Below are 114,595 nucleotides of genomic sequence, written 5' to 3'. Positions count from 1 at the left end.
ATAGAGATATATACCTGACATGACATGTTTGAGGACTATAGGAGGGGAGCAAGTTATTCAGATTCAGCATCAGCGAGGATGCTAGACACCAGGAGATAGGCCGAGATGATCCTCAATCCTCAAGTCTATTGGCAGATTAACAAACTGAATCTGGATGTGATGATGTTGGTTGGGAAGAGCACCAAGATAAACAGGGTTTGGCTCGATGAGGCTGGTTTTGGTGCGTTGGCCGCCCACGTGCACGTCCCTATGAGCTGAGTGACAGAGATGTTCCCACAGATCTCCACTGACTGGTCGTCCAGTGGACTGAGAACTGAGCGGCGAGCATTTCCTCTGTCATCACTGCATTGTGTTCAAAGTGAGTCTTGTAACTGAATGTGTGTTTGTATTTCACATTATCTGTAATGGAAGAATACAGAATGTCTCCATCATTTTTACTATAGTATTAATTCAAATACCTCAGATGAAAGTGCTTTTCCTATTTATACAGTAACACAACAAACTCATGCACACACACACACATACACCCCCACACACTGACACACGCACGTGTATACATCGAGGGTCATATATGTATATATGTATGTGTGTGTGTGAGTGTTTGTATATATATATATAATAAACTATAATGTTGTTGACTACATATCATAGATTTCTGTTTGTATAGATCAGTGTGCATGACGTCATGTTACAGTGTCATGTGTGTTTATCAATGTTCCAATAATAATTATTATGACCATCACTATCATCGCCTTATAAGAATTATAATAAAATGTATAATAATAATAATAACAATGATAATAGGGCCATTAACAGTTTGTGTCCGTTTTTTGTCTTATTTAAAACGCTTTACGGATCTTAACTGATGAAAAATCTACAGCACAGTATTTCCACATGTGTATAGCGCCATCTGCTGGTTCAGCACAGCCAATTCAACCCATCCATTCATGATAAAAGAGATTATATCTAAATGTGAGACATTAAGAGTGATGATGTCACCTTAACAATTACACAACGTGACTCTCACATTAAGAGAGTCCTTCCAGCCGGTGTTGATGACCCTCGATCTAATCATTTAAATACTGGTGTAACAAATTCTTCCTCATTCTTTCATCACCTTCACCAAGGAAGGTATGTTTGTTTGTTTATTTCTTTGTTAGCCGGACTATGCAATAAACTACTGGACACATTTCCACGAACCCTATTAGTGAATGTTGATGTGGATCGGGATCACAGGGTTGATCCAGAATGTAAGATATAATTGCACTGTTTTTTCAACATTTTCATTGATTTCTCAAAGAATAATTCATGGGTCTTGATGAAATCACGTCAAATCAGTGTGTGCATTTGAGTGTGTTTAACAAGTGTGTGCACATGCTAGAGAATCTCAATAAAATCAGGATCTGGTGGATTTAAAGAAACCTGTAGCTGCTACTAATGTGTAGCTGAGAAATATAGTGTGGCCTGAACTATAAAGCTAGTTTTAATTTATGGAGACTGTTGATGGTGTTATGCACTCAACTGAATAGAGTTATAGTTGCTGTGTAAAAACTGATACCGAGCACTTTGAATAGAAACTGTCCCTTGGACAAAAGTTACAGTCGCCATCGAGGATCTCAATTTGGGAATCAGTGAAATGATGGAACCACATCTTTATTAACTTTTTATCTGTACAGAAAAAAAAAAACATTATTAGTCACCAGATCATGCAAAGCAATATTGCATTACAAATAAAATCACAATACAAAACAAAGAATATACTATACCATCAATATGGGACTTCAAAAAAATAAATCCGTTAATATATTACAAAAAATAAACTCCTGAGATGACACGTTCATAAATACAAATACAATATGTTTACTTGCAACAAAGTACTAATGATGGAGAAGCAGAGAGGTTGATATGCAGTTGTAACGTGTTGAGATTGATATATTTTTTGAATAGTTTCTACACACATGGACTTGAAATGCAGGAACGCAACTGAAAAAGACCAGTCAAGTTTCGGGCGGGTTTATTCCAGGTTGCCTTAAAGTCAGTCCTGAAAATCCAACACTGTATTATGGCATATTAATCTAAACCCTGGCATCCAACGGCAGTAATAAGCAACCTGGAGTGTCGCCACTGAAAGGAATCTTAAAGGGCAATGTAAGAAGAAGGTTTTTAACAGATACACAGGTCCTGTATGTACGGATGGTCATATCTATATTTATAACAGGTTGACAGTGCTCAACAGTCATGTCGAGGTGTTATTGCACTACTGTCTCAATGTCTTTTTATGAGAATAATCAACAAAGTACAATACCGTTGATAGATCTACACAGAGGTGAAACAAGAAATCACCAGTCACAGCAACAGACACGAGTGACTGTTTGAAAATGCATTCATTTACCTTGGAGGATTGAGTTCCTCACTGGCCCATTTGGAACGAACCCACTAGCAAGGCAGCGATCGATCGCGCCTTCGGTCGTTTTCTAAGTCAGGTAAATGAATGGATTTGCAAGCCGTCGTTGACTCAGATCTGCACAACTAACAAACGCAGCTGTGAGTTGTTCACAATAAGGCTACAACATCTAGAGAGAGAGAGAGAGCGAGAGAGAGCGAGAGGCAACAGAGGGCAAAAACTCAACACTGATGGAGCTCCCATCTGCTCCAAAGTCACACCCAACCACTCGGAGGAGCCATGCATAACAACTGAACACAGATGAACACACACACACACACACGGATCTTCAGCTCCCTCAGACGACAACAAACTTCAGAGACAAATAAAGGGGGTGGGGTGGGGTGGGGGGGCAGCGATGACGAGTCCAAGGACCAGAGAGACGGGCTGGATTAACACGATCAATGTCACCTACTGACGCAACTCAATTCACTGTCTGTGTGTGTGTGTGTGTGTGTGTGTGTGTGTGTGTGTGTGTGTGTGTGTGTGTGTGTGTGTGTGTGTGTGTGTGTGTGTGTGTGAAGGGGAAACAATCAAATATCTGTTTTGTTTTTTTAAATGTGTATAAATCCAGCCAATGAGGGAAAGAGTTATGCCACTGACGAAAGCTAACTGAAAAGTGTCACTGGATTTATGGGTCTTTTCTTATTAATAAATATTGGCTTATCTCCATTTATAGTTATACATGTTTATATTTATTTACTGTATATTTACTGTATGTACATCCCATCTGTAGTAGAGAATAATATACCTTATTTATATATATTTCTGAAAGTATTCTTTGGGTGTGCTCCGGGAAAAATAAACATTTTCTCGTTCCAGTCAACCTAATCTATTCAATGACGTAACTCCTTCAGTCCGATGACTCTGGCACAGTCATCATTTCACTGAACATCCTACCCAGCAGGCCTCACTGTTACTCACACAGAGAAAAGTGGAGGAGGAGAGGAGGGACCGGGGGGGCGGAGGGAATACAGAACAGTTAACACACAGATTTTAATCTCAGACTGGTTCACATTTACTGTCAATCGAGTCATGGCTGGCCAAAGGTAAGAGAGGGGGCCAGACGCAGCGAAGGGCCGACTATGCTTTTTGTTGTTGTTGTTGTTGGCCGTGTCTAGTCAGAGAAAAGGCTGACGAAGGACTTTCGGAGGTTGCGTATGGTCTCCGCCTTTGCCTCCTCCTGGCCGTCACCTCCGGAGCTCGAGCCCCCACGGAAGAAAGAGGAGTCGCTGAAAGCGTTGAAGGCATTGGTCAGGGACTGTGACTTACTGGGGAGAGGGAGGATGGGAAAGAGAGGGAGGAGGGGAGGAAATGATTAGAGAAATAAGGTGTAAAGGAAGGGAGAGAGGGGTGTGTGAGTATTAATCGTTACTGAGGGACCTACTGAGGAGCAAAGACACACAAGGAAATGTGTATGAGGTCTTGAGAAACATTACAATTATTTTCAGATAGTTACCAACTTGACTGTTACATTTTAAGACACTTAAAAGACATTAGTGACAATTTAGGTGTGGTGAGTAGTTGTGTTATGTCATCAAAATCAAATGATCTTTCTCTTTTTGTGTCAAAACCACAAAACAGGGCCCGCATGTCTTTGCATTATCACTGGTGCCTTGATAATGTGGCTCTTACTTCAGCAGAGGATGGGTCTTCTGCTGGGAAGCTGGCTGCTCATCCACAGGGGCCTCTGACTCATCAGGGGCCGCAGCTGCCTCGAATGGGTCAAACTCGGCGTCTGCAGAAGGAGAGGCCAGCTTGGCCTGGGGCTGAGCCTTATCTGGAGACTGCGCATTAGGCGGGGACTGAGCCAGGGAAGGAGCTGAGGCCTGGGCAGCATCCCAGGCCAGAGTGGGTTCCGGGGCCGGTGCAGCGGGCTGGAGTTTGGGAGGAAGTGGGGTTTGTGGCTTTGGCTGGAGCTGAGGCCTTGAATTCCTGCGTACAGGTGGGATGGGCTTTGCAGGTGGTGTGGGTTTGGGCGGCAGCTCTTTTGGTTTGCCGGGAGCTGGGGACGGGGAGCCCTGAGACTGGGGCTTTGGCTGCTCTGTTGTCGGAGCTGAGGCTGAGGGAGAGGCTGGGGCTGGAACTGAGGCTGACTGTGAGTGTGAGGGAGAGGCTAGTGCTGGGGCTAGAGCTGGAACTAGAGCTGGGGCTGGAGCTGGAGCTGGGGCTGGGGCTGGTGCTTGGACTGGAACTAGAGCTGGAGCTAGAGCTGGGGCTGGAGCTGGAGCTGGGGCTGGAACTAGAGCTGGAGCCAGAGCAGGAGATTTGGCAGCTGCGACGGCCGCTGCTTTGGTTGGGGGAGAGCCTGGAGCTGGGGCTGGCCTTGTGACAGACGGGGCTCTTGTCATCGGCGGTGGCCTCTGCACTGGAGGTCTTGTGACTGAGGCGGCCTTTTGGATCGGGCCTGGCTTCTGAGCCTGAGCTGGTCTCTGAGCGGGACCAGGTTTCTGGGCCTGCTCAGGCGCTGGTTCAGATGCTCTCTTCACTGACTCTGATGATGGGTCCACACTCATTGATTTCATTGGTGCACCTAGACGATGGAGATATGACACTTATGTTAGATTTTCGTCCCTAACCATATGTAACACACAGAGGCAAGGAAAGCAAACAAATGCAAAAGATAAAGAAAAATGTAGTGTTATTTTTAAATGTAGCACCTGTTAGAAAACCAAGCGTCTGTGACACTCACCAGAGACCAAAGCAGAACACGATACAGATACTGAGCTTGAGTCTAAACATGCCCATTCACATAAAGACCCGTCACATTCATAAAAAACCCAACTCATCTGTCAAGAACAGACTGAAGCAAAGCAGCCTCTGAATGTTTGTGCTGCAGACACCAGCAGGGGGCAGCAGATCAACAGTTAGGCGGCATGGCAGCTGGCCCGACATGCAAAGTGTTAGTGGAGCACGTTAGGCACCGAGAGGGAGGAGGAGGGAAACAGAAAACAACAAAGGGAGATAATTGGAGTAAACAAGTTAAAAAACACAGGCAGCACAGCAACTCGCCATGAGGCACAAAGGAAACAAGGGATTATACATGCTACATGAGCAATGACGACGCAGGGATGAGTTTTCAATGGCTGATCATTTACTTTCCTGGATGCAGGACTATGATCAGTTTTCTTAATCACATGTTAAAGTATATTTTTAAAAGGCTATAATTTAGATGCGTTATTACCACAAGGACTTTCACGAAAATTCATCCCAGACATTCTTACAGAGTCATTACTGTCAGGCAGCTAAATGGCCATGAGTCTTACGTTTGATCAGTTTGTCATTAAAGCGTCCCAATAGTTGCTTGGGACTCACGACGCATAAAAATCAAAGAAAATAGCATTTGTACAAACATAATTTTGAAAGGGTGACACAGTAAAAACATTTGCTTGGATGCAAACACTGAATTTTATGTTATTTTAGTTTGGTTCATAACATGTGTTGGCCGATATTGCAAAAGATTTGCAACTGTTTTATCTGAGGACACAGTTCTAAACAACTACTCTTTACATGAAACAGGGAATATTGAAATGGCAAGAGAATCATACAGAATTGAAATGAAGATCAAATGTTAACTCAATGGTTTGGATCCAAGCAAATAAGGAGTGATCGTGCAGAGAAAGAACAAGATGCTTCTTTTCTTGTACAGCAATATATGTTTTGTGAACCACATAAAGCCCCTTTGCTTTGTCTCAGGAAATATAACAGAGAACTACAAGTTTAATATAAAACCAAAGAGGACACCAAGCAGGTACTCACAAAACATTCAGATTCTGCAAAGGAGGCTTTGTTTCTTGACAGAGGGAAGGATTTTTTTTAAGGGATTTAAAAAGGATTCAAAAGCCAAGCGTCAACCACAGAAAACTGCAAACTGAGCTGACCAAACCTTTACACACTAACCACTAGGAAAACATTAAATAATCTACATTTCTATGCAGAAAAATAACATCCATCTATAAATAAACACATGTCTGCCACTGATGTGAATTTTTAAATGTTTCAAATCTGCTGCAGTTTATTTTAGATTCAAATATATGAACCTGCGATCATGGTTGTCTCTAACAATTCCTGTCAAACGTAAAATCCTGGCATATCTAGAGCGACCAGCAGAAACATCACATGGTGTACAGGCAAATGTGCAAACACACACTCACTGGCGAACAGTGCAACTCCAGTAATAATGGCTTTGTAAATTTAGCATAGTCGGATTCAACACATCGGCCATGAGCACAAGCGTCAGCACACTAACACAGAAGCTGTGGCTGCAGCTAAGTGCACTGTACTGTATATTCAAATGTTATTAATCCAAGTGCAGGTCACAAGTTGAAGAGAGACAAGGCCACATGATAGCAGCGCATTAGTTAGAGGTAATGATAATGGATATTCGTTATCAGAGGAGGTGATAAGGATGCAGAGGAAATACAAACTGCTCTTATTCCTAGAGGAATGCACTTATTAATGTTCCTGCTCAGAGTTCAATGAGAGGATCGAAAGCTCGCTCGTGTCTGTACGGTGAAGCTGCAGTTAGTAGCTGTTAAGGTTGAGTTCCCGAGAAGAACAAACATGATTTTCATTATACTTGTGATGGCAATCTGGGATACGAGGTCTCTCTATATTAAGAAAATGTATCATCAGCATGTCAAAGCCACATTTTGCTCCACTAATGGCAGTACTTAGTTTGACACAGAATACTTTTTACGTTTTTCAAATACTCGATATTTCCTTTCAGTAAGATTTCCCAAGTTGTTCTTAGACATGCTTTGGCACCACAGTGGCAGAACTCGTGTTACGATGAACACCAGTGTTCAGACAACCTTGAGGTTGAGGGCGCGGGCCTGAGGTCCTGTTCGGATCTGCTTCCTTCAGGGCGGCAGTCTGAGAGAGAGTGAGGGGGCGGAGGAAACGCAGAGAAAGAAAAACAAAGAAAGAGAGAGAGAGAGAGTGGGATAGAAAATAAATCATGAGTCTCAGGGTTTGTGTAAAGAATCAGCAGTGAGCCACAACCAATGATTTTCTCTTAGTAATTAAAGTCTTAACGTTCGTGTGTTGTATAACATTTTGCGGCAGCTTCTACCTGCTGGGGCTGCACGGTGGTCGGCTTCATGCCCTGAGGGGAGCGGGCGGGTGAACGGGAGGCGGAGGACGACCTGGCAGCCAGAACCTGGTTCATCTTTGTGACCACCACCTCTGAGATGAGCTGGCGGTCCTCTGCCTGGTGGTCCCCGATTAACTGCATAGATGAACCCACAACCTGCACAAACAGGGCACAGAAATATTGATATGGTATTTGAGTGAGATGTTGAGACGAATGAAATATTATTGAACAGAAAGTAAATGAAAACAAGTAAAATGGTAAATGTTGTAATAGTCCCTATAACCAATGTGATAATGGCTAATGGCTGTGCTTACAGGACTGTTACCTTTTCCCATATAGAAAAGATATTGAGAATTAGTTTGGATTTAATTGAACAGATTATAGTTGATATATTTATGCTCCTACTTTTTAATGTTTATTGATGCTGTTATAAAACCACATATTGTTAATATAATTTCTGATGTCATCTACTATTTTTATAACATTTTTGATGTTGCTTTGTTATTTAATCCCACCTCAAAGAAGTAATCTTATACATTTACAATCTAATATGGGATTAAGTAGAGCACATACCTACACTAAGGCTCAAATATACATTGAATTCAATCAAGACACACCAAATTGCATACACCATCAAGATCCATAAATGAATCCCTGGAAAATTTGTGAAAATCTGAAAAAATTGTCAATGTTAAGAAAATGGAAAAGAATTAATCTGGATCCACATCAAAATATAATTTATAAGATTCTGTCTTGACCCATGTTGCATCCTTCTAGTTTTGTGTAAATCTGTTCAGTATTTTTTGTGTTATCTTGCTTAAACACAAACGACAAGAGTGGAAATATAACCTCCTTGACTGAGGTAACAATAAATGAATCACTGGAAAATTGGATTCTTGTTTTTCTGGGTTTGTACCCTCATGGATGATGCACCTATTGTAAGTCGCTTTGGATGAAAGCGTCAGCTGAATGAAATGTATTGTAACAAATGTGTTTGTACCCTTCAACATACACTGGCAGCCTGTTTCTGCACAAAACATAGGAATCAATATAACAACTAGGCGGCTGCTGCTGAACAACACCAGAGCTTTTCTGTATTTAAAGGAGCAATCAACAGCCTTTAAACACACACACACCCACTTTAACTGCACCCTTGTAAAAAAAAAAAAAGGACAACACTTCTCAGTGACGGTGACTCATGGGAATGAATGTTTTTCACATCTATCCCACTTTAGTTTCTACTCTACCTTCCATGACATTTCTAAATTGTTCCTCCTGACAGTCAGGCTTCGTCAAAGTTTGTGTGGGATGTTTAGAAAAGTGGATATTGTGTGAAAGTGTTTGTGTCAGTGTGGCTTTGTATCTCCTCCTCCTCCTCCTCCTCCTCCTCCTCCTCTTCCTCCTCCTCCTCCTCCTCTTCCTCCTCTTCCCACTCACCGGGGTTTGTAATTATGATGCAATTTTCCAAACTTAGTCAAGCCTCACTTTTTACCTTGTTTTTCTACTTCAGTTTCTGCTCCTGCCAGTCACATGCTCTCCTCAGCTCCCTGTTCACTCTACACAGGAAACCACACTTCACTTCTCTTTACTGCCAGTTACATGAAGGAAGCCTTGAAAAATCACATGAACCTAAATCTCTCAAACTGTCTCACCAAACCTTGTTTTGTTTTCTCGCCCTGTGGCTCTAAGAGTTTTTTCCATTTTACATCCCGCGCCTGTTTCATTCCATTAGCCTGAGCCTCCACAGCCCTGCTCATCTGAAGCGGCCTCTCCACTGTCCAGGAACTCCTCCTGGCTACTGTCACCGCAACCGAGCTCTATGTTACAACCTCCAGCAATTAGACTTCCTGTTCATTCATGAGCTACCTCTTCAGATTCAATTCTGCAGCTGTGTCATGGTGTGTGGCCTCCGATCCGGCTTCCTGCTGCCTACAGCTACAACTGAGATCGCTGTAGGGAATCTCTGTGTATCTCACCCACTGCACAGCGACATTTAGCTCTGCACTGGTAATTCACTCTGGTGTAATTTCATATAAACTGTCAGGAGTTCATTTGTCTGTGCAATCTCAAAATCTTTCTAAGTGTAACCTTGTCTATGTGTTTTCATTTCACATTGTATATACACTTGTATTATTGCTAATTTTATACTTTTGTTATGTTTCTTTTTGTCATATTTTTCGTCTTTTTAATGTTCATGGTGCATGTGTAGTTGGTCATTTGTATTCATCCACGCCGGAGACAGCCAGTGGTCTGAAGCATTATGTGTCCGGGTTGTCTGTCCGTCCCAATCCCCTGAACACGATATCTCAAGAATGCCTCGAGGGAATTTCCTCAACTTTGGTACAAATATTAACTCGGACTCAAAGATGATCTGATCACATTTTGTTGGTCAAAGTTCAAAGGACATAGTGACTTAATTTGAATCTTGGGGGAAAAGTATGTAGAAATATGTACATGGAAACTGCACTGGTAGGCAGAGGCATACAACTGACTTGCGGTAATTCAAGTTTTACTGATGCTTCTTATTTTCAGAATCCCCTTCGATGCTGTAACACAACAAAATTTCCCATTGGGGGACTAAGAAAGGATTATTGTATTTTATTGTATCCTGCTTTTCAGCGGTATACTTTCATATGCTGTGTCACTGTTATGTTGATACACTTCTACTTGCCTGCTTGCCTCGTCTACTACATGTGTGACTGATACTAAATGTTAATGTTTGATTTTTTAGGAAATTAATTATTACACAAAAGCACTGCCATTAATGAGAAATTTACAAACATTGTGATCATGACTTCAAGGTTAAAGACTATGACACATGAAACCAATATGTAAAGAAAAGAAAGGAGGACAGAGACATGAAGGCTGAAATGGACCCAGACAGAGCACTTAGTTGAGAGAGAAACATAAACGAACAAATAGAGAGAGAATATTATTGAGATAATCGATAATCAGAGCAATAGAGAATATTCATACTCATCATGTGTATTCAGGTTTTATTCAATTGGTTTATTCCCAGCTACATAATCTAATGCCCCAGCCTGGCAAATTAGGCCAGACAAGCTAAATTTAAGACTCAGAGACCTTATTAGGGCTCTTATGAAATACAACTCCCACAGGCCAGTGTCAGAGAGTTCAAACAAAATGCAGGAAAATAACAGTATGGTACCTGCACACTGGCTGGTCAATGCTTTTTTTGAGTTTCTTACTGTCCCTCTCTCCCTCCAATCCTCACCTCAGTAATGTAGTCATTACCATCCTTCCCACAGATGGCTTTGATGGCACAGATATCCAGTCCTGCAAAGATCTCTGAACAGGTATCAACCCACAGCTTATACCTGTCCCAAAGAGAAGAGCACATGTTTACTGGATTAGAACTTTCAAACGTATAATCTGTTCACAGAAAATACAATGTTAAATACTGGGCTACCACATTCAGTTGCAGATCAGATAAGGTTGGATCAATATTGACCTAAAGCATATCGTGACTGTACAAGAGCAGTGTCAGATTCAAAGTGTCTGTAGTGTACTCTGTAAGTATCTGTCACAGATTCAGGGACCTTTGCTAATTTTAATGGTTTTTGATTTAGTTTTCACAAAAAGGTGATTTATGATTGAGAACCCTGACTTTGAGAAACAATGGCTGATATTTCCTGATTCTGTGAGAGCGGAAAGTTGTTTGTTCAGACACTGGATGTAAAAGGAAAATAACAGCTTTGCTGCTGTTGAGCCATCTAGCTGAATGCACTCTTATTATCAATAATTACGCACGCTTAGAGAAAATAGTAATAATCCAGATTTTAGCCACAAACCAGCCGCAACTAATTGTGTCAAATATACCCATTAGAAAATGGATTCACAATTATCAGCGGATTTCCAAACGTGTTTACTCATGTGAACTGCTTTCGTCTGAATAGATCTGTGACTGTGACATAACAAAATGAGAACGTGGGTGACACCAGGGCCGCCTGAGCTTCACTGATGTGGAAGCGTTGCTCACTTGTCAGTCATGGCTACTTGTTCCAACATGGCAGATCCGGTGTTGCTCTTCCAATTACCAGAGATGGATGTTCGCCTGGAAAAGGAGAGGAAATTGGGCATTAAATTATTACAGACCTTCATCACTTTGTAGGAATTATTACTACAGGAAAATGAACTCAGACAGATCTTGACACCCTTGTAGCAGCAGGGTTACGGTTCTAGCGTTTATTTTGTGTCAAATGCCTGTGTGGTCTGGAAACAAGCACAGGCTGAGTAGCATTCTGGAAAATAGGCCAGTTACCACATGGTCTCTGTTTTACAGTGAGTGCACACAACAAACAACAAATACAGGGTGACACACAACAAAAATCATGACAAGAAAAAGAACAGACATATTAAACAGCAAACGTTTCACTTCAGGTTGTTATAGGTTCATGCTCTGTTAAAGAGGTGTCTTCTCTGTTACCCAATAAATTAAACCCAATGTTTTTCCCTGAACGCAGCTAACAAATTAAGAGTAACACACTTACATGTATGCTTTGTAGTCAGTGCCGATTTTCTGGACCCTGATGTCGTACTTGGCGTCTATGAATGGCTCAGTGGTGCAGTAGGTCTGAGTGATGGCCACCACACTCGCAATGTCCTGGAAATCACTCACATTGTCCACTTTGACCTGTAGAGGAAAAATACAAGTGGAAACTTTGTTTATTCAAAGTCGAGGTCGGTATACTGGTAATTAAATCCTGTAAAAGGTTTGTCTTCTGATGTTGCCCAGTAAAACCAGAGGTATAAAAAGAAGTTTCATGATAAACTTAAAACATTTTCCGGGATCATTATTTAGTATTTGTATTTTTTTGGCGGTGCAGTGGCACTGTTGCCTAACAGGAAGGATATTCAAGGAAGTTCTAGATCCGATGAACCCAACCTCTCAATAACGTTAGCTGAGATTTACTGAAGCTATAACTACAGAGTGGATGGAAGGATGTTTTTCTTCTTATAAAACTAGAGGCTTTGTGTTTCGCTGAGAGACGGATGAGATGTTTCACACTACTCTTGTCTCAGTGAGAATCGTTCAGAGCTAGAGCCAGAAGACATTTAGTTTAATAGTTTCAAAGGTAAAGGAACTTTTACCAGCAGATCTAAAGCTAAATAGAAAACACTTTCAATCCAATTGGTTTGATATATAGAAAAAAAATCTAACATTTCCAGCTAAATCTGAGGGGTTGTGGGTTGATAAATCAGACTGGAAAGAAAAAATAAACAAAGTTCTGATAGAAATGTGTTCTCAAATTTGAACAATAATTTGACACAAACCCTGTTAGAAGTTAACCGAAATAAAATGAGTAGAGGCTGGAGGGTTTTAACAACTCAAGTGAAATGTAAAAGAGGATAAACACATCACACTCATTTCAAACGGAAAAAATATGAACACAGTTCCCAGTCGATAACAGCAGAAAGAGAGGAGAAAAAGTGTACTGAGAGGGAATATAAGGAAGATGTGCTGCACCCATAAAAGGGAAAAAACAAAGACATAAAGTAGAATTAGAGTAAGTGGTGTTGTATGTGAGAGGGAGAATTACACAGTGCAATCAACGTTGGCCCAGATGTGCTGGGGCTCATTCAACTACCTCTGGGCACACAGAGAGATTTTAAACCACTTTCAAACGTTAATATGTCAAATGATGCAACGGTCTAATGGGTCCGCTCCCCTCCACCATGTGGCTACTTTCTCCTAATTTCAAGTCAAACTTTTCATGTGCTTTTACATTCCAACAGCTTGGCATTATAAGCTAGTAAAATAACTGTTCTTCCCCTTTGTACATCACAGCCAGAACCACGATGAACATTGATGGAGGATTGTTTGGAAAGGAATCAACGTTACCTTTCCCATTCCAGAGTGGGCGTGTCCGATCTTCACCACCACTGGGAAGCTTGGTGTTGAAATCTGAAACGAAACGGGATAAATGATGATAAATGAAGATGAAGGATACTGAAAGACAACAGATGTTACCCATTAAACTACAGCGGCCCTTTCAGTGAACGACTCCATCTCCACTGTTCACAGATGTATGGAGATAATGACGCCTTAATGCCCTGGAGCTCTAACACTGCCATATATAATTATTTGAGAAGAAAGCCATTTTATGCAGAGAGCATATTAACACAGAAAAAGTTAATTTGAACAAACAACCGATTCAAGGAAACTGATATAGACACATAAGATAAACCTGTTGAAGTAATATAGCTGAATACAGCTTGATCAATTATGACGTTCATATCACTATTTGATAGATAAAAAAACTCAGTTTTAAAACAGATGGAGGGATCCTGGAAATTAGGTCTTTGTTTTCCACAATCATCCTCTGGGAACCACGAATGTCTGTCTAAATGTTGATCCGATACCCTGCTTAGATAAATTTACAGGATGTGACCTGCTGGTGGCACTAAAGGGAAAGTCAGTTACTAGGATTCATCCTCTAAGTATGTGTGTGTTAATATCCTGGATTTAAACAAATATCTCAACAAAAGTTATTGATAAATGTCAGTGAGGCATGCTACCTAATGAAAAGGGATCCGCAACTACCTAAAACATCTAAACATTACGTGACTCTTTGCCTCCGAACAACAACAAACTATCTGCATATTATCTCTGGACAAAACACATTTGATTATAGTGTAGAGTCATTTAGGTAAGATTGGAAATGTGGTTTCTCACCAACACAGAAAATTCTTGTCCTCAACTGTAACTTTTATACCCATTCGCATCAACTTGGATTTTGTCGTTTACAAATCCAGTAAAACTAGTTATTGCATTTTCAAAACATCCATGAGTGAGTCTGACAACCTCTGGGAGGAGAGGGAGGACATCAAAAGACGGAAAAGAAGAAGAGGCAAAGGATGGTAGTTTGCTTTTCTGTGTTTGAGGAGGCTGTCCCTAAAGTGTGCATAAGAGGCTCCCTGTGTGCGACCCTCTCAGCATTCAGGACCAGAGTGTGAGGGGATCCGACTATTGTAAGTTTCTCTGTGTGTTGTCTGCAGCGAGAGAGAGAGAGAGAGAGAGAGAGAGAGAGAGAGAGAGAGAGAGAGAGAAAGAGAGAGAGAGAGAGAGAGAAAGAGAGAGCGGCAGCAACCTTCCCTTCAAGTTACTTGCTAGAGCAGCTCTAATTCAGAGGTGTACTTTGAACTTATGAAAACATTTCTATCCACAGCGGCACTTTAGCTCATCTGAAGTTTTCTTCCTGCTTGAACTTTACAGTCTCATCTGCACCCCCCCCTCCCTCCTGCCTTTGCTGACTGCTTGCTGATTTGCTTCCCCGAGGGAACTTGACGGGATCAGAAGAGGCTGCCGAGCGTCCATCGACTTGTGGAGCGGACACAGGTTTGCCAGAGTCGTCATGGCTGTGTCCCAAGAGCGGATTGTGAGTCTGGGGCTCTGGGTGCTTCTTTTGCTCGGTGCAGGCGTGGAGGTAGCAGTGGAGGGATGTAGCTGCCACCCAGCACACCCACAGCAGCTATTCTGCAGCGCTGAGATCGGTAAGTTATTGACTGGAGATCAGTGCAGTTGGTTTAAAATCTAAAAGCTGCTGCCTTCAATAAAACTAGGAAAGTGATTTTAAGTTCCTCAGACTGTAAATTCCCTCACCAAATAGGGAGGAGCTGGCCTCCCTCTCAACTAACTGATTGCTCAATTGGCTTATTGATCAACTTAATGAGAATACATTCCATTCTAAAGAGTAAATCTGCTGTTACAGAGCTAATCGATAGAGCTCCAAGGCGAAGCTTCTCACAGCAGTTGATTTATTGTTGTGGCTTTTTCCAGCTTTATCACACAGAAAGATTCCAGAGTCAATGTTATTAAAGCAATATATAGGATGATTGTATAGTGAGTAGTGTGGCTCATGGGCAATTAGTGGAATTATTATTGATTAATATTAGTTATAACAAGTATTTTTTTTCCATTGAGTCAAAAGAAGAAAACAGATGCACCCTTGTTTCTTTTTATCTTTTATTCATCACTCTATGTGAAAACAGGGCAGCCCCACTATCTGTTTTTTTTTTGTGGTTATGTATTTCAGTCGTCTTGCTCTCAATCACATAAAAACAAACCATAGAAACCAGACAGCCCTGTGTGGGCCCGGTCTACTTTCTATCTGTCTGTGTGTCGAGCTGTCTGCCTGTCTCTCTGTCTGACACCCCCCGTCATCCTCTTCTGTCTTGTCTCAGCAGAGGCCAAAACCAACACTCTGCTCTGACTTTGAGTACTTGGCTCCAGACTGTGGAAAGCTGGAGTATGTGCTTCTGTCAAAGGTTAAACTCCAGCAGAGGAGAGCGAGGGAGAGAAAGTAGAGGAAGAATAGTCTTGTTTTCTAATTGCTCTGAATGTGAATCCAGGTTTAGAGAAGGGTCAGCTGCTTCAAAGTGCTTTGAAAACATGTGCCTGAAAAATTGTCAGTATGAAATGGAGGCTGAGGCCTGTTTTCAAAACCCCCATAACGCCAATTAGATCTGGGTTATGGGAACACAATGGGAGCTGGGCTATTTGGGGCAATATTTTTAGGACAGAGTTGCATATGAACTGTGTCATCCATGAGTGAGATATAAGAGTGATTATTCTGTTTTGTTAGTAACTTTTGGTTTCATGTTGCAGTCTAGGGAGCAATCTCAAGAATGTGTCCTATGGTTATCACCTTTGTGGGCTTCTTGACATTGATTGGTTCGTAGATGGCTTGCTTTTGTCCGTTTGTATGAAGAAAATTAATGATCCGGTTACTTTTATTAATCACATTGCCACTGTAACATCATTATGGTACTTGACACCAGTTTAAATGAGCCGAATGAACATTCTCATCGTCCAAACATTACATTGTTTGAGGCGAAGACTGAAAGCAAACCTGTGAGCCAGTGCAACACAGTTTATAGAGACCAGTAAAGCCTGTGCTTTTTTTAATTACCTCTAGAGTCCCAAACCCTGTTTTCACTCAACAAACAAACTGAAGCATGATTCAGTTTAATACGGACCAAGACCTCCTATTTTGGCCGTATACAATTTGGGTAGTTGGTCTTGCCTTTGGTACAAAGTACATTTCACATCGTTTGCTTTGGTTCAGCCTGAACTGAAAAGTCTGAAAATCCTAACCATACAAGGTCAGTGTTTATGACCATAATTGTTTTGGTCTGAAGGCATAAAAGAGTCACACATTATTCTCCATCATGAAGCCAACATTCAAAATTATGCATGTTACATGGGGAGCCATATTTTTTTCTCTTTGAAGCACTAGACCAAAACAAAATTGGTTCTAATTGCTATCCAATCATAGCAGTGCAAACAGGCTGGTAAAGTGGTCTGTATTTCTATGGCATGCGGAATTGGGAATTCTGGGATCGAACCGTTGACCTTCTGGTTAGAGGACGACTGCTCATCACCTGAGCCACAGCTCAAAAGTTGGAGATTTCTCCATGTGTTGAGGCAGTGACAATGAGGCTGTAGTAGGACCAATACTTGGTAATCTAAGAGTTAATCCTTTCCCAAACCAGAAATATGGATGCAGGAAGAATCGTCTGTGTAAGCCTGCAAATTAGAGCACATCTAACTAATGAGCGAACTATCTACAGTAATAACGCTAACATACTTCCAAGGCCATGCATCAAAGAATGTACAAGGTCACTATTATTGTTTGGTAATAGGTATAGATGTTCCAGTTCCATTTTCTCTTTCCTGATACCAATTCCAATACCTGGACTTTGAGTGTTGGAACTAGCAACATAAGTTAACATCTCGAAACTGAAGTCTTGCATAGGCCACACACGTTGCCGCTCTACTTGTGGGACTTTCCAGCGTGAAATAGTTTGAACGGCCTCTAGCTCTGGCTAAAGCTACACAACTGAAATCAATTAGTCTTGGTGAATATGAAATGCAACCCACCAGGTTTATATTTAACATCTATTGATTGTTTTTTAAAATGAGTCAAAAAGGCAAAGAGTTTTAAACCTTTTCTCTCATTAGGAGGTAAAATAACATATGCTAACAGCAGGTGACAAAATCACTGGATCTTAGCTGCCTCTGTTTACCTCTGTGGGAAATCAATAACTCATTTTTTCAAAGGCTACAAACGTTTTCATATAGCAAATCGCAAATATACATGTACTGTAAATGGCATGTGTCCTGTGCAAGGACAGAAAGCATGATAGGTGTAGCAAGAGTAACTCAGTAGGAGCAGGGTTTGGCACAAGGTCAATCGACCACATGTTCTTTTGTAATCAGGTCCCATTTCCTCTGGTCTGTTTGGGGCCTTGTCCCCGTTTTTAGATTTATATGTTCGAGTGCTGTTTTCGACACAAACCTCAGGGATCCCCTTTTATGTAGGATGCAATTTCCTGAACCCATAAGTAACAAAAAGGGAAAATGCCTCATTTATAATAAGTGTTAATAGTTAAACTGTCCTGGCTGTGTTATAAGGACAGACTGGTGGTGGCCTTTAGTTGACCTGACAGTGTTGTTGACAGAGTTGCTGAACCCTTTGAATAAAGCTGTACATCTGACTAATATCCCATCTGGAGAAACCTTGGCTGAATCCCTCTCCATGTTCGTGTATTTTAGATTGTGTGTGTAGGTGTGTGTGTGTGTGTGTGTGTGTGTATGTGTGTGTGTGTGTGTGTGTTGGACAGAGGCCAAGCCATGCCAACACAGCCTAATCCATCTCTCTCTCTTTCTTTCCCTCGTTCTCCCTACTTCATTTCCATGTCTATAGGCTTGGTCTAATGGGCTGCATACTAACAATATCAGAGTGAAAGCCCACTGACAGTCCAGCTTTGTGAGCATGACAAGGGTGCCGATTCATGTGGGAGGGGGGAAGTTACTTACTACATCAGTTCTCATGGTACAAGTTTGCAATATTTCCTGGGTTATGTGGCCGTGAGACGGATGCAGGGACACTTTCCCTCTGCAGCCTGTCCTGATTCCTGCTTGATACACAGCTGCAGCAGTTGAATCGAGAGGGTAAACTAGCCTGTCCGGTTCAGAGGATGTCGAGGTGGGGGGTACATATTTCAGAGAATCTGGGCCAAAAGAATCAATCATCAGGTTGGAAAAATCAAAAAAGTTCTACAGTTATATTGTTGCATTACAACTCATCGATAAGTGATTCTGTGCTGAACATGACCCAACCCAGAGTTGTTTTATTCTCATCTGGCAAGAGCAGATATTGTATAGATAAATGATTAAAAGCACTGAGCTGCTTTAATAAAGAATGACTGTACTTTTCTTGGCTGATTGGCTACAGCAACTTCTTTCCTCCTACAAGTTGCACTGATGTATAGCCAATGCCCAGACTGCCCACGATTTGATCCTTTCAAAGCGCAATGCTGCGGCTTTGGGTATTACTCGTCATTAATAGGCCACATAAACCCATTATTCAGACTTAAGTGGGGCAGCTAATTTAACTTAATCTACTTCCAAATGCTTCTCCTTGAAGATCTGAACAAACAGGGCAAAGATGGTACTATAATCATTGGTACAGTGTAGTATTCCTGTATATTTAACATTATAGTCTTATTGAGTGATATAAAAGCTGATGCGGTGGGTGTACTTATGTAAACGTACTGTCTGGCAGTTACCCTATGAAAACACTTTCAACCAGCAGCGGAAGAAGTAATGAGATATTTAAAAAATACTGCGATTGACATAAATAAAAAAAACCATCAATATGGCTTAGACATATCATTTGACAATGTGGGAAATTTAAAAAATACACTATTTCGTATTTGATGAGAAGCTACAGCCACTATCTACTACACAACTGGTAATAATGACCTCACCAGCACCTGTAGCTCACAAAAGACTCTGCTAAGCTAACAGTCTTCTGGCTTTAGTGTGTTCACTAGACAGCTATCAATTCTCTTTAAAAAAAAATCCCACCTATTAGCAGAACAAGTACATGGAATATGGAAACATGGGCTGGAAAGAAGCATGTATGTATTTCAAGGTTGTAATTAGGCGGCCTATTACACTAGAGAAATGTTTGGCATGTAACCATGCATTTGTTTGTTGGTTGGTTTGTTTGTGATCAAGATTACACAAAATCAACTGAACAGTCTTGCACAAACCGGATGCGGTATGGGTCGGGGAGGAACCTTTTCAATTTGGGTAATGAAAATGAATTTCAAACTTTCTTTAACATTGAAGATAGAGTGTTTTTCAACATTTTTTTACAATTTTCAAAAGAATAATTCATTGATCTTGATATTTTTTTAAAGGCACATTTAGGCAACTGATATCTATGATTTTGTGAAATATGATGCAATTTGATTGAATTTAAAGTAAGACTGTTGGGCCTTAGTGGAAGTAAATGCTCTACTGAGTGCTATTGGAGCTCTTTGCATGGATTTGCAAAGTGTGTGTGTGGGTGAGTATAAATGTAAATGTTCCCTTACAAGGTCAGACCATCTAAAATCCAATACAAGGTATTATAGACCATCTATGGGCTAATTACACTTTAAATGCACTTTTTATAAGCTCCCATTTTAAGAAGTCTGGCCTTTGTATTGTCTGTGTTTTGCCTCCAATTGATTTTTTAAAGATTCAGGATGTTTTCTACTTCACCTCATATGAACTACACGAATTCAAACAAGTTCACATTCACTTTCTGTCTGTGCGTTTGTGTGGAGTCCTGCCTTTCCGTCTTGCTGCATGTACAACAAACAAAAGAGGTATTTTTTTCTCCTGAAACCGATTTCACAGAACAAGCCGAGCTCCTCCTCCTCCTCTGACCAGCAGACAAAACTGCCATGTAGTTATGTGATGAGCGAGGAGCAAAAACAAGGGGGTGGTTTTCTTAGCTGTATGAGAGAGCGAGCGGGTTAGGAGGGGTGCTGGGTCACACTTTCTCTCCCTCTCGTTAATCCTGTAGCTTTTCCCTCTCGTTCGAGATTTGAACAAGGTCACTGGCAGAATGTTTGCCTCTCTGCTCCTCTAATCTCTCCGTCTTTCTGCATCTCACTCTGGTGACTCAACAGGCGACTGTTTTCTCCCTTCCAGAGATATGTGGAAGGAAAGAAATGGCAAACATATACCAGTGTTAAGCGATAAGAATTATTCTTTACATCCAGTTTACTGGAAAAGACAAATTGAATGGCTCTCCAGGTCAAATACTAATCAACACATTTGAGCATACTCAATTTAACCCTGTATGATCTAAAAACTTGAATTAGAAATCTCTTCAGTGAAAAGCCCATAAATATTGTACATTCATATTCTGCCATTGTGCCGCGGCTCGTCAGAGTATCACATGCAGCTCTGGCTGTGATCTTGATTATGTTTGAGTTATTGAGCTGCAACAGTGTTATTAGTTTAAAGGAAATGTTTTACTGTGGAATTTCTTTGTCAGTTGACAGAAAAAGTAATGCAGATGTCCAGCTGTGCAAATTTTATTGGTTCGTGGGAAGGAAAAAATTTGATTTCTAGCAGTGAAGTCTATAATAATGAATTTGATTTGGCCATTGTGCACTGCTGCATGTTAAGTGTTTGGATGAGTACAACCTGTGATGTTCATAATATTATGATTATTATGAATATTTTCTCTCTAAATGAGATGGTGTTACTTTCCTGTCGAGAACCGCAAACCAATAATCCTGCTGCTTTACTCGTTTATTTGATTTACAGCACGGGATAAAATAATGTGCAGTCACCTCTGTGCCAGATATGGTTTGGCATCAGCGAGCATATCGTGTGAGTGGTGTGTGAGATATACTGTATAAATACATGTGTGTGTGGAGTCAGTGAACGGGAGTGTGCAAGCAGAGGGCTACTTGTTATTCTATGTGGGTTTTGATTTTGCTAAGAGGAGAGGGGGGGGGAAACATCCTGTATCACTACTGAGAGCGACTGGGACCATCCATCCATCCATCAACCCTCTAATAAAAACTGTAGAGAAGAAAAAACTGTCAATAAATAAACATGATTCAGATTGTTTTTATTTTCATTGTCTCTTTGTATGTAAATCCCCTTCTTGTCTTCTCTCTTGTTTGTATTGGACATTAATCCCCGGTTCCTTTTCCCGTTGGCAGTGATAAGGGCAAAGATCTCCGGAGAGAAGATAGTGTCGCCTAGCAACAGCTCCTCACCTTACATGAAGATGATCCAATATGAAATCAAAATGATCAAGGTGAGACCTCTGGGCAGCAGGAAAAGCGGCAGCTGGTGCAGATGTTCATCATTTTTACTGTCTGTGCTGCTGCGTATACGTGTGTGTGGTTAATGTCTTCATTACATTTGTCAGGAGGAGAAGTAGTAAATAAACTCTAACAGATCTTAACTCCTAAAATCTCTGAAATATGTGTGTGGATGGCAGCGATCAAAAACTAAAAAAGTCTAGTTCAGTTGCTCCACATGTGCATGTGACCACCATTTTACCTAATGCTGTAGAAGTTAAGACGAATACAGAATGATTATCCATTTACAAACGCATAAATCTCTTTGTTTTGGAGTTTATGTCATACAGTATCTGTTTGACGACTGAGGCCTTATGGATCAGTATATTTTGGGGACATTTTTAGTTTTTGACATATTAAGCTGTTGTTGCTCTGTCATTATCAATGCTAGCATTGCTACCACATCTTTACTCCATTAGCTTTTTATCAGGATAGGATTGTACATCCCCTTTTTCATTTCACTCTCTTGTCTCTGGGTGTCTTTGATTTCAGATGTTCAAAGGTTTCGATAAGGCCAAGGACATCCAGTACGTGTACACTCCAGTCTTCTCCTCACTGTGTGGAGTCAAACTGGACTACAACAATAAAGCAGGGTACCTTCTCTCAGGTATAGTTATGAACGTCAACACAGACTGCATATAGAGATGTCATACTAATACATTAGTGTTGTTTTCAGTAAGAATACAGAGCGGCAATGACAGGAAAACCTTGTCCCATATAATTATTTTAAAGCAATGGTTGAAAATGTAAGGACAATTACTTATTAGCTTTCTTGCTTAGAGTTAGATGTTTACACTCACATCTCTATAGAGTAACTACAGCTATCAGCCGGTTTGCATAAGGCAAACAGCTGTTCTAGCTAACAAAAAGATGGACTAAGTATCTCATGTGATCATGTTGTGATGTCACCAATCAGGGAGCATGTGGATCGATGGGAGGATTTCTATTGGCCAATGCGACATGGTTGAGTCGTGGGACAACTTATCACTGTCACAGAAGAAGAATCTCAACTACAGATACCAGATGGGCTGTGAATGCAGAGTGAGTAAGGACTGTTCCCTCATTCTTCTGACGTAACTTCATCCATATTTATCTTTGTCCCTTTCGTCTGTCTCAGAGAAGACAAAGCACAGCAGCGGAGTTCTTGAAGCACCGAGGTCTTCTCGTCTCTTAAACTTTCTTTTCCATTTTTGCACATAAAAAGGGTTTCATGTGTCTTGTCATCATTTTTTCCCATGGAAATACAAATCTCATTGTATAAAATGTCCTCAGAGACAAGAAGATCAAGTCCCCTAACTCCCCCCCCCCAACCATTTTGCGAACATATAATGAGATGAGAGGGGAATAAATCAAATACTCTTCTCCCCTCAGATCAACACTTGTTATACGGTGCCGTGTGCGTCTACAGGGGAAAACGAGTGCTTGTGGACTGACTGGTTGCTGGATAACAGCCTTAACGGGGAGCAGGCCCGGCAGTACGCCTGCATCCGCCGCTCCGACACGACCTGCAGCTGGTACCGGGGTGGACCCCCGCCTGAGAAAGACTTCTTGGAGATGAGTGACCCCTGACTTGTCATTTCCCTCCCGTAACGCCTTTCCTGCTTCGTGCTTATGTGGCTAAAATTTGGCGATTTCACTGAATAAAAAAAATTGGCAGATTTTTATGTTCGAGGGAGTTTAACTCACTGCCGAGCTTCTGTTAGCCGAGATCAGGTGGTTTCTACAGCAGTGCTAGCAAACGTTTTATTATCTGAGGGGCTTTCAGCAGACCTCTGACTCATTTTCATGCTCTCACACATTCCACTTCACTTGCTGTTTTCCACAGAATAAGAATATGTGAAGACCTTTCACTGCACATCATTCAACCCAGTGATTCTGCTCTCTAACATCTCTGTGGAGAGAAAATAAATAACCTCTGCAAAAGAAAAAAATCAAGGACCTCATATTTTTGCATGCATAACTTAGACAGAGTTACATAGTAATCTGAGCTATATTTTCTTAAAGAGTTATAGGGAAGTTGGACAATTACAGTAAAATAATGGGGGAAGTAGAGGAAAAAAAAGATGTAAACTTCTGCTACAACCCTGAATAGCAAAGGTTAATTTACGCCCTGTCCTCAGAACGTCTGTGCACACATTTCTGCAGGTAGAGCACTGCCACCTTTTCTGGTGTGGAATGTTTACCTTTATATCGAAATAACTGTCCCATGCATATGAAAATGAACTGTATTTACAACAAGGCAACAACTGACGTCCAGAAATATATATTATATATGACCATCAACATCATCCATCGCAATCACAACGGTTTGATCTCTCAAATTTCTGAGACTGTAAATATCGTATTTCAGTGAAAATTAACGTTTTAAAGGCTAACCGGATCTTGTCCTATAGCGTGTAGAGGTTTTTATCTTGTGTGTGTGTGTGTTTAGTTTCCTTGGTTAAACTCCATTACTATTTCCTGTGCCAAAAAAATCTAATCCAGCGCCTTAACAACAGCACTGCCCCCTGTAGAAGCCACACCCCGTCTCCTTAAAGGAAGTGATGTAACAGGACAGGGTTCAATTCATGATTTTAATTCATGATTCCTGGAAGTGGGTTCTCCTCAAGCTTCAAGTTCAAGAACAGATTGTAAAAAACTTTGGCGTAAGATATGAAACAACTAGAGGACAAATAACTCCTCGTAAATGAGTTATTAACAGGGATGCAAACAACTCAGGGGTAGACGGTTCGCAAAACCTATTTAATGAGGAAACTGCATTGATCAAAAAATTCTACTCAGCTGTCAGGACCTCACATCCCACTGTTGTTTATTCTCGTCTTGCTGGACACACACTCGCTCTCTCCCTGCTCTGTCTTTACGAAACTATTTGTTGTTATTATCGTTTCAATTCGATCACAACATAAGCTGAGCTCCTTCCAATTAGCCCCTGATCATTCTATATTTCTGTGTATGCTCAAACAATATAAGCACGGCTGATAGTTAACTGAACAATTTGCTTCAGGATTTTGTTTTGGAATACGAGACAAATTCATGATACAACAGAGTAGACATTTATCTAAAATGGACCAAAGTTATAGTCATGTAGTTTAACTGAATTCTTGTTACAGTAGCCTAATCATGTCTCTTTAGAAGCGGGCAAATGTCAAGCTGACTGAGAAGGACACGAGCTGACCTGGAAATACCTTGTGACAGTTTCTGTTTAATAGATGTGGTTAAATGTCATATCTAAGTCCTGTCCTAATTGGTCCAACAGGAGTTGCAACAGCGGTAAAGAGCAAGAACATTCATTCATTTTTTATTCACTCCCCTCGTCTCCCTCGTCTCCCACCTGTCTCCCTTTCTTCCCCTGATGAGTTTGCATCCATTGACTTAAGACATTATTTAATATAAAGACTCAATGTCCCAAATCTGAATTGACCCCTGTCTTGTTACTGGATTACTTTGCTGAAGTCATACAGATTAAAACACTTGCATTAGCAGGGGAAATTACAAAGATCCTACTGGGGTCATTTTGAACAATAAAATAGTTTCATTCCAACCGCACGATGCAGTAATTTGTTTTATTGGGAAATGTGTTAATTAAATACAGATAATGAATTATAATTGTATGGCTTTAGCAAAGAGCTTTCAAACTATTTCATGTTTGTTTTATAATGAACAAATTGTTTTGGTTTGTATTTATGTGTCTGTTTCTGTCTAAATAGAGTTTTTTTTTTATTTCCATGTACCAAAAAAGATTGTATATAAAATGTTTCAATGGATGAAAATGTCACCGACTCTTTATTTATTTCCTTCATTTACCAAAATGTTAGAAAATAAGACTCGACATAACTGAGAAGTAGTCTCTGCAGCAGCCTTTATGCATATATGTATATAGATGTAGTATGAAATAGTAGGTTCTATTTATACTTCTTTAACAAACACACCTCATAAATGTTTGAGAAAAGATATTCTTACCATGTCTTTGTAGTTGGGGTAGAAGGTCTGATCAATGAGAGGAAACTTATCCGAACCCAACCTCTTCTGATTATTGATCAGGTGAGAAAACTGGAGGAAACCAGAACCAAGACAGAGAAGCAGAAGGGAATCATAAGGACACAATGGTTAATATATAGAGCTTTACTAGTCTTAATGATCACTCATAGCGTTTTACAATACAGTTTAGCCATTTACCCATTTACACACACGTTCAAATTGTGCATCTATGGGCAACACTTGTTCTATGAGGGGCAATTCGTGGTTCAGCATCTTGCCCAAGGACACTTGGGCAAGATGGGGAAGACTGGGATCGAACCGCCGATCGAGATCGAGGTTCGAGGACGACCAATCTAACCCTCAGCCACAACAGCATATTACACATTATGTAGTTATATAATATAGTAACAACAGGATAATTTCCATTCAGTAAAAATCACTGCCAATCTGTTGTTATTGTGCAATGGTCCATATGAAAGTGACATCATATTTTGGACATCATCATGTTCCAAATTATCTTGATTAGAACTGAAAGAAGCTGCCACCTCCATTAAAAGCATCTTCCCACATCTCCTCAGGCCACAGTCATTAAAGCAGTGTGTGGGTTGGGTCGGTTGTTAATGAGTTTTGCTGGAAATGCTTACGGCCCAGGGCTTGTCACAGAGATTGTAGATGGAGTCCAGAGAGTTGACCGAGGGGACGCCCGCATACTGCAGGCCGATGATCAAGTTCCTGAAGTCCTCGTTCTGCGCCATGCTGAAGGCGTGTTGACGCACCAAGACAAAGTCGGGCCTGAACGACCTGGATATGAGAGATTAAATGAGGCTGAAATAATAAGAAAATCCTATTTTCTAGATTGTTTTGTTGAGCATTTCTTTTCACAGCATGACTGTCTATCATTTTTATGATGAATACAGATCTGCATTTTTGTGCAGATGAAAGTGAAGGGATGACATTAAACACAGGTCATGATACAGATTAAAAACCCAGCTAACCCACCCAAGTGAAAGGTGAAAGAAAAACCTTTTCCTCTTCGGATGCTGCAGCAGTGAGAGAATAGTCAGATAAGTCTACCTGGCCGCATTAAATTACTTAAATTGGAGAATGTCATAAAGACAAAGTAGTGGTCATGTCTCCCTTTTTAGCGTAGATTATCATCTGTGAAGGAGTCTTAATAAGATTTCTGTTTTAGTTTGTGAATCCACATGAGAGAGAAAACATTTTCTCTATGATGCTAGACGCTTGAATTTGATGTTAAATGAAGCCTGAAGTTGGTAACTAATGTTTGATATGTTTTCTTATTATGTGTAATTAAAATGACACAACAATCTACATGATAGGACTTTGTAATGGATCAATATGCCAGCATCACTGAGTCAGAGGCAAATCTATGAGATATAAAGTACCGTTAGTGGAGGAAATTTAATTTAAACACATGCAACCTCCATGCACTTGTTGGTCTGACCTGGACCTCTGCAAGAGCGTAACTCTTTCACTTTATCATTTCACATAATGTTTTCCCATGAAATATCTGAAACATAGAATAAACACTCATCACAGGTGAAAACTTGTTTCAGCTGTCAAATAAAAACTGGTCATGTTTCCTCTCCTCGGACTATCTTGGACGGTGAATTTCACCTTGTGCTTTTTAAATTGAAAACAATTGTAAACTGAGATCTTGAATAAAATTGAGCAGTGGGTCTTAGGCAAATGATTGAAGAGTCTTCATGTTTTAATGCATCACTAAGTAAGACAATGAGCTGATAAATGGTGGGAGACTGATGTGGTGATAACTCACTCAGCACAAAATCTTTGGTAAACAAACAAATTAGAGTCTCTAAGGAGGGATACTGGTAAAAGTCCTGGTTTCCAAAGTCCTTCAAAAGTTTAGAAGAATGGTTTTAATGCATTTGAGGGGATTTAGTCATAACGTTTATTTTGCATCGTGATGCGCTGCCTTCCCAATATCGAGAGAGGGTTTAACTTAAATGAGGGAGACTCGACTCTAGAGAAGAGCCACGGCACATATGTCCACGACAAGGAGTAACAATATGGAAGAAAGTGAAGAATATCGATAATGTTGGGTACAATTTAGAGCCTGTACTTTTATACTTTAACTTGAGAAAAGAGGTGGAATCAAAACATTTACTTTGACTTCAGTCATTTTTGACACAAGTATCTGTACTTCTGTAAATGATGTGACAACTTTTGTGTCCTAAAATGACATATTTGTATGTAGGAAGACACATGGGTCAACAAACAGCGTTATGGCTGTTTATTTCCCATTTCCTACCAACAGTGTTTCTTAAAGCATGGCCGCAGACAATCTATAACCTTAACTATGTGGTTATTGTCACTGTAATCACCTGTAACCTTCGAAAAGTAGTCAGCAGTAGTTGTTGCCAGTGGTGTTCCAACCCGAACCACAAAGTTTTCTCATCTTTAACAAATAACGATTCTTAATCCATAACTTTAAGATAGTCCTAGGGCCATTTGTGTTGTCTGTTGTGCCAGTCAACAACTAGTTGTACATTTTGCCACTTTTAATAATAATAATGATAATAATAACAAGGTTCTTAATCTGTGCTGATGCGATTGGAGATTGATTTCCCACTCTTAGTAGGAGCGAGGGAGGGACTGGGTGGGGACTGGGTGGGGGACTGGGTGAGGGACTGGGTGAGGGACTGGGTGAGGACTGGAAGGCGGCTGGATGGGGACTGAAATCAGACATTCTTCAACGGAGAGAAAATATGGCATGAATATGCCTAAGTAAAAAGATAACTCCATTGACACATGTAATAACCAGTTTATAGATTGATGGTTTTTCATAATCTGTCACAATTTTATAAGGTTTCATGACTTTTTAATGCTTTACTGAGAGTAAAACACACCAAAAAACCTTGAGCTCAATGAAAGGTTGATGGTGATGGGACATAACACCTGTTACTTGCTCTGAATATGTGAGAGCGAGGAGATGTGAAGAAAGACAAGGGGGTGGACGTAGAGAGTGAGAAAAACAGAGTAAAAGAGATGTGGAGATCAGTGAGAGAAAACTCTGGCACAGTGTGACCACCACCGGCTGTTTATGCTCTGAGAATACTAATCAGAGTCTCGGAGAAGCTAAAAAAGACTCTGGTGGGGAGGACACAGCAATTAATGTGACAATAATCTCTTCATCATTGACAGTAAATTGTAAACATCAGCAGGGTCTTGACTCTTCTCTCAACTGGATACCAAAACCAGTGTTGCCAGCAATTCATCCTAACTGGTTTTCACTTTGCCCTGCGTCAAAGACTAAACATTTGAGGGAGGAAAAAAGTTAAAATGAGACGACTCATGAAGAGACACAAAGTTAGATAACAGAGCTTAACTTTCTGAAATCTCTTTTATTTATTCTTTTTTTTTATAGTTTCGCTGCTGTATTAAGATTTAAGAACAAAGCAAGAAAGAGAGAAAGCTCTGTGATCTTTATTACTTTTCGTTTAATAGATTTCTGCTGCTAAAATCCACCAAGACTTTGATGATCCATGAAAGATTCATCTTAAAATGTGAATAATTACAGAATAAGCCCAGTTATTTAATGCACGTTTTCTTTTCTCCAACAAATGTCACGAAAAGATGGAAACCAACTATGGTTGTTGATCGTTTGACTGATCCTGATCTTTTTATTCCTGTTTTCCAGAGATCTTCTTTTTGTTCACTTGATATGAAAAAGACATGAATTACAAAGTCCTAATGTAATAGATCAAGTTAATACTCAGTAGCTAATAAAAGTTACTTATATTTATTTGCTATTTTTTAGTAAACAATCAGTATTTAAAGATTTGCATTAATGAGTAAAAATAAATTGATTTGGGGAAAACAGACACAAATTATGAAAATTACTGAGACAGACACTTTGTTGGTTTAGGTCTTTACACACAATTAGCTGACACTAAAGAAGATAGATAATAATGCTGCACTTATCCTTTAACAAAACAACCATGCTGCATCCTGGACCTGCTGTTTGCTCATGTTAAAGAGACCTAACACACACAGGACTTTTTGCACATTTCCACATTTTTCCATTTACTTAATGTGTGTTTATATTGATAATTTCAGATTTAATTATTAATGCATGCCTCAATGAGATATGCAAATGTTGAATACGCAGAAATTCAACTCAAAATGTTATGCACAAAAGCGACTGTGTCCCTGTTATGTGCTGATTCCGCCATTTCCACAGAGTATTACAGATGAAATATAAGAATTTTAATGGTTTCCAGCCTCTTCCTCGCCTTTAACACCAAAACCTCTGATTCATCAGGCTCTCACTGCAATGTTTAGTCAGGGACTAAAAATCATGAATTTCCACATATTCTGCACTGTAAATATTTCCCACAGTTCATATACAAATATAATTATATAATTCATATAAGAGGAGCTGCAGAGACATTGGAAAAACATGACGTCCTCTTTGGGGTTGAGGTTAACTCAGCAATACACAGACTGCAAAATCACTGCTCTGACGTGAATATTTCTGTCAGCTCCGGTGAGTCAAGGTTTCCCTGACCTCACATTAAGTCAGTGGACAGTGTTGAGTGCCTGTTTGTGTTTGTGAGCATGTGTGGACCGGGCCCTCATAAAGCATAATTACAGGCAGAAGATGCTGATACTCAGACTGACGCTGCTGTCCTCATTTCCTATTGGTTTTGTTTCCTGGTGACAGTAACTGTCTCGCATAATTCAGTCTTTTTCTGGGACACTGGTGCCTGTGTGGTTTTGAAGTGTGTCTGCACGATTGTCTGCTTTATTGTAGTCACATGTGTGTACGCAAAACTACTGTGCCAGTCTGCGGGTAATGGTTGTGACCACATGTCTCCAGCTCTTTTTCCACCAATCAGAGGTTTTAGTAAACAAGTGTTATTTGTCATTTTCGAGATTATTGTTGGGATTTTCCCGGTGATCTCATGGAAAAGTCTTTGGATCATCATTCGCTGGTGCAAAAACATGGGAGTAAGACTGTAACACTGCACTGGGGTTTGAAGGGCGATGGAAAAAACATTTGACACATGATTGTAAAGAAAGAAAAAGGTTGAAATACTTCAAATACAAAATGAGGATCAAATATCCGTGCAAATTAGTGAAATCAATCCTCAAAGCAGGGACACCATTAAATGTGGGGTTTGTTTAGTGTCAGGAGATGAGGTCCGACTAATGATGGTGAGGTTAGGTTGTGATTTTTTAGTTGTATTTAGGGATTTATCTCATGACCTACGTCAGGATGTAGGGTTTAAGAAACGCCTAAAATTGGGATTCAAAGTATGAGCTTAAACCATAAATCAAAAGAGTTTCTCAATAACACTCTTTGCATGTACATGTGTGTGCCATGCATGTGTGGTGCTGACCTGACAACTTTGGTACCGCTCCTGACGACCTGCATGTCCACGTTACAGGTTCCATTTGAGTGTGAGATGAGGTTGACCTCAGAGAACTCGGCCTATGAGGATGGAAAAAGGATGGAGGACAGTTTTATTAGTTACAAACATTAAGTCTTGACATATACACTGATTAAATACTCGGAAATCCCATTAAGCAGCAAATGGCCCCAAGTGCTTTTAATAAATGACTACTAACAACTCATATACAAGAGGAAAACCAGATGCTTATATTGTTAGTGCCTCTTGGTTATTGTGCAAACAAGAGATTTGTAATATGTCAACTCTAATCTATTGTTGCAGACACATCATTTTTTCATTTGAGTCACTTGCACTGGGAGCAAAACAACTAAATAAAATACTGAAAAACTTGTCCAACAAATCCCTTCTACAGAGGCAACAGAAGGAAATGAAGGAAAGATTTTGGTACTGGATACAGATAGAATCATTCTTTATTGTATTAACTGGGATAAAAACAAATTATTATCATTGTATAGAAATACCCTATAGTTATTCAGTTACAAAACCATATTGGTCTTTGGTGTGGTTGCAGACTACAGTGAGGATTTCTCTGTGACTCATAGCTGCCGACTCCTGTCTCCACCAGTGACTATTTTTGTTCCTGTGGTGTCTTGTGGTTGTAATTTAACTGTCAACATCTATTAGGTGTGAAACCGTTTGGTGTGAAATCCCAGAGACTTGTCATTTCAAATGCAGTAACTAAAGCTTGATTCATGCTTCTGTGTCGAAGCCATGCCGTGGGTGTGCATGTAGCCAACGCACGGGGCCCAGCAGTCAAAGTTGTGCGTGGGTGTCAGTGAGTCGCGCTGAAACGCTAGAGGTGGTAGAGGTCCTATGCTGGCGCTGAGTGCCTTCCGGTTTCTGGTCCGCTTATTTACAGATTCTCTGGCGTACGTCTCTGATGACTTCAGACCACTGTTCATTGTTACTGAGCGGATCGTGTTGGATTTGGAGCTGATTGATGTTGAAGAGAAATTACTTTTAATTAAAGAACTGCAATGAAGAAAAGAAAGAAGTCGTCTGTGTTCGTTCCTCAACTCAATTCGAAACTGGCACTGAGACAGACAGATATATGATGCTACCCTGGGACTAACCCTGCTCTTGAGGTCTGTATCGCCTCAACGCATAGTTACATTTTTGGGGAGGTGCACATCAGGGTACAATATACGGCTCTGTGTAGGGTACACATCTACATGCAGGCTATAGCTTAGCTTCGCAACATAAATTGGGCTAAAGTGTTGAGTGTTCACCCTGCATGCAACCTAACAATCACATGCTAACACCTCTCAGCTGCTTTCAAACATGTATCTGGTGATGATACTAGAGGAGCAGCATTTAGGGCATCATTAAAGTGATCAAGTAGATCGTCAAGTTTCCACTGATGATGAGTAAATGTCGACCTCATGATACTGAGGGGAAGGAAGAGGATCGTCTAAGGTGTTGGAAATTCAACCTCTGGGAACCATGAACATGTGTCCAAAAACAGTCATAATGAAAGTGTTGGACTAACCAACTAACTTATTGATACACGTTGACCAATATCGCCATCCCCAGAGTCCTGTTTCATCTCTGTCTTGATCCCTCTCACCCTTTAATAAATGAAATCAGAATCAAAGGTCTATAAAATACCTGCTCCACTCTGACGTCGTAGTCTCCAAGGATCTTCTTTCCCCGAAACACTTTGGCCCTGGGAAAAAAGAGAGAGAGAGAGATGAGATTGAGGCTGACATTTGTGCAGCTGTCTGTGCTGCCCTCTACTGGACACATCGCACTCCCTGAGGAACAAATGATGGAGAGAAAATGGATGCCTGCTCGTGCGCTGTGAACGGTCAAACTTTCTCTGTTGCAGGAGACTGTATTTTCTAATGAGATTTTTGATTAGCTTAAAAAAGATTCAGCAAATCAGCGTTGCCGAACCAAAACTGCAATTAGTGTCCGTCAATGGGCTGTAACATCAAAATCTGATTAAACCTGCAATTCTGCTTGCAAATAATAAAGCGTCATCTTGTAGCTTGAATGATGAATGTTCCCAATAACAATCTGAATTGATGTTGACTTCTTAATATCTTGGCTGCTACTAGAGTGATGTAGAAATAGATTGCAAGTAAACACACACACACACACACACACACACACACAAACACACACACACACAGGCAGGCAGACGGAGGGCAGGCAGACAAAAACAGACTGACTGAGAGAAGGAGACGAGCAGAGGAACCCAGACCGCCAGACAAAACACAAACAGACAAAACGCTCGGTAAGTTTCATTTTACAAAGATGGTTTACACGGCCTCCATCATCAGCCCATACATTACAGTTGAATACAGCCATAACCATGAGCCTGATAATATGACTAACAATAAAAACTATGGATAACTCCACAACATATTTATCATTAGAGGGCTTGTCTTTTAAATCAATGCGTTTGTTAAAGCACCATCAGTTTATGGAATGAGCTTATCCTAAAAAGAATTGATTTCTCAAAGTATCAGCAGGATCTTAAATTCTCTAAACAGTATCACTGCTTATATGCACCATGATCTGCCATTAAATTAAATGTGTGTGTTTGTGTGTGTGTGTGTGTGAATGTGTGCTCATGGTCCCTCTGTACACCTCAAACTAAAATGTATGCAAGATTCGTTCCCTATAACCTCATAGGACCCTGTGTAGTGCAGCACAGAAGCATCTGGCTTGTTAATTTGGTTCATTAGGATCAGACCATCTGTGAGAGTGACACTCTGAGGGCACGATGCAGGAACTTGAAACTATCAGTGACCACACAAGCCAAATTGGTGACCTCAGCATTACAGTGGTAAATCTTTCTCAGTCCCCCCACGAGGTGCATTTTGATTGGTGTTTGTTTTTAGGGAGAATGGGCAGCTGCATGAACACACTACGATGCTGTTGTGATGATGATGACACACTAACCTCCACCGCTGAAAGCTCTTACATAAAGAAACAAACACACAACAGGCTTCATCGCTCAGACTGAAACTTGTCAAGTCAAATTTTCAGTTTCTCAGAAGAATTCAATGCAGAATCAAGCATCTATGGAGCGAATGAGGCTCCACATTCAGCGTCTGCCGTGCACAATGCTAAACAATACACAGAGCCATGGGACGCCAGGCCAACGCAGTAATCGACAATTACAGGCTAGTGTTCTACTGAAAGGCCGCTGATGTAGCTCCCTCATTAAAGTCCATTAAAAAAAGCATAATGTAGCTGCCACATAGCACAACACACCATCTGCGAGTATGAATCCTAACAGAGCTGTTAGCTAAATCCCAACGGAGGACTTTCACAGGACACTTTCGAACCACAAATAAAAAAGTGATCCAGTCCTGCTTCCTATAGAACCATGAAAGTACAAACTGTACTTTGGTATAAACTTTTTTTTCAAATACCAAATTGTCCATGAACTTTGACCAAGTAGAACCTACCTACGTTTCTATAGTAACTGCAGAGAATTTGTTTGCTCAGGCAATGTGTGGGTGACATTAAGATCTTCAGCCGTTCTCAGTATTGCTAATATCCAAATAATGCAGAGTGGAAAACTGAGACAGAAATAAAGGTGAATTTACATAAGTACATGCTCTTTAATTCATGAGGTTCACAGCTCAAGCAGGGCACATCTGGCGTGAACATCTGAAGACTGGAGCTGCTCAGAGGGTTTTTTGAGGATAAACATACCCAAATATATAATTCTGGAGAAACTGGGAATCTCAGGACGTAAGCAAAAGGGATATTGATGGTATAATAAGTATCAACAGTTTTATTGGAAAGTCATGTTGAACTAATATGTTTTTGAAGCTTTATCTTTAAAATGTATGGACTATGCCACTTTGTAAACCTTAGAAGGTTTTCCCACCAAGATACATGGATGAATTAGATGCACAGGAAGCATCACGACCAAACTGTGTCTGTACACTGAGCGACGTTCAACAGCTGAGCATGAGATTCCATTTTGAAAAATGATCTGTGGATGAACCCTTTCAGATCAATGCATGGTAATGACAGAGGGAGACAGAGAAAGATGAGTGGAATTAGTGTCTTAAATGATGGACCTTCAAAATGCAATGAGTCCTCACAAACCCAAACACATCAATATTATCATATTATTATTTACCCAAATTTGGTTGCACAGCCTACTCTGTTTCCTTGAAAAACAATATGATCTAAACTGCAAGCCACAATTGCTCACATAATTGAATTAAAATCAGAATTAGCACAAGAGCAAAAAGAAATATCCTCTTCAAGCTTTGTTTTACATAGATTATAGTCTTGTATAATAGAATGAGTTACTGTTGGCAAGAATAACCACATTAATGAGGGTGTAATGACTGTGTCTGCTTCTAGTTACAGTATGATACATATCACCTCATGACAGGTGATGTTCTTTCTCACACGCTCCCACACTTTCTCGCTATTTCTCTCCCTTTCTCCTTGCATTGCTATATTTCTCCCACTTTACCTTTAAATTCATAATTTTCTCCACCCCCCATCTGTTGTTTTCTCCCCTCTCTGGTGATCATGATCGATTCAATGCATACACACATTAAAAGGAATGCATGCATACAAATGAGCCATGCATGTCAAGTGACTGCTTTTTAATGGGTTCAGTCAACAAGAATGATTGCGCAGGGGCGTCTGTGTTGCTAAGCTGTTTTCAAATTTAGAAATCACAAGTCAAGATGAAGGAATCAGGAATAAACTAACTATCTGTGACTTTGACTGGTTAACATTCTTTTTTCAATGAGCTGCACAAAAACTTCCATCCCCCTATTCTGGCACTCGCATTGTCACTCTAGCAATGCAAGACTTAACAAGCCCTGGCCTTCTCCATCCCTTGGTCCATGAATGGAGTGGAGAGTGTTAAACAAGAATCTCATAGTCGGGGTAAAAGGGCACAAAAGGTGTAACAACAGTCCTGTCAGCTAGAGCGTGGTTGGGAGACAGTGTAATTATTTGGCCAGCTGGCAAGCTGTTACTGTGGGTATAGAGATGAGAACACTGTGGAAGGAATAGCACCAGGGTTGGTGAACTGCGCCGGCTGCAGAATAATAATTTATTTCTAGTTTCTATTTAAACTTTCTGACTGCAGGCCACCTGTTTCTATCAGTTTTTCCAGGCGTTCATGGTGCCGATGTCAAAGCGGGTTTATGTATACACTGCAGTCTGTGGACCGACTCTTTGACCCATGGTGCACTTCAGACCACGGCCCGAACCGGGAAACTAGTGTTTTAATATTGATGACATATGGGAAAAATGCACCGTAGGACTTTTTTGCCAAATGCTACTTAATGATAAATCTATTTGATAAGATCCACTAAAGAGAAAGGATGGGATGATGCATGTAACAGCAAGAAGGCTGGTTTATTTATATCCAGCAAAACTAATAATGTGCATGGGAGGAAACAACTTATTCAACAGGACATCACAGGCGGAAAATGTGATAAACACAAGCAATTCTGCAGGAAATAAAGAAGGTAATGTTGTACGGAGTGGATGCATAAAGTCATGTAAAATCTAACACAAACATTTGCATGAAAAATTGTGTTTGTCTTCTACATGTCATGCTACCATTCTTTATTTCTGAATGATAAATGGTCTGTTTTGTGCCTTTTTTCCTCTTGATAACCACTCAAAGCACTTTACAGTAAAGTTTAATGCCATTCACCAATTCACACACACGTTCATACAGGACATGTATAGGCAGCACTTATTCTATGAGGGGCAATTAAGGAGTCAGTATCTTGCCCAAGGACACTTCGACATGCAGATGGGGAAGACTGGGATCAAACCAATGATCTTCTGGTTCAAGGAAGACTGCTCTCTCTATAAACACATTATAACAGATCTCTATAAACAGATTCTGAATGTGAATATAAACAGGAGAAGATTTTGGAGCTAGACGCCTTCTGATATTGCTGGTCACTCCTGAAGGCTAATTCATCTTCAGAAGATAGCCTATTAGCTCCAAGACTGAATTGTTACCAACTTTCTTTTAATAGGGTTGTCGTAACAAACTGTCCAAGTTGATTTTTGTCCTCATCTCATTTAGCATTTTCCAGCTTCTTCTGACACTGTGACACAGTAGTTTAGACGACTGCAGTGAATCAAACAGAGACTCTCAGAGACAGGCAATTACATATCTTCTCTAAAGAAGAGGTTAAGACTTGAGTCATCTACCGTTTGACAACTGAGTGTTTGATTTTCACTCTGTGTACATAATGGGCGCAAGATGAAAAAGAAAATGGCCAGAAGCACCAGAGTTCTGATTGGCTGCACCGACTGAACATGCTCAGCATACAAAGCTTTACATCGGTATTGAATTGGCTCATGTGTCCTTGCATGAGATGAATATACCGCTTGAATTATTCAGCTGCAGCACATGAAGCTGTGACGCCTCCTCCTGCCATCATCCACTGTAGGGAGATCAGGTAGAATAAAGACTGACATTTTTAAGGCTACAGTGACTGAAAAAAGATATTCATGTAGTCTAATTAAAATGTATTGTCGTGTCATTGGTCATTTGTAATGTATGTAAGCAGCTTCTGCAATGCAACAGACTTTGTCTTCGGTCAATAAATCTTGTCACATGACGGATAGGGACACAGGGTATCTCTTACGATGCATAATTATTGTGATGGATGTGATGTCAGATCTGTGATTCATGAATTAAATAGAGAGGTTGTGGGTGTTGAGGCTTAAACAAACCTTTGACAGAGCTGGACTGAGTATGAGACATAATGCATTGTGCAATCTACCTGTTATTTTCGCTGAGTAATTCACACTTCTATATTTAATAGATCATTTCTAATTGACCTGCCTATTACTGGTGATTAAGAATGTTTTTTACATAATCCATAAAGGCTGCTCTTGTAAATATGAATATGTTGTTTAATAATAGATTTTTATTCAGAGGCACAGCAGCTCTTATCCAGGGAGGAACTGGTGAACTGTTCTATTGGAGGCATCTGATTAATTAAAGATCTGTCTAAAAAGGTCATGTAGCGTTAGTCAAACTGATTTATCGACCACTCAGATAAACAACTGGTTTTATTTGAAGCTAGTACTCGAAATGTAGCAGGGGGAAATAAACTTAAGTAGATATATGATCAATATAATATATCATTATAATACTTCGCTTTTGAAGTCATGCATTACCCTTCAAAAATCTTAGTGTCATCATCCTCTAAATGTTAATATTATAAGACAGAAATACATGAGATATTTATTTTCCATTTGTTCAGTAAGTTTGAAAAATAATGCTCAGAGATAGAAGTGTGTGCGTTTGTGTTGGCAGAGGGTTAGACGTGTGTCGTTGTGTTAGGGAGAGGTGTGTTTGTGTTGGTGAGAGGTAAGTGTGAGTTTGTGCTGGTAGAGAGGTACATGTGTGTGTGTGTGTGTGTGTGTGTGTGTGTGTGTGTGTGTGTGTGTGTGTGTTTGTGCGTGTGTGTGTGTTTGTGTTTGGGTTAGTGAGATGTAACTGGGTGTTTGTGAGAGGTATGTCTGAGTTTGTGGTGGCAGAGCAGTAGAACTGTGTGTTTGTGGTGGTAGAGAGGTAGTAGTGTGTGTGTGTGTGTGTGTGTGTTTGTGTATTGGTGAGAGGTCAGTGTGTGTGTGCGTTTATTACATTACTGTGATGAATGATGACCTGGCGGGCAGGATATTTTCTCATGTTGACACAAACGCACACTAAGGAGTGTGTACATGTTTGTGGACGCCGGTTTGTGTGTGTGCGTGTGTGTGTGTGTGTGTGTTCTACAGTATCCACTAATGGCACATCTGCTTTACTGAAAAAGGCTCATCTAGGGAACAAGCTGGAACAAACTGCAATGTTGATTGCTTTCTTAAGGTTTCACTGAGACTAGCCTGCAGATACTGAGAGTTACTGAAGTGTGTTTGTGTGTGTGTGTGTGTGTTTGTGTGTGTGACTGTGTATGAGAGTGTTGTTATTGTTCTTCTTGTCGTTGGAAAGCACACAGGTGTGACATTAATCTTATTTTGTTCTAACTCAGCTTTAACTCAACTATTGTAGCCGTGATTTTCTCTTGTTCATCAGCCGGGGGGGCCCTCACAGTTTGCCTCTCATTGCCTCCTGAAGGTTCCCTGACATTAACCTTCTCATCCTTTAATATATTTTTCAGAGCAGAAGGACATTTTCATTTGATTAAAAAGTGATTTACTAGATTTTGCAATTACGTCGAGAATGGCTCAGTAGAGCGGATACCTCTGTCAAAGCTAAACAATGTGTATCAGGCTATCAAAGCAAAATAAATGACAAAAAAATAAAGTATTACAATATCCTACATCAACAGGTCAAACTAGCCGATTGCAAATATAAGGTCCTGAGAAATTGATGAAAATACCCCATCCGGCAATGTAAAGGAAAATGATTATGGAGAATGGATTCTTCCCTGAAACATGTCCCGTTCCTCCACAAAGTTAAATGCAAATCGGCTCAGTAGTTTTTGCATTATGGAGTCAAAAAACACATGTAAGCAAACAAACCAAAAATCAAACATTTACTTCATACATTCAATACATTTAGTTTACTGTTACTTACTTTACATAAAATCCTGAATGTAGGTTTTTTTTATACATTTACTAAAATAAAAAACCTCAATGCTTTATCCACCGACTCCTTGACAACAACTTGCTTTACACCCCCTCAACTTTGGAATATCAGCTGACAGCTGCCATAAGATTTAAATCAGACTGTGGTTTTAAAACTGGCAGAACATGACAGTTTGGGAAAAATACAATCTATCATTTCCCCACCACTAAAGACTGGTTCTCAAACATTTCAGGCCTTTTTTTTTATTTTATTAGAAAAGGTGCATTCAAAGTTTGTCCCCTTGATTTGAGAGGGAGTCCTGGAGGAGGCATTATGAGAATGATCAGCACCGTCAGTCTTGGCTTTCAGTCATCAATATTCAAATCAATATTTGTGAATAAAACATGATAATTATAAACTTAGTACTCCACACAGAATAGGAATGGCAATTAGGAAGTACACTGATGAACAAATCTTTGCTTATTAAACCCCAAATAATTCTTGGAAATTCGTTTAAGATGATTGACTGGGTAATGAAAATCTATCAACATGGCTGTTAACAACATAATAAACCTTTTTAATGCATTTAACCGGTTTACTCTGCGCTAGCTTTGGTGCCATGGTATAATGATTCTGCCGTCTTCGCTCCTGTTAAAGTAACTGTAGCCTGGAATCGTTTTCATCCAGGCTGAAGGAATGACTGTGCCAAAACGGTATGATTAGGAATTTAGTATTCGTGTTTTAAAAATGAAATTGCCAAAGAAAATGGACCTGTAATTGTGTTGAATTAATTGACAATTTATATCAATTAAACTGAAAAGAAAAACTATCTTTAACATGTTCATTGTAAATTTCCAAAATCTAAACAAGACCTTTATCACCATAAATAAACGCTAGTGGTTCTGAGGCTGAAGAGCAGTGCGGGATCAAAATTTGCAAATGGAAATTACTGATGTTATTAAAACCTTATGAAAAATACATGTAATCCAGGGTTGATATTTCACAGTTTAACTACTTAATTCTATACTCTATTTAAAAAAACTAGTAATAAAAATAAAAACAACCAGATATATACGATACACATCTTTTTTTGTATTTTTTATTCCAAAACATTGAGATAGCGATAAGTCAAATTTTTATCGCTCAACCGATAAATACTTCAGGCTCTACGTTGGTGATGTAGAGACTCTATGATGTAAGTGCTATTCATTGTCTTTATTATGACATTTTCATGCCTTGTAGTGAGGCTTTGGTCGCAATTTTGCCTGGACATGACATAACTTGAGAGAGAATAAGCTGAGCCCGACCCCAGCCAGAAAGGTATTCAGTTTTTTGTATTCGGGCCCAACCCATGCCTGATTTTTTTTTTTTACTAAGCATGTGCAACGTCGATCACACAGTCTAGCACACATGAATTCTCACATTCATGTATATCCGAACATGCTGCTCAGGGGAATACTTGCAAAAAACAGCTGTTTAGAATTTCATTGGCTGAACTTAAATTCAACTTGGTGTCTAGCTCTCATCTGCTTGCCTCTTGAAGTGAGATGCATGTATCACTGTGGGCCTTTAAGATTAAGGGTTTTGTTCTCGGATGAATGCAGAGTCAAAGGGACCGGGTTTTAAACTCAAGATTTCTCCATAACACAATTGTGATGTAAAAGCCTGGGCCGAATGCTAATCAGATCTAGCAGAGCAAAAGGCCCTTGAAAAATCAAATTTTACCCAGAACCTCGGATGTACCTTATATCTCTTTGAAATGTGCACTGGTTGGGCAACTTGATTTAAGAGTCAAGGCCACAAGATTTTTCAAGTACAAAATTGTTGCCTGTCGTCTTTGCACCAAGATGAGCAGTGATATAATGACAGCTACGCTGTGATACATCTCCTAGCAAGATCAAACTAAGGTGAGCACTGTTCCTGGTTTCATGGTGGGTTGAGACAGAGTGTCTGTCTGCAGCAAGACGGAGGGACGATTCATCACTGCAGACAAGCCTGCTGTGACTTTGCACAAATGAGACTTTATGACTTCTTTATCCAGATGCTCATCTCGCTACTGTCTCTATTTATGTGTCCTGCTGTCTGTCTGGACACACAAGAGAGCACACACTTACAGTACATACTTAAAATGCACACACACCTGCAAGTATGGAGACAAATATAGACAAAAACATTGTCTAGTCAGTGAAACAGTCGAGTATTATTTCAAGGTTGAGCAAACACTAGTGTTTGATAGTGGAGGGGGAACACTGGGAAATGTCACACGACTTAAGATATTTTATTTAAACAACCCGTTTATTGACATAGTTTATCACAGCATTTAGTTATTCAGTTTATTAACATAATGCAATGACCCTTTGACCGTTGACTAATTTATGAGTTTAAATGCTTGCTGGAAAATTAAAGATTTTGTGGACATAACATAAACCTATATTCAGTTTCCTTGTACTGATTAAAAAGAGGATGGGGTGGAATAGGTTAAAGCCAGTGGGAGTGAGAGACAGTGAATACATGCTAACAGATTGTGCTAATTTGAAGACAGACAGACAGTAAGACAGTGAGAGAAGACTGAACAGCTGATCAACCTATTGCCTTTTACTTTGCCTATTATGAGCCAAAAGAAAATGTTCCCGGGTACCACGGGCAGATGGTCGATAGACGTTAAGGGGTTTCCTCTGCCAAACAACAAAACAAACAAACCCAACAAACAGCATGATATGCAGAATCCTTTTTCTTTTCTCTACAAATCAGAGTGCCCTGTGGCTATATAGGAATCTATTGGTCTTTATTTGTTGAAATGAGGCAGGGAAAAAACTTCTGGATACATGTGGCACAAACACACATGTAACCAGATAAAATGTTGCTGATTATGGGAAAGAGCATTCATATAGCACGGTGCAATCTGAGGGAGGGGCTGGAGTGAGATGAATGCTTGTTACAGGCATCAACAATGCCTGATGACATCAGCTCCATCTTTAGAAGCAGCCGTCTGTCTCCTAATGGGCCGGGTGGGGAGTTTGTTTGGCTTTGACGCAGAGAAAATCGTTTTCATTCTAGGAGGTGCAGAGTCCCAGAGCAGGAACACACAGCACTCTGACTCAGCTATGAATCTACGGACAGAGGCTGTTTCCTCTTTAAGGTAGATGTTTGTTTCAGGTGATACTGAAACCTCTGTTGATACATTTACTTTAAAAGACAGTCTAAGATACAAGCCAAGCTGGTGACTATACCACAATCATCCAAATAACAAATTATAATGTGTTTTTATAACCTAGGACTTTTGCATAGTTTACTAAATTCTAAAGCCTGACCAAAACATGGGTCGAGTGTGAGAGTTTCAATGATTTATCGCAGTAATTTGCCAATATGCACAGATATGAAGACATTTATGGCATCATGCGTGTCACATGCAGTCTAGGCATTCTGTCTTGTTTTATTATTCTATTATTCGATATTTGTCTTCTGTTTTATCTTGTATCACAGTCTCAGTCTCGTTTCAGATCCTCACTTCCTGCTCTCCCCATATTTGATTACCTGCTTCGCCCTCGTATGTTTCACCGATGTCTCATTATCCGCCCGCCGCTTAGAGTATTTTATCTCGGTGTTTCTTTTGTCTGTTCCCTAGTGACCTGAAGCATCCCAACCCTTGTGAGAGTAATTGTGTATGACCTTATTGTTCAAGTTTTCTGGACCCATGTTTGCCTTATCGTCTTGGATACCTCTGATTTCAAGACCGTCTTGCTGTGCACCGACCCTTTGACTAATCTGGCTTTTGAGCTTTTCCCTGCATCTCAAGTTGTGCATTCGAGTCCGTTGTCTGCGTTTTGCTAACGATGTGAAAGATGGATAAACACAATCTTGTTTCGTATCAGAATGGGAACCAAAACTGCACTGCACCATCTGATCTACATAATAATATGTTACACCTGACTAGGCACAGGCGAGCTCATTTGGAGCTACATTAGAAAGTAAACAGAGCAGACAAAATTAGCTAAATAAACAGTCCCGGTGCTTGTTCACTTGCATTACAAGCTTTGCACCTGCAGCGAAATGGAGCCCACTGCGCCCTTGATGTTGAAATACCCACCTATTGACTGTTCTTTTCCCTTTTTTACCCTCACTCCCTATCATACAGTCTCTTTAACGCTAAAACAAGCCAAGACACTTCATCCCATTCACTTTTCATCAGTATAATGTACATTGAAATATATTGATATACTCCAGAGCAGCTTCTACCTCATACTAAAATAAGATTGACAATGGAGGCCACTGCAATTTACTGCCCCATCGCACAGAACTCGATTAATGTTGTCCCCAGAGAATTGGCAGTAAAGGAGACCTTTATGTAGCCCGTCGATTCCTCAATAGATGTTTTTCCTGGAGTAGCAGTGACGCCTGCTAAAATCTGTGACCTCTGAGTTAAGAATTTTAATATGGATGTCATGTAAGGAATCTTTCAAAACAGGCAATATGTTTGCACAAGATATGACGTTATGTTAGGTCTTAGTTTAATTCAAGTACTGTTAGTGGTATTAAAGCATTTTACTTGAATCAGCTGCAGGAAAATTTCTGTATGTAACTTTTTTTTGTCAGTGAGTCCGTCAATTTTATGAAATGTACAGAGTGTGCAGGAAAAACAATACCAATATGAATCTTAAAGCATGTTTATTATGTAGTTTGATATTACCAACTATTTTAATCATTGCATAATGTTTTATTTTGTTTATATACTTCTCCCCTGTGTAATATTTGTATTCTTATATTTGTGGCGTTAGGTTTTCTGCTGATGTGTGATCTTGCCTCTTTATTTATTTATTGTGTGTGTAAGTGAGAGCATTGCAGGTCATCTTTTTCACATCAGCAGCTGGTAATACATTTTGAGATGCAGGGAATTTGCAGCTACACGCTCTATCTAGTATTGGATCTTTGTCTATCCGTGTCTTAGCTTTCGTAGCTAATTAAGTAACATAACAGATGATGCGGTTCTGCTTCACTGAGGCGTTTGATCTCTCGAACAGAGATGATAAGCAAAGAGAGGGCGTGTCAAAGAGCTACATAGAAATAAAAACATGAAAGAGCTGTTGAACAGTTTCCAAGAGTAGTTAATGAATCGATTAATTAGCCTATTGAAACAGTGAGAGATGGAAGTATCTTGCATTGGGCTGAGCAAACGTCAACCTGAACTGCAAGTTACCTCTTATCTGTTACTTTTTACCATAATCCTAAAAGTAAAGACAAATCATATAAAGATTAAGCCCAAACCGAAATCAAAACTTCTGTTATTAAAGCTAAAACATGTACACACCCATAAACACAGGTTTGATTGTAGAAACCCTAAAAAGCTCATGTGCATCAGCGGTGGAGGATGTTTTCAGTCATCATTAATGTACCGGTTTGAGTGTTTACAATATTCTGCACCCCACACGGTGACGAGCAATCAATGAGCAAGTTTCCGCTCGAAGAAATCCAACTGCAGGGAGATAACTCCTGCTTGTTGTCTATTCAGACTGACGGTAAACTATGAAACTTTCATGTGTAAATCTTCAGTGGATTGTGACGACGACTGTTTAAAGTTCACCCGCTGAGAAGAATTTTATACAAACTGTCTTCTCTAATAAATTAAGAATCAAGGTAGTGCTAGGGAAGTGTGGATCAGAACATTTGAGGTATGACATTATTGACTTTAACAACCAAAACTTCAAACTCCCTTAATCCATGCATAAGTTAACACAGGTTTGTTTTAACATAATAAACTTGACTTAACTTGAGATTAATCTAAGATGAGAAAAGGCATCTTGTCAACATCCAACCAGCAAACTCAAGTAAGTCAAACCAGGCCTATAGGAAAATTACACATCATTTAAAGTGCAGTGTCTTGTGTTTATAGTCCATCTCTGTACGGATCAAACAAATGAGATAGAACTTGATAATGTGCATGTCGGCAGATTTTGTTACTGGATGGATCCAGTTTGGCTGTTTCCCTCCTTTTCAACTCTTTGTGCTAAACAAAGCTTAACAATTGGCTCCAGCTTCATATTCCCTATACAGACATGAGAGTGTTATCTAATCTAACTCTGCAAGGAAGCCAATCAGACTATTTCACAAGATGTCACTTGGAAAAAGACGCTTTGTCACAAAAATAGGTAAATGAAGGTGTCTTACTTCACAGATCCTCTTACCATATAGAAACATCAGACACAATCCACGTTGTCCTGATCGTATTGTACAGGGACAAGGTGGAATCAGTACAATGAGCAGAAATAGACGACTAACAGACAACAGCCTGTTTCGTGTCATCATTTGAGCCAAGATCCCAAAGCTAAACACCCACTGAAGCTGCTCAGCTCTGCACAGCACATGCGCACAGACACACAAGCCTTTAATGTGGAATCTCTCTTTCATTGTTCACCAGTGGTTTTTCACATAGTGTCAATACCAAGGACCTCTGCTTCTGTTTGCTTCAGTGCAACTCATTAATTGCATCTTGTTAGGCACCCTGCAATGAGGTTGGGGTGGATTTGAGTGTGTGTGTGTGTGTCAGATGCAAAGAGAAAGAGTTTAAAAAGAGACAGATGTCAAACTTAACAGACAGAATGTCAATGAGATGTTGTTTGTGTTCCTCACTACAACCTCTGAAAATGTGCCTATATAATTAACCACACAAGGGGCTTTCGCATTTTCAATTCAGGGCTTGTATTGTGTACAATTAAGGAGAGTTTAGGGAATTGGGATTGACACATGGGATCATGTAGACTGCACATATATTAAGATGTGCAGCATGTTTGGGCATAGAGGAGGTCAAACAACAGGATGATAGAGAGAGAGAGGGTAACGACAGACAGAGGACCTCCAGTCCCACTGGTTTAATGAAATGTTTCTTCCTCAGGTCAATAGTTCAAAACCAAAGCAAAAACAACAGTTCAAAGTGTTAAAATGGCATCTTAACTTCTAAAGCTATCATTCGTTCATTCTTTCATTATCTTGCTTAATGTAATTCTTATGTACACATTCAAAATAAAGAATAGAACAGTTCATATTTCGACTCCTAGTTATTATATCATAAATGGGTCAGAGTACTTTTCCACTGGGCCGTTCTGTTGAAACAGTTTTTAAGGTGGGATTTAAAAGCTGAGATAGTACCAGCTCACTTGCTTTGTTCTCTGCTCTTATTTAAAATTCTAATTGTCAGACCTAGTGACTTTTAGACGTGTCTGAGGACAATACGAAATCAGAAGATCATGTGTCTAGAATGCAATTACTTGTACTCTAAAATGACAAAAACAACAGGAAGGGCTTTTAAACCAAAATCAGGATGATGAAAAAACATGATGAAAAACATAACTCATCAGATACATGAGGATTGACTTGTTAATAACTTGTTGTACAGTGACAACCTGATAACATTTCGTTAAAAGTGGCTCTTATTACACAGATTTTTATTTTGTTCAATTGTTAATTTCCCAGTAAGTGGTTTTAAGTAGTTATTTGAAGCTATAAAACAGGGTTAAACATTCTGATTGACAACTGAAATTGGCTCGTGTTTTGGTCGAGCATGTGTTTCGGTGGAAACTCGATAACACAGCACCATCCCTTGATCGCTACTGCTCTTTTCTGTCAAGGGGCAAGAATTGGAAACAGGTCGTCCATCTTTACATACAATCTAATCTAATATCCTCTAAAGCCCGGTGCTCCACTTCAGACTGTGATGTTTGCAATCAGGGAACAAAAGGCTTTCGACACAGAGGGGATAATAAAAGTTGAGCCTTTGTAGCCCAAAAGGCCACAGGCAGCAGCAGCAGTAACACTGAGAGACTGTAGCCTCCCTGTAGCCTCGCATTAGAGAACTGCTGTATTCTCATGGCTCCGAAAACACTCTGCAGTCACATGGTCTTAAATGTATTTTGAGCTTTGCTTTATCAGGATATTCAGCCTCATCTGTGCAAGATATACAAATTAGTCAGGGTAATGGTGTAACACTGAGCTGAAGCATTCGGTCCAAACATGTGCAGCACAGAGGCAATATTTTCCTCTCTGGTTTTCCAGCCTCATTTCTACATCGCTGGCTTGACATTCTCACTAACACTCGCTGCCCCCCCCCATGCAAAATCTTACTCCTTCACTTGACATCTCTCCGCACCTCAATCTCCATCCATTTCCTCTGTCCTATAACCTCTCACTCTCTGCCCCTCTCTCTCTTCACCCACTCATTCACCCTCTCATCCTCGTGTGGGTCTCATACTGTGTGTGTGTGTGGGTGTGTGTGTGTGTGTGTTTGTGTGTGCGTGTGTGTGTGTGTCTAAAAGTGTGCTGTTGAGCAATGACACGGCTGAGTGCAGCGGCCCTGGGGCAGTCATGCGCCGTGCTGCTCAGGCGGGCGATGGAGACACGTGTCGCAGATCTTTCCGGTGACCATCCAGCTCAGACCCGTCTCTCTCTTCAACCCTCTGTTCACACACACACACTGTCGCATCTACTATCGCCATCATTTTTCAAAGATCCTCTACCCCAATCTGAAACATTCTAAGAGCATGTCCTTGCAGGTGTTTTGTCCTTTATTCACTTTCAATCATCGTCCACTCCCTCTCTGTTACTAACACACATAGTTGTATCACTAACAGGAGGTGAAGATCCATCACACCCTTCTTTCTCCATGTGTTTACTCTCTGTCTCGAATCCTAGGCCTCTGCACACTGTAATCATCTCCTATCCTCATTTTTCTTTCACTCTCTCTATCTCTATATAATGTTAATTGTCCACAAGACCTCAAAATAGTGATGAATATTCTGTTCACGTGCTGGTACTTCAATCACACGGAGTCACTTCCCATGACAAACCAGCTTAGTTAGACCAAGTCACATACAGCTGTAGTTACGTGAAGCACTGGCAACGGACAAACTGTTGAGGACGATTTTGCAACGGCTAAATTGACATAACTGTCAAAATGCTGTCTTCTTTCCCATCTGCACCAGCTCATTCTCTCTTTTCCTCCAATCACAACTCCACATGCTCTTCTTGAGCCAGTCACCTGCTGTCAAAGGTTGAAAATCTCCCTCTCCTCGTCCACCTCTGCACAAACTCTGGTTCCCAGGTCTTCTCCCTTCAAACATCCAATCAGACCCCCTTCATGCTCCATTTTCATCACCACCACCAGTGTCTAAATTGTAGGACTGCTTCATGGTGTTCTACTTCCTGCACCAAAGTCTACTCCTCTTGTTCAGAATAAATTAAGTTTTATTCAAATTTATTCATTCTCATTTGTCTCGTTGTAAGTTTTTCCTGATTCATCGGGCCAAATTCCAGTGGGACCGGTGGGATGGTGGGATTTTGTGGCTGGTTTTGCTGGTCACTGTTTTTGTAGTGAAATAATATGAATACGTCTGTATGTGAAAATGATAAATTCCAAAGTTACTACAACTCAGTCAGTCAGTCAGTATGTTAATTTTGGCCTTTTGAGGGGTAATAGCTAATACAGTACTTATGTTGAAGAGGAGCTTCCATTAGCCTGAGCTAATTTAACACTAACACACACAAAATCATGGAAACTGTCCCAGAGGATCAAACAATCAATTTTCCCTGACCTCTGTCATCTGTGCCATGTTTAGCTCTATTTGTCTTGTTAATCTCCAATGATTTGAGTCTGATATCCAGAGGTCGGTTTTACAAATTCGGATGTTAAATGAGAAAGAGGTGTTTCATGTTTTATTTTGTTGTGAATAATTCAATTATATACTCAGTGTAAACTCATGAGTGTGTTTTTATGATGAGGCTGAGTGTAGATGCCAAAATACACCTTGACTTCAAGGTCTATCCTTCAAAGCCAGAGGATGGACACAGCAAAGTCATTGTTAATAGAAACGTGAGATAATCCTCCAGACAAACAACACAAGATGTTGCATGAATGTGATTTTAAATGAAGGAGAACATTATTTAGATCAAGCTGTACAGATTGAAACTGTAAAATGAAATTCAGTGTATGGATGAAATTACGCCATGTGCCAGTGAGTTTGATAATATCCAAAATCAAGTGGCAACAGGCTATTTGATGAATCTTTTTCCATCCTGAAACTGAAAAAAGGAATACCATCCTCAAGGTATCTGAGCAGGGTTGAAGATGCTTTTTTTTCTCTCTCTGAACTGCATCTTGCATCTTTAATTTTTTATTATAGCTCTTTGTTACAGGGAAATGCATATCAATGTGTGACACTTTATAGCCACTGGGCTGAGAGGGATAAGGTTGAGTTTGATTATAAAAAGGAAATAAGCAGAGAGGGTAAAGAAGCAAACAAGAATAGAAACTCATACCTCCTCCAAAGCCCCAACAGTCTCCTTAAATTCAATCACGCAGCCCCAAATTAGACACACACACATAGATATTACTTCCCTTAATATGCCCATCAAGATGCATAAATTATTGCCTGAAAAGAAAACTACCCCAATTTCTGGATCTGCCCCTCTGTCCAGCCAAATCTGTGCCTATACATTTTCAGGGTTTGTTCTTGGCCTATGTCCAAGAACAAAGTTTCGTGGAAATCCGTTAAGTAGTTTTTGCGTTATGCTAGAAACAAACCATCCAACTAATGGACAGGGGGGAAATCATTACCTCCTTGGCTGATTTAGAAAGAGAGATAGACTGACTATGAGGTCTTTGATGAAGTGATATGTGGATGTTTAAACAGGCTGGACTTTAGTATGGCCCACACTTCACACACCAGCCCGTGAGGGAGAGGCTGCTGGCAGATGATGAGGCCAATCAAGCCTCAATAAGACTTTGGCATCTCCCAGTTGGAGGTTGATGTTAAAGATTGCTGTGGTGTTGGAAGGAGAGTTCCCCATCAGAGCGTCTTCTCTGCTCTTCAGCCCTGTCACATTTTACACCCAAAGGCGTGCGAGTACGTGCACGGCACAGTATTTACTGCAGCTCCCTGTCAGTGGCAGCAAACCTGCACAGTGGGTGTTTGAGACAAGCTCAGGATGGAGGGTTTTTCCTGGTCACGACTCAAAGGCAGCAAACTCTGCACATGCAAATGCACACACACAGGAGCACATGTTGAAGTGTTGACGTATTCCTGCCATATTTCTTTCAGCCATTTTAGAAAAGTGCTGGCTTGGATGTGTCGTGTGATTTTTGTTCCCCCCTGAGGTGTGTGAAATGCGTGGATGTGATTGGTGGATAAATATGATGGAGGCAGCCTTCAGCACAACAGCACACGCAGACAGAAACTGCAAAAACACCTACACAAGCCCACACTTACAGCCTACACACCAACACACACTTGCACACGCACACACACTTATCTACTGAGAAATAGAGAGAGAGAGAGAGAGAGAGAGAGAGAGCCCCCCATTCAATTAGTTTTCGGTTCAGAAAAAGCATCTTTGTCCCTTCACTTCCCTCCTAATCTCCTCAGTGTAGCAGTAATTATTCCTTTAGAGCAGGGGTGTCCAAACTACGGCCCGCGGGCCATCTGCGGCCCGCCATCCATTTAAAATTGGCCCGCCTCAAAAAAAAATTATAAAAAAAAAAAAAATATATATATATATGATTTTTTTTTAAACTATCAATTTAGAAGCACTTAAATGGCATTTAATTACAACACTTTGTAGTTTTGAAATTGTACTTAAATTTACTTGTTGTAAGTCGCTTTGGATAAAAGCGACAGCTAAATGAAATGTAATGTGATGGACTATATGGCCCACTGTATTGCAGCTGTCCCTCAGAAAGTTCAATCCCCACTCTTCCCCATCTGCATGCCGAAGTGTCCTTGGCAAGATACTGAGCCCCTAAAATAAAAAAAAAATGAAAAAAATAAAAAAAAGGGCCCCTCATAGGTGTTGAATGTACTCATTGTAAGTCGTCGCTTTGGATAAAAGCGTCTGCCACATGACATGTAATGTAATTAATAGAAATCCTAAAAACACAAGAATGGAGTGATTCTGATTCCTGGTTCAACATGCATCATGTGTAATTACATAATATGCATGTAGAATATTGTAAGTGCGTGCACGTGTGTGAGTGTGTGCATTGTTTGTTTTTACGAAGTGGAGAGGAAGTGGTTCTCCCACTTGGCCTTTGCAGTTTGCGGTGTCTCCATATTGACAGTTTGACACTTACACCTACTACAGAGTTGCCCGTCATGGGTGGGCTATGCACCATGTGTGGTGTGTGTGTGTTGTGTGATAGAGAGGCAAAGGGAGAGAAACAGGCTGTATGCATAAGGTTGGATTATGTGTGTCAGTGTGTGTGTGTGTGTGTGTGTGTGTGTGTGTGTGTGTGTGTGTGTGTGTGTGAGAGAGAGAGAGAGAAGCTGAAGCCCAGTTTGCAGTTAAGATCTAAAGAGTCAGGAAATTTTCAAAGGGGTTGTTTGGGATTGAACACAGTGGCCATGGGCAATCAGTAGAAGAGTTGGTTACTATACTGCATGGTGCTTTCATGAAGAGTTGGATATATAAGCATCGTGTAACAGAGCTTGCTGTGAGGAGTCGTGTAGTTGTTTGTTGTTGTGTTCGTCTCTCCTCCTCCCCTTCTGTTTCCCTGCACAGGCAGTGTGAGCTTTAGGGGGCGTGGCTGGTTCCTAGCTGCAGCAGACAAGGCGCACCTGCACTCAATCCTCATCATCCCCTCTATAAAGATCTGGTCCACCCAACACTCTGGCGCCAGATAATACGTCTATGATGGTAGTAGTTTCGCTATAGCTCTCGACCTTCGCGTCTTTGGCTATTTTTGACTAATGCCTGCATTTTTCATCATTCCACGCAGAACCTCTGTGTGCCTGTCCGCTCGGCTTCCCATCCTCGCCTCTTCCAGGATCTCTCAGCCAGCCCGCACTCTGCCGCTCCAGCCTGCACCTGCCTACCCAGTCAATAAACTACGTTACCTGTTCACAACCAACTCTTTCGTGTCTGCTTTGGGGTCCGAACATTATCACTAACCTTAACACTTGCAGCAGCACATACAAGGACACACCAATTAATTTAAATGTGTCTCTTTCTGGTGCCATTAGGGTTTAATACTTGGAGTTTGGACTCCAGGCTCCTTCAGGGGTCTGAGGGCGCTGTCTGCAACGATTTATGTTTACATACTTGCAGTGAACTCGCTCATAGAGGCACATTGAAGGAGAATAAAACAGGAAAAGCTGAACACGACAGTTCTTTGTTAAAAGCTTTTATATCTTATGCGTGTTGGCGTATGTGGCTGTGTGTCAGTTCGACTTGAATTTAGGTTCTGGCCTTTATTTATATGTTTGTTATATTATTTTGTTGATAGTAAAGGGGCAGAAAAGGAAGTGAGTGATCCCTAAGCAAATAATTGACAAGGAGCCGCGTGCAGTTTAACTGATATGGATACATGCAGTTTCTTGGCAGATCTGTGAAGGCACATACCGACCAACATCTTTTTCTCTACTCGACAAATACACTATCTTTTTAAAATTTCAGGTTTAAATAAAAGAAGCCTCCGTATGCAGGTCCCCCTACCATATTAGTATGACAATATTATATTTCCTCCTTAAGTGACTTTAGTTTAGTTTTGTACACTGTAGTGGATTCATGTCAAAGTGTCCCCAAGTGAAGAAGACACTCAAAATTGTTCCAGATGGTCAGGGCAGAATCTTGTATGGTAGCTTGCTGCCATTACAATTGTGTTTAAATGTGTGTGTGTGTGTGTGTGTGTGTGTGTGTGTGTGTGTGTCTCCTTTATTTCCTGCCAAAATGCACCATTGCACCTACCACCATATGGTCAACTGAGCCGTTTAAAACCTCAGAGAATTATGTCTATTTCTACGCTACAGCTGGCAAAACCCCTAAAAGCCTGTTTAGCAAATCAGGCCTCAGTGACTTAAAAGACACAGCTGGATGCAGCTGGTTCCAAAATCTGCTTCTGTACTATCGAGCAATTTCTATACAAATCATATTTTTGAGAGGGACAGTCTGATTTTAACTTGAACAGCTTTCTTACAATGAAGCTTTTCCTTGTGGCAACAAATCAGAGGTTGAGGAGGAGAGAAGAGGAGGTACTGACACTGCAGAACTGATGGTGAATGGGAGATGCAGGGAGGGAGACAGCTTCTTTATTGTACAGTAAATGTATGAGGGACTGCAGTTTCCCTGATGCCGTGTGGTCCTCTCTGTTCCCAGCATGTAGCCTGCTGCTGCTAACGATGATAAGCACGCAGCAGAACCAAGGTCAGAGCTTTGTCACAATCTGAACCACCTCATCTCTCACAAAACACTTTAAATGATTAATACGGCAGTGCAGCCGCAGCCCTGCTGGAGCCTCAACATTCACACTGTTCAAGTGTCACTAATGTCTGTGAGGTCTGAAAGACGTGCACTATACAGTACGGACCTAGAGAGGATGGATTGACATTTAAGTTAATATATTAAGATACTCTTGAGACTATTCCCACTTTCTTAAAATAAATTGATCTCCAAGAAAATTCCCTACATCACAATATAAAATTGAATATGAGGAAGAAGAGTTTATTAGCTGTAGCATCCACCCTTCATTTCATGTAGCCACTGTATGTAAGCACTATATGTGAATCAACAGGGAAAGAAATGTGCAAACATATATTAAATCACATTTTAAGGTTCTTATTTGTTGCTTAATGCATTAATTGATGTTGTAAAGCTGTCACTACCATGAATGCTCCCCTTCTACTATGCTAGAGTGTTTTGATCGCCCCCTGGTGGCTGGCTGTAGTTATAGGTCATAAACCCAGCCTCCTCCAGGTTACTTTCATTTTTTCTAAATTATGTCTTTCTTTAAATATAGTTCTTATCACACTGGGGTTCGTGTTTTGAATAAGTTATTTGATTAAATGAAAAGTCAGGTTTGACAGCTGAAACTGGCTCGTGATTGGCTGGTGGCATGCAGCTGTGATGATGAGACTGACTTTTTCTGGCCTTGGGATAATTTATGAGCTCAACCTCATTTGGAACTGCTGCCTTTCACCAAATTCTGCGTGTAAAAGACATATTTTTATCAACAGACTCCATTATTTGGTGGCGAACGTATAGGAACACCGGGAGACTGTAGAGAGACAAGCAGCTCAGTCTGGCTTTAGACCTTCCTGAGCCATCGATGTGTCGGCCCCTCTCATTATACGGACTCAACTGAAACAGTGAGAGAAAGCTACATACAATGATGTAGAAAGACCTGGAGGCCTCTTTGATACAGCTTATTGTTATACACCATGAATAGCTTCCACAGTGATTGACAGTCTGTCCTTCTGCCGAGCTTATTTCCCCTCCATCTCCTCTCCTCACGTCATCTGTCCCATTCTACTCTCACCGACTTTCTGTGCCATTACCTCTGTTTTTCTGTCTTATTTTTCCCTTTTCTCTCTTTTTATCCACATTTACTCCTCACTTCCTCAGACAGATTCCCCACCGACTCCAAAACTAACAGAGCTGCACATCCCTTGCTTAATGGAGGACAGACAATGGCAGGCTGAGGCGGCTCTTCCTCACAGCTCACCGACAAAATGGATAAACCGAGCACACGTCACGCCATCTGAATTCTGCCAGAGGGAATACACAGAATTAATGTGTGAAGCCCTCGTTCCAATGTTTAATAAAACAGGTGCCTTTTCTACCATTCGGAAGGAAGCTGCTTCTTTCCAAAGGTCTGTACAGTGCCCAGGAAGACTCAAGGGACAAGCCCTGTAGCTCACTCAGCTTATTGCACCACTCTGCTACTGAGCTGATCAAATTACGTTTACTTTCAGAGCAATTACAGAATAACTTCATGACATTAGCTGCAAGGATACAAGGAACATTGAGGCACAGCCATTCTATGGACAGAGCTGTTTTAAGAGGCATAAATGATTTAGGGCATTTGGTGGTATTCACCCAATTTCTCAAACTTAGTATTCTTCTAATTTCTTGTTAGATATTAATGGAATTCACATGATAACCTGGAATCTTAATGCATCAATCTGCATTAATTTAGTTTAAATAGGATTTACGTTAATTATACCAAATGGAAAATTAGTATGCTGCTCAACATAATTGTTTGGCAATTTAAGGAAAACAGTTAATTTTTGGTTTGATTTACTGTGGAACACGATACTGGTTTGATTCGATTGATTAATGATTTATGACAGGTTTGTTCAGTTCAGATAGTTTGGTGAATCTGACTTGGAACAATGTGAGTCGTCTTGCAGAAGAACACAAGAGAGGTTTAGGACAGGAATACAAAACCCCCATTGAGTCTAATGTGATGAGAATGTGCATCCATCCGTCCATCCATCCATCCAATCCAAGGAGAGCTTAACACATCATTTGCAGTCCTCATAATAAGAAATGCAAAACACGTGCATGAAAAATGTGGCTTGGAGTTTATAGTACAATAAATGGTCAGGTATAATATTCACCATGTCATTGAAATGGCTTCATGTGATTCTGTGCTAATCCTCTGAGTCCAGCACTGTCTTCTGTGACGCTCATAGACAATTAATTGTAGACTGTTCTAGGCTCCATAGCTACACTAGTGACCACATCAATACTGGGGACTTTGTACGTCAGCCTCTGAAATGCAAAATGTTCCAATTAGTGTGTTTCCATGGCAACTAGGATGGCAGTGGATGGCATGTGTCGCTTTTATATCTGAGATAAACAGGATTTTGAAGACGGGAAGAAGTCAGAAAAATAAAGCGACGGCCGTCAAGTCAAATGTTATTTTTATTTTTGTTTAAATAGGTGTCAATAATAATAGAAATCGAGAAATAATAGCAATGGTTAGCTGATGCAGCTAACTGATCATATTAGCAAGACAAAAGAGTATGTCAACTGTCTGTGCACTCCCTGGCACCACACATGTCCAGATACTTTTGTATTTGTTTAACAGATTTGTGTTAACATGGAGAGTAATAACTTCCAAACTTGCCTTTGACATCAGTAATGCCTCCCCTTGCCCTGAGTAAGAAATGTGTGATTAATCAGACAGTGCAGCCATGCCTCGGGGCAGTTGTACAGGAGCCCGTATAAATCCAATTAAGTAGAAATAAGTAATTACAGCATGTGAATATTGCAAGAGTGCAGTGTTACATTGTGTGGATGCGTATGAGCCAGTTTGTTTATGGAAAAAGTTATTAATCACGTACACTTGTCACCTTCAGTTTAACGTGTCCATAGAGCTTCAGTTCCTTTACACAGAACTCCTTATCAGATATACTGTATTAGACTTTCAGTTGGACTTTCATTTGGCCTTAAAGCTTCATATTACTGGCACAAACCATTTCTTAATGAGGTAATAAGATGGTGTTGTTCACTTCATTTAAGTGATGAGCTCGTGATTGAGTTACAAGGTCCATTAGGTGCTTTCATAACAAAGACAAAACCTGTAGGCGTAACTTGTAAAAATAACTTTTTAACTCTATTACACAGTCTTCATGAGCTCCCTCCACATCCTTCATACAACAGAAGTGGTCGATGCTGCATGCAACAGTTTCTATGTCTTTCCAAAACTAACAAGCCGACTTTGCCACCCTCTTCACACAGTGGTTGTACCGGCTGGTGAAGGTGACAAAGTTGGATAGTGTTAGAAATCCCATTGAGTCCTTTCCTCCCTCCTCTTCTTGCAAGAGAGACTGTCTGTACACCAGTATTCTCATATTATCATATTCTTCATTCTTCATCATTATTATGGCAGGTTTGTCACCCCAGCTTCAGGGCAGAATGAAAATGTCCCCCCTCCGACACAGGTGGGCAGTATCTCATAAGAACTACATCTAATATTGTTCAAACTTCTTTTTGTTGAACTTTGAATTTCATGTTCATAAAACAAGCTACAAAACCTGAGGGGAAAAGAGGATACACAGACACACAGCGAGTAACAGGGAGAGACGTAAGGTGAGACGTGATATGACCATACATCCTATATGACCATACATCCTCAAGATTATTGAAGGAGATTACCTGTTACCATGGCAACAGTGGACCATTTCACCAAAGGTTGTGTTGGCTGATTCTTCTCATTTAAGACCCTCTTAGGTATCCTCATGCCTCATGCATAGTAACAGGTTTATCTCTGAAATACCGCAGAGGAGCACAACACAAATACACACAGAAACACCCATAGACGAGGGCTGGAATGGTCTGTTTCTAGAAAATGCAAATGCTTCAATCAGAGTAAGGTCAAAATGGGCAAAGATTAAATATAAATCAGCCTGAAATCTGACATGTCTGACGACTCATTGATTTTTCACCTGGGGCCCTTTTCCTGGGATATAAATTGATTTGCACATTATCATTGATGTGCACAAAAGAGATTCTGAATCGCAGCAAATAATACATTTCTCCCTATAAGGGTAGTATGTTATATCAAACAAATGGTTAACTAAAATGCCTTAATTATATCTTTAAGTGTTTAAATGTACAGTTTATTACAGACACATTTTCAACTATAATAAGCAGGTCATTCATAATAATGACTCCCTATGAAGAAAATAATGCACATAAAAAACATAATTATGAATATTATAGTCAACATAAAATATTCAAATCTTGCCAATAGATCATACCCACTGGTCCTTTAAATTTATTATAGCCCATAACATATAAAATAGGATTATGTGAATGTTAAGACACCTTATGCCAAATTCCCAACAAATCTCAGTTATGTATGACGATAACTAGGGTGTTTTTCATTGGACAAAAATACTAGCTGAGTTTGCTAACCTATTCGCTAGCTTAATGCATCTGCCTTTCTCCAGTGACAATTTTTTAAGGTTTCTATAGTGTCTTTGATGTTTTTCAATAAATACTAGTAGTGATGTGAGAAAGAACTGTTTGTCTCGGACACAAGCTATACAGCTTACATGTTAGCTAACATGACTAACTAAAAGAGGGCAAGGCTGTATCAGTCAGAACCTTGGTGTATACTAACTAAATAAAACAAGACTTTTTTTAAATTGCAATATATTATTAAATTTTTACTAATGAGGCCAAATCAAATGAAATCCTTCAAAAGAAGGTCGAAGCTTTCTTGTCCTTGTTTTTTGATAAAAGATCAGTTTTGTTTAGGCATTAGAAACTTAATCAATCAGGCTGTGGCTTCTCAGATAAATTAAATTATCTTACTCATGAAAAACTAAAAGATACTTACTGTACATACATACACATCAATACTCATTCAAATGAGCTAAAATGCTATTTTGAGGTTGATCTTTAGTCTTAATAGGCTTTAGGGATACAAGCTGGTTATTAGTCAGTCGGTAATGGCATAGTCAGAACAACAAATCGGCATTCAATTCCCATGGTCCCTTGGGAGCACGCACAAGCCTACTGTTTAGTTAGGAATTGGGTTGTTGAAGCAACAGCTGGGGGCACTGCTTTTCTGAGCAGTTGCCAAAAACAATATACGTAGCAGAAGAAGAGGAACAAGATGACGGAATTAAAAGAGTGCCAGTCAAACCAAACAGGCAACATGGATATATGGCAATTCCCATTTGTTTTGAGTATCAATTTTAGAAAGGTTTCAGTTTGTCCTTCATGCAATGAAGATTTGATGAATAAAACTGGCACCCTCCATTTTTGTATCTCATCAGTGGGTCAGAAGTTTCAGTGGGTACTGAATTTACCGACCTCATGTGCTTATTATGATATTTGCTAAATCTGCCAGTTACACTTTACGTACAGTGAAATATTTACATGGCCACCATACATTTTCTACTTTTGCACTCATGTCATCATGTACATTTGGAGAGAAAACCACAGGGTTCCCACTTCCGCTAACACATTACAGACAGAGACTATTGAAGACTTTTTCTTTTGCACAAAATATCTAAATTCAACCACTTTCAATGATGCGTGTCTATTTTCTAATTCCTTTCAGGGCTTTATCTTTTTTTATCAAAGTACCAAACTGCTAAGATTTGAGGGACAGTTTGTAATTTAAATCCAAATACAAGTTTAATCACATTAAACTTGGAATTTGGACTATTTTAGAAATTACAAGGTTAGACATTGCTCCTTGGAGCTTTATTCTTCCTTGGGCTCAAAATGCAACCAGTCTAGTATGACAACAACTGAGAGCTAAAAGACATTAGAAGGTCAAGACCAAGAGAACATTACAAAGTGAACATGACATTGCTGCCGGCTAAGGGTCGGCTCTCAGCCCGTGTGTTTGGAAATACAACCTGTATTCGCAAAGCCTCACAATTCCTTATGACTATGCGAATCAAAACTACATTCAGCAGAAGTCAAAATTACCTTTGAAAATGATCTGACCTGTTTTGTAGTATATGTACTGCACATAGATGTGTTGTGTTAACCTTTAACAATAAATTACATTATTTACAAGCCACTGATCCACAGTAAACAAACAAAGAATGGTGAATTTATGAAAATGCAGTATGAGGTTTTTTTTAGCGTGCAGAGAATAGAAACAGAATGCAGATGTTTATAGATGTGTGAGCACTGTGTGTGTGTGTGTGTGTGTGTCAGAACTGTTGAGTGAAATACACAAGGCTCCACCTCACCACCTGGTCGCACTTTGTACTCCTGTCTCCACCGGTAATGGAGACAATTAGAACAACTTTTTTGAATTGCATGGGTCAGTGCAAGCTCACACACACACAGAGAGAGAGAGAGAGAGAGAGAGAGAGAGACAGACAGACAGACAGACAGACAGACAGACAGACAGACAGACAGACAGACAGACACACACTATCCAAACTTGTTTGTAACGCGTTCAGGTCTGTTACTGAGTCAAAACGGTGCATCTCTAACTGTTTAACCACAGGGGACCAAATAACCCCAGCCAGAATGTGGGGCAGTTTTTATCAAAGTTAACAGCATGGCTATAAGTATGTCATCATCGTTCAGTTGGTCAGTCAGTTTGTGCACAGCTTTTCGTCCAGACTGAAATGCTGTGAAACAGACATTCATGGCTCCAAGAAAACGTACTGTCTATACATAAATATTAATGTTTATTCTTTAGGCAGGAGATGCTTGCAGTCAGAGCGCCCCTTTAAGAATCATGGGCCAGAGAGGCATTTTGCTAAATGTTATTGATTTTCCACTCATATAACAGAAATATGTTCACCGTTTTTACACAGAAATTGTTGAACTCTATTCAGGGTCTGCCTCATTCGAAATATGCGGCCAATGAAGGAGGTGGCCTTCATGGGCTGTGTAGACCACGAAGGCTGAGCTGATATCACACGGTCGGGTCCACAGACCAACTTGTACTGCTGTTGCCAAGAAACGGAGCTTCTGTTGGACTCAAGTATAACGTTTTTAATGCCCCTTGGGTTTTTAACATGTGCACTGTTCACTGTTTGCTTGAGTTGAAGTCCCGGTATTTGCCGACGGTATAAATTCTTTGAAAAACCTTTTGCCACAGTAGCACAATGAACTCTTTGATGGGTTTGCTTGAAAATAATCCACCTGTTGGAGCCTCATTTGTTCGGATGGACGCATTTTGAGGGACATTTCAAATGGGACCGCCACGTTGTGCCACTGTGTCCAATCGGTCTTCAAATGCTGTCTACAAGGGCGTCATGAATTGAGACCAAGCTATTATACCTGCTTAGCATCAGCACAGTCAAGATAAAAGCACATGTATCCTACCAAGCAGGTGTTAGTCACTGTGCTGCTAGCATGGCTGCAGAATCTTAAATTCGTTTATAACTTCAGGTCAGCTTGTGGAAAATTGCTGAATTTTTGCCATCACTGACGCACAAAGTACAATGGATTGAAAGAATGTTTATACCGCCATCACTTCTGTGAAGCAATTTCAAATGGTGGTTCTCATTGGAGAAGCTGAACAAGTTTAAATACCAACCAGTTAAAAGCTCAATAGCCGCAGGGCAACAAGCTGACATTCACATCAAGCCCTCCTCATCACAGAGCTGTGCGTCCACCTGCAGTCAAACCAATGAGACCCTCCCCTATGACTCATACTGAAAAGTCAACAGAACTACGATGAAATAATCTTTGACAGGCTATATAGGTGGTAAATACACATCCTGGGGCTGAATGGATAAAGAAAAGGAGGACAAAACAGGGAGAGAGATGCAGACAGATATAGAGTGCAAGGGAAAGAGAGCAGATGTGGCCTTTGGGCTGAAACTGCTGAATCACCATGTCTCCTCTCATTACTTCATAGCATCATCAACCCAGAGCAGTTTTCCCTGGAGCCAGAGAGCGACTGTCGTGATAAACAAAGGCACATATAGAGGGAGGGACGGAGAAGAGGTGAGACGAACAGGAAAGAGCATCAGACCAACATCAACAGGAAGTAATAAAAAGTAGATTCCCAGATGCTCCCACTCTCCTCTCCCTCTTAGCCTCTCCTCACCTTGAAAGGCCCCCGGAGGACAATGTCTCTTCCCTCACCCGTCTCAACGGGCTGGGCTCTGTTACATAAGGACTACACGAGGCTACGCAGACACTCTGTATTGCCTCAAAATACATTCACTCTTTCATCTTGGCTTTATTGCTGGACTCCCATTGTGGTCTCTCTTTGTGGCACAGCCAGAGTAAGCCATCATGGAAGCGCAGTGGATATTTGAGAGCTTAGAGAGTGCAGCCGTCAGATGGAGAGAGACTCATGATACCTGCAGTCGCTTATGCAACTGCCAGCCAGCACTGAAAAGGAGAAATGCCAACGTTATTCAGAGCTATGGCCCATTTCTATCAGCAGTCCCTTCAATTTGCTCTTTATGCCAAATGCTTCTTTTATGCTAATTTAATCTATTTCAAGATACAAAGTTAAGATTATTAGAAGGGAATATTTAAATAAGGAGAATAGAGGACGTTTTAATTACAGGAAAAGTCAAATGAAGGTGAACAAAAGAACACAGACGGAGAAAGAGAAAGTCAAAGTGTTATTGATTGTCATTACTATCATCTACTCTGGAAATCTCAACAAAAAACCCTGTGACAAATATTTGTATTCTTTATCTCAATTAATTGTAATTGACAGGTGGACATGGCCGACACTAATGGGATGCCTTTCCCTTTTAGTCCTGCAATCAATCTGTTCATCCTAATTCACTGATCTGGGCGTAAAAATTGGCTTTCTTTGTGATTTCGTCCTGTTTTTATAATACCAAATTGATAAATAAAAACCAAACTTACTGGAAGAATTAACAATAGAACATACATCAGTGTGATAATAACTACCAAAAATAAAAATAAAACATCTTTTGCAAACATTTGATGTGTATTTAGATTTTTCAGTTTGATCTATGTTCCATCAGCTATCATGAAGGAGGAAGAATTTATGACCTATACTTCAGTCAACCAACAGGTGGCGATCGAGGCGCTTTGGCTTCACTTTTGGGGAGTAGTCATGTCATCCGTCTTTATAAACAATCGTTGGTACCCGTCTGTGGGTCTTGTTAGAATCCAATTAAGTCAGCCAACTCATCTACAGACCTGAGCCATCTGAACGACTCCACGACCCATCTCATTATAAAAGGACTTGTTCACATCGTCTCACACCCACAGTGGTAGAATCTGTTTAACCAACTTCTGAGTGTTTTGCACTTCAAAGCTCTGTTACCTTTGCTGTTCCACCAAAACAATCTGTTTTACCTGTGCCTAAAGGATGATACCTGCTGCACTCAGCCAGCTCTGCTTGTTAGATTCAAATGTTTGGACGCCTGGCTGGCTCCACTGCCTCAGACCTGAACAAAATTGCACTGGTTGGAGAGTCACCTGACTTGAACCCTGGAATCATTTATCATATAATTCATTCATTTATTCTGTCTATTCACAAATTCCTTTTGGTATTAGTCTTTAAATTAAGGTTAGTCTGTGACACCAGACATCTTCTGAAAATCTAACATATATTAATAAATCACTCTGTCCCTAAAGGCTTGTCTCTGTCTTGACCCAACAGAATGGGATTTCCAGATAGAATTGATTTTAAATTGCATTATTCTTTAGCATGACTTTTGCTGACCCCACAATATATATAGATCTATATAATTATAATTTTGTACTGTTCCCAGGTCAATGTATGTGACTGGAGAGGATTAATCCAATCTCTGGAATGCACTTCCTATAGACTATAAGATTATTATCAAAATCTGTGCCAATTTTAAAACTTTTAAAACTGTATCGGATGTATCCTCTGTGTATCACACAGGAATTTCCTGAGTGAATTTCTGTTTTCTGAGTTATATGAGTGAAAATCAATAACATTTAGCAGAATGCCTTTCTGGCCCATGATGCTTAAAGGGGCGCTCTGTCTGCAAGCATCTTCTGCCTAAAGAATAAACATTAATATTTATGTTTATGTAATATATATGAGTTCTCTGGATTAATAATTGTTGACATCTGAAAATACTGTACAAATTCATTGCATTGCATTTCTTAAATATTCAATTATATTGAAACATGAACAAAAGACATATACTGTAAGCTGCCCTTGTCCTGCAACTAGGTTGCATTTGTACTACAGAATTTTTTTTCTGCAGGATGTGGCATGTAAAATATATTAGAAGTTATTGCAAACTCACTCAGTATCAGTTGGAATGCATGACTCACAAATGTAGTGTAATCATATCCCCTTCTTGGGAAACCACAGTTTCATCATGTTGTTTGTGTTTGTTACAGATGTCTGAGGTGAGGCAGCAACAAAAAGCAACAGTGATTTTAAAAGCGACCTTATGTTCCCGAAAGGCATCTGTGATGTGTTTTTACTGGTTATGTCGCTGATGTGTTCACGCAGGGGAAAAGCAGTAAAAACAAGCCTCTCTCAGTCCATTTCCATTCGTACTTGGCAGTTAACAATTCAAACGATCAGCCTGTTAAAGCACATTCTAGCCACATACATTCAGTTCTGTATGGTAATTGCTACGATAATTTAAGTGTTGCATTCAATTGCCTCTTACTGAACGCAGCCTGCAGTAGCTCCCATTTAGACAACACCACATCATGGGCGGCAGCCATCCAATCATAAGCCACAACATACTTTCAGCAGGATTACCATAACTGCAGTCACATTCAGTCAATACATTGTATCCCACAGAGCCTCGACTCAGTGAGATAATCCTGTGCTGATTACGCCGAAAATAAAATCCACTGCACTAGACAGTTGAAGCCATTACGTCCATTTTTAAAACACTAACTCAGACAATCAGGGTACATGGCACCAGTTTATTTCACAACAGATGCCAGTACTACAGCTATAGATTGTATTATGGCACCTCCTGTATTTTTTGAACTAAAGGGACACTTCTGCAGTATAGGTTTTACATTATCCTGTTAAATGGCTGACAAACAGCAAGGTAACTCTAACAAGACACAGGAAGTCAACTGTACTTGTTTGTTTGTCCTGGAGCTTTTGACCATATTGCATGGACGTCATCTACAAATCAAGTGTATCCAGGTGTCATTGAACTGTAGATTCTTAGTCCCCTCCACCTTTAGGACTTCATGTCATTTCATTCCCAACCCCACAAACAGCAACAATGCAATATCAAGGTCTCTGTAGTCACTTGTTGTGCTTTGTTCTTTTAACCCTACCACATTTTTTTTTGAACTGTAACAACACTCAGTTATGTGGGATTCTAAACGACAATTGCCATATGACAACACTCCATAACGTCATTTAATCGATAAGGTCAAATTTGTCTTGTGCGGCCGTCACTTTATCACTCGGGGCACCAACACAAGGCTGACAAGATAAAACTACAACTAGATAATGGCAGCAATGAGGGGCTGTAAAATCCATCATCAGCCACACATCAGCGTCCAGACGGAGAACCTTTACAGCCGGAAAATGTGATTTGCAGGGGGCAGAAAGCAGCGAGTGGAATAGCAACATCATTTAAGTGCCAGGGGCTCACGTTTCATGTGTGGAGAGGGATGTTTTATTCAGAGCTACATGCAGTTGTACGAACCGGGATGATGTACGAGGTGATAGCAAAGGGATAATATCCTGCTCACCAACTTGTGCTGTCAAGGGATGACAACACTTATTCATTGCTTACATTTACATAAACACACTCAAACACACACATGATATCCTAAAGCCTCTAATAAACACACAAAAATAGAGACAGGTGAGAGAGCTGGGTGGTGGGATGTGTGAAACCAAAACCCCAGAGATATGATATCCTGTCTGTTCAGATTAACGGAGCAATGCTATTTTGGGAGCAGATTCAGTGAGAGGAAAGAATATATATATATATAAATATAAAGACATAAAGCACAAATAAAAACAGACTGAGATATAAAGATGGAAAATATTAATTTTCCGATTCACGCAAGGTAAAAATCCAATACGTTCAATGGCTACTGTTTTTGAACAGGATAGTCTCATAAAGGACTGCAGAAAAAATTCTTATTTTAAATTAGTTTCAGTCGGAATAGCTGTTTGACATGATAATATTTTTACAGCCGAAATTTTTTTAAAGAGTGCGCCCATTTCACTTAATATTGAAATCCACTTCGGCGACAACGCTCAGCACATGCTACAATTCCCATCAACCACCTATAATTCAATTGGACAACCCTCAACCAATCATCAAAGCTGCTAGTATCTTACCACTCATGCTGAGGCTCGTCAATGACCAACAGGATCTTGAACTTCTTGGAGAGGGAGGGAGAAGGCGCCGACTGCTCCACGAACCCGGCGGCGGTTGCAGCCGTCTGTTTGACCGCGTTGGTGATGGAGCTGAAGGAGCTGAAGAAGCCAGAGGAACCACTGGAGGAGGAGGACTGGGCCTGTGGAGACGGCTGAGCCACCTGGGATAGACGCCGCTCCTGAGCTGCAGGGGAGCTGGCCGGCGCCTGGGACGGTGCTGGAGCTTTGGTCGGGGACAGGGCAGGGACCGCCGCTGGGGCAGGTCCTGGGTCCAGCTGGTCAGTACAGGAGGTGGTTGGGGGAGGAGGAGCAGCTGGGTCAGGCCTCTGGAGGTCTGTCATGTAGCCGTTGGGCAGGTTGGACAAGAAGGTGCTGTCAGAGAGCCGGCGACGGAGGAAGTTCATGATTGCGGTTGGAAGGTTGGTCCTTCAGTCGGTCGGTTAGTTGCTCTCTTAGTGGGTCTCTGGATTTCTTGGCTGAATGGAGGAGAGCAGAGATAAGCAGAGAACCCCACTGATCCGAGGTTGGGTGGATGACAGAGAGCAAATCAGTCCAGATGGTTGAGGGTCAGGTGACGGAGAGCTGCTTCTGTGTTGCAGGGATGTGAAGCCAGGAAGGAGAAGATGGATGAAGCGATGGATACAGCTCTGGTCCAGTCTTCTAGAGACAGCTCTCCAGAGCTAAAGCAGAAGAACAGCGTGTGCTGTGGTGTTCCTCCTCCTGAGCCGTACGCCTCCTCACAAATGAGTGTGTGCCGTGATAGAGAGTGTGTGTGAGTCTGAGGGAGAGAGAGAGGTGTGGTGTCGTCCCCTCAAATGAGATACTGGTGCTCTTCCCCCTCTACTCTGCTCGCCTGCCTCTCGAACTGCTGCAAGCTGAATGCGCTCAGGAGATGCAGCTCTCTCTGCTTATCTCACTCTTTCACTCGCTCACGCTCACTATGCCCTTCTCTCCTCACTCTCTCGTTCGGCACGCTCACTGGCTGTCTCCCCCATCCCCTCCCCCTCGCCTCCTCCTCCTCCTCCTCTCTCCTGTCATCATCCTCCTACATCATAGGCTGTGCGTGTGCGTGTCGTGCTGCAGCCTTGTAGCGTTGAGTGCCGTGTGCAACCAGTGGAAGGGGGTTTCCTGAGATCGTGCCGTAGGTGGAATTCACAGATGGAAACGCCATCCCTCCTGTGCTGCAAGCTCCACCTCCATACTATGTCTTCCATCCATCCATTCCTTTAAACCCCACTTCTCAACCCAATATTTCCTTGATCTCTTTTTACCTCCTCAAATGAAAAAAAAAAAGCCCTGTGAGAATAGACTTGTGCCAGTATTTTGCTAATAAAAGCACTTGGCGTGACGGGGGGGCAGGGAGGAAAACAGAAACAGAAGGACATCGACACATCCATCCCTCAAGGTTCTAACCGACTCCCTACAGTGAAACGTGTTATCCTTAAATAATGGGTCCTGTTTTCTGCCTATTTTATTTGGCTTAATCTAATGGTGGTGCTGCCCAGAGGGAAACCAAGCTTGAGGAGACACAGTCGTGACAAGTGTGACATTGGTTGCATCATTTTATAATCTATGTAATAGGATCTGATGATGATTATTTGTTGTCGGTAGCATTCATATTGGAAGTAGCTAGGATTAAAGGGTAGCAGAGATTTCTTCTATTATAGGTACATCGTCAGCAAATCTACACCAATCACAAAACCGCATGATAAAATAAATCTATATTGAGTCAAACAATAGATGCTGCTTGTTTGCTTCTTTATTTTCTGTGTCTTTCCCTTCTAATTCCTAAACAATCTTCTCCCCCCCATGCCATTTCTCCATTATATATCTCAGTATTTCAGGGGATGTGATGAACGCGATTCCTAAATGCCGTCAGCGGCAGCAGGCAGCGTCTGCTCTGTTTGCTGCTCTAAGCTTCACTTCAAAAAAGAAAGAAAAAAAAAACAGCCAGAAGATGACAGGACAAGGAGAGAGAAGGAAGATTACTCAAGCGGGAAGAAAATTCCACACACGTCTGTGCCGCACTAAAGGGAACAGCTTGGCATTAGAAGACTGCAGCAGAAGAAGACCTACACTAGAGTCTACGTCTCCATTGTCTTCAATGGGTTATTCCTGAAAGGATGTTAAGCTGTTATTTCGAGATATTCACCGGCAACACCACTTATTGGATTTACGCTTTCATTTTGATTTGGTTGGCACTGATCTACAATCTCAATTAATGGAAATACATTCCTTGACCCGTACACATTCGAAAGGTTGCTTTCCAAACTACTCGTGTCCTCACATCTCTTTTGAATCTCAGCTTCTTTAGTGTGACTCATAATTTGAGTTTTTTCACATGAGACATCGGAAATGATTACTGCACATCACTAAACCACAGCCGCCGGCATTAGCCTTTTATTCACCCCTTATTTTTGCTTCTTTAACATAAAGCTGTTACAGAACTGTGCACTGTGCTTGTAAAGACTAATGCCTCTGACGTGCACCTAAATATATATAATACGTAGCGTGAGAAAATGTGCCGATGCCAGAATAAGATGAGTCAACAATCCACTCTTCTTGTCATAAAGAAAACTGGACCTGTCCAATGATCTATTGCATGTCCGTGCTCGTAAACAGGTCTCAGGACTCAATGACGGGCATAAATTGTGTTGTAAAATAATTCATAAACGTCACCGTTCTCAGTCCTCAAAAGAGGTTTTTACTTTCCTTGCATAACTTGATGCAGGAGGCATATTTGTAGCCAGTCACGATGAGTCAAGCCCAGGGAGGAAGAGGGGCTGTGTTAAGTCAACCAGAAGAGAACCAGAGTGAGTCACACACAGAGCTGCAGTGTGAACTGTAGCGACATCCTAAGCTCATCCTGGCCTACATGTTTCATGACACAGATACACAACACACAACACATAAAACAGTCGTTATATAACAGTATGTGTATGCATGAAATTATGCAGGGGACAGAGTTGGAGAAACACACTTTGTCTGGGTTAAGATGAGACAGAGACGCTCAGGTGTATATTTGTTAACCTTCATTTGCATACCCTCTACTGCTGGTTTGTGGAAACACAGTATAAGAACATCCATGTTGCCAGGAACATCACTCATCCGTCAACACATGCATTCACAATACGCATTTGCTAATGAATCCTTACATATGCTGACACTGCTGAAATACAAACACATCTAACCCTCTGTCTTGATTGGCATTACTATTAAAAGCCAGTATACACACATACGCACGCACGCGCACACACGCACGCACACGCACACGCACACGCACACAGACAATATTTCTCAAATGAAAGAAAGTATGGGGTAATTTATCATACATGTTTGCAACAACGAATGATTTTTTCCTGCAGATACTTCAGATGTGTGTTATCTTCTGTGTCCTGTGGTTTCATTGATTTGAAAACTGAGAATCTTTAAACAACGGAAATATTTTGACTTTGTGAAGTATCTAGTATACTGATCGATAATTTGTGCTCATGAGATGGTAAAATCTGGGGTACATCCTCAGCAAGGCGTGCATATAAAAGCAAATTCACACATTTTAATGAATTATTCAAATTATCCAAATGAATTTAGCTAAATAAAGTTTTATCAGATTGATAAATGCACTTTTTTAATGACTGGCTGATAAAAACATGATAATAGTGTAGACTCTGCATAGCGATTATAAATGATAGCTCTCTGAATTAATTTAAACAATGCTGTGTGGATGGATGGAGCCAATACATGAAAACACCCACACAACCCAGATATGTGCTGCTAATCCCCCTAAAACACCATTTAACCAGGCTTCTGAACACCACCCCTATACACACGCACACAAAACTTAACCTGTAGAGTGTTGCAGTGCTGCTGAAACTGATGCTCATATTTATGATGGTTATTATTAGTTTATTTTAGGCACAAGATGAAATTCAACATTCAAAACTACCATGGCAACAAGTAGAACAGAAGGTGACCTACCAAGCACAACAATAGAACACCACAAAGCAGCCAAATCTCTGCTGCTACTGCAGGTTGTAGTGATCACATGGGTGTCTCGTTTGGCCCATCCCAAGCTGGCAGTGCTAAGCTAGTCAAGACTCAGTTTGATGATGAGTGAAGTTATTGCAAAGTTGAGCATAAGACAAACATATAACTTTTTTTACACACAAATTAGCTGGTATAAGCAGGTTTTTTAAACGCAGGGGATCCTGGCATGTCACAATATGTGTAGCAGAAACTACAACACATGGAGACATTGCAAACTATGCAGGATGCTATTTGAAGCATATGCAACATTAACATGGCATTTTAAAGCCCAAATTCAGATAATAGATGTAAGACTCTTTTATTTTTTTTACTTTCTAAGACAATGAGGAAACCCTGATTAAGATAATCTGATTTAGACAATTTAAACAATCAACCTTAACTGAGTAGAGCTGATACATTATGTCTAGAGTAAATATCACATCTAAACACAAGTTGATCACAATTGCAAATTCCTCACCTGGACTCGAAATATGATTAAAAGCCTGAATAAAGATGTACTGTTGTTGTGTTGTGTTGTACTTTTATCAAAAATTCATGTACAGCTTCATTTACATAGCTGTTAATATGATACATGGATTCTATGTATTTTGTATAGACTGAGGAAAAGGCGTTGTTACATGAGCCAACCAACACTTGCTAGCTGAAAGAGGCGGAAACTTCATTGACCACTGGGTCTGATTAAAGTGTGTGTGTGTGTGTGTGTGTGTGTGTATGTGTGTGTGCATGTGCGTGTGTGTAAGAAACCCATGTAGGTGGAACAAGCAGCATCATGTATTGATTTAATGGCAATTTCTATTAAGAGCCCTCAAGTGATGTTTACATTAACACACAGGCCACTGCTGTTATAGAATATATGGAGGATAGTAGCACTGCACTCAAACTCTCCAGTTACCTCAACTGTGCAGTTCAGTTTGGCTTTCACTTGCTCCTCACTCTCTTCTTACGAATAGTATTGACTTGCTCCCTGCTCCGTGACACTGCAACCGTTTTCTGTGGAGTAACATGAAAGTAGCAGCCTCGGTTCCTCTCCTCCTGTGGGGCTCTGCAGCAGTGCACTTAATGGTGCATTTTCAATTGATGGTTCCTCACTAGGCAGGGGCAGCAATGGAAATCACCATGGCAACAGCCGTGCAAAAGCTGAAGCCATTCCTCACGGTTATTGTGTGTGTGTTTATCAGTGTTTGCACTTCAGGATTTGCACCACTCAGTGTGATCTGTAGGCTATTTCCTCCTCGCGCAGTGCACCCCTCTGAAATTGAACTAGGGTCTGTGAGATGTTTAGGTTTTAATTGCAACTGATCAACTGCACTACAATTATTTTCTAAATTGAACCAATTAAAAAGGTCCTGACATCTAAATGCATAGTTTCTGAGGCAGCCACTAATACTCCAGGAGAGGCACTGTGAGTTTAAAAATCATGTAGCGCTTTCTGACTAAAGCACAAGATAGAAACATCGCACAAATCACGTGAAATTAGAAAATCTATATCCAATCAACACATACGATGATTCCGTTTAGTTAGTTCTTCTTGTTCTTGTTCCAAACTAAAAGTTACAAAGGCAGCCTTTGCTTTCACTCCAATCACTGCAGCCGTTTTCACACAGGCCCACACAAACACTATGAGGAAAGATGGAGGTGTGAGGGAGACACTGATTTCTCACTGTGGTTAGCAAAATAATTGAACAAATTTCTTTCTTCCTGTCTCCCCCCCCCCCGTGCCCAATGGGTTTACAGCTAACATAAGCAACAGTCTGCATAAAAGGCGCCTGTTTCAGTCCTTAATTTCACATCTTCACATACGGTTTAGTATACTCTGTTGTCTCCTTAATGCAGCTATAAAGATATTTTTATTATAACAATGGAACAAGGGACCCATACCTACAGAATATTATGTCTCAGCTCTACGGAACTTTATAGCAACTTTCATCTCGCTGCTTTACTCTCAACCAACTTTTCTCAGGAGTTGAAAGAAGAAAAAAACTGAGTTAAAGCAAGGGAATCATGGGCTGACATCTATTGGATACAATGATTGGCCCTATCAGGTAAAAAATCAAGTCATTCACGAGATGCCAAGAATCAGTTATTGTAGGTTTAAATGCTGAAGTTGCTATAATGTCTTCATTCACAATGGAAGACAATGTATCATGTGAAATGTGTATCTCAAAGAAATGGCAGCTGACTCTCAGGTCCTTTAGTGGGCTTATGATCCACTGTTTTAGTTAATTTACCTTGCTTTCACTTGATTAAGCCACTATATGTTACCTACCCAGTACAGGACAGCTGACAGACAGCTGGTTAACATAGACACCAGGGGCGTTGTTAGGCCTGTTTTAGGGGGGCTGAAGCCCCCCTAAAATGTGCTTCAGCCCCCCAAAATAATTATTGTGATTTTTTTTTTTTTTAATTAAACTATTGTTTTACACATGGACAAGTTATTTATAACTCTAACATGCTACATGTCATTTTAAATTGACTTCAGGGCCATGAACATGTCTTCTGATCTGATATTGACCTCAACCATGAATAAATTGAAATAAAAGTGTATATATACAGTAAATATATAAATGATAATGACTTGTGTGTGTGTGTGTGCGTGCGTGTGTGTGTATGCGTGTGTGTGTACGTGTATGTGTGTGTGTGTGTGTGTGTGTGTGTGTGCATGTGTGTGTGTGCGTGAGTGTGTGTGCGTGTCAGATGGGCGTGGTCAGTGTGATGGGTGGGCCCTCAGATGAGATGATAGTATTATTATTGTATTGTTGTCATAATTAATATATAGATTTGACCAAATGTAAAAAAGTTAAGAAACATTGTTTGTCTATGCTCTGCTGTGTTCATATGAATAGTAGCAAACTAAATGAATCACACTGATTTGTTTCACTCCAACACTGTGTTAATTGATCAATGAATCCTGTGTGTATATTCAGAAAGACAGAGGTAGATGTTACTATACTAGTTGTTTTTATTCAAAAAGTTTAACATATTTACAACACATCATTAGATCATTTCAAATATGTACAAAGGGGGACAGGGGAGGGGTTTGTTTTGAGGAGTAGAAAAAGGGTGAGGGCGGGGGCTTCTCCACCTCTTCTCTCTCCTCCAGCTCATCTCGGCCTCCTCCTTTCTGTAGCTCAGTCCCATAGTTGGAGTTTTCTCCTGCTGCAGTTTCGTCTCCTTTCGGCCCTGAAGCAAGCACCTTCTCGTTCTCCTTCTCCATGTTGACCTCCACCTCACTGCTCACTTGTGCAGACTTGCTTCCAGAATTTTAGCCTTGGCCTGACAGTCAGTGAGCTCTGCCAAGCAGTCAACATAGGCCCTGAGGCGAGCATGCCCTTTCTCTACCTCCTTCGTTATGACAACATCTTTGTCTTTCAGCTGGTTTTCCAGCTGCTCCACCTTCTCCGTCAGGGCCTGGATCTCATTCTCCTTCTCCGTCTCCATCTCCCTCTTGGTCTCAGTCTCAATCTTAATCTCCTTCTCCTTCTCCTTCTCCTTCTCCGTCTCCTTCTCCTCCTCCTTCTCCTTCTCCACCGCCATCTTTATGATATCATCTCTGTCTTTAAGATGGTTTTCCAGCCGCCACACCTCCTCCTTAAGAATCAAAATGTTGCTGTTGGCTTGGAGGATTTCGACATTGTAGATCGTCACAAGTTTCTCCTTCTCCTTGTCCTTCTCCTTGTCCTTGTACTTCTCCTTCTCTTTCTCCTTCTCCTTCTCTTTCTCTTTCTCCTTCTCCTTCTCCTTCTCTTTCTCCTTCTCCTTCTCCTTCTCCTTCTCCTTCTCTTTCTCCTTCTCTTTCTCCTTCTCCTTCTCCTTCTCCTTCTCCTTCTCCACCTCCACCTCACTGCTACATCCTGTATCAGGCTGGGGTGGCTCCTGGTGCAGCCTTGCTTCCATCAGCTTAACCTTGGCCTGACAGTCAGTTAGCTCAGCAAGGCAGTCGAGATAGGCCCTGAGGCGAGCGCGCCGTTTCTTCACCTCCTTCGCTATGACAACATCTTTCTCTTTCAGCTGGTTTTCCAGCTGCTCCACCTTCTCCGTCAGGGCCTGGATCTCATTCTCCTTCTCGGTCTTGGTCTCAATCTCCTTCCTCTTCTCCTTCTCCTTCTCTTTCTCCTTCTCCTTCTCCTTCTCCTTCTCCACCGCCATCTTTATTAACTCATCTCTGTCTTGAAGCTGGTCTTGCAGCTGCCACACCTCATCCTTAAGAGCATTGATCTTCCTGTAGGCTGTGAGGAGTTCGTCATTGAGGATCTTCAGAATATCTGGTTTCTCCATGGTTCACCACAGAGAGTAGATCTATCTTTTGAAGAAGCTGTTGGATGAGTTGATGCACTATTTTCCGAAGACGTTTCTGCTCTTGTCTGGAACTTGAAGTCAAAAGGCTTTATGTCTGCAGGTGACAGGATGAAATAGTGTGTAAGATTTAGGTGAATTTGATCAATCAAACATTCAATATAAAACAATTGACACAGATAGAGAGACACACGCAGAGAGAATGAGAGAGAGAGAGAGAGACAGACTGGCTGGTTTAAGCGAGAGATTGAGAGAGAGAGAGCGAGAGAGATTGAGAGAGAGAGAGAGAGAGAGAGAGAGATTGAGATTGAGATTGAGAGAGAGAGAGAGAGAGAGATTGAGAGAGAGATTGAGAGAGAGAGAGATTGAGAGATTGAGAGAGAGAGAGAGAGAGAGAGAGAGAGAGAGAGAGAGAGAGAGACTCCCCTCCTGCTACGTGTGTATCTGGTTGCCATGGAAACTCAACTGAATGCAACTGCTCTCTCCTCACTGGGAAGAGAGAAATCTAAACTCTGAGTGCACCACTCAAACAACTATAATTCAGAAACTATAAGTCCTATCTGTGAAATAAAGACATCGTGAGAATTCCAAGACTTTGCCGGACACACAGATAAATTTGAAATTTGTGAGAGTAAAAAAATGGGGCCGTGTGAGCAAGTTATGCAAGTTGATGCTCCTTCCAGAAAAGTTTTCTCTGAAATAACATTAGACCCAATAGAGAGGGATTGTTTTTTTCCTTAAAGGAGCTACACACCTCATGTAATGTGCTCCTAGCATTAACTTAAGCTTCCGTCAACTTGTCCTTCAACACATTCAAACTACACATTAACCAAAAAATCACCAGTAAATGTTTTTTTGAAATAAAACTTCCCTCATCAATGACCATGGCACCAAGCCCCTTCGATTTGAATTTGAATCTGAATTGGATTGGCGTTGATGGAAACTGTTGTTTTTTTACCTTGTCTTAAATACTAAAGTTAAACACCAAGGTTAATCTTCCCAATGTTACAAAACACATCGTTTGGTAGAATAAGCTGTGAAATGGGAACATTTCCTGCTGCTACAGGTGTTTTGTCCACAATGCCTCGCTCTGCCTGGCCTCGGCGACTTAAAGCTACTTAGCATCACGTTAACACATATCACTCATTAAGATAAGCAGCAGAAAACACAAAAGAAGCCAGCAACAATATTTTCACATTTGTCATAAAAGCAACAGAAAACAGCACATTATCAACATGTAACCGCAGAAGCTTCATATTATACAGTGGTTTAATTTCAAACTTGAATAATGAGCCTGAATTGTATTGGTTAGCATGCTGGGTAAATACAGAGAGAGAGAGTGAGACATGACTTACCTCAGTCAAGGTCAGAGTGCAATAGCAGCTGTCTTAAAATTTAACAGTATTTAAAGCAATCAACAGCCAATCAGAGGTCTCCTATCAAAATACCAACTTTGATGCTGTTCATCAAAGCATCAAAGGAGGTATTGAGAGAGTGTCCCTGTCAATCAAAATAATCTTCTATTTCAAATCTTAGCATCTGGTTGCTATGGTGATATAACCACCTACTGCTGAGGAAGTTTTGCGATCATTTATTTCTGTAAATAAAAACAGGACGTTTCATTTTGGTGGACTTTTAATTGCGTCATTCTTGCAGCATCTGATCTTTAATTTTTTTAATGGCTCCTGTCTTATCACCTTCTTGTCTTAGTATTTATATATATATATATACATATTATATATATTATATATATATATATATATATACAATATATATTTACATATATGTTTATATACATATACATATGCATGTATACATAAATGAAACAAAATACATTGTTCATTTCGTCGTGTAACTCTTAGCCGCAGTATTTCATCACAAACGAACATGTGAACATTATACAACCCAGGATATTTCCAAACAAAATTCAGACTTAAATAGTTTAAATTTATTTTACCAAGAGGTTCATATCACACTGTATGGAGAACATTTAAGAAAAGACGATTTTCTACAAGTGTTTTGCAGCAGAAAATACCTTCATAGGTGTCTATGGATGAGAGTAATACAACTCAGAGCTCAAACAAAACCTAAAGAATCACGGAGACGGATGACCAATTACAATACATATGATTAACTGGATATGAAATGACTTCTACAAGAGGATATGACATTTTGATCATTTTGCGCAGCCCTAGTTTTCATTGAAATGCTTGTTCTCTCACATGAAAATACTTTGTTCTTTAAAATGCACAACAATGTTTGTCAGTAGGACTTCCTGATATCTTCCTCAACGATGAATGGACACACATTCTGTTCATCCACCTACTGCCCTACCTTACACATGGCATGAGAGTATGATTTTGAAGGTCGGATTTCAAAAACATCTCAGAGTTAATTTTTACTGTTTTAGATTCTTAGTACTGGAGATCCTTAACATCTTTCTGTCTAAAGTCGATTTTAGGTCTATTTAAGAAGACGTGTACTGTTTGTAGTGATCTATTAATGCAAAATGCAACAAATTGGCAGCTAACATGGTCTATCAATGAGGCCTAACTGGTTTGACCGCTATAGAGGCTGTTGGAATATATGAACTTCATATGAACGGCATATCAACGACAATAAAGAACCAATGTCTGCTGCAGATGTTCTTTAGAAATGTGTATTATTGTACAAAGATAACAAGAACTGTAGGAGTAACCTTTTGTACTTCATTTCTTTGTCAACATAACACACCATTCATTATGTAAGAGAAGTTTTTTATGAGATCAGATTCTGACCTGATGTTTTGACAGATTCTTCTTCAGCGTGTCTTACAGTGCAGGGCTGTAATATTAATGTTGCTCTCTGTCCTGCACCTCACGTCACCTCTCTGTTCCTCTGGTAACTCAGACCAAATGCTTTCCTGAAAATCCATGTCATATTTATACTGTATTTTGGCAAACTGTGTGCACACAGCAGCACTGGATGATCTTGAGTCTTTACTTTGTTGCTCATACTGTGAGTTATATCAGTCATTATAAGAGTGAAGTCCTCGCAAAGAGATGTAATCCCTGACACAGACAATATTTTCAATATTATTAGAAATAGCTCCGTTTGTTTAAACCCCTGCTTATCAAACAAAGTGGAAAAAACTATTCTTCTCAGGTTCCTTTTCATCCTCTAATGCAATAAAGAGAAGAACTGAAAATAAAATCGACTGCATTAAATTACTACCAAAGATGCCGGCTTCTAAAGGCATGCACATGTATTTATTTTACAGTCATGTGCTTCTTTTAAATGATAAGCAGTGTAGTATATGAGGAATAATGCAGTGTGGCATGCATCTTAATTATCTTGACAGACACATAATGGTTTCGGGTCTTTCTAAAAAAAATGTAGCATTTAAATCCAGAGCCTAAATTAGCGAATTAAATTTTGAAATTTAAAAAATCTATTTGACTCAATCAGCTGAATGGAAATATATTATCAGGTGCATGTAGAATATATATGTAGAGTATTTCTTTCTTTCTCTCTCTTTCTACATTTCTTGTCTGTTTGTAGTACTTTTGTGTGTTTCTCTGTAGCCATTTTGTGCCACTTCAGACTTGTGTTGTGTCTCTTAGTCTTTTTTTTGTCTGTTTGAAGTGGATTTGTGTCAAATTGTATTTGTTTGGTTAATCTTTATAGTTATTTCTAGTTTCTTGGTAGTTGTTTGTTCTGCCTTAAAAGATATAAAACAAGCACGATGATCTCCATGACTTTTATAACTTCAGACGACAAGAAATAGCAAATAACGATTCAAAGGGAGCAAACAACATGGAACCTCGAACAAACACAGGAGAAATGATACATGTAAAATGATTTAGACCAGTCAATTATATTAATGATAAGATAATAAGATATAACAAATACGATTCTTAGTTTCAATATGTACTCAAAGGAGAGACGTTTAAATGTGCAAGAGTATTGACATTGACAAATGTGACAACTGAAACAATAACATTTGTATTGGAAGCTATCAAATCTGCACCATCAGCAAATGTAGTCATCCTTATAAATCCTAAACATCTCATTTAATTCAATTAAAAAATATATCAGGCAGCACTATTTTGACATGTGACCATCAAAGCACATTGCAGCACTGACTGAGCTTTCTCATAGGTTTGACCAAATAGTTAATACTTTCTCTGGGCTTCAGAAGAGAGTTTCCCTTTAAGTGCCACAATAAGAATCCTTTTCCAACAGGTTGGACATCTCCATCCAGGACAGGTCCCACTGCACCTCCGTCACATCCAATTTGGTGGCAGGAAGCACCCCTGCTGGAACTTCCTGTTTGGAAACAGGCCAGCAGCTCCAAGTGCAGAACTTCTGGTACCTTCAGGAAAATACAACGGGCAGTGAATCATTTACTTCACCACCTGTTGGGCTTGTTGTTCATGCAGTAGAAAGTAGGAAGTCAAGAGGGATGAAGATTTTATAAATACTAACCTGTAGTGACAAACGAGCCAAACAGTCAAAGGAATGACGATCAGAAGTAGAACCCCACATGAAGCAATGATCCATTTCCAGGAACCTGATCAAGACGACATAATACTTGTTTAAATAAATAAAACTGTAATAATAACAACAACAATTGGATTTCCAATCATCTTGGCGGACACATGTAGTAAGTGTCAGGAAAGGGCCCAATGTATTTTGGTATTAAGCTGATCCAGTCATTTTTTAACTCTTTCTTTATCATTGTGCTTTTAAAACGTTTTCCCAGGGAATAATTCTTGGACCTTAATGAAAAAAATCTGCCGTATGTAGAGGACTGATATCTATGAGTGTGTGAAATTTGGTGCAGCTTGATTGTATTTAAGGGGACTGCTGGGCCTTGGTGAATATGCGCTCTACTGAGTCCAATTCTAGTTTCTTTCATCTCATTAGATCCTGAGGGATCTTCCTGATGAAATTAGACCTTGATGAAAAGAGGAGAACCAGACAACCAAAAGGCTTCACTCAATAATGGAAAATGTGTTGATTAATATTGAGTATTTCCTCCAAAACAAGTAGATGTATATGAATAAGAAAAATACCAGTGGAGGCTGGAGTCTCCTCTGATGTGGAGTTTCCTTAAAGAAACAACAGTTGATATGTGACACTGATCCACTTCTATAGAACACACAGCAGAGTGATGATGTTCAGCTGACCTCTGTCCGGTCTCACTGATAACCAGCTCTCTGGACTCTGCAGCTGTCTGTCGTGGGACGCACACCTGTAGAAGCCTTCATCTTCCCGTGTCACATTCTTAAGAGTCCTCTTTACGACTCGGTCTGAACCGGACGAACTGTTAGTCAATCAATGCTCCGTTTTTAAAGAAGCTGGTTTGTTTGTGTTTGCCGCTCTGATGCTGACAACACAAGGTGACATCGTCATCCGTAAACACAGGGGAGGCTTGGGTCTTCAGAATTATGTCGCCATCTGTGGAAGAAAAATAGAAGGCAAGATTGAACTCCTACTTCTTTTAGCCCCTAAGGATGCTGAATTTTTGCGGGCGCAAACATTCAGCATCCTTAGGGGCTAAGCCCCCCCTTTCTTTCAACCCTAGAAACGCCCCTGATAGACACTATGAAGAAATAGTTGGGATCTGGTGGAAACTAATCCAAAGCAGAAATTAGGTTTTGGGATTCGGTGTAACGAGAAACATGACTCTACATAAATGCTAATATGGTTCATTTGTCTGCTACGTTGTTAATGTTTGTTAATATGTAAGAACATTTATTTCATCGTTTCAATTTTTTTTATTTAAGGCCTTTATTGATTAAAAATGCTCAAACCATTAATATATGCACCTGCTCCTTTATTGTAATTAACTCAGGATTATTTGATCATAAAAATACAAATCTGAATGAATCCCATGAGGATGATATTATTCATAAGGAAAAGCAGTCAGTGAAATAACAAGCTATATGGAGGGAGAAAAGGCCAGAGGCCATTAGAATAACATATAACATAAGGAATCATTTATGCCTCTAGACCCTGATCACATGTATGAATATAAGATTTACCATATGTGCTATAGGATGAATAAATACCTGTCTACTGGTGCTTCTCTGTCTCTGAATTAATAAGGCCCTTTAACACAGTGCGTGAGCCTGTTAGTCAAGATTCAGGGACCTCATCAATATTCATATGGCTGAAGAGACAAGTTACAGCAATTACTAAGAAGATAATATTTGTCCCACTCCTGACAATCTCATAATGAGCTTCAGGCTTATTGCTACCAGTCAAGAATCTGCATTCAATACTCATTCGTTTAAATAGATGTGAGCATCACCGGGCTTATAAGACTCCTGACTAATGCTACGCTGAAGACAGATGATGGCCTCACAAGCTTTTTGGGCTTTTACTGCTGCGGAAGAATTTGGCACAAATCTCCCACCTAACTTTACTTTCATGGTAATGCTTGGTGTCTTTTGTTTAAATCATTGGGAACTTCTTAACAGCCAAACAGCGATAAAGTTACTTTCAGTGGTTTTATTTAATACCTGAGGTAGCTCAAGTCTAAATACTAAAGTGTGGTACCTGACATTTTAGATCATCCTCTCAGCTTTACAAGTTTTTTTTTTGCGAAATGTGAAATAAAACATTTAAACATGAGAGAAAATGAAACTTTAGAAGGGGCAAATCCAAATAACTGATTAGTCCTGATTGTTATTGAGTCAGGTTTGCACTTCACATGCAGCCAGTGTTACACGATATGAAAAAGAAGGCAACAGACACTAAATGCAGGCTAAACATATCAGTGTATATTGAACACTCATGATTAACATTGAAGTGTAACTTCACCTCCAGCTCTGATCTCAAATTCACAGACTGATCAAATGCGGGCGAGGGATGCGGTGCCGGATGTTTCAAGCCATAAAAGATGGAGATCGCTGGGTGCTGCTGAGGTATTTGTTAAAATAAATTTAGCAAATAATGTGATAGGAAAATCACAGTCATATTATTTATTCCACAGCTCAATACAGATTTAAGTGTAACCTCTGAAAAACTGGAAATATAACACAACACAAGAGCACCACATCTTCCAAAGAGATACACATTCAACATCTCTTCAGAACACTGGATATTGTGACACAGGAATGAGGATTTTCCTTGTACAGTATCCGACTGCATTATGCTTTGTATTAGCTTTAAAGGACTGTGGGTCATCCCTTGACTGATCATCACACTTTGAGCCGCACCGACACAGATATCAATGAAATTGGGCAAATGCTGATTTGGTCATGTGAGAAACTCATGAAATTTAACTTGTATGTGTCTCCTAATTAATTCATTAAGATCCTAAAGGTGATATAAGCTCTAACAGTTATGTGAAGGAGTTGTTAACTATTAAATTCAATATTTAAATAATAATAATAATAAATATATTAATAATATTGTATTTTTTCAGTGCAGCCCAGATGTGTGATATCAGTAGCAGCTACATTAGCATGTAGCCCTGTCACCTGCTTGCACACAGCTGTCCTCGGGAATTAGCATGTTTAGCTTAACTTGGTGAAGAACCGCCCTCTGCTGGCAACATTCAGACCTGATATAAGTGTAAAAACAATATAAAACACAGCCACGTTCGGCCCAGTTAATAGTTCAAGACTAAATTAAATCACAAAGGGACCAAACGTGCAGAATGAAACGCGTGAAAGTGATTATTAAAGCTGTTTAGCGACTGAAGACATACCTGTCAACTCTGCCTCCATTTCCCATGAGCCTCCAGCGCGCGGCGCGAATCTGTGACGCACATTTCAGTCGACTGTCAAAGGCTCACAGCTGACTCCAAACAACATGCTCGTAGTTTAACGATCAAACCGACGTATTTATTGTTTTTAGAGGTGTTTGTCGTGTTCGCCCACATCGAGCTCCTCCGTCTAAAATGCTCATGTTACCTCATACTTCAGAATTTCCGTTAAACGGGTGATTTCCTCGCTGAACCCGGCCGGTGTTGTGCTGATTTAAAAAAGAGTCCAGCTCGTTGAAAATGTCTCTAACAGCTCTGCACAGCACCGCAGTGATCTACAGGAGGATCCTGTCCCAGTTCCCCCAGGACATCAGCCTAGCTTTCGCTTATGGATCTGGTGTTTTCAAACAGCAAGGGACCAGCCAAGGTCAAATGGAGGTAAGAGACACACGTCCTGCCTCTAACTAAACTTCGGCTCCCTGATAAGTGTACAGAGGTTGTTTTTTTTATAAACTGTGGTTAATAACATTGAATAATGGCTCATGATGCGTTCACTGGTTGATTGCAAATATATTAAAGTTCATTGATAACAACTTTGTGGATGCCAGGTAGTGGGAAACCCTCCTTTAGCACAAACACATGGTGCAGTAACTTTATGCACATGTGCTATAAACTATTCACACACACTACATGCAGTTTAAGTTGTTTGGTCACAATGCACCTTTGAATATATGTATCGTTATCGTATAAGTTATTTCTACCTATCTAAGTGATCAAACAATGAATTTCTAATGAAGATAAAAAGATAATAAATGTGCCACCCAGTTGGGACTTTAGTGAGACCTTTCTACATTGAACATGCTTGAATATATAGTCAGACTTAAAGGTCCAGTTTGCAAAAATAGAGCCACACATCATGCTGTATTTCCTGTCTTCAGTCTTGCAGTATCAAATGATACTAACTGTGAGAATTGCACACCTTCATACATGAAGGGATTTCAAATCAATCCACTATGTTATTATGGATATTGGAATCAATATCACTACGTCAATGTGAATGTTTGAAATCAACAACACAAACAACACAATATTGATATTAAGTATTTTCCATTTTAATGTGTACAGAAAAACATGCTGGACTTTGTGTTGACGGTGGACGACCCAGTGACGTGGCACACCATGAATCTGCTGCAGAACCGCAAACACTACTCCATCCTCAAGCTATTGGGGCCCAGGATGATCAGCTCGATACAAAATGAACATGGGGCGGCAGTATACTACAACACACTGGTGCCTGTGGATGGGAGGGTAAATTCCATGTCATAGTATCTTTATTCCTTTCTTCTCAGGGATGATGTAGCTTAGCCTATCAGGCACATATAGACTACTACTCTGTTTTGATTGCATATGACTTTAATGTTTTTAGAGCAAAAAACAGTTTTTTTAATCATATTTTGTTGAACTGATGGAACTAGAGATCAGTCCAGCCTTGTCTTAAAATTAAAAATCGAATACAGATCAAATTAGACACAGATTTTGTGTTTCCTGGTGTAAACACAGATTGCATCCTCCAAAAACTCAATATCTGTATCTTATCATATCTCATTTAATTTTTTTTGTCTGGACTTAACTGTACATGAATGAACTACATACATCTGTGACCTCTTCTTTTCAGATTATCAAATATGGTGTGATTAGTACCGAGTCTCTGATAGATGACCTGATGCACTGGAAGACCCTGTACGTTGCTGGACGCCTTCACAAACCAGTCAGTACCATGATTATTAAAATGTGACTGAATCATGACAAACCAAGCTGTCTGGAGCTGCTAATTTTATTGTGCAGTTATTTTTTGGGGGTCAGTCCATTTAGAATCATTTTAGACTAATGTATTCACAGCTTTTGCCAAAAAAGTATTTTAGAAATGTAGAAGAAGTGTAATGTGTTTGAGTTTACAAAAATAACTACATACAGGATTGAATTAACTCCTGTCAGACTTTGATTAAATGCATGCGTACAAATTAGCATTGTGCATCCATACTTATACACATGTGCATTTGTGTTTCATTGCAGGTGAAAATGTTGGTGCAGAGTGAGAATGGAAAGCTCCGCGCTGCTTTAGTATCCAACCTGAAGAGCGCTGTGATGGCCTCGTTCCTCATGTTGCCAGAGAGCTTCACGGAAGAGGACCTTTTCTTGCAGATAGCTGGCCTATCTTATGCCGGTAACTAACCCATAAAACATGAATGGAAAGAAAGTGAAAGACGTACACATTCATCACACGTGCACTTCTTACCATTGTAATTCAGATACAGAGCATGTGGTTTGCTTTTCTAACTCTCCATCTCTCAGCATGGTTCTGAGTTGGTTGGAGGGCAAATTAAATTCTTTAAGTTATTAGGCCGATAGTTCTAATGCCCCAAGACACAAAACAAACCTGTTTAATTTGTTCAGGTTCAACAAAGTGAAATAGAAGCAGGTTCTTCATGTCTTGTGTTCTTCATGTCCTAAGTTAACTTTGGGAGTAGCTATCCCACAAAACGGAAGTTAGCTAGTTTAGGAGTTAACTGTCTCACAGACTGGATGAAAAGTTGTAAACCAAAAATCGAATATTCTCACCTGAGTCAAAGCATCTCGTGTTTTCCTCTGAAGGGGATTTCAGGATGGTGATTGGAGAGGACAAGTCCAAGGTGGCCAATATTGTCAAAGACAACATCCAGCACTTCAGGATTCTATACAGCAACATCCTGCGGGACTGTCCTCAGGTGGTCTACAAATCACAGCAAGGACAGCTTGAGGTAAGGAATGGTAAAAAACACAGACAATATAAAAAATGAAAAATTTCTATTAATTTCATTCATCTTGCTTTTCAAAACAGGAACACCATAGATCAAATGGTTGTAGAATTATTTTCACTGATAAAGACAAACAAAACAGTGCCAAACCTAAAAAAAACTGTTTGTCTATGGGTCAAAGACTCCTCCCTTCAATAGCATTAATTGCAAGCATTTTACTGAAAAAAATTAAATAAAATGCTTAAAGATGCTCCCATCAAATCTGTTTGAATGAATACCAGTATTTGTTATCGTAAATTTGATATGTATGTAAGATGTATAACTCTGTAGTTCTGTCGAGAATACATTTTGAATGTGTGTGGAATGAACCCAAAATGGGTGAACTTATGTTATCTTGTGTACCTGAAGGTAGACAAAAGCCCAGAGGGACAGTTTGTCCAGCTGATGGCGTTGCCACGCACCCTCCAGCAAAAGATCACAAAGCTGGTCGACCCTCCGGGTAAGAACCGCGACGTGGAGGAGATCCTGCTGCAGGTGGCTCAGGACCCAGACTGTGGAGCTGTCGTACAGCAAGGTATGGAGGGTAAAGAATGGACGGAGGGATGGAGAATAGAGGAAAAGATGGGTATGAGGGAGAGGTAGATTGAGAAAGAGATGGATGGAAAAGTAATCAAACATTTAGTTAAAGGTGGCTCTGAAGCACTAATACAGTGCATGGTGGATGTACAGATCAAGGTCATTGCTGATGGTGAGATAAAGATAAAGTATATGATTAAATAAAGCAGATTTAGGAGCCATAATACAACAAGTTATGTTATGGATGGTAAATCAGGTCTCAGGGGATTCACTAGCAGAGTTCAATGTTCCACCTGGAAGGTTAAACAGTTGCTAATCACTGATGCAGCTTCACTTGTGCTCTGGAGGCTCTTGTTTAAGTGCTTGTCATTTGGAATATAAAAGTGCAACGGACACTGAGACAAATTCCAGCTGAAAAGTTTGTCTCCGACTTTGCCTCTACATCAGGGTCATGTGGAATGAATATTGTTAGGGAACCATAATACTAATGCACCACCACAGCCAGCAGACTGTTAAAACATGCTCAGAAGTGATGTAGTGGTGAAGAAGTAAACAAGTAGTAAACAAAACTAAATGTAGCCAGTAGTCACCCAACAGCTCATAAGTTCTAAGATTAATAGTCACTGCTTTTTTATTTGAAAACAAATTCATCAGAAACTTGTGGAAAGACAAATTTCATTAGTCACATTTTATCGGAGGAAGCAAAAAAAGGTCCAGATGCAGATAGATGGATGGAGTAAATAAATATTGTTCTGCAGGAAGACATTTCCTCGTTTCTAGATTTCTAGATTGTTAATAGAATAAAATCTTATTTTAGAGTGATAAGATAATAAATGGGTTTTTAATTGCACATGTCGATCTTCCTCAGGTATCTCATCTATTGTGAAAACCTCCAGTATAACACAGAGTGTCAAAGGCATCTTTACAGCTGGTAAGAACTATTTTCTCCTTCAGTTAATACTTTGAAAAAAAAAGTAGATCATCAATGTCAGGTTGTGATGTTGGATTGACTGATTTTGTGTTTCAGATCCCTTCCCTAAAATAGTTAGAAATTGTATTATAGTGTATAGTCATTGTGGGGAATTTGTTGTAGTTACTTAAAAAGATTGTTACTCATTCTTATTTCTGTAAGCTAACTTTAAAGCTACAGCCACCTGATATAGCTTAGCATAAAGACTGATATATAATAATATATAATAATGAATATAACAAATGTTTTACTATTCAGTATTGATAACACCATTTACCGCCACAAATTACATTTGTTTAAAATGTATAAGACAAAAGGGTTTAAATAAGAATTTGTGTTTTCTAAACTAAAAGTCAAACATTTCCTTTACCATGGCCTTTAGAGATGACTCTCTCCTTTATTGAGAATAATAAACAAGCCAATTAAAGAAATGAAAATGGCGTTTTGGACAAACTAGACATCTCTAAAATGTGTTCCTCCAACAGGCATTAGCAGTAATGTGGAAATATTGTTCTTCTAGCATGGTTGTTGACGTCTGGTGCTCTGTGTCTCAGGTATGTGGAAGACGGTGTCCTACAGCTCGAAGAAACTAATGAAGATGTGGAAAGGCTGGAGGAGGAAACCGTCTGTGTCCCACATGTCCTGAACCCGTCTGTTCACCGGGAACCTGTCTGTCTTTACCTCTGACAGTCTGACAATGCACGTGCATCCTTTTGATGTTACCCTGATGAACTGTAGCTGGAGCAGTCGTCCCCTCACCTCTGCCTGTGACACTCCGTAGTCCGTGTAAATGGGATCAATGACTATGTATAAGGTGGTCTGAATAATTTCGAAATACCTGTGCTGCTGCCCTTTATAATGGGATTCATAAAAAGTTGTTGAATAAAAGGTGGCATTTCACGAGTCAGACTGAATTATGGCTGACATTTCACAGTAATACAATCTGGAGCTTTCTTGATGATGACACGCGCACAGTGACTTGCCTGGAACAGCTGAACGGACGACCCGGCAACACCAAGCTCAAATATAATGAAGACATAACCGTCTCATCAGGGTCGAACATGTGTCATATCTGAACATTTCCTATGTGAATGGTGTTTTCCAGATGACTGAGATTATGCAGAACTTTATTTTTGTGCTGGAGAATTTCATCACTGTATTAAAAAGGAGGGCTCTGATTGATTGTCTTTAAGCTGTGAACATGTTACACACACACAGATACAAACTTCTGTTTCTCCTTGCCAAAGATCCACAAATATTGTCATCTCTTAATACTTTTTGGAGGCTGCACCAGTATCTCAACCAGGATTTATAAACTGACAATGGGATCACACGCTGTTGAGAAGGTGTTTGAGAGAAGTCTGTTATATCCTCGACCTCTACCGTTAGATAATCTTCCTTATTGTTAATAGACACCATCATACTTATATGTCCCCTGCTAATACATAAATTGGTTCTTGATAAACACAGTTGTTTAATTCCGATACAAGAAATCAGGTTTAATAAAGTTTTCAGTGAAACAGCAACAATGGTCTTAAATGGCATGATTATTTTGAACAAATTACGTCATCCCAGAAAAATAAGGATTTAAAGGATAATAAAATAAAATAAAACTTGATCAGTCCGTCGCTGTGGTGGTTTGAATGTCACTATGACAGATTGAAGTAAAGTATCGTTTGTAAGAGAACATTATTTTACATTATTATTGTGATTTTATTATGTGATTTTTTTTTTTTTTTTATATATTTATTATTAAGCTGTATTCTCTTCTTTTTCCCAATGTGATATTTTCGCACATTATGGGAAGAACGAAGCCTGGGACACCATTATGGGCTTTATTTTGTTGTTTATACTGTTGTGGTTTATACAGTTATAGTGCATAACTTTATCTCGTAGTAGGTCATTTCTTTGCTATACGTAAGCTTTTATACTTTTGATAACATACAATTTAAATATATATATAGATAGATAGATATTAATCTGAACTTTTTCAATTTTATACATTCTTATTTAACATGAGGCAAAGAAATGGAACATTTCTTCAATTTGAAAAAGAAACAGATCTAGAAACAAGTATACATGGGGTTGTTTACAATAACAAACGGTAACATACAAACATACAAGCCAGGGATATACATGCAAATATAAACATATAAATCAATATCCTGTAGAATTTAAACACACTCAAAGTTTAACACACTATCTGTTGGATGATTTGGAATTTGTTTCAGAAAAAACTAAACAGGGTATTTTTGCTATATTTACATTTGTTGATAAAAAATGTCATTCCTTTTGTTTGTTCATTTAACAAAACCAAATACCACGTTATACTCTTCTCTACGTCATCACCTCCGGATGGTAAACACCATAGGGTAAACACGGTGACGGCGGCCTCACCTTCACGGGAAGTGACGTTAAGGCCTGTTATTCATAATATATGCTGATGTCACCGCGGCGCTCCGCCAGCCAATCAGCACGCTGCACTTTCACCACCTGCTAGGAACTGAATTCCATCATTCCAGGCATTCCTCCCTCCTTCACTCCCTCCTTCCCTCCCCTTCCCCCTTCTCCTCCTCCCCCTCCTCTCACCCTCCCTCCTTCCTCCCTCCTCCCTCCTCCTCCTCCTCGTTTACAACCAACTTAGTCCCGACAGCTCTGTAACTATTGTCTTCCGTCGCAGCGGACTGGTTTTTGCCGCGGATTTTCTTTTTTCTGTCGCGTGAGGAATTATCTCTATTTTTATTTGTTGTTTTATCTCCGGTGTGGAAGATACCAAAGTGGCTCTCGAAGGAGGTAAGTGCTGCTCACACATGAAGAACTTAAACGCTGTTTCCAGGATGAGGAGGGTGCGCTCTTCATCTCGGGGGCCAGTTTAACCCCCAAAGAAATCTCCAGCTTAGATAATTAGAGTGCGGACATTAACATAGATCGTCTCCGTGTTAATCTACGGAGGGTGCTTGTTGAAATTTCATTCACGGCTTTCCAAACTTTCTCACGTCAAGAATCACCCTCCTCCTCCTCCTCCTACTTGAAGCCACATGCTTTCTCTCCTGCTCGGATCCGGGACATGTTGTTGTCTCTGCACATTTAAACGTGCGAGCAGGAGGAAATGAAACCTGATCACTAAATCAATTGCAGCTCCGTGTCAGTGATAAGGAAGCAGGGAGTCGGGCTGGTGTAAACACTGTCACAAGGTAGCTGCGGCTGCCGCTGGGAATAAAGAAAAATGGACGCATGCACTTGCTGCTAAATATGACCACTTTCACTTTGAGTCTCCACAGAAGTTTCCTCTGTTTACTCTTACGGTGCACGAGTAGTATTTGCTATGTCCCTGGAGAAATGAGAGTTGGCATTTGAGGAATGCAGTGAAAAAAAAACTGAAGAGTTTTTCTTTTAATCTGAAATAGCGTTCATAGCGGAGCTGAGTCTGAAGCCTCAACACCGAGGCACAACAATCCTAAATATGCGAAAACAAAGTTTAGGAAAAAAGTCCAAAGATCGCACGAAGGTCACGATGAGCGGAGTAGTGACGTAAGAAGCCACAGAATGCTACTCAACTTTCAAAAACTGTGTCCTAAGCAAACAGACATTAAAAGTAAAGAAGGTCGTAATGCAGACTGGCACCTGTACAGTCATATCCTCATTATGATGGATGTTTCAATGTTGTGACTGCTAATGGGGTTTAAAGCTGCAATGGTTAATCAAATGGTCAGTTTATAGAGGATTCATTAATTTGAACTATTCAGAATTGTTTTAGGAATTTACTTTATCTGGTTCCAGCATATCAAATGAGAAGTAATGTTTGTTCATGTTGATACAGTAGTGAATAAGTTTGAATTTTGGACTGTTTATAGGACCAAACAAGCCATTGAAAGACTTTGATATTGCATCTTACGGTTTTCATCTCACTATGCAAAGACCAACTAATTTATCCTAGAATTGAGAAAATAACCAGCAGATCGCTGGGTATTGTGAATATATTAAATGATTGTTATTTGTAGCTCTGAAGCAATTTTCAGATACTTTAAAGTAATGGATGTAATGTAGCCTTCCCGTTATCGTCTCAAAGTTGTGTGGCGGCATAAAAATATTCAATAATTAAAACAGCAGACATAAGCATGATTATTTCAGTCTATTTCACTCTCTATTTTACCTATTCTGGATTTCTGATCTTTAACTCACCAACATGCCCACGTTTGTACAGAGTCAGTTATCATACTGGCACCATTGAACAAAACTTAAATCTCAATTTCATGACTTACACCTTAAAACCTGGGACCTCCTGGAACAGTTTTAAGGTTCCTAATAATGTGACATCCACCAAATTATAATTCAGTTTCTGTACAAACTGCCACATGCAGATTAAAGCCTACTACATGTTGAACTCAGTGCCCTCCCCTCTGTCCTGCAGGCGTCCCAGCATGGAGACACCACTGGATGTTCTGTCGAGAGCAGCATCATTCGTTCACGCGACCGAAGAAGAGAGTAAGTTTTTCTCACAACTTCGGTTTTTGTTTCTGTGCCGTCAAAGGCTGCCTTGTGGACAAATGATTTGTATGATTAGCGTCGCGTTACATATTGATGAAGTGCAACATTATGTTGAGTTGTAAGCTGCGGCCCTGTTTGCTGACACAAGACAATAGGCGTCTTTGTGCGGTGCGAGCTTTGCAGTTGTAGATACTCAGGCAAATAAGACCAACTGCCGCCGACACTGGTTTTTTAACCAGCTGTTGGCCTGCAGTGTTAACCGGCTTTCACTGGAGACAGGGTGGGATGTTTCTCTCTCTCACTCTCTCTCTCTAACTTTAACTTTTTGTCTCGTTGATATCTGTCCATCATCATGTGTTTGTCAGTTCCTCCTCAGTCTCACCTGCCTCACTTTTTCTTTTCCTGCTCCATCTTCTTCTACCTTTTCCTTCCTCCTTTCCTAAAGACTTCTGGCGTTGCTGTAAAAATAAATTCCTCCCCAGATTAAGGAGAAACGGCCAATCCCTCTCAGCAGGTCCCTGCAACCAGCAGGCCCCAGAGCTGGTGAAACCTCCAAGGACACTTAACATTCAGCGGATACCACTGATAATAAATGTGGTGTAGTTTATTTGTGTTTTCACCTTTCTCTGCATAAGCTTTGCAGATCATGTGTCAGGTATTTAATGATTGCTTTGTAGTTTTGCACCACTTAATCTATAATTTATAGTGAAAAGGCCAGGAGGTTATGTTTTCGTCTGCATTTATTATGGAGTTAGTAAAATTACAAAGAAACTACCAAACCGATTTCCATGACATTTAGTGGCGGGGTCGACCATGGCACAAGGAGGAATGCATACAATTTTGAATCTGGATCAAGGTTATTGTTTTTTCACTTTCTTCCACATTGTGAGAGGTTGTGTCTCAACATTGTCTGTGATTTCTCAGAGATGAATTCATGGATCTTAATAAAAAAAACTGTCAGGACTGAAAATTCGGTGCCGATTCAAATTGAAAATCTGGATCTAGATAATAAACATGTGGTTTCATAAGGGGGACTGTTGGGCCTGTGCAGAGTTGTGTAGTCTAGTGGGCAATTTTTTTTTTTTTACATTTGCTTTAAAGATACTAAATCGGCAGCTTGAGCCATAGTTTGAATTCTTAAAAAGAGGCAAATAATGCATTTAAATCCATTAAGAAAAAGCATATATGTGTAATTTAGTAAAAGTGCAAGTTTGCTGTTAAATCCATTTCACAAATCTATATACAGGAACTAATAATAATCATTTGTGTTGTTTGTTGTACTGAGAGACAGAGAGTATTTAGAGTTTCAGCTGTAACCTCTCCACTGTCTCCAGCTTGTTCCCATAATGCTTCGACCTAAATGAGCTGAATATCAACTTCCTTGCACTTCAGTGCAAAATGGCATGGGAGCCTTCCACTCCTCCTCCTCTGCTCCCTCGCTCCCCTGCAGTGTTTTTGTTTTTGCCCCTGCACTCATGTCACTTTTTGTTGTGGGTCGTGCATGGCCTCTTTGTCCAAAGACAATTCACTCGACCCGTTTCCACAATAGCGCTGTAAAAAAAAAGAGGTGGAACCAGTGAGCCAGTCAGCCTACTTAGCTAGTCAACCAACCAGCTAGTCTGCCACACTAACCATGGTTAGTCCTGTCAGCAACCAGACCAACAGGCAGCTCAGCCAGTAACCGCTGCCTGCTTGTTTGCATTTGTGACAAACCTTTCTAATGTGTATGCAGCACTTGACACCGGAGCACTTGCCCCAGAACAGGGAGAGGCTCAGGCCTGCCTCCAGAACAGCAGTTTAAACTCACAGGGACAGAGCGAGGCTTGTCAGGGCCAGTTCTGCAGTTCACGACATTTACAAATCAAAATGAAAAGCATTGTTCCCTTTTTTTTTACCAACTACAGCCTTGCAGATAGCTCATCGCTGTGGGAGATGAATTTCTCAGGAAAGCAAACAAATGCTACCTTGAGGGGAATTGAATTACAGCCCATGAGTAGTGTATTGGTACAAGGTCCCTCTGCGTGGCCATAAAATGAAAAGAAATGTACTACCGTCCTGAAATAGAATAGTTTGTCTTGGCCCAGATCAATTTATACTTTTTGAATAAGGAAAACATTTGCTTTTATTAAAATGTCATCATTCCTGACTGAGCACCTTTTAAAACATATTTCTTTTTTTTACTGGTTAAAAGTCTCCAACAGAAACAAATCATGGAGTTTGCACATATTATACTTGATTTTAGTTTATCCCCACTAGCCACTGTATAGTTCCCACTACAGGGACATTTGTATATATATGAAATGTTAATGTTAATTCAGCAATAACTGCTATTTTGGCCAGTTAGGAGCAGTGGAAACAAACATAGGTTCATCACTATGGACCTGTTCAGTAATAACATCTGTCCTTAGAGATTTGATGACCACTTGGGATCGGATCTCACTTCCCCCGCTCAGTACGTCATTTCTGTTCCAAGACTGACTTATGTTGTTTATACCCTGTTTGAAGATGTGTTCGATGTCACCGTGTGTGTGAGTGACTTCTTTCTTACATCATTTGGTCCATCGTTACAATAAAGATGTTGATTTTAGCGGCTCTAAAGACTTTCACTCAAAGTGGATGAAGTGAACGATGGGAATCACAGATCAGAGATGTTGAACACGTCAAGGTTTTTCCATTTAGATCCAATAATATGACGTGATCGCAGAGGAAGTAAACACTCTCTCTCCCACACAGAGACAAACACACACTGTTAGTGAACGCTCACCTTCCTGTTAGAGGACAAGCTGTTTGTGTTCAACAGGTCTTTTTGAAACTGTCCAGACCTTGGATATAGTTTAATGATGCAAATAAGAGTAGTGCCGAAATCTAGATATAATAGTCAGTGTGTAGAAAAGCTAAATTCTCCATCACCCCCGCATTGCAATTTTGCTGGCTGCTTGGAAGATCTTGCATAGTGCTCCACCCTTCCTGGAAGCAAACCTGTATTTGAAATCAACCTTAAACAATGTGGCTTGCAGGCGCAGACTCAGCTGCAGGGACAAATCCAAATATTGTCGTTTGCATGGATGTTGGATCAGACAGTCATTCCGAGGACGGCCGGTGGTTGAGGGCCCTTTTGTTTCTGACAGGAACCACAACAAAAGAAGCTGCAGTGCCAGGAGAAGGTGGTTGGACTAAGATCTTCACGGTGCCCTCTACTCTAGTTCTGTACTCTGTGATACAGCTTGTTTGTTTAGAGAGAACGCATACAATCGCAGACACACACAGAATCCCCCGCTGATTGTTAGAGTTTCCTATAGCTCTGAGGCAGGGTTTCAGTCAGGAGGAAGCAGTCTGCTAGAACAGACTCTTCTGCACTATATATCATGCACTGGCTACGGCTCAGACAGACAGGTGATTGAAGATAACTGGAAGATAAGAGTCGTTAATATCCCCATAGAGCTGACTCAGTGTCAACACGAAGTGACGTCAGACTGTTTGTGCTGCCAAAGCCAAGAGGACGGAGAATAGTTAATGTCTGATGAAGTCAATCCTACTTATCCATTGATTTATAATCATTTGAAATATTGATCAGTGTGTGGATCCTTTTTTCAAAAAGAAATTTTCCATCCTCATCACATTCTCCTCAAGTTGTTACTGAGCTGCTGTAATAGAACAAAAAAAAGGCAGCAACACTATTGGGTATTAAAATGTAATTTATCTGGTGGCTGACTGCTGTATACAGTAGGTAATAACTTGTGCCTATTCCATGGTAGTGGATAGTGCAAGTCCAAATTTTTCAATCAAGTTTGGTTTTATTTAGTTATTTGATGATATCAAAAAGCGAGGTGAAACGTCATGATTGAGGGAATATGATGCCATTGACAGGTAATCTAATCAAATGGACTGTAACCGTGATTAAAGTATTGATGTCCCTAGATTGGAAAATGGCTGGAAACAAGTACACAAACAGACTACCTAACAAAGGTCCTGTGGTTTGTAGACGTTTTGATGTGGTACAGATTTTCATATCATACCTTTACACTGTGGCGTGGTACTCCTCTCAGTAAGTGGGCAGTCGAGACTCGTCAGAGCTTGTCTCTGCTCGATGGTGTTTACTCAGATTAACACTGAAAGTGAAATCGGAGATGTTGCATCACGGCACTTTCACTAAATCATACTGGAGGCAACCAGGATTCTAGGTGGGAGGTAATTTTACCATAAATTGATGCCCGCGGGTAGGGTGGGTTTGGTTTTTGGGTGTGTGTGTCTGGAACCTCTTCAGCAAGGATGGATTTGCCCTCCGGCCTCTCCGGGCTTCTGACAGATTTGAATGTTAAGAAAACGTGTACTTTAACACGTGATGCGGATCTTGCATTTCCATGTTTCCCAGCGAGTCACAACAGAGATAGTGTGTTTTGAGGTAGAGTTGGCAATTGATGATCTTCTTTTACAGTGTTGCTCAAATCAGGGTTAAAATCCTCACAGGCAAAACTTCCCGAGCTGTGGCACATTTCAACCAAACCTAGTGGAAGGGTTTGGCCTGGGGACAAAATGGACGAGATTACTCTACTGAGTGCCTTTCTAGTTCCATTTGTGTTTGCATAATATGAAAATAGTAGTTTTCTTATAACACAAAGTTCAACCTTGATTTGACTGAAAGGAAACACAAAGCGAACTTTCCACATACAGGAATACTGTATCCAACTGCTTATTAGAATGGGGACTGATTTGTTCAAATATTACAGGATGCTGCTTTGTTGATGTGTTATAAATGTGTGTCTGGATTTCTGTTGGGATTTAAGCGGAATCCATTTATCGAGTTTCTTTTTTACAAAATAACTGATAAGATAAGGATAAATATGATTGGTTGCTTTAAGTTTCCTTTTGGACAAATTAAATGGCTACTACATTACAAACCTGAGCTGTTGATCATTTGGAATTTGACAAAAAATATATTTTGCCCCTCACTGGTCCTGGTCAGAAAATGAAGTCTCATAAGAGAAATGAATATTTTGATTATTTATTAATTTAGTTTTTATTGACACAATTTGGACGTGGGCTGAAAGGGTTGTAACAGGCCCGGGTCCCCTGTTGTCCCTTCAGCTCACTGGTCGTTACCCCTTAAACTGCATATAGAGAAAGTCATGAAGTGCTGACCCAAGGGGCAGGAAAACCTCCTTTGGACATGGGACAGTCTCTTTCCGTCACTTCCTGCTCCACAATCAGTCGGTCTGCCGTGTCTCACCCTCCTCCACTTCTTCATTCTGTCCCTCTACTTACATAAGCCTCAGCTGTTTTTACTTAAGTTTCTGTTGACTGCTTCACACAAGCTCACACAAACAAACACACACACACACACACACACACACACACACACACGCACACTCACTCAGGCACTTGCGTCATCGTCACTGCTTTGTTAGTGCTGTGGTTCAGCGAGCGGCCATTAAGACTCGAGGGGCAAGAGGTCGCCACTGGTCACGAGTTCAGATGTGGAAAGGTCACTGCACCGAGTCACGGGGTTAAATACAATTTATCCTTGTTTTTCTCTTCACACAGATTTTATATTTTACACTTCTACATTTTCATTGTTTTTCTTCTAAATGCTCATTTATAGACTAGTAATTATTGTGCATGGTTCCCCAAATTTTTTTTTTTTACTTTAAATATCTGGTGATTTCCTCTCACCAGCTTTTTGTTATTTAATTTATGTTAAGGCATAAACATTATTGTAACATAATGTAAGAATGGCTCCTGGTTACACTCGCGGTCCCGCTACAGGTCAGAGGTGCAACTCGACTTCTCATCATTGTTGAATATAAAAGTTGAGCCTCTCCATGGACAGTGGTACACACATTTGTGGACAAACTGGTGGAAAAGGAACCAGCAACCTCAGAGGCCAAAGGACCACATTGACTTACAAGGTAGAGAAATGTAACAGGACTTTATATAAACTAGTGTCTGTTGTAAACCTGTCTGTTGAACGAGCTGTTGTTTGGCCTGTGGAGATGCTGCTTTCTTTCTGAGACTGTAAAAGTGACCTGCAGTAATTGAGCAGCAAGTAAAGACCGCATGTATAAATCACACAAAATTCAATATTGCACTTTCTTGGGTAATTAACCATAGACATGCCAAATGTGAAGACGAAAAGATGAGCAATTCTCGAGAAATGCAAAGCTTTATTTGACCTTTAGCTGAGTTACATGGTGCCGTATAGGCTTACTAGCAGCGCTGTGGCAATGACAGAGATGCCATTCTCTCTATTATTACATTTGTGCCCAATCAAAATGATTTAAAAACTGTTATGTGATCAAAATAAAACAGCATTGTGTTGCTGTAAGTGATTTATTTTCTCCCAAATTTGATATGACAAATTGAATTCCATGTGGCCACCATCACTCTTGGTCTGGGGAGAGTCGCACGGCCTCATGCTTTTCAGATACACTTCCCCATCTACTTCTGCCAGTGACAAGATTGGTCAGACGGGCAAAGATTAAATAATACTATTATATTAAAGGTCATATACTCTGATGAAAACCTTTTTTTTGCTGTTGCATAGCAGGAGATTCCCAAAGTCATTTGTTCATCAAAGTTGTCTAAACAAGAGTCTGCGTTAAATAGTCATTAGTCAGTCGCCCGGGTCAAAGCAGCTTTTCTTCAACATTTCCCTCTCAGTAAATGCCACGCTCGCTGGTCCCATACCAGCTCTGCTGCTTCACTGGGGGAACTTTCTCGGAGCTGCACTGACCACACATACTTTAAATTCCTCTCTTTTTGATAGCACTCACCATAGTTACTCAGAATTCAATGGAAAAGGATTGCACTGGCTCTCTTAAAGAAAATGTTAGACTTTATTGTGCAAAGAAATTATTATGGCTGAGATTTACAACGTTTTCTTTTTGAGTGGAGACAGTTGATTTAAGATTGAAGTAGAAAGGAATGGTGGTACATCGTAATACCTCCTCTAAGAAAATTATGTGTAGTATTTGTATCCTCGGCATCCAGCGATAAGGTTGTGTTGAAGACATCTGAGCACAGTGAGGCTGTGATCCAGGCACAGATGCAGAACTCGAGTGGTAGTGGCACAGGGCCTGCTGTCCTCTGTAGGATCAGTCCTGGCCAATAAATGATAAGCCCCCCGGAGTCAGTTTGCTACCAGCTAATTGTTAGCTCGGCAAGAATGTTGTCATGGTCCCCGTTCGTAATTGAAGGCGGCGATCAGTTTTCATTACCAGGAATGAGATCTGTTTGTGATATATTGGAAACGACATAGGCCGACCTTGATATCAACGTCAGATAATGTGTGTGTCTACATGTTTGTACCGATGGTGATGTTTTTAACACGAGGCGGGCACAAAGCTGCAAGATTACAAGTAGTTTAGGATTAAAGAGAGGAGCCATACACATAGTGTTAATGTGCTGTAAACAAAAACACTGTTCTTTCTGCATCAGAATAATACAATAGTACATCATGTCCTGCCTCCTGCTCTATGCAGGTTTTCCCCCCTCACCTGAATGTTCATGACAGTTGCATAGTGATAATGTGTCTGACCCAAACAATCTATCAAAAGATAAACTCTGGAAAATGTATCTTTTGTCTGTCTTTATGTCACCTCAAGAAACATTGCTCTAGAGAAATATTGTATTACAGATTCACCTATGAATTAGGCATAATTAAATGTATGGCAGTTTAGGCACAAAATTAGTTATGGTTGAAATAGAGCATAGCCACAGTAGGTAAGATGTGCGAGATCACATAGGTGGGAAATGACAGCATAGCTTCGTTTCCACACAATCACCTGTCGTTATCATTGTTTTAGTGCAGCAACCTGATATTTCCCTTTCACTGTGAGCAAGTGCTGAGGAGGCTGTCATCCAAACACTCCCAGAAACCAGACATCACGTGTAATCAAAGCTTTTTACAGCCTCCAGGTTTGTGCCGTAGTCACAGTTCACCCTGATACCAGGAGCTGAGACAACACATTTCAGAAGGGACGAACCTTCCCAATTCCATTATGTCATTATGTAAACAAAGCTGGTAATGCCGTAGGTATGTCAACAGAGGGTGACATAAAGTAATCAAGGACTTGACCTTTGCTCTCTGCCCGGTGAGAGTTGTTCTGTCATCGTGGTTTGTCAAGATCATGATATTACTCAAGTTTAAGGCCAACGTTTGTCTTCCTTTAGGGCATAAAGCTCCTTCACTACGATAAGTAAATAAACAGAACGACTCTCACCGAGTTAAATGTTTTCTTGCGTATTACACTCCACCATCATCCTTTGGTCTCTTGGTCTGCCAGTGTTTGTGTCACAACAGCGGAGTGTGTTAATAAAGCATTAGGATGAATCACCACCTGCCCTGTGCCGTGTTGTTATCCAGACACACCCACTCCCTAGAGAAGCCCAGACCTGTTCCGAAAGAGAAACACGACACCACAGGAGATGAAGTAGGTTGGCAGTGCCTCGTCCTGACAGATCAGACAAATAAATAAACAGGCCTGCAGGGACGTTAGAGGGCCGATGAGTGGGAGAGCAGCGTTAATAGAGGGTTCCAGTGCATGAAAGATGGATGTGTGGGTGGGTGCACTTGTGGATCATTTACTCGTGTCAGTTAGTGCGCAAAAAATAATTACTGAGCATTATTCAAACCTGATTACCAGGGTCTAACTTGAAGCACAATTTATTTTGTCAGGTCCCTCAGGCCTGCTTCCGCAGTCCAAAGAGATGCACCCAAGGTTAATTGGAGCCTGTAATGCTGTTTTCAAATGTAAATTGGATCTGTACATTATCTGAAGTTTGCATTTCACAGAGAGAGTCAGCAGAAGGAAACTGTCCAGGTCAGGTATATACAGGAACTTGTGGAAGTCATATATTATTGTGTCCTCTCCGTGTACAGCTCCTCTTTTTCAAAAAACAACAACAAGGGAGTAAAATAATAACAAACTGCAGCACTTGCACTTGTGTTACTTTTTAAATTGTATGCTTCGTAGAGGATACCTACCTCCTCCAATTTAGCAAAAATCCTGCTTCTCACATCTTCTGTCAGTCCAATCTAGATAAATGCAATACATGGATATTGTATAAACCAGCTCATTTAATCAAAGTGTGCAGGCTTTAACATGAAAGTTTGTGTTACATCATGTAGACACTCACATTTTCCTAAAAGGGGTGATGCCACAGCCTGCTCTTTCCTATGGCTGATATCAGTATTGGTCATCAGCCCTGACGGCGAGCTCTTCAGCTTCACACTTCTAATCCTGAGTCATGCTGCAGAAAACAGAAAAGGCTTTTAGCCAAGATATGTGTAAGAACTTGTCCATATGGAAGGAAGAGGTGGAATTTCACCAATTTGTTGTGTAACCATTAATCTCCTTAGTATAGTTATTCAATCTTACTCCCAGGCCAGAACAAAGACACTGTGCCAGAGAGCTTGTTTTCCTTTTTATGAGTAAATTCTAAGTCAGGATTCTGTGATAACTGAAGGACAAATGTGTGCGTTAACGTAAAAGCAGACACCACAGGCAAAACACTGGATCAATGTACACAACAGATACAAACACTGACAAAATCAAGCCTTGGTTCACTATTAAATAGGACAGGATAAGAAATGACATGAACATTTTGAAATTATTATCTTTTGAAATTACTTTATTCATCATGACTTTATTAACATGTTTACACTGGGTTCTTTCTTTTTTTACCTAGTACTACGTTTTAGCCTTATCCTTCATACTGGCTTGTATGGTGTTAAATCACCCAGCTTCAACCTGCTATTAAAAACTGGAGATTATCACCTTGCTAAATAATTTAACATGTAGTGGAATTGCCTCTTGGCCTTTTGATTTTGTGGTTACAGACGGAACAATTTTCAGTCAAGCTTTAACCCCAGTTGGGACTTTACCCAGTTGAATGAAAAGTTTAAATCAAACTTCTTTATAGTCCTAGCAATGGCTGGAAATACATTTGTATGTTATTGTTATTGCTTTGTTTGGTCTGAATAAGACATAAACTATTGTGTAAAAGTTGTTTCAACCTGGGGTGGTAATGAGCAGCAATTCTATTTAAATTCAAGTCTTGAGAAAATCCATCAAATGTTGGCAAGTGTCTCTGAAAGCCATAAGGGGGCACTAGTCTGCATTTCATCTTCCAGCGAAATGACTGAGAGGACTTCTTGGCTCTATAAACCTGACCTGGTGTGTAAACAGCAATGGATCTTGCCTGGAAAACTGGTTGAGCTGTCTTGTTTGTGGTTTGTGGTTTTTCCTGAGAAGAAGTGACTGTAACTTTACTTCCTGAAACCAACTGTTGTTGTTATTGAGTTACATTATAATCTGGTTCAGCGAAGTTCACTTTCAGGCCTCTTCCTCCTTATGGACATACATGTGCGTAAACATACGCACATGTGTGTTTAAACCTGTGTCGTAATATGAAGCTCCAGCTTTATGGTGGCTGCAGCGGCACTGAATGGACTCTCTGTTTCGGCTCAGCCTGGTTGTGTGTGAAACTGGAAACAATGGGCGTCCAATGAGACAAGAAGCATGTTCCTTAGTCCTGAGCCGTCGGGAGGGAGGAGGGTAGAGGCCTTTGTGTGTGTGTGTGTGTGTGTGTGTGTGTGTGTGTGTGTGTGTGTGTGTGTGTGTGTGTGTGTGTGTGTGTGTGTGTGTGTGTGTGTGTGTGTGTGTGTGTGTGTGTGTGTAAGAAAGAAGAGGGGAAGGTGGCTAGAATGATGTGTGTTTGTGGAGCCGGATGAAGTGTGTGTATAAGTTGTTTTTCATGTGGATCCTTTGGTTTTGGCCTGTTTAGAGAGACAGAAGTCAGTGAAGCAGCCGTGACTCACTAAAGGCCCGGCCAGTCTGCTGATAAATGTCGTCCATACTGGTTTTGACCTGTGGATAAGAAAGTAAATCTACCTCCTTGAAAGCTTTATCTCCCTGTAGCTTTCTTCCTGAGGCTGAGAGTAGGAAGGAGGCGACTAATGAGGCTTTCTTTACTCCGCTGTTGTTGTTTTCTTCCTCTCTTTGGCTTTAAAAATATAATCAATTTGGGTTTCAAAAACTGGGTCATAGCATTTAGCGTTTTGTCTGAACCTTTCATGGTGTCGCTCGTTTCCGGGGCTTAGTGTTTGCGGGTTGTGTGTCACAGAAAAATACTCACATGGCAAATGTGTGTTCGTGTGTAAGCTCACACTCAGTTAGCGCCACCACACCCTGCTCATTATGTCCTCTGCCAAAAACCCAGAGGAGGTTTCTCTCTTCCCTTTCCACACAAACCCTGTAATGTGATGACGGTCATATTCACATTCTATTCAATGGCTATACTTAACTCTACCTCTTTTCATCCCCTTTACCTCCTGCTTTTTCCACAGCAGTCCCTTTTCTTTAATTAGTACAAACCCTGGGTGAAGCCCTTCTCAGACACCAGGGGGCAGAAGAGAACCACTATAAAAGTGAGACACCTCAATAGGCCTATTTCTTCATAGCCATTGAAATTGAAGGGAGGCTGTGTTTTTTTTACAACATTTTATACAACTACAGTTTAATTATTAGCCTTTTCTCATTCTCTTGAGAATTTAGCACCTTATTGAAGAAATAAATGAAAAGTTTGTTTATATTATAAGGTGGGGGGGGCTGAGTTTCAATAAAATTATGCATAAACCATTTAAAAATAAGATAAGATAAGATGAGAGAGGGGGGAGGACCTTGACTTAAAAGTTGTCCCCACTCCTGTTCTCTGTCTTGTTATGTTTCTCATCTCCCTACATTGTGCTCACGTACTAACTTATCAAACTTCACAGCCTCTCGTACTATCACAATAATAACACGACCACCTTGTGATAAGGTTATAGTGACCTTAACTGATTTCATGGCACCTCTAATATCCTCAGCCATCACTTCTCTGTTCCCACAGAGACGTGAGGAGCCTCCCAACAAGTCAGGTTATTTGGAAACCAAGTTTGGAAAAACAACAGACGTTGACCAAAGACCTACAGAGATCAAATAAAGGGAGGCACATAAAAAAGAGAACAGCCAAGAAGACAATAAGACATTGAATAAACAACTATGTAAATAAAAGTTAAAAGAAGCAGACTTCAATAACTTCGTGTATTTGCATGTGTTGTGACTGTTTTGCAGCTCATGGGTCATCAAAAGTTGTTTTCTTAATTTGCACGGTTTTTCATTCTCAATTTGCAGTGCGTTGAGCTCTCGGCCTCCGTAGCTTATAAAGGATTATCTTATCTTATCTGCATCTGATGTAAACTTATACGATAACCAAACACTGCAAAGCATTTCATGAATGCAATGTTTACCTTGTCCCTCCCTGTAATAAACTTGTAATAGCACTTCTGTTGTGGATGCACAGTTTGGGCCATTCTTGAACTTTCATACATTGTTGTAAAATGTGAATATTTCTATTTAGAAAAAGAAAAGAAAAGGAAAGCTTGCTATTCTCTCGTTCCTCCTCCTCTCTGGATGTGTGTGGAGCGGCTGAGCTTGTGCTTAAAACATCCGCGATATTTGAGGCGCTCCAGGGATTTCAGGAGCATGCCCAGTGCGCCCGGCCCTCTCTCTCTCCCTCCCTCTCCCATGTCTCTCTCTCCCTCTCTGACTCTCACTCTACCCCTGTGTGTCTCCCCCTCTCTGCCCCCCCCCCCCCCCCCCCCTGTGTCCCTCTCCCCCACCCTCCTCTTTCTCTCTCTCTCCCTCTCCCGCTCGCTCTGTGTCTTTCCCTCTGTCTCCCTCTCTGATTCTCTCTCTATACTGTGTCTCCCCCCTCCCTCTCTCTCCCTATCTGACTCTCTATCTCTACTCTGTGTCTCCCCCTCTCGGACTCTCTCTCCCCTGTGTCTCTCTCTCACTCTCCCCTTCTCTCTGACTCCCCCTCCCTCTCTCTCTGTGTCTCTCTCTCCTCTCTCTCTCTCTCTCTCTCTCTCTCTCTCTCTCTCTCTCTCTCTCTCTCTCTCTCTCTCTCTCTCTCTGCCCCCCTTCTCTCTGACTCACCCCCTCTCTCTCCCTCACCCTCCCTCTCTCCCTCCCTGCCTCTCCCCTACTCTCTCTCTCTCTCTCTCACCACTTCTCTCTCTCTCTCTCACTCAACCTCTCTCCCCCTCCCTCTCCCCCCCGGCGGCAGCACAGACAGAGGAACCAGTGGTGCGGTCATACCGAGCTCAGCCTGCGTGTCAGTGCAGTCGACTTACAGCTGGCTGTGAGGACAACTGACGCTCTACCCTCCATTCTGCTCTCCACCACCGCGACACTTCACTGAAAACTCTCCTGAACTCCGCTAGAACAACTCACCAGACTCCGATCCTCTCCGCTGTTTAAAAAAAAAAATATTATTAAAGTGGGTTTTATAGGAAACTGAAGTTGGAGGCTGGGCCTTTAGCTTTCTGACCGAGCGGAGTAGAAGAAGAAGAAGAAAAGCTGGTCTTTTATTTTTTTTTTCTCGTTTAAAAAGCCGATAAATGCTACTCACGAAAATGGACCTGTTGAACTACCAGTACCTGGACAAGATGAACAACAACATCGGTATCCTCTGCTACGAAGGTAAACCACCGTGACGCAGCGCTGCTGTGTGGACGCTGTTTACGCTGGAGAGAAGTTGGAGGCGGCTGCGGAGTTTCACGTTAGCGACGAAACTTTTCACTCAGCGTCACTTTGCTAAACTTCCCACATCCCGCCAGTGAGAAACTGTGTGTTTTTAAAAACCACATGTTTGTTAGTTAGTTAAGTTTCAACTCGTTTTTTGAAACGTGCTATAACTTTTTCTACAGTTTTAACTCCACGCTCACCACTGAGCGGAGTTTAAACAGTTAGCAACGTTAGCTTAAATTCCCACTTTTAACTGTTAGCTCGCTAGCTGGAGGACTGTGCGTGTGTTTCCTCGCCTCTCTCATCGCTTTTCCTGTGTTATTGTCAGTTTCCCAAAGGAAGACTCGGCCAATGATTGAGATCACAGGCGGATATAACAGCCTGCGGTCTGTCCATATGTGGATTTCACGGCTCTCCTCCTGTGTGTGACTCTCTGCGTGTCTCTGATTCTCTCGTATTCACGTCAGCTCCTGTGATCTCTGCGGTGAAATGTGTGCCTGAGTTGTGTTGTGATCCAGAAATCTGTCTGTGGGCTTTCGATAAATCCAGGGGGTTCTCCTTCCCCTGCTGACTGGAGTTATGTCCAGCAGCAGCAGTGTAGGGTTTCTTATTATGTCATGTACACGGAGCAGGAGTTTCCACATCTTTGCAAAGTGTCTGACTCTGTTGTACATTGTGACTCCTGCTCTTTTCACGTGTCAGCCATTACAGTGTATCATCATCCAGACCTGCGAGTAAAATACCAGCTCGCTCCTCTGTCCTGTCCCTGGGTTTCACTGCAGTACGTCCGACTGAATCCGCACTGACACAACTTAACTTTAGCCTCACATGCGAGTCTGCATTCTTCAAATGAAGAATCCTGCAGAGGATCTTTCAGGAAATGGTTGGATTGTAAATAGTGATAGGTTGTTGATAGTAGTAAGTAAGGGTGAATCTAGACTTGCACAAAATGTAAAAGCTGCAGCCAGAATAAGCATTTTCTTGATTGTCTTCCTTTTTCTGTCCCTCTATAATAAACTTATAAAAGCACTTCTGTTGCAGATGCACATTTTGCCAGGTTTGCAAGGACATGTCAGAGGTAGAGTGGCAGTTTAGGCTGATGGCCCTGTACAATTTGTTAGGAGCACTTACATGCAAAAGAGATGTATCTGCAAAGTCATGAATACAGAGATGAGTTCCTGGGTTCCTGCAGAAGCACACTGGGCTCTCCTGTGATCGAGCATGTGATAAAAGCCTCTGTCAATGGTGTTTTGTGTCTGTTTTTTAAATTGTTTCTGGAGGGGAAAATAAGAGTTGTCTAGCTGTTATTCCCGTTTGGCAAACAGCAGGTAGGATTCTTGCTCTCGGGCATGTTACTCTCTGAGTTCCGCTCAGCAGCTTGGGGACACACGGCATTCCTGGGAACTTTATAGCTTGGGTTTGCCTAAAGCTCACTCTTCTGTGCAGTGATAGATAAGAGCGCCTGCCACCACTGGTCTGGGATAGAAGCCAAATCAGAGAGGGGTGGGGTGGGGGGGGTCTGTGTCTCTGCAAAGCTTCACCTTTCTCAGGTTTCATCCCGTCCACCTCAGTGAAGAAAATAACAAGCGTGAAGGAGGAGGGGGTGGTAGCTTTTACTTGCATGTACTCCGGGTAACAGATAAAACATATGACAAATTTCATATCGCAGTTATAGTGATCAGAGTTATTATGGTTGTCTGTATTTTCAAAGAATTTTTATAGTACTTAAAGTACTTATACACACACATTCTTGTCATTACAATCATCATTTTTATTTCGCAACCACACACATGCAGTCACAGTGTGATGGTGGAATTTGATTGTATGCAATGAAGACTCCATACACAAATAATAAATATACAAAAAATGAGTAAGCAGACTGTGACTGTGATTACAAAGAGCCAAACTGACATGAATACAGAGGAGTGCTTCACAGGAGTCTTTAGTCTTTCACCTGCTGTAACACTTTTACTACCAAATCAAGGACTACTGGAATTGAAACTATCAAATTATGTTGCTTGGGCGAGTGCATACAGTCTGGCGACACCCAATGCAAACAGCAGCACATTTTGTTTTCACTAGAATAGGTAACACACAGAACTTCAGTTGACATTATTGATGAGCTGTTTGACTAGCAGTACATGCGTCCATTGAGGCCAAAGTAAACCTGCCTGTTGGCTCCTTCAGCAGTGATTTTCACTTTGCATGTTCTGCCAACGTGGTGAACATATTCGATCAAGTTCCCTTCAGCACTCTTATAAAACCAAAATAAATCCACACTTCAGACTTAGAACGCTATAAAAGTGTCTGTCACTGCCTGCCCCCATGTTGCCTGCTCCGCCTTTGCCTGCTCTGGTAGATCTAGACAATTTGAACTGGTAATACCAACCCCTTGGGACCTAACCATGCGATCTATAACCATGTCATCTCTACTCTGTGTGTCTTTCTTCTGACATGATGATTTCAGACACAATACACTATTTATCTATCTCTGGAAGCTCATATCTGCAGGATAAGCCCGTCTATTTGTTTTTCTGGGTTTTGTGTGTGTTGTTTTTAGCTGACTGAGCTAAAATGTAACTCCATGTGCCTCATGATAAGAAAACAAAGATTATAATAACAGGGAGAAGGGCCAATCAGTAAAAAGCATGAAAGAAAAGCCCCTCATGTTCAAACACGTTGAAGCAAGAAGGGGCTGGGGAAGCTTGGTGTTATTATGGGTCTGCTGACTTTTTATTGTGTGCATGAGCACTAATACATTCCCTGATAAATATATACTGATACACCATCTTGAGAGCTGTTTTTATATACTAAAGCTCTCACACTATTGTCATCATTTACCAGCAACTAAAGCTGTGGCATAGAGCCAGTTAACTCATACATGCGGAAGGTTTAATGTTATGGTTGAAGATATAGAATCTTGTCCATGCTTTAAAAAATCTTGAGGAAAATTAGACAAATTGGACAGTTTTTATTTTTGCTTATTGTCTTTTAGGCTGATTAATTGACAGTTAAAGTTTAGTATTAGTATGTTGATCTTTATCCAGTTTCCTGTTTGGCATTTCCGGCACATGACTTTGGTATTCATTTCATTTGCTGTTGTAATTGAAGAGGTGTATAGTATTAGTGTCTTTGTTTTCTTCAAAGTTTGGTTGATTGAAGAAAACTGTGATGTTCATCTACAGGATCTATTCAATCGAATCTATCTTGTCTATTACTTTATGTCTGTATTTGTTAAGTCTTCTTAAGTCAGGGTGTAGAAAAAGCAGCATTGTCCCCTTGTGTTGCACTGTCTGGTGTCTGGATGCATCACAATGTGATATATGGTGTAAGTTTGCATGTTCAAAATTGTTCTGAGAATTTATGTTAACAGATAAAAGTACACAAACCTGTTCCTGTATTTAGGCAGCAATGAAGGGCTGGAGTGCAAAATTAGATAACTACCTCCTCCAGTAGCAGTGGCTGTTCTAGGGATTAAACTAAGTCCACTAACCACTAAAGTTCATTGATTTGTTCATCAACATAAAATTGCATCACAATAGCTCTCATTTCATTTCCATTCATTTGGTTTCTCAACAATATTAAGATGTGATTTTATTTTTGGAATTAGATTGTTGCAGTGGATTTTCTCTCAGATTCGTTTAGAGGAAATGTACTTTTTGACTTCCCTGTGGTAATCTCTCGTTCTCTGTCTTTCAATATGTTTATCTATATCTCTTTTTCCCACTCTCCCCTTCTCTCTCTGTAAAGCTACTATCAGTAGTAGGTCTGACAGTGACAGGCTAGCAGGGGAATGCTGACTGTCCCCATTTGCTGCTGAGCAGCACAAAATAAACAAGATGGAAAACCTCCTCAGAACCCTGCACTGTTGTCAGCCTCTCTCCTTTGTCTGTTTGTTTGGTTCTTCTCCTTTCCTCTCTGTCAGAGATCAAACCGATCTAACATCCGGAGATATCACATCACACAACACGGACAGGAACCTCCTTGGAAGAGTATTTAAAGACTAAACCTCTATAGACTTAAGGGAAAAAAAGACAACCCTCAGGGCCAAGTTCATGTTGCAGAGAAACCCAAAATAATCGTTTTGCAGAGAGCAGAGATCCTTCTCTCATCTTTTTTTAGTATCAGAAGGGGGAATGAAAGAAAAAAAAAAGGGGGGGGGGGGGCTGGAGAGACAGATAGGTTCACCTCCATTTGTAATCCAATCTCATCCTGACTCTGAGCTGTTTGAAGTCATGTCAAGACAAATAGGCTTTGATCATGTGAACCCAATGAACTAGCAAAGCAGAGGGGAGAGTTTACGTCTCTGATGCAGCACTTCTTCTGATTGTCTGCTGATTGAACAAGACTAAAAAATCTACTACTCATGTACTGAATGAATATGTAAAACAGTCACCATATGCCTGTAAACCACTGTGCTTTGAACCATTATTCAAGATACAAAGTGCAGTAAATTCTACTTTTATCCCATGTCTCTCTTGATTTGAGGTGTAAATTGTACAAAATTGCACACATTGTTTTGGTCCTTTCTAGTCATTGTCATTCAGTGCTGTCTGTTCTGCACTTTCTTAGGGCCAGATGATACGAAACTAAATTGTATCAACATAAAAATGATCAAATCAGTAGATATCAATATTACTCACAATAAACGTCACATTGTGTTCTGGCTGTAGACTGGTTTTAAACTCACAAATAATGACAAACACTTGGTGAACAGTTTAACATGTTCCATATCTGAAGTAGAACAATGAGGTGTTTTATCTCCTCACTGAGCTTGCACGATGCATTAGCAATATATCTGTAAACTTTGGACTTTAGGTTTATTGCCATTGATTAACTATATTTTGCGATAACTCATTTTTATTGTTTTATTGCCAAGTCCTATTGTGTCTATCGCTGTGCCTATCATATCCTGCTACACTTTGCCAATTCAATAACACTAATGCACACACATATCTCGATACAGATATATACATTGTTGAAAGTCTCATTATCACCTCTCTAAAAAGTAAACATGTGAACTGAACATTACAATATTGACTATGATTGTTCATATGAAGTATTGCAGGGCTGGTTAAGTTTTAGAGAGGCTAGTTGTATCTAACTAGTAGTAGCTTAGCATTATTTCAATTGCATTTAGGTCAGTAGTGTTTGACTGCATTCGGCCTCATGTTTTATATGTTGGCAGAGGAATACACTTGAGCGCTTTACTCCTGCACCTCTGAAAAGCTGTTATGTGTCCTGGATCCTGATTGGACAGTGCACTGTCACACTCTCCAATCTTTTTATTGCCACCCCTCTGTCCTGCCAAAAACAATGATGTCACCCTTGTTGCTATGGCACACCGTGGAGCAAGCAGGAACATGCCGGAGAGACAGGGAGGGAAAAGGAAGGAAGGCTCCTGTGTTATTGAAGCCGAGCTGAAAACTAAACATACATGGGGAACTCTGGTTGAATAGAGAACATTTTTTACTACATTACAAAGCCTTTTTTGTGTGTGTGTGTGTGGCACTGCCCTCTAAATGACTGGATGGTACTGTTTTCAGATCAGTTAAAACCGGTTTGTACCCAGCTTCTATGACCTCATGCATCTGAAAGTTGTTATTTGCTCCTCCACTATCCACTAGTTTACTGGTTACTTCCTCTGTTGATTTAAGCAACTCAGAAACCGTCTTCAGTAAACATACTGCACCATGTTATCTTTACAATAGTATTTTTAAATCTGCAGAATACACAAAAAAATAACGTATAGCATAGCATAGCATAGCAGTGAAGCATAGCAGAATAAGCAGCACAAAGATTTAAATCAACCCTGATTGAATGCTAAAGTCTCTGCAGTGTTGCTTGTCAGTACCGATGTGCATTCTGCAACATTAATACTCAATACATATATATTTCTCCAAAATATAATCAGCACTGCAGCTTAGTATGGGGTTGATTTTAAAATTATTTTAAAAGAAACAGGAACAACCAGTTTATGTTGCATTACAGCCGGGGTTGGTGTCTAGCGTTAGTAACCTATTTTCCTTCGGATGGGAGTTGTTATAGAGAAAGCTGAGAGTTGTAATAGGAGTTTGAATCCAAGCTTAATGTTTTGTTTGGGAAACGTCAGGCAGATACATGAGGCTGAAGCAGTGGAAAGTCCCCGTGCTGAGACAGAGCCAGTGGTAGTTTTCCCTGATTCTCCTAAGCTTTTTTACTCCCACTCCCCGACCACTCTGTAGGTCTTCTGTAACAGGGGCTGGAGGGAAGCAGAGAGAAATAGTTCACAACACAAACACACATGCAGAACCCATCCACAACTATTTCCTCCAAAACATTCACAACCAGATACTGCTGCTTATGGCAGAGGTTTGTGCCGCTCTCAGCAAACTGTATGTCAACAAAATCCAAAGTTTGAGCTGAAGCACAGCCGGTACAGTAAAACACTGTCATGAACTAGTTTTTGCGGTCTCACTGTTTAAAGAGGCAATAAAACAGTCGCCTTCTACTTGAAAATACCATCATTTTGACTAACTACTATAATTGACATTTATGGCTATGCTGCCTATTTAAATTGAATGCACATGAGTTGACAGCAACTTCACATCCATCTCTTCAGTTTCAGTCATGTTTGAAATGATTGAAATTGTCTTTTTTTATAGTCTTTATAAATATTAATGAGATCTCTTCTTCCCTTGCTCTTCTTCAACCTCAGGTGAAGCAGCTTTGAGGGGGGACCCCAGGCTCCAGTCCTTGTCCCTGTCCTCGTCCTCGTCCTCCTCTTCGTCATCATCGTCCTCATCCTCCTCCATCTCCAGCCACAGGACAGGTCCTCCTCCCATTAGCCCTACCAAGAGGAAGCTGAATGGGGACCAGGGGGACAGCGACATGGACGACAACGAGCATGTGGCAAAGATGAGCCGACTGTTTGCTGCACAGCTGTGAGTACATTCGCTGAGGCTGACTAGACACTTGCACACCTTCTATTAAAATCCATCAGACAGACCTTGAAATAGTTATTTTCCAGATACTAATTTCCTGAGGTGCAAGGAAAGGGACATGCTATTCCCTACTTCTTCTCTTTTCTGTGTCTCTCCTTTAAAACAAAAACAAAATGTATCCTGTGAAGAAGCCACCATGCTCCTAGCGGCTTCATATACACAGAAATCTCGCTGTTTTTAAAAGAAGGTTTTTTTCTTTTTTCTGTTGGCCTTGTGTTTGTCCTCGCTTGGTAAAAGCTTTGCACAAGCAGGCCTTCTCAGAAGTCCCAGTTTGGACCCCAGGGTGCTATGCCAGGTTTAGCTGGCTCCTCGATGTTCTGCTTATAGCCGCAGCTCTCTGGAAGCTTGGAAACAGGGACTGCACAAGAGAAAAATGACTCACATCTCCAGCGTTCCCACATTCCCGCTTCCAGAGATTCCAGAGATTCTGTAGCGCTGATTGGTAGTGAAGGACTGCTCAGGCACTGGTGTCAGAGATCTGTTTCTCTCTGCCCCTCGTTCTCTCAGTTTGACTGAGTCAATCATGGGACTCCAGCCACTTCTGTTTATTGCAGAGCCAGTCAATGAGGTTAAAGCTGTGCAGCCTTTCATGCATGCTTTTTTAATATCACTTGATTTAATCACAATCACTTATTTGTCACTCACAGGGCTGTGAGGTGACAGAATAGAACACTATAAACTGTACACTGGATTCACTAGAATTGTAGAGCACAGTTACTGGCACTGTATTAATATTGTTAGCATCTGCAAACACATAAATCATCATCAATAAATCAAATGTTATTTGTAGAGCCCATTGTCACCAAACACAATTTGTCTGATAGGGCTTAACAAGGTGTGACACCCTCAACAAGAGTAAGGGCCAACTCCACTTTCGACAAGGTGATGAAACAATATGAATAATTGTCACATTGTAAATATCGTCAGTAGTAATATAACAGGGTCAGTATATATTGATTATAATGCTTTGTGCAAGCACATTGAAGAGGTATGAACACATTATTTGAAATGGTTGCCAAGTGTTGGTGATTCTCTGCTCACGATGAAAAGTTTAAAACCACAACAATTGAAATGGATTTTAATTGGAGAATCATTATTTCTCAAACTACTCCTGAAATATAATCACCCCTTATGTAAAGTATATTCTCAAACTTTTCAACATAGCTAAACACACAACTTTATTTTCAAGTCTTAATGCAAGTTTAATTTGAGTTTTCTTTTGTTGAATCAAGTTGTTCAAGGAGAACAAGGGGAAGGGTCTTTTGGTCCTTCGTCTTGTGACTCTGGGCTCCCACATAACAAAGGATTAGCTTGTGCGTTGTGACATTTGTGCAGAGTCATCTCGTTTTCTATTATGTATGTGTCAGTGGTGGGAGAATTAACATTATACACTGCAGTAAATCCATCTTCCCACTCGGTGTGTTCGTCCATGGTCTCAGTCATTGTTGAATATTGGAGAGAGATTTGTTTCATGCTCAGTGCGGTTGACTTCTGCACACACTGATCCTCCTACTCGTGTATCACAAGTTGGATTTGATTAATTAAGTTGGGGTGCTAAGTTACAATCAGACTTATTGTAATATCAGCTTTCAGTCGGTGTTGCAAGTTTGGGTTCTGTAAAAATAAAACTTATGCAACATTGAAAGAAAACAAGCCTGTGGTGGTTTCTTTTACACTTGCTCATTTTACCATGAATATGTGCTGGGAATAACATGCGATAAGCCGATCCTTTTATTTATTCTTCATTTTGTCTATAACCTTGAAGTCATTTGACTGTAGGTTAATCTCCAACCAAGGAGAGCCAGTCTTTATTTGACTGAAATCCAAATTCAGGGCTTTCTAGTCTACATAGCTTCATCGGGATATTTCATTTCATGCTGGAAACCTATTTACCTCAGGGCCGTCCTAACTGCGTATTATTTTTAGTCATTTAGTTTGAGGTTTCTCCTGGGAGATTATTTCCCTGGCAAACGTAACTGCTTAGTTACTTGTAAAACCTGCTTTCAGAGTCAGCCTCTGAAAAGTTCTTTCCTTCTTATAGCTGCTGTGACCGTCCAAAGAACAGTGATTAAACCAAAGTGGAGAATGATCGGTTGTCATTACAGAAGAAATCAAAGCTAAAAATAGCATCTAAAAGAAAACACTGGAGGGCACTTTGCAGTCGGCTCATCTTTTTTCAACATGCATGAGCTCTCTGCTTCATTGAACTTGTTTGTCAATCATAGGAACAGTGATTAGGTGTAATTTGAAAATGATGGACTTAGTTCTTGGGAAGAAGCTAGAAAGCAAACCAGAGAAAGAAGCCCTGTAACCCCCCACCACACACACACACACACACACACACACACACACACACACATACACACACACACACACACACACACACACACACACACACACACACACACACACACACACACACACACATACACATATATACATACAGTTCAGCTATCCAGAGATTGTTATCTGATACCACAATAGCTGTTGGATTTTCTTAGCTGCCTCTGTCTATGTAGCTCGTGTTTTGTCTGCAGGGATTGCTCTGCACAATGTTGACTTTTCCTGCATTTGTGAAGCTTTTGTGTTCAGTCTCTTCTTTTTAAAAATATACCTTCTCATATGTTTTGCTTGAATGGCAGTTTTCATTGAAGCTTACCTGGTCTAATGCTAAATATTGTGTGTTGTTATTCAGTTGTGTGTGTCGTACGTTGTCCTTTGTCTGTGAGTTCAGTAATATTTTCAATGAGTGTTGACAGATGCAGACACCTGACACCTTAGATATTGGCCGTGGCCGGGAAGATGGAAAGTCAAGTTATCGCTGTTGTCTAATGAGATTGTGTTAAAGTGCAACTGTATGAGAGAAGGAAAAGCATGAACCAAATTAGTACTTTTTATATGGGACAGTATGAAAAGTTGCT

General features: G+C 40.5%; 4 protein-coding genes and 1 long non-coding RNA gene across 11 annotated transcripts in view; 3 read left to right on the top strand and 2 right to left on the bottom strand.

Annotated features, from left to right (window-relative positions):
- Positions 1-3,560: 3,560 nt before the first annotated feature.
- On the bottom strand, positions 3,561-66,656 carry syn2b (synapsin IIb). Of its 3 annotated transcripts, XM_053437938.1 has the most exons (15): positions 66,214-66,656; positions 32,771-32,828; positions 31,091-31,182; positions 26,348-26,504; positions 25,686-25,775; positions 13,402-13,464; positions 12,050-12,192; positions 11,539-11,613; positions 10,774-10,876; positions 7,518-7,694; positions 7,258-7,318; positions 4,761-4,976; positions 4,585-4,698; positions 4,079-4,523; positions 3,561-3,714 (listed from the first exon to the last, which is right to left on the bottom strand). In XM_053437938.1, the coding sequence occupies exons 1-15, from the start codon at positions 66,654-66,656 to the stop codon at positions 3,561-3,563; spliced, it is 2,391 nt and encodes a 796-aa protein (XP_053293913.1). The 3 variants fall into 3 exon arrangements, with proteins under 3 accessions (XP_053293913.1, XP_053293921.1, XP_053293904.1); XM_053437946.1 differs by having other exon boundaries at positions 4,079-4,539; positions 4,693-4,976; XM_053437929.1 differs by having other exon boundaries at positions 4,079-4,976.
- LOC128424836 (metalloproteinase inhibitor 4) lies at positions 14,402-25,495 on the top strand. Of its 3 annotated transcripts, none has more exons than XM_053411261.1 (6): positions 14,402-14,531; positions 14,776-15,053; positions 21,582-21,679; positions 22,218-22,332; positions 22,642-22,766; positions 23,097-25,495. In XM_053411261.1, exons 2-6 carry the CDS (start codon positions 14,915-14,917, stop codon positions 23,292-23,294), a joined length of 675 nt encoding a protein of 224 aa, XP_053267236.1. In that variant the 5' UTR covers positions 14,402-14,531; positions 14,776-14,914; the 3' UTR covers positions 23,295-25,495. The 3 variants fall into 3 exon arrangements, with proteins under 3 accessions (XP_053267236.1, XP_053267251.1, XP_053267243.1); XM_053411276.1 differs by having other exon boundaries at positions 14,512-14,531; positions 14,839-15,053; XM_053411268.1 differs by lacking the exon at positions 14,402-14,531 and adding an exon at positions 14,619-14,691.
- Positions 66,657-78,348: 11,692 nt separating the features above from the next.
- Positions 78,349-82,453, bottom strand: LOC128424479 (uncharacterized). Of its 2 annotated transcripts, XR_008333033.1 has the most exons (5): positions 82,295-82,453; positions 79,764-80,034; positions 79,650-79,685; positions 79,060-79,144; positions 78,349-78,946 (listed from the first exon to the last, which is right to left on the bottom strand). It is a non-coding gene; the product is annotated as an uncharacterized LOC128424479 (long non-coding RNA). The 2 variants fall into 2 exon arrangements; XR_008333034.1 differs by lacking the exon at positions 79,650-79,685 and having other exon boundaries at positions 82,295-82,451.
- On the top strand, positions 82,349-87,810 carry tamm41 (TAM41 mitochondrial translocator assembly and maintenance homolog). The gene is made up of 8 exons (XM_053437256.1): positions 82,349-82,729; positions 83,417-83,599; positions 83,967-84,059; positions 84,365-84,515; positions 84,944-85,089; positions 85,495-85,660; positions 86,531-86,593; positions 87,187-87,810. The coding sequence occupies exons 1-8, from the start codon at positions 82,592-82,594 to the stop codon at positions 87,276-87,278; spliced, it is 1,032 nt and encodes a 343-aa protein (XP_053293231.1). The 5' UTR covers positions 82,349-82,591; the 3' UTR covers positions 87,279-87,810.
- A 1,327-nt stretch (positions 87,811-89,137) lies between these two features.
- vgll4b (vestigial-like family member 4b) overlaps positions 89,138-114,595 on the top strand; it is a 34,842-nt gene continuing 9,384 nt past the window's right edge. The window contains exons 1-3 of one of the 2 annotated variants that reach the window (XM_053432439.1): positions 89,138-89,425; positions 91,044-91,117; positions 111,389-111,614. In XM_053432439.1, the coding sequence (XP_053288414.1) occupies positions 91,054-91,117; positions 111,389-111,614 (290 nt within the window). In that variant the 5' untranslated portion in view covers positions 89,138-89,425; positions 91,044-91,053. Of the gene's footprint in view, positions 89,426-91,043; positions 91,118-104,205; positions 104,647-111,388; positions 111,615-114,595 lie in introns of those variants that run through there. The other variant, XM_053432431.1, reaches the window with a different exon arrangement.

This window comes from Pleuronectes platessa, chromosome 2 (genome assembly GCF_947347685.1).
Source record: "Pleuronectes platessa chromosome 2, fPlePla1.1, whole genome shotgun sequence".
NCBI lineage: Eukaryota > Metazoa > Chordata > Actinopteri > Pleuronectiformes > Pleuronectidae > Pleuronectes > Pleuronectes platessa.
Note: the sequence above shows the minus strand (reverse complement) of the source record. Positions and strands in the feature narration are given on the sequence as shown.

Excerpts from the sequence above, each read along its gene's own strand:
- LOC128424836 (XM_053411261.1), top strand. The coding sequence starts at position 14,915 with ATGGCTGTGTCCCAAGAGCGGATTGTGAGTCTGGGGCTCTGGGTGCTT. Across the intron at positions 22,333-22,641 it reads AGCAGGGTACCTTCTCTCAG|GGAGCATGTGGATCGATGGG; the intron begins GTATAGTTATGA and ends GTCACCAATCAG. Across the intron at positions 22,767-23,096 it reads AGATGGGCTGTGAATGCAGA|ATCAACACTTGTTATACGGT; the intron begins GTGAGTAAGGAC and ends TTCTCCCCTCAG.
- syn2b (XM_053437929.1), bottom strand. The coding sequence starts at position 66,656 with ATGAACTTCCTCCGTCGCCGGCTCTCTGACAGCACCTTCTTGTCCAAC. Across the intron at positions 32,829-66,213 it reads GACGAGCCTCAGCATGAGTG|GGCCAAAGTGTTTCGGGGAA; the intron begins GTAAGATACTAG and ends CTTTTTTCCCAG. Across the intron at positions 7,695-10,773 it reads GTAATGACTACATTACTGAG|GTTGTGGGTTCATCTATGCA; the intron begins GTGAGGATTGGA and ends CTGTTTGTGCAG.
- tamm41 (XM_053437256.1), top strand. The coding sequence starts at position 82,592 with ATGTCTCTAACAGCTCTGCACAGCACCGCAGTGATCTACAGGAGGATC. Across the intron at positions 84,060-84,364 it reads CTGGACGCCTTCACAAACCA|GTGAAAATGTTGGTGCAGAG; the intron begins GTCAGTACCATG and ends GTTTCATTGCAG. Across the intron at positions 85,661-86,530 it reads TGGAGCTGTCGTACAGCAAG|GTATCTCATCTATTGTGAAA; the intron begins GTATGGAGGGTA and ends GATCTTCCTCAG.